This window comes from Crassostrea angulata, chromosome 9 (genome assembly GCF_025612915.1).
Source record: "Crassostrea angulata isolate pt1a10 chromosome 9, ASM2561291v2, whole genome shotgun sequence".
NCBI lineage: Eukaryota > Metazoa > Mollusca > Bivalvia > Ostreida > Ostreidae > Magallana > Magallana angulata.
This window is the reverse complement of record NC_069119.1, coordinates 6,560,765-6,683,515: the sequence shown is the minus strand read 5'-3', so window position 1 is coordinate 6,683,515 and position 122,751 is coordinate 6,560,765. Positions and strand designations below refer to the sequence as shown.

Sequence of the window (122,751 nt, the reverse complement as noted above, 5' to 3'; positions counted from 1 at the left end):
AAATACCAGCTGTTGAACTTGGTTATTTTTTCGCATACTATTTTCTTTAGAATACCCCTATTGTATGGATAAATCATCATACAGTTTTAAATATATGATTGTTGTTTTGCAAATTTATAGCACATTCATAAGATATGTGCATATTACTTGGATTTTGATTTTAATAATTTAAGAAAAAAATACCAGCTGTTGAATTTACATTATGGGTACTGTTCACAAAAACGGTTTGTTGTCACAATGAAAGCTTTTCTTTTGTTTTGCTTTAAACCTAGTAAACCCAGTAAAAAAATAATCAAACAACAACATAATATGAGGTTTATATGTATCACAAGTAATTGTGAGCTCTGTAACTTTCACTCGATTGTTAACTATGGCTGACATTCAAATTCATGTTGACCATTGAAAATATCTTGGAGCTTTGTGACAGTGAAAAATTGAAAAATAAAATTTCAGAATTTTCAGACGAAAGCCCGATGTGCATGTCTCTTTACTTAATAATGGCGATATCAAACTACCTAGCATTGACAAAACTTCATCGTAACTATGCATCTGTTTAATCATTTGAATTACTGTCAATAGGAATCTAGACATTAAGTACACATAACTCAAGATTTCATTTCGCATTAAAACCATATTCAAAGTTCATATTTCAGATATTTGTTATGCAATACTACTGGCTACAGGTAAACTTAGCTGTGCAGAATTTTCCACCCCAGCTTATATTTTGATAAACTCGCCATTTGTAGCTATTAAAACTACTCCCTAAAATAACAGTTCTTATTCAATACATCTAGAGATACGATTAAAAAAAGTTTAACATTACATTTAAATGTGCAAGTTATTCCATTGACAACAGATGAAATAATTCAAATATTATTGTATATCAATTATGTAATAAAATATACAAAAAACTTAAAAAGTCCTTTGTATTTGTTATTGTACTGAGTTAATATAATGGCAAAGTCTGGAATTTTCTTATCGTAGATAATAAACAAAATCAGACTGTATTTACTAAACGCATGAAAATCAAGTGCGTGCGAGACTTGAAGAATATCTATACACCATTTGAATGAACGTTCAACGATGCCTCCGTAATGTATGTTACTAATTTAAAAGCTATCCATGGCAATTGAAAGCAAGGAAAAATATTTACTGTATGATATACACTAGAGACGGAAAATAAGAGTTACATTTATATCGCAATAAATGATAAAACTTTTATGTTCAAAACAGACAACCAAAATTTTTATCAAAGGCACCCTACTTTATACATTTTCTGGCATTGTATTAATAACACTTTGTATTAATGACATCAGGTGCCCGTGATTTTATGCTATATCTTAAAATATCCCTTACAAATAATATATCTGTTGCCATTGAATAGCCTAGCATGAATTAAAACTATTTAACTTCACCAATTCACTTGTCTCAGTCTATCAACATATTTTCCCTTATACTGTGGTTTCATCAATATTCGCTGAATACCAATTTTCGTGGATTTCGTTGTTAAGTTTATCCATGAAATTAAATGTTCATTGAAGTGCAATTTCTACTATCAATTTGTATTGATGGGGTCATTGGCAACAAATTTACGTATCCTTGAAACTGTGATTTTCACTTTATCCACGAAAATTGATACCCTTGAATGTTAATGAAACCACAGTAGGCAGTTTTCTCTTGACTTGTGCATCCGTATTATGTATTTGTTATCGTAAAATTCATAAATCAAACAAGAGGCCCATAGGCCACATCGCTCACCTGAGGAACAATAAGTATGATAAAGTCAGCTTAATGGAGTCATAATACAAACAATCTGGACAATGTACAATAATACATGTAGATCCTGTATAAATAAAATCCATTTTCCCAATTGGAACTCGGATAGCCCTGATTGCTGCCAATACTTTCATCACCGCTCCTGCACATATATAGGGACTCAACGTTACGCAGGCAGCGACCGCACACCTACGCAACTCAACAGGTACCAAAGTTAACGCAAGCAGGGATGACCGCAGGAAGGGAGTGCTGCACACTTGCGCTAGAAAGGTCAGAACACCAGCAGGGATGACCATACACTACTGCTCCGCTGCAACCACCACCAATACAAGCAAGTATGATCGCACTCTTGTATTAATGCAATACAGGGCAGGAATGACCGCACACCCTGTATCATAGGTTAGAAAACACGAAGATGACATAGAGCAGGGTTATCCACACACTCAGTCTATCCATACCTGTTCAAGTTTAACCCCAAACAGTCATTCATCATAATGCAATAGACAATGTCCCTATATATGTGCCGGCCTAAAATAATTCATAGTATCTTAAAATTGGAAATATAAAATAAACAAACTAATCCGGCCTTACCCAAAACTACTTATGCAGAACAACTTATATACATTGAATACTATTGTATAAAAATAATCATCACAATATTTGGTTAACAGTGGATGCATTAATTAAAATAATAAAGAATCAATAAATCAAGGGCAATAACTCAATACAGTAATACAAAGAGATTCTAATGAAAAAATAGCTGCCTGCTTCAATTTTATAGTCATATCACATGTTGAGTATTGCAGTTCTCAAAAAGATACTTTACAATTGTTTATATATGGGATATTTTAGCTACATCAAACTCTGAATCTTCTTGTGAGGCCGAAGAATTGTCCTGGAGCCAAAGTCTTAACAATTATAAAGAATCATCTTGCAGATTAGTTTCTGAGAAGAAGATTTTTAAAGATTTACTCTATATATTCCGATGTAAAACTTTAACACCCCCAATGTGGCCTCACCCTACCCCCAGGGATAATGATTTTCACAACTGTGAATCTACACTACCTGAGGATACTTCCACACAAGTTTCAGCTTTCCTGGCTGATTAGTTTCTGAGAAGAAGATTTTTAAATATTTACTCTATATATTCCTATGTAAAACTTTGACCCCCATTGTGCCCCACCCTACCCTCAGGGATCATGATTTTCACAACTTTGAATCTACACTGCCTGAGGATGCTTCCAAAAAAGTTTCAGCTTTCCTGGCTGATTAGTTTCTGAGAAGAAGATTTTTAAAGATTTACTCTACATATTTCTATGTAAAATTTTAACACCCCCCCCCCAATGTGGCCTCACCCTACCCCCAGGGATCATAATTTTCACAACTTTGAATCTTCACTACCTGAGGATGCTTCCACACAAGTTTCAGCTTTCCTGGCTGATTAGTTTCTGAGAAGAAGATTTTTAAAGATTTACTCTATATTTTCCTGTGTAAAACTTCGACCCCCCCCCCCCCTCATTGTGGCCCCACCCTAGCCCCGGGGGTCATGATTTTCACAAATTTGAATCTTCACTACCTGAGGATGCTTCCACACAAGTTTCAGCTTTCCTGGCTGATTAGTTTCTGAGAAGAAGATTTTTAAAGATTTACTCAATATATTCCTATGTAAAACTTCGACCCCCCATTGTGGCCCCATCCTACCCCCGGGGGTCATGAATTTCACAAATTTGAATCTTCACTACCTGAGGATGCTTCCACACAAGTTTCAGCTTTCCTGGCTGATTAGTTTCTGAGAAGAAGATTTTTAAAGATTTACTCTATATATTCCTATTTAAAACTTCGACCCCCCATTGTGGCCCCATCCTACCCCCGGGGGTCATGAATTTCACAACTCTGAGTTTTCACTACCTGAGGATGCTTCCACACAAGTTTCAGCTTTCCTGGCTGTTTAGTTTCTGAGAAGAAGATTTTTAAATATTTACTCTTTATATTCCTATGTAAAACTTCGACCCCCCATTGTGGCCCCATCCTACCCCCGGGGGTCATGAATTTCACAACTTTGAATCTTCACTACCTGAGGATGCTTCCACACAAGTTTCAGCTTTCCTGGCATTCTGGTTCTTGAGAAGAAGATTTTTGAAAATTTCTTGAAATTTTTCATCAATTTCTAATTATCTCCCCTTGAAAACGGGTGTGGCCCTTAATTTTCACAACTTTGAATCCCCTTTGCCTAAAGATGATTTGTGCCAAGTTTGGTTGAAATTGGCCTAGTAGTTCTTGAGAAGATGTTGAAAATGTGAAAAGTTTACGGACAGACAGACAGACGGACAGACGGACGACAGACAAAATGTGATCAGAATAGCTCACTTGAGCTTTCAGCTCAGGTGAGCTAAAAAGGTTATCAATGGGTATTCTTTTAGGACACATGACACTTCTTTCTTCCTATAGATATTTATTGTTTACTACATGTTCTTCCTTTCAATGAAGTTGGATGGTCAACAAAATACCCATTAGATCTTTAAGCCATAAACTATTTAGCAAGGAAAAATTCAAGATCATTTTTAGCATATTGATTTAAATTTGTTCCTATATCTTTTAAATTATGCATATTTATCATTTTTCTTAAGAGACCAATATACATGTAGTATAGTCTAAGGATGACCACGAATACCCAGCCCACTTTAAGAATGAGAAAATATTTTAATAGTGCAGGATAATAAGAATTCATTGACAAGATGGATCAAATCATCCAAAAACTGAATAGTTGATTAAGTGTGTATGATTAAAAATTTAATTTAACATTAAATTCAACTTATTCATGAATATTGTTATCATAAAGTATCTTCTATGTCAAAAATGAAGCTTTTCTTACATAACTTAATTAAATGAAAAATTCACTTTTGATAGAAACGATTTTTATTACAAATATATTCAATTTATATGATGAGTAAGCTTTATAATATTGCATACATTAAAACTTTTATCCACAGACATAATCCATTTCAAATGAACAGTAACACAATTGTACCCATGAATTCCTCCTTCATTTTATCAAAAAATGGTTCACCATAAACAGGTAATCAATCACAAAAAATTGAGAAAAATTCCACCCTCTCTTCCTTCAGTGATATAAAATAAACAATTCACAAAATATGTAAGATATTGTCTACACAACTGGCAAACTTCTAAGTACAGAATAACAGAAATATGTTCACATTGCCTTTTTTCCTGGATTTTGTTAGATACATGTATCATGTTTATTAAACCAATAAATTCATATTAACAACTAGATCTTTTAAAAGTACAAACAAAAACATACATACTTTTGACTCCAATAAAATAAATAATTGATAAGATTCTGGCAAATAAAACCTTGAGTGTTATCACAAATGTTTGGTCAATTGCAATGTTCTTATGGTAAATAATGAAAAATGAACAATAAAGAAAACCCTTACCAAGGATTTCAACACCCTTCTATCTGCTGGATTTATAAACAACCAATGTATAAAAAATTTTCAGATTGAAAGAAATCTCTTGTTTGATTAATTTTGTAAAGTAAACTACAAAAATTACAACCAAAGTCTAACAAAATCCCTTTATACGCTGTAAAAAAAATATCAACTTTTGACCAATAGATTACATGTACCTTATATTTCATCCTGCAAAACTATAGTCTATTACCTATTGCATTTCATCCTTTCCCTTATATTTGTATATTATTATATTTTTGCTAATATTAGTGTATATCAATATAGGTTTTTTTCTTACAATTTGGTAAAGATTAGCTTTGCAAATTTCATTCTGTAACAAAAGTACCTCTAAATAAACACATCCATTTACTCTATAACCTATCACACAACAGTATTATAACTCATCTTTTCCTTTAAAGGCTACAGTAGCATGCTCCTTCAGATATTTCATAAAATCGTCTACTGTCCTTCCACCGCTATATTTCACAGGATTGTCTTTATTGTTAGAAGGCGCAAAATATATCGTGGGGAATCCCTCAGCTTTAAATGCTTCAGGTACATCGTTAGCGGTAGCATCCATTTTGGCTATCACGAGATTTTTCTCCTTTTTGACTTTGGTTGCGAGTTCTTTATAGATAGGCTCCAGCTGTTTGCAATGGCCACACCAAGGTGCATACAACTCGATTAATACGTCCTTTGACTTGTCTTTAACAATTTTGTCGAAAGATTTGCCGACCACGGTTTTCACTGGGCTGTCCTGTCGTTTTGGGATAGGTTGGGACTTAAGGTGAGGGGTCAGTTTACCTTAACGAACATATATAAAGAAATTATAAATAAATGTATAATTACAATGGTGTGGATTTCTGATTTGAGCTAAAAAATTTGTTTTTACATTTTTAATGTCTTAAATTATTTGGTTTATATTTGTATTTTTAATATTTCATCAGCTTTGTCATGAAACGTTTCTAAAACCAACTATACATTTGTAATAATGTATCAGAGATCACGTAATGGTGGACATCATTCATATTTTTTTATATCTCGAAATCTTTTAATTGTTCTGTAAATTATACACATGGAGTACTGAAATTTATTTATATTTGATCTCAATAAATATCCTCATATTAATATATATGTAATGATCATTCTTTGGCAAATTATACCTTTAGTTAGTCCAAATCTACCTTACTAATACATATAATGCGATAACATGCACATACAGACATCCAATTTTATCACTTCTACTACCTTTCTTCATTTTGGTGATGTATTCTTCCACTTCATCATCTTCCCACTCTTCCATGGGCTCCATTGGATATTTCTTTCCGTCAGGGCCATAACAGGCAATGTTGATTTCCTCTCCAGAATCGTCCAATCCAAACTCGGCTAACAAGTGACTGTGCTCGTCTTCGTCGGCGATGGCAAATTTTACCTCTTTGTGATTGTTGGCAATTTTGGCAACCTTATTCCTCCATAACTGGGTAGCTGTAAAAAGAAAATAAACTTTTCATAACGCTTTCATTACATGTTTTATCTCAAAAAGTTTTTGGATTTACCTTGACCTTGGCAAATAATTGCTGAGTAGAGTAGTAATTCCACATTTAAACAGAGCGAGATAAAATGCTATGAACTATGCTGTCTATACAATTAAATGTCTGTACATTATTTAAGATGCATAAAAAAAATGTCTATACATATCAGGCATGATTTTTTCCATCTTTTTCAATGCCAAGATTGCTATTGTGAAGGATAGATTACAAAGGTTCAGCCAAATAACTTAAATGACTGTAAAAAAAATCCATATTTCTATCTATCTGAAAAGAAAATACTTCTCTAAAGCTCCGACTTAAATAAAATAGGGAATATTAAAATAACTACATGAAAGGCAACCTGTCATATCTTCAATAGATTAGTCAAAAAACAAAAGAAGAAAAAACATGCAAAGATAACATTTATATATTATCAAACTGGGTAACAATAGTGACCCCCTCCCTCCCTTTCTACCAACAATATCTCTTCACTTTGATTTATACAGTATTTATCCCTCATTTTCTAAACTTACAATTCAGACAGATCTACTCTAGAAAATACATTTACAATACATTGTCAACAAGATAAAACCACAGTCCTTCATGTTTAATACCAGTAACACCCCTCCCCTTAACCATGACCCCCTACCCCCCCCCCCCCCCCCCCACTCCTCACCCCTAACACACAACCTTACCGTCTCTGTGGTCAAAGCTCCAGTCCACGGTGTAGAAGACGAAACAGAGCGGGCGGTACTTCTGGTACAGTTTGATGTTGTTAGCCTTGTACTGACCGACCAATGGTACCTCTCGCTTACGAACAAACTCCACAATGTCTCCCTCATCTTTAATATTGTCCTGTAGATGATACATGTATTAAGATAGATGTAAAGATCCACTCAGAATTATTACTAACCAATCATAATCAATATCTGAATAACAACCAATTAATTGGAATAAAGATTATCTGTTCAGAATTATTTTCATGCATTTTGAATTGTTTAGCTCTAACCAATCAAAATCACTTAAATCGAATCTGAATTGGATGGCAATTCTTTTTTTTTTTTTTTTTTTTTTTACAAAATACTGAATCAGACTGATATTTCAAAACTCTTTTTTAATGAATTACTTATTTCAATTCTCTTACCAGTTTCATAACATGCCACTTAGGTTCATATTTGGTATAATATCTCTCAGGTGTGAAAACTAGGACGGTCTGCGGATTGGTTTTGTAGGCATCACCGATCTTTGGATCCAAGGTGTGGCCGAAGGAAAACTCTTCACGCATTGCGTTTGCTGGGGAAAAAAGCGCCATATAAACTTTGCTGCTTAAAGTACAAGAGTTTTTCTTCCCCTGCATTAACTCATCACAAAGAGGAGTTGATTTTTTGAGACACTGCATAGATTAAGCGATTTATTCAAATTTTTTTCTGCATGAGGACAAAATTATCCACTTCCCACTCTCCACATACCTGCATCCATGTACATCCGGAGTTTAGGATCGTTGAGGTTGTCAAAGAACCCCATGACATAGATTTCATCCTGTTTCATGGATGACTTCACGTCCTTCACACTCAGTTTCAGTTTTGAGGCCTCTCCCTGTTGCATGATCATATAGTTCACAATACCTGAAAATGACAAAACAGTGAGCATATGGCATACATGTGTAATGCAACTGAAAATTTTAATTTTTAGGATTATCTATGATTGAGGTGAGAGTAATTGGAGTTAGAATCAAGATCAAATGAAAAATGTTAGAGAACATAAAAAATATTCATAATTTTACATGCAGACCCCCCCCCCCAAAAAAAAAAAATATGCTGGTCCTTTGACCACCCCTTCCCAGTAATTCATTGATTTTATTCCTTTAGTTACCAGTTTCATCCCTGGGTCCATTGTATTCATATTTCTTCCCTTTCCTGAACAGGAAGAGGGTGGGGTACCCTGAGACCTCATACTCTGAGGCTAGCTCCGTTTCCACCGTGGCATCTACTTTTCCCAGGGGTATTGGCTCTGACTGGATGTTCAGCTGTTTGGCTGCTTTCTCGTAGGAAGGCGCCAGGGCCTTGCAGTGACCACACCTGTTTTATAAAACATGGAACTACAAGGTGAGCTAATTTTCAGACTATCAGTTGGTTTGAGAAAGTTATTTCCCTTTTGGAAACAATCTAGCAATAAATGGAAACAATCTATTGGGGCATTTCATCTCCAAATAAAATTGTGAAATACAAAGCTGACCAATTTTGGGACAAACTTTATGTTTACAAAGGTTATTTCCCTTTCTTAAACAATCTAGCTACAGATTCATATGGTGTTTTATCACATTTAAAAGTACAGAGTATATGCATAAAAATTCAAGACAGGAAGTGCTCATCAAATGTCTACACTGATAAACAATGTATTCTGTTATAATAAAATGGCATTTTAATATTCATATACATTTCATAGATTCATACTGGTATAATAATAATACATGTATATCTTTAAAAAAAAAATGAATTCTAAAAAAAGGGAGACAGTCATTAAAATACTGATTGGCTGTACCAAACATAAGTGATGAAACCAATACTAACCATGGGGCATAGAACTCGACTAAGCTCAGGTCATTGTTGATAAAGTCCTTGAAGTTGTCCTTGGTCAAGGTCACAACGGCCTCTGGAGGGGGTTTCCAATCGGGGTCTGATCTTTCCTTGACATACCGTATCAGACCTAAAAAACATTTATAAAACTCAGGGTCACAAATAACTAGTCTAGGTCACCCTTAACTCTTCTCCCAAAATGGTGGCTTACAATAACCACAGTGCACACTATAGCGTATTATCTCAAGGGTGTATTTAATGTAAAATGACCATTTGCCATTTCAAATGAATAAACTTGTTTTGTTATTTGTATCTTGAAAATGGTTTACACTTGGTATTTGTTTTGAAGTTTGTTTTGAAGTTAGGAAATCAATGTTCTTTACAAAAATCTTCAATTAATTTTTCAACATTCCACACTTAATTCATTGTGAAAAGGTTATAAGAATTTTTATTTATCTGTTGAAGCAAAAAAAAATACATATTTTGAGGTTTCTTTACAGAATAACATATAAAATCTTGCAAGAAAAAAGGTTACTGGTATGTTTTATTACCACATATTTTTTTTACAAGCTATTTCACTCTTTAAAAAAAAATTACAAGCCATATATATAACTAACGCAATCCCTTAAAAAATGTTTTTTATCCGATTGGTACAGAAATATATCCCACAATATGGCATGCCTATACAAATAGTGTGTTAAAATTTCAAGCAACTGCGATAAATAGCTGCTGAGAAATCTTTGATGAAAATTTGTTTGAAAATTTTGGCTAAAAATAAACAATGTCATTATTTAACAGGAAGTTGACGTCCGATTGATACAAAAATATATCCCTCCATATGGCATGCCAAAACAGATAGTGTGTTAAAATTGCAAGCACCTGCGATAAATAGTTGCTGAGAAATTTTTGACGGAAATTTGTTTGAAAATTTTGGCTAAAAATAAACAAAGTACTCATTAAACAGGAAGTTGACGTCCGATTGATACAAAAATACATCCAACGATATAGCATGCCTATACAAATACTGTGTAAAAATTTCAAGCATCTGCGATAAACAGTTGCTGAAAATTCTATGACTAAAATTTGTTTGAAAATTTTTGCTAAAAATAAACAGTCGACATTTAACAGGAAGTTGACGTCTGATTGGTACAAAAATATATCCCACGATATGGCATGCCTATACAAATATTGTGTAAAAATTTCAAGCATCTGCGATAAACAGTTGCTGAGAATTTTGTTTGAAAATTTGTTTGAAAATTTTGGTAAAAAAAAAGCAAAGTTGTCATTTAACAGGAAGTTGACGTCCGATTGGTACAAAAATATATCCCACGATATGGCATGCCTTAACAAACACTGTGTAAAAATTTCAAGCATCTGTGATAAATAGTTGCTGAGATAAATGCGACAGAAATTTTTGTTATGGACGGACAGACAGACAGACACACAAGGGTAAAACAGTATACCCCCTCTCCTTCGGAGCAGGGGTATAATTCGGAGCGGGTTTATAACAATAATTTTATTTTACCAAACATTTTTACAGTATTTACCTCAAAACAAAAATCTATGGGTGGAAACTTGTTACTTCGGTAATAAGTACAAGATTATGATAATTTACCTTCAGTAGTTCTGGCATCATCATAATCATAAGGTACACCTTTCTTGAAGAACTTTAGAGTTGGGTAGCCACTCACATCAAATCTGAAACACCAAAGTAGACCAATTTATAGCATGTAGGTCACTGAAAGTGATTTCATTTGACAGTGTTAACGATTAGATGGAACTATATACAGGGTTATTTTTGCCCCATCCTGAATTTACTCAGACATAGTTGCGTTTAAAGAAAGATAGTTTGAAAATTTAGAATTCATCCAGTCTTAAATTCAGCTGCTGACAATAAGGGCAATAGGAGTGATAATAAAACTAGGGCAAATATTTCTCTGTATAAAGTATATATACATGAGTTTATACAAAATGACCTTATGAAGGTATAAAATTTACTTCTCAAGACCCTATCGACACTCACTTATTTTATATTCAGTAACAATGATGTTAAAAAGGGAAATAAATCAAAATTTTAAGTAAACAAAGCATATGATACAAAAAATAACAAAAGTTTATCAACCTGGAAACCTTCAAAAGAAAGCAACAGACCATATCTTAGCAGATGAATGATTGAAAATAATTAATCTGGAAAATCATGTAATGTCATGTCAAATGAATCTCGGTCAACCAAATGCATTTGTAACATCTAATATAAGATAGCTAGGTTTTTACTCAACTACATACCTTGATGCCAAGTCAGATTCTATGGTAGCATCGACTTTGGCAAGGGGAACTGGGGGGTCCCAAGTCTTCAGGACCTGGGCTGCCTTGGCATAAAGTGGTTCTAAGGATTTACAATGTCCACACCTAAAATTAAAGATCATTCAGTAAATACATAAAAATCTTGATACCTGAGTAAAGCAAGAGCTTTAAAGAAATTCATTAAAAAAAATAGCAAGAGCACATGATTGGGAGGAATCAGTTGATACCTATCATCATGTAAAATAGGATATAATCAGAGATTATCTGTGTTGAATTTTTCAAGCTTAATTTAAGGGTTGTAAGAATATTCAATCTGGTAATTGAACAATTCAAAATGTATTATCCTTACCAGGGGGCATAGAATTCCACCATTACATTGTCATTATCATTGATAACCTTGTCAAAGTTGTCTTTGGTTAAAACAAGAACGTCAGATTCCTCTTTCTCCTCATCTTCTTTTTCCTCTACTGTATCGTCATCTGAAAACATAGAAGGTCGGAGTGTTAGAATAAATAATCATCTCTACCACATGCATTTATTGATATACTGTAGATTCCTTATTATACGCGATTACTTAATTCCACGATTCAACGATTTTCCATCAAATTGTGAGAACATAAAATCACGAAAACTGAAATTTTATCATATTTCATGTAGTTTACATGTGTCTGAAAATTAAAAGCAAGATTTTAGAATTTGCGAGACGGTCTTCTCACGATTTTATGCAGATAATAACTCCTCGTGTTTAATTAGGAATTTACAGTATTAAGTTCTCATATGATTTTACACTGAATGATGTTGTGTGAAAAGCTCTTTTCTTTTTACAATAAAGAAGTTACAGAAGTTCTTTGAAAATAATAAGCACCGTGTCAGTGTGTTTTTTTGTTAGTCTCGTTTTAACTGATGCTCAGCTGTCTTTGTAAATCTCTGACAAGCGAAGATCTCTGAACAGCTGAACAAGACTAGTTTTTGTCAACAGCTGACCTGGGTCCAGAAGAAGAGAGTGAAGTTACTGTAATACTAAATTCTCTTCTCTAGCATGAATAAAGGGGACTTCTCACATTAGATGTACATGTAACCTGAACCTTTACTATATTTATTTAACAATGATTGATAAACAAGTTCTAACGTCATCTTGTATTAATATCTCTAATTTGCACAGATGTTAGCAGCAAGAGGGGGTCATTGATGAAGGAGGAAGCCGGAGTACCCAGAGAGAACCAGCATGTGTCCAAGCAGGCGACTGCCATACCCTTTCACAAACATCCACAGTCGATCATGGGAATTGAACTTGGGTAGTAGCAGTGATGAGTGGTACATCGAGTGCATTGTGATGTGCATTTATTACAAAGCCGAACAGCAGAAAGAACAGATCGACAAATGCAAACTGGTAATTAACTTATCTCTTCAATCGTACTGTATGATTTGAGAAATATGAGTTAAACTTTTCACTTATCTATTCAATTATATGATTTGGGAAAATACGAGCAAATATAGATTAAGCGTCAGCGAAAGAATGAAAGAGGAAGACGTTATCAGTGTATCACTGCATCGGTGACCAAATCCTAACGAGGAAATTCGAACCGTCATGCACCGGATATTGATTTCATCCTATAAGTATGCATAAGTAAAAATATACCTACCATCATCCTCTGCTTTCACAGAACTGACTGTCAGCAGTGCAATAACTGTCAACAGCCAAAGATATTTCTTCCAGGCCATGGCTAGTCCTTGTTGTTTTCCTAATACTGCCTGTTCACCGCCTCGAGCAATGTGAAAGTGGAAATAAATGCATGACAAAATATAAATCAAGCACGAAATAGCATCTTAAACTTCAATTTCTGAAGAAGAAAAAAATAATACAACGAAATTAAAAATTAAGTTGTAAAAATATTTAGATTTTTAATTTATAAAATTACTTTCCATAAAGATTACTAACAAAGTGTGGCATTATTTCTGCGTAGTAATACAAAACTTTTCTAAATAAAAACCAATCAGATTTTGACAAGTTCGACTTTACCAAATGTTACGTACGTGGCCCGGAGTCTTTTTTCTTATCAAAAGAAAAGTACACCAAATTCATTAAAATCTATAGGGCCCATCGAACTGTATATAAATACACATATCAATTGAATATACGAATGTGTGAGTGATTAATCATTTTGTCTAGATTATATCAGTAAAAATGAAATAAAATAAAAAAAAAAATAAATAAATAAATAAATAAATAAATAAATAAATAAATAAATAAATAAATAAATAAACTTTCCTATCCACAGTATAATATTTTCGAGAAGGATAATCATGTGTACAACACCCCCCCCCCCCACAAAAAAAAATGAAAAAAAAGAAAGAAAAAAGAAAAAAAATCAATAATAATTTTTTTAGGAAATACATTTAACTCTCAACAATTGAAAGAAAACTGGGAAAGGTTAATACTTCTATATATAGGTTAAGAATATTGAGATGACTTTTGAGAAATTAAATAATAATTAATATATGGAATATAGGCGTCGGAACCGGGGGGGGGGCTAGCCATTAGAAACATAGCAGGATAGAGGGTTCAGCCCCCCCCCCCCCCACTTTTTCCTCGCAGGAAAGATTATAGTTCCTAAATTTACCTTGAAAGATTGAGAAGTTGTATTCAGAAGCATACTAGCCCCCCCCCCCCCCCCCCCCCCCCCCCCCCGCACGGATTAAGAAATTCATGATTTTGGGGAGAAAAAAAATTTGGGTAAGTAAATTTTTTTTTTGGAAGTATAGGTATACCCCCCCCCCCCCCACGGATTAGGATTTCCATGATTTTGGGAATTACTTTTTTCTCAATATTTCTTAGGATTAGTTTAGCCCCCCCACTTTCAATTTGCTTCCGACGCCAGTGGAAACAAATCTTGAAGACTTTTTATAAAGTTATATGTTTTTTTTTTCCAAAGTTTCATACAAAGCTCATGACTTTTTTCTAAATTTTGGAGGATTTAGAACTGTGTCAGTCTGTTTGTGTCACCGACGTTTATATGTACATTCCTATAATGTTCGACGTTAACTGAAAATTTAGGATATAATACGGACACAAACATGTGCATATCCATTTATTTATTTATTTATTTTTTTTTTTTTTTGGGGGGGGGGGGCTGTCCGAGGGATAAATTCCTATTCCGGGGGGGGGGGGGGGCTTCGATGCCAATTTTCAGTAATTCATCTATTTGATTTTGATAAGTTTGAATTTTCGGGGGGGGGGGGGCTTCCAACCCCGACCCTCACATAAATGACCTGACAAGCTAGTGCAGTTGTTTTGTCGTTAAAATGAACGTTAACTCTAATTTATTTTCATTTGGTTTATTTGTTTTGTTTCTTTTCATTTTGTTAATTGTTTGTTTGTGATTTTTTTTCATTTTGTCTGTTTGTTTGCATGTATTCTTGGCATTTAATTTTGAAATCTTTAAAATAATATTCATACATGTATCTACATATAATGAAGATAGATATATACGGTTATACCCATGACTTTATCAAGTAGATGTTATCAGTAATATATAAATACCCATTCACCTGCACACAGATTTTCTCCATAAATGAGGGTGATATCATGTGCTATCATCTGAGTGAGTTAAAACTCCCCCTTGATCTCCATCGTATACTATAGACATCAAAGGATGTCGGGTCAGTGTAAGAATCTCGTCCGTATTTCATTGATCGCGATGACCATTGTAAATTCTGTGACCGCCGAGTCATGTCAACAGCTGAGTCCCTGTTCTTGTAAGATGTCCGACGGTTTCGTGGTGGATCTCTCTTCTATATCCAACACGGATCAGACACCATAGTAAGTCAAATATCTCTCTCTCTCTCTCTCTCTCTCTCTCTCTGTCTCTCTCTCTGTCTCTCTCTCTCGCTCTCTCTCTCTCTCTCTCTCTCTCTCTCTCTCTCTCTCTCTCTCTCTCTCTCTCTCTCTTTAGGCGTGTTATGTAAAAAAAAACCCATCTTTGTAATAAAGTTATTCAAAGCTTTTAATATTTTATATGTCTCTATCTTCTCCAGACCCATACTCTGTCAAATTATTGTTTATTATGAAAGGGGAACCTTTAAACTAATTGCTAGTGATCCAATGATAAAACTTATATGTATCACATTGATTTTATTTTATTCTTAATTTATTGTTAATTAGTGGTTAATGGCATTGTTGTTAAATGTGATCGTTTTTAAGTTTTCAGGATGTGCTAAGACAAGGTTCCAATAATGAGCTGTATTCCTTCAATGCTTGTAGTGGATTTACAGAGGGAACAGGGTCATGTAGTAATGTAGCGGTAAGTTAGAAAACAAATAAACAAACAAACAAAGACAGGGAAAACAAACAAACAAACAGATTGAACGAAAGAATACTTAGTCTTGTAGACTGTAACACATTAAACCTCCTAAAACAAATTAAATGAAACTAATAACTGAAAATACATTCAACATGTTCAAGATAGATAGATAGATAGATAGATAGATAGATAGATAGATAGATAGATAGATAGATAGATAGATAGATAGATAGATAGATAGATAGTCAGACAGACAGACAGACAGACAGACAGATAGATAGATAGATAGATAGATAGATAGATAGATAGATAGATAGATAGATAGATAGATAGATAGATAGATAGATAAATAGATAGATAGATGGTCAGACAGACAGACAGACAGATAAATAGATAGATAGATAGATAGATAGATAGATAGATAGATAGATAGATAGATAGATAGATAGATAGATAGATAGATAGATAGATAGATGGATGGATAGATAGATAGATAGATAGATAGATAGATAGATAGATAGATAGATAGATAGATAGATAGATAGATAGATAGATAGATATTATCGTTTTTATTTTACAGTTATGTATGGTATCCATCAGTGGGCCGATAGAGCAATATAAATCTCTGGGATCTCAGACATCAGCCTCGTTTTCGGTTAACGGTGACGTCATTGACCTACATTATGATGACGGTGACAGTGGGTGAGTACAAGGTCGACACCAATAGAGTGACGTAACATCCTTTGAATTTGATCGTTATTAGTGTTAAAGGGGCATGGTCACAATTTTGGTCAAAAATTATTTCTCCGATTTCAATGTTTACAATGCTTCAGTAAGGCATTTTTAAAATGCAACCGAAAATTTAGGTGTCATTCGTTGAGTTATAAGCGAGTTACAGAGCTTACAATTCTGCGCTATGTAAAGAAAGCTATTGTTTACATTGTGAATGTTTTTAAAGTGACAATTCCAGTTTTAGACCAAAACAATGTGTTTAACGCTATAGTGAGGAACTGATTGTTTATGCTTACAATGAATAATAAGATAGACAAATCAGTTTGAAAAAGATTTTTTACAGGTATATTGAACCTAATATGTAAACAATAACAGGACACGAGCCTGTTTACATGACAAAATATCTTGCATGCTTATAACTCTACGACTGACTCTCAATATTCATTTGATCATTATTAGAAATTCATTCATACAGCATTGTAAATAATAACAAGAGGCCCATGGGGCCACATCGCTCACCTGAGCAACAATGGGCGTTCAAAAGATATTGTGCCATATGGTCCCTCGGTAGAAAAACAAAAAATAAATATTGTAAAGTATTCGAATTTTACACTTTTTTTGTATACATGTAATCTTTGACATTGTACCTTCATGAAATACTATTTTTTACCAGAATAAGAAAATTCTACGCAAGATATAAAACTAAACATTTGGTAGAGGTATACTGTTAAGTTGTTAACTTCCAAATCCCTATATTTTCGTTCTGCCCCCCCCCCCCCCCCACTTTGTAAAGCGATCAAAATATATGAGTGCATATAGTTACATTTTTTTCATCAACTACTCAGTACTTACTAGTTATTGTTTTAAAAAAAAATAATAGTTATTGTTTTTTATTTTAAAAACCCTACATGTATAGATGTGAAGAAGAAAATTGTACCTCAATGTGCTCAATTTCTCAAATTAAAAACATTCAAAAATTTTATTTGTCTTCTCCATTACAATTAAATGACTGTTATTTACTTCGCGTACAAACCAGGATAATTTTCCGCTGTGATATTCTTAGGAATAGCGATAATTACTTTATCCCCGCAACAGAAATGTGTCAGAAATATGGAAACTGTTTTAAAGATGTCGTTTTTATTTACTCGTGTCTGAAAAACTATCAAAATTGATGTAGATTTCACATTATTTATTGTATAAAGAGAGGGAGAGTAGATATATACAGAATACTGTGGAATCATTAAATTTCGTGGGGGCCAATTTTCGTGGATGACTTAAATTTTACAGATTCGTGGGGACGTAATTTCGTGTTTTCATATATATCTACAAAAGGGAATATGACTTTATTACCCTAATTCATCAATTCGTGAAGGATGTTATTTCGTGGATGAGAGGTACCCAAGAATTCCACGAAAAATGAGCCACCACGAAATCTAATGATTTCACAGTATCATTATTTTATTTTGTTTGTACAAGTATTTAACATACTCTAATTCATAGAGATTTTCTAATGTTCAACCAAAATTTCAGCGTCAATTGTAGAATTATAAGCAAGATACAGAGCTCACAGTTCGCCTAGGTTTGATTCATATTTTGTTCACATGAGTTTATTACATTCAGCTTATGATTTTTAACTTGGTATTTCCTATTCAGCATTTAAAATGGAAAAAAAAGAATGGCCTAAGATTTTATATTCTTTTATTCACTCAATACCAGTTCACTGGTATTTGAGGTTCAAAATCAGTTTATACAAATGTACACAAACACAGTGAAGGATCACATGTACAGTAGGAGTAATAATGACGAAAAAATGTTAAGTTTACAATACAATAAGATGTTAAAGTTGGTTTCTGAACGAACAGACTTTCAAAATTTTCTCAATAAATATTGACAAATTTTTTACTTTTTTAATCTTTAGTTTTTAAGATCTGTGTACAAACATAGAATTGTGAGCAAATCTCTGTATCTTGCTTATAATTTGAAGCTTAACACTCAAATATGGTTAGTTATTAGAAATTGAAAACAATTAAACACAAGAAACATTCACTATAACAAATAAAGAACACAATTTATTTTTTCGAAATGAATCATATAGATACATGTATATACCTACATATTTCCGTCAGCAATGTCAAACTTTATTTAAATTGAATAAACTCGAGAAAATGCCGAGCATCGCAACAAAACCTATTGCATTAATCTACCATTACGCAAAAGATAATGCCGATCGAATTACCGGTAGAATGAATTGTATTTCATTATTTTTTAATACATCAGATTTTGCTTAATTTGCGCAGGTAAACAGTTAACTGTTTTGATTTACCAAAGTCTCTGTTTGATTTGATACGTAAAAATCACGAAATAATACAGACGATTGTTCCCAGGTTACAAGCAGAAATAATGAAAACGAAACGAAAATCGGAACAAGCTAACACCAACGTCATGTGTGAAAACTGTCAACGCATTGAAATATTTAGCCTCAATTTACTTCACAAAATCGGCAACGATATATTTTGCATGTTTCAAAAATTTCCCTTCATACGCAAACTGTTGCACAACAAGCAAATTCATCATAGTCAGATCGACCCTTTTTCTTATAATGTCATGGCTGCTTTAAACAAAGAACCTCGTTTTAGATGTATGGAATACGAGTCTAGGTAAAATGGGTATGCAAACCCGGGCCGTGGCAAAATAAAAGCCAAGGCAGATCGACAATCGTCAATTCCAAATACGCATTATTTTGCAGCAATATTTACAGCGAATACAAATATACTAGTCCATCAAATATCCTGATATTTTAATGAGATTGGCAGATTAATATCTGCCAATCTTTGTTTTGCCCAGACCAAGTCTTGCCTACCCATTTTACCGGATGCCGGATTACCGGATGCCGAGCCCGAAGCCATTAAACTGATTGAAACACCCATTTCCTTTATTATTATTTTCGTAATAACTCAAATTTGACAAAGAATTAGCACTTAATTTTTGCAATTTATATTTTCCTTCCCATAAGGATAATTTATGCTAAACTACGTTGAATTGGAATCAGTAGTTCTTGAGAAGAAGATTTTTAAAAATGCACCCCCCTTTTTCTACAGTTTCAAGGTTTTCTCCGCTTTGAATACAGATCGGACTTTTATTTTTGCAATTTATATTCGCCCTCACATAAGGATGCTTTGTGCCAAATTTGGTTGAAATTGGATAAGCGGTTTTAGAGAAGAAGTTCAAAATGTAAAAAGTTTACAGACGGACAGACAGACAGACGGACAGACGGACAGACGGACGACGGACAAAATGTGATCAGAATAGCTCACTTGAGCTTTCAGCTCAGGTGAGCTAAAAACAGAAAAATTAGATTTGACTAAAATTGTGACCATGCCCCTTTAAAATCCTGAACATTGCATGTTACCTGTATATAACAAATATGTTGTACGAATAACTGAATAGTATATAAGAAATCTAAAGGGCTGCAAGCTATTAAGTAAACTATGTCCTGAATTAACTTGATAATGTTTAGTAATAATGATATATTTTCCGTATCCTAAATTAACTGTGTAGTTGATGTCAATTTAAAGGCGATATTCTTTACTTTCTTTTTTTTTCTCTCATAACATACATGTGTACTGCCTGCTGTTTAAATAATATAATCTTTTATGGGCGCATTGTTTAATTGATTTGTTGTTTTCTGATGTTTACAACAGGGCGATCTCCGTGGTACACCTGTCCTGTGACGAGGGCACTCTAGGAACCATGGACCCCAAAGGCAGTGCCGGGGGACCATACGTAAGTCATTAACGTCATTGGAAATGGCGCTTCATCTTTTTTTTTCCAAGGAAAATAATTTATCAGATCTCTTTGTACGCAACGAGAAAATTTGTTTCTAACGATAAGCTTTAACTTATTTGTGTAAATTCTAAAGGCTACCAAAAACTAGTGCTGTTGCTTTTAAAAAGTTTTGAAGTTGAACATTCCCGCCCCAAACTGCTCTGCTCCATATTTAAGCATAGTATCTTACGTTTCAAGAAATTGATGACTTAATTTGGCTTACATCAAAGGTCAATTTGCATGTGATGAAAAAGATATATACGGATATGAAGTTAATACAAACAGTTTTTATTCAAGACGATACAAAATCATTTCCAAACAACAATTTTGATAAACTGTTAATAAGCCATGCAAATTTCACGACCGCTTATACTTCTTTTTTCAGGAGATAAATATTTCAACCAAACTAGTTTGCAGAAACAACAGTTCCAAAATATCTGCAGGATCAATAATTCTCATTGGGTAAGCCTGTTAAATATAAAAGTATAATTTGAGTAGATATTTTTCTAGTTTGTCTTGATTTGAACCAAAGAATCAAATCGAAATCCATCAACCTAGCAATGAGATATTTTGCTATTGCTGTTGATATTCAGCACTGTGTTGACTTGACATAAAAAGCATGTAAAAGTATTGTTTTCCTGTACTTAGCAATCGGATTGTCTGAACTTATCTGCGTTTACAAAGCTTGCTCTCGTCCCTATGCACATTAAAGTCCTTATACACATTAAAACAATTTTAAAATATCTTTAATAAGCATCAAAACATGCAACACTTGAGAGTAATTACATCGATTTTCTTGACATTTTTAGATTTGCGTCCATTGTGTTCTTCTACATTGTGTTGGGTGTAGTTATACAGAAAGTAGTACGGAAGCAGAGCGGTGTTCACTTGATACCTAACTACGAACTCTGGAGCTCAGTACCGGGAAATATCAAGGTATTTCTTTGTGTCAATATTCATTGTTTTGAATTGGCTTTAGACCTAAGATTTAAAAATTGTGAATGAAGTCAGCGGAATGATAATTAATCAAGCCATCGTTTCCTTTAGAAAGGAACAACTGAGAATACCCTTCAATCTTGCAATTTATAACGTATTTGTAAACTTTTCGGGTTTTATTCACAATCCTTTAAATAAGTAAACGAAATCCATATTTAGTGAGAAAAAGATAGAGGTTTTTTTTTATATATTGATGTTTTGTTTGCAATAAAGTGAAGATTTTACCCCACTTTGGAGAAATGAAGTAAATATATTTTTTACCAAAACCACCTTTATATACTCATATTGTTTAGCAAAAAAACTTTTGTTATCATATAATCCGAACATTTATATGTGCAGTATTAATGGTAACCACATTTTTAAAGGGGCATGGTGACAATTTTGGTAAAATTTTATTTAACTTTTTTCATTGTATAAAATGATTAAGTCACATTATTTTAAAGATCAACCAAAATTTAAGTGTCTGTCTTAGTTATATAAAGCAAGATACAGAGTTCACAAATATTATTTATGTAACAAGGATTATATCTTCTTCTTTTTTTTTTTTGTTTACAATGGTACAATATACCGGTAAAAGTTATTTTCAAGCTGATTTTATTTCTGCAAATTCGCTTTAAATATAAATAAAAGTTCCTTGTTTTTCCACATTCATTTAAGTCTAATCCAGAAATTTTCTTTAAAAAAAAAGGAAACATAGCATGAACTTTGTTTTTTAAGAATTGTGCTCTTTATAACTTGCCAACGCAGGACGACTTTAACTCCCAAATGTCGGTTGATTCTTTACTGAAGCATTGTAAACATTAATCAAAGTACTGAAGTACTGACGGGAGTTGATTTTATCGATTATCATTTATTTAGAAATCAACTTATCTTGCATGGCAATTAGTTTCTAGTCGGTATTTGAAATACGCACTTTTTTATAATATGAATTATTAAACTTTTCCGGCAAGAATTTCGAGAAACCTCATATTAATCATGTGTAATATTTAAGGATAGATTTCAAACTATGTATTAGTAATCGAAACAATTCTAAAAATTGTATAGATCTAAACACTATTGACATCAAACTCTTAATACAGTCTCGTTTAACTATACGTTCGGCTGTCTCCGTTAATCTCAGACAAGCAAGAGAGCATTTCTGCTTGTCGGAGATTTACGAAGACAGCCGAGCGTTTGGTTGAACGAGACTGTATTAAACTCTGGCGTAGGGATACATGAGACTACAAAAATATCTAAATTGTTCGTATTATATAAAATCTGACTATTTTTAAAGTGTTTATAGATAAGTTTCCTTGAAGAACAATGCTCCAGCATACATTACATCGAATTTTTCTATTATTTTCAAGAACTACGTCTTGTCAGCGGTGATGTTTTGTGCTTAGGTCCAAACACTGTTTCACTTTCGGTTTGCCAGAGTAACTGCATAGGAGAGTTGATTAAAATCAACTCCCAAAAACGGAAAAATAGATTTTAACCAAAATCGTAGCCATGCCACTTTGAAACACTTAGAAGAATTGGAATAGGTGGAATAAAACATTTAATGTTAAAAATCATTTATTTAACGTAAGCGTTATCATTGTCATTTCAGGTCGGCATAATGTACACAGTGAAATGCGGAAAAACTGGACACCATTTTGATAAAATATGAACAATGAACAATGAAAGTATGATTCGAAATATTTATCATGCTTGTATATCATTTCAAATATATGTTATATATAAGGAGAGAAATGGCAAACAAAGCACAATCTTATTTTGATTAGACTATAGTATAGTATAGAGGAGCGGTTTAACAAGTCTAATTTTAATTAATAACGTAGCATAGTTACAGCCTTGAAAACCATGATACGTTAAATTCATATAGGAGACATTGACCCATCATCAAAATATATGTATTCGGAGACGGTGATATATTAAAATTCTATTTCAAACATCGTACGTAAATATGATAGACAAAGTTAAACCTTTTGAATGTACATTACATACCTGTCCGTATTGTATTACATTGCTGCATCATGCTATTTCATACATTAAGACAACAAAGTGAAAATAATTAATGCTTTTCTCATTTGAAGATTTTGTTTATGTGATGTACATGTAGATTTGTAAAAACATAATACGTGTTTTATGTCTAGTAATGTTTTCCTTCTGGTTAGAGTGGTGAGAGAAAAATTCAATGAGAAATAAATACATTGAAAGATACAAAGCTTTATTTTTATACAAAGAACAAGAAAACGTCTACAATATTTCTTGTAATTTATAAATTCATTATGTACTAGTAAATAGCTCTATATTTGAAATGAAATTCCTATATTTTATTTTTACACACACTGTGATGTATATGGAGAAAATAACGAGAACAATGGGGGGGGGGGGTTGCATAAATGTTAGAAACATCAAATTCTAAATCTCGCAGACAGAACTATATAATTCATAAGTTGAAAATAATGCAAAGTTTCACTTGTTACAGAAGACAAAGCTTTTGATACTCGTGTAATCGTGCCGAGGAATTTTTGGTCCACTCCTCTTGTCAAAAGCCAGGTGTTTTCGGTCAGGTCCGCTCCTCATTAATGTTTTCTGGGGAGCGGGTTTGACCGGAAAAGTCTTGACTGGCAAAGATGGTTCTGTTTTTAACATTGCCCACGTGATTTTTGAGGAACAACAATGCTCGTCGAGTATTTTTTAATCCATGCCGAATGTCCGTGACAAGGTGATGAAAATCGCTCACAAAAATCAAAACCAACACCAGCGTTAGCAAGGAGATCCCTAAAGTGGAACCAATCACAATGGAGGAAGGTCGCGAGTCCGAGACCGAAATCTTTCTTCGAATGGAGCTGGACAGTAGTGGCTTATTCACAGCAAGGTCTTTTCTCATCATGTCTATTTTTGCTTTTAACTGCGCTTCGTTTTTAATGATAAGTAGGTTCTTGGTACGTTCACAAGGACAGAAACAGTCTAAAACAACCAAAATGTTTTTTTTAATTTTTAATAGGCAACCAAAATTTGAGTGTTATTCGTTGAGTTATAAGCAATTTACAGAGCTTGCAATTCTTTGCTATGAAAACAAAGCCTCTGTTTACATTTTGAATGTTGAAGTGAAAATTCCAATTTAAGACCTAAAATGTATGTGTTAAACGTAAGAAACTATTTATTTATGCTTAAAATGGATAAGAAGGTAAACAAATCAGCTTGAAAAAGATTTTTTACTGGTATATTGAACCTATGTAAACAAAAAAGAGCACGAGCCTTGTTTACATGACAAAGAATTGTGAGCCCTGTGTCTTGCTTATAACTTTACGACTGACTCTCAAATTTCATTTGATCATTAGAAATGCTTCCCTAAAGCATTTTAAATAATGAAAACAGAAAAATAGAATTTGACCGAAATCGTGACCATGCCACTTTAATAGGGTCAGTTTAGATTATCCAGTCAGTTGTAGTTTATATACATGTATTGTCATGTTGTAAACTTTGAATGTACCGGGTGACAGTAATACAATATTTATAATTGTGTTGTAAATTTTGTATTTACTGCCACCCGGTAAATTCAAAATTTACAGCATGACAATATTGTAACATGATATTCAAAATTTGCAAAAGCACAAAACAAGGTATATATCGGTACTTGTTAAAGGATCTTTGCGTTTAGACATGGTGGAATGGTAAAACATGGAAATGATTTCATAAAAAATAAAATCGTACATGTAAGGTAGAAAGAAGAGTTCAGACAGAATACAGACCTCTTGTAGCTTTTGTTGATGGCGTTGTTTGGGATTCAGTTGACGATTTCGATGTCGTTGATTGCTCATCTGAATTTGTCATTGATTGTGAGGTGTGAGTGAGTTCTGAGTGTGTGGCTGAAGAATATGGTTCTGTTGTCTTCGTTATTTGTGGAGAAGATGGGAGTTCTGAAGTCGGACCTGTAGAGTCCAAAGTTACAGATGCTGATTCAACCGTTTGTGATGATTGCTGCGTCGCATTTGTAACCGTTGATAATTGTGACCCTGAAGTCAGAATATCGTCTGCTGTCGAACTTCCATCAGCCAGCGTAGTTGATATTTGTACTGTTAAAGATGATGCTAAATTTAAGTTTGATTTCGTTGATTGTGACATAGTTTGTTGTTCTGTCCATTGTGTTGGTTGTGATGCAGTTTGTTGTTCAGTCGGTTTTGTTGAATATTGACCCATAGTTGTCCACTGTGTTGATTGTGACATAGTTTGTTGCATTGTCAATTGTGTTGATTGTGATGCCGATGTTTGTTTAGATATTTTCGTAACATCTGACGTATTGAATTCTGAAAAAAAGCACTGCGACTGTTTTAAACGCGGATCGAGATTATCAAAACCTTAATACATGTATTATAAACAACAAGTTAACAATCTTACTTTTCTCATTAAATTACCAGTATTTGCTAACTAGATTTATTTAATTTTTCATCTTCAAGTTTATTAGATATTTATTCAGTATATTGAAGCTCAACCTCCGCCCCGACCGGCACTTAATCTCAAGACCTATGGAACCTCTTCAAGCCCGCTCTGCCATCTAAGCAAGACAAAAATCTTGCTTTCGATGACGACCGGACCCTATAGAGCGCTGGTGGCGCACTATACACGGTCGTTTGAGATACAGATGGAATACAGTTAAACGTCAATTCGAGAGGATCGGAACGATGCACACTGCATAGATATATACATATATAATAAGCAAATACAAATATTTTTAAATAATGATAATGATAAGATTCTAGAAAATGCTTTTTTTTTAACTTTTCAGAACGGAAATATGAAATTTTGATCAAAACATTATCATAGAGCATTCCTGCGCATGTACTTGTACATATATTTGTAGAAACTTACGTAATAATTGTTTGGAACAAATTGCAGGAAGACTGTTTGAACAACAAACATCCATCCATTTGCCGACCGTGTCCATCTGAACACATTCAACTTTGATGCATTGTTTGTCCTTTTCGTCTAGTTCAATATCCGTCCAGTTTGAAAACTGAATTGTCTGATTAAACATATTTGTATATCGAGATGTTTCCGTCATGTCATGTACTCCTATCCATGCCCCATGATTAAAATTTCTAAAATATAGAATGAATCATTTAGTTTTGGTGAGATCACTGAACATTTTTGCGCAAATTCTTTGCTAACATTCACAAAAAAAAATTAGCGTCGCCATGAGAATTAATACATGTAAAATATCTAACTAATTCTAAATCTTGATTTCACATTATCAAGAAACAGCATAAACGAAACGAAACATATATATTTGTAAAACAACAAAGTTTATCCGTGAATTAAGTAAAACTGGAACAAATATTCATAGGTTCAAACCCGAACAACCCGTATTTAATCTTGCTGACTGATATAATTATGTTTTCCAAAGTGTATCGAATTTTTTATCTTTTCTTATTTTTTCTGAATTCATCTAGCCTAGCGTTTACAATATCTAACTAACTCTACAATATCTTACTTAATCTGTATTTTTTTTTAATTACGTCGGCTTTTAGTTCAACTCTGATTTCCGGTTGGAAATAAAACTTACTTAAACCAGACTCCATGTACGTACCAAGCTATAAAATAGATTCGCAATTTTGGAAACGCAAAGGTAATTTTATGATAATATAAAATATATTGATTTTACTTCTCCTTGATGATGCTTTTGACAGCTTCATTTGTTTCTTGGTCCTGAACATCGACCAGTACCCCACCAGATAAGCCACACTCCTCCTGCGCTGCGGAGAAGTTTTCTCTGTTGTTTACAGGCCATAGACACTTGCCAGCAATGTAAAACTCAGTGCCTGCTGGACAGCTTTCAGGAATAGCTAAACGAAATCGATTCTACTGACATGAGTTTCGGAATCAGACGCCAAGATGCATTATATATATATATATATATATATATATATATATATATATATATATATATATATATATATATATATATATATATTTATCTCGTTTTACCCAAATAACCATGCTGACTAAATTTACGTGTGATGAGATCTGTAGGTGATTCCGAGGTACTGTGTATTTTTCCAGACTTATTTTAGCGCGCGCCATGCATTTTTTTCCCATGCATCTTCACTTACAAACAGTTTTGTTCCAACATGAATTCACCCAGACACAGTTATGAATTAATACTTTTTTTTTCAAATTAATCTTCAGTCTTAAAAGTGCCCTTTGGAAACGAGAGCGAAAGAATCGAAGAAAACAGGTACAAATATTTCTATGTTTACGGTATAAACGATACTAACTGTTTCTACAAAGTTGTCGTTTATTTCGAAGAGAACATTTTACTTGGAATTGGAGCTAACCGCATTATAAATAAACAAATACAACATTTAAATAAAACAATGTATTTAAAGAATTATCACATACAAGAATAAAGTATCACAATGCGCATACATGTATTCTTATTTCGGATGATGGCAATTCTTATGAAACAACTTTCAAATTTTTCTACTGTGCAGAATATTACAACAAATTATCACAGATTAAGGTGATTGTGTTATATGTACATTATTAAAACGAATATTTAATTTATACCTTGATCGATCGAAGCATTATGCTCAATGACAATTGTAACTCATATATGTTAGTATGAAACCATAGAACGTTCCAAAACCTGTGTTTATCCTCATATATTTTATTCTATATTATATATTCATATCGAAGCAATGTGGTTTTGTAATACTAGGACCAAAAGCACATTAGGCACACATAATTCTATAAAATATAATTAAAAGAAAAAAAAACTATGGTTTATATTGAGAAATATTTGCATTCTACATATTTTTGCATGTATCATGTCTGGAAAGCTGCTGTAGTTATAGCAACATAATACAGACAGGGTGCTTAAAGATAAAAATGACGAATTTTGTTATTGGGTCACAAATCGTGAACGTTGTAAAATTCAATGTCACAAGCTTAAATCAAAGTTTACGCTATTGGCTGTTAAAGTGGCTCTTCTATTAATGTGAACCTACTCTTAAGATAATATAGGATTTAAAGGTTTAAATTACATTGCAGGTAAGGAAAGAAGTTAAAAATGTAATAAAATGTAAGCATTAAATCATTTGTTTTTAAAGATATTGTCTCATAACTGCAAACATGTTTGCATATTTCTTTTCATAATGCAGGCCAGAGGTTAACTGAATTTGTATGTGCACATTGCTGCAGTTATGAGACTTAAAATAATTAGTGATTCAATGCTTAAGGTCAAGATCTAGTATATGATTCCAGAGTGTCTTTTTGGTGCTTGAACCATTACCATGTCATAATTGATTTGAAGAATCTTTTTCCCGTACTTTACGTCATTAATGTAGAAAATTAAAGAATTTCTTGGCATACGTTAAATCATGGTAATGTAAAGTAATCCTGGTACCGATATTCAATTTGACACCATTTTAAAGAGGAGGTCAAGAGTTTGTTTTATGTCGTCATTTTTGGAGAGACTGTAGGCATTCTAGATATATTTTATTAGTCAAAAAATGGACAAAAACTCCAAGATTTGTTACCTTTACCCTTCCCATTTCATAGAAAATGATTGTATAAATCATGATTTTTCATTGTGTTTAGCAAAAATTAGGACCCGGTACACCCTATGAACAAACACAGTTATTATTATAAAGCATCATTGAAAGAATTCATATCTTGAATTTCATAAACACGAAGGCACCTTTCATTTACTAGATCTTGACCTTAAATGTATACTGACATTGCAATACAATAAGCTGTTATTTCATATAAATTTAACGTTAAGATACAAATTCAAACTTGAATGATATGAATAACAAATAAATGAACACATTACCATCGTATTCTGAAGATAGGAAGTACGGTAAATCGCAAACAATAATCAGAATTAGGACATTCATATTAACATCAGTTGTTCTTCTTCCATTAGGATTTATAAATTCTGAGAAAAACTGAAGACTAAAGTCGTATGCCATACAGTCTGAGAAAGACAATGATTTAAAAAGCTACATAAAACATCAAAGCAAAGCATTTATCAATTTTAATTAATTTATATTCAATATTTATGTTGAAAGGAAGAAATGATGAATGTTTTTTGTGAGAAAGGATTTATGTCCATAGAATCAATGAAGACTTATTGCCATTCAAATCTGTTTAGCCAAAAACATATGCAATTAGAAACAATTAACATTTGTTGTTGATAAATGCTTTAAACTAATTATTTTGAAAAACAATAAATTGTTTTCCTCACATTTTTTTTAAAACGACTTATGCATAATTAACAACTTACAATTACTCACAAACAGAGAGAGAGAGAGAGAGATAGAGAGAGAGAGAGAGAGAGAGAGAGTTTGAGAGAGAGAGAGAGAGTTTATTAAGATATAAAATTGAAATGAAAACATTAAAAAGAATTGTAATTGATTTTAACAGGAGTACATAACAATAATTAAATATTACATAAAAAGATATTCAACTCCACAGCTCTATTTTGTATCAACAGTGTAGCATTTTATTATATACATGTACCAGATATATATAGTGCAACTATTAAATGAATGCAAGAAAACAGAAAAAGAGATTTTGTGTGGGTTCAAAAAACTGTTCCTAAAGATGCGTATGCCCCTTTAAAAGGTGTTTTAAAATCCCTGATTCAGCTTACAAATTTTGAATAATTTTAAAATATAAAGACTAAGAATGACTCAAATGAAAGGAATTTTAATTTTCATATAAAATGATGAAAAGAAATTCATTTCTATTGAAACAGCACAAGATCTATCAAACCAAAACCGCTCTTATATTCATATCTAAAATTAGTGTAATGCACAGTTGACACAGCGCCAGTTTTTCTGACACATATCAAAAAGAATCGCCAGACTCAGAATGGCTGTGAACAATATCAAACCGGAGGATGATCCGATTAAAACGGAGGAAATTCGGGCGTCGGTGGCGGAAGTCTTTTTACGTAACGTTCTGGATAGTTTTCTTGTTTTGACGCTAAGATCCTGTTTCATGGCTTTAATCTTTGCTTGCAACACAGAATTGTTGACCACGACTTGGTCTCTGGTTCTTTCACAGGGGCACGTACATACTGCAAATAATAACGATAGCCATTAAGTTTTAATTTTCAAGTAACTGTCTTTCTTGTAATTTCACATTGATTACGTAATATTACCCATTAAGTTTTATTTACATGTAGAATGATAATTTTAAAAGAAAAACAAACCCAAAACGTTTTTAATAAAATGGAAATAAAAAAACCAAAACCCTTGAAGACATTCCTTTTTAAGAACAGTCTTACTAATAAAATAAGAAATATCATCAAGCTACATGTAGAATGATTCTACACTTTTAAGTGTAAAAACGTTGAGAAAAATCCTTGAAAACATATACCTTTTTTAGAACAGACTGCTTTTGCCACAAAGTTTTTCGGTATAAGTCGCCAACCTGCTTATATAGATCAAAAGTATCAGAGAAAATTGCTATAACATTCAAAAAATTAACAATCAATCTTATCGATTGCTTTATGCAGCCTATCACAACTGCCTGTTGGAATTTGTTGCATTCAACTAAAAAGATCAACTTCAATGCATTAAAATCAAGTTGTAGATTATCAATTGTTTCTTCTTTAAACCTTTACAATCTTACAATCTTAATATCTTTAGTGTAGGCATTTCCTTAATTGCAAGCAACTGCTTAAAAGCATGGGGGTTGGCATCTTAAACTTTATAATGTAAAAATATATTTAAAAAACAAATGAGTAGAGTTTACTTATATATTAAATTACATGTATTTATTTAAATATTTATATACATTCCAACGTCTTCTTCGGTGGTAAAAGAACAAATTAAATTTCGATCGTTTCGAAATACATGTATGTTCACCCTTATTCAAGTTATTGTATATTGCTTTCAGTGTAAAAAGGAAAAACTGGGTTTTTTTTTTTTTTTTTTTTTTTTTTGGGGGGGGGGGGGTGATACATGTATGATATGTATGAGTAAAATGCACGAAACGTTTAATTAGCTAATTTCAAGCTTTAAGTAGTATGATAAAATGTTCGACCATTATTGTATTTTTCTGAGCAGTTCTTATTCTGGCCAATATGTATCTGTCTTAAAAATCAGAAGGTGCATTTAATGTAGAGTTAGCGAGATAATCAGAAGGTGCATTTAATGTAGAGTTAGCGAGATAATCAGAAGGTGCATTTAATGTAGAGTTAGCGAGATAATCAGAAGGTGCATTTAATGTAGAGTTAGCGAGATAATCAGAAGGTGCATTTAATGTAGAGTTAGCGAGATAATCAGAAGGTGCATTTAATGTAGAGTTAGCGAGATAATCAGAAGGTGCATTTAATGTAGAGTTAGCGAGATAATCAGAAGGTGCATTTAATGTAGAGTTAGCGAGATAATCAGAAGGTGCATTTAATGTAGAGTTAGCGAGATAATCAGAAGGTGCATTTAATGTAGAGTTAGCGAGATAATCAGAAGGTGCATTTAATGTAGAGTTAGCGAGATAATCAGAAGGTGCATTTAATGTAGAGTTAGCGAGATAATCAGAAGGTGCATTTAATGTAGAGTTAGCGAGATAAAAACTGTTATAGTCTTCAAGGTACAACAGATCATTTACGCCGGAACATTACCTTGCTTCGTGAGTACAACACTGTCCTCATAGACATAAGTACTTGGCTGCCCGACCTCCCAATGAGTGTATTCTTGGGTCTTATTCAGCATATTTATCAATGTGTTATTATTCTTAGTCCTATAAACTCCAATCCGTCGCCAGCTTTCTCTGAATATGAAATTATGAATATTATACAGGTAATCTTCCAAGTTATTAAAAACTGTTTGAAGAGACATATGTTCTTCTGTTGGACATTTTTAGTATTTTCTTGCAATTAGCAGGTAGGGTAAGTTCGTTCATATATGCTCCCATTTATCATTTGAAGCGTATGAATATATACATTTGTTTTATACTCTCCTCTAAAATATGGCTAGATGGGCAGTATATCAAATTGGATATTTAATTAAGTAAAACAAATCGGACAGAAATTAATAATACAAAAATCTTTGCAAAAACAATTGATTTTCTTTTGCAAAAATTTTGAAGTCTTAGCACCATACCGTGTCCATCATGTAAATTCACGGAAAGGTGCATGCAAAGATCCTTCCGTAAATTCCAGAATAAATGTTTGAAGTTGGCAAATGTTTCTGTACAATGAGCGGCACACATGGAGGATTAACATAATTAGAACTTACTTTTACGAAACAAAGAGGAACACACAAATTGTTTATGCAATGTAACGCACATGTACATATTGAATACATAGTCATTTATCTGAACTTACCTTTATTGTATTAAAACTTAATATGTTTTCAATAAACATTTTCATCAACGAAGTCCTTTGAAATAAGTATTGATATGTATAATTTTTAGATATCTAAATATTATTTTAAAAGAAGCACCTACCCAAACTTTTTGATAACTAGATCCTCTACTGACCGATCGGGAATTTCTGCTAGCCCCCCTCCATTCTGGCGACAGACTGCATGCGAGTCCTCAAAAATAAGTGTTTCATTCAACACCCAGTAACACCTATTTCTAATGTATAACGAAGTAACACTCGGACAAGCAAGGGGAATGTCTTCTGCAATAGATAGAATCTAATGTGAACCATTATGCATTAAGTAATATGTCTATTAAAATATTTTTTTCTGTACCTGTTTTGATAAATGTTTGGTCATATTTGACCAACAAAAATAGAATATTTAATTATACATCAATATGATTATTCTAAAAATGCGATATCTGATTAGTTCTAGAAAGTCACGTGTCATGGACAAAACACTTTATATTTCCCTGTCATTGCAAATATTTTCCATCATATCCTACCCTTTCGAATATTCATTCCATGCTTATGAAGATTCTGAGGATGAGCATACGATCTAATTACTACTAATACTAAAATCGTTTTAAATCCTTTATATATAAAAATAACTGATACAGAAAGAAACTGGTAAACATTCACTACATGTATATAAAATATTGATTTACTAGAATTGAAAAACAATGAGAACAAAATGTATTATTAATATCACATATCGTTCAATATAAAAAATAATTAATTGCATGGTTGTGAGGGAAATACCCCCGGAATATTACGATTTCTCTGGGAGAATAAATCTTCATATTTCGCCCACAATCTTATAATGATTATATAATATTACCATTTTTGTTTTCGGTATAATACAAATTCATGAGAAAGAATATATTAAGGGAGATAAATAAGTTTTTAATCGTGGTAGAGATTCGCATTGGCCTGATATTTGAACAGAAGACTTTGCAGAATCTCGGGAGTCTTCAGATTGCCGTTCAAAATTTCTATACCATTTTCGGTCGCTTGTTGCATTTAAAACCTGGATATTCAAAATCGCTCGTTTTGCAGATAAAACACCCTACTTATTATTTATCCAAGAGTTTCTTAGGCTAGCTGGTATTTTTTATATTGATTTATCGCTAATCATTCAAGGGAAGCTTAATGCTTGTGCGCAGAAATGCTCGTTGATAAGAACTAAGAAAGGACTATTAGGAGAGCCTTATTGTTTTTTTTAAGATATTAAGAACGAAGGTACATTGTATAAATAGAAACAAACAAATTAGCTTGATAATAAGTTAAAACCTAATGTCAAAGAGGGAAATGCATTTGAAATCGTAATTACTTATTAGAAGTGTGTTTATATATTTATATCTATTTTATAGTGCCATTAGCAACTTTAGTAATTCATGTCATATATATTGCATCTGTTTTAAATATGTGACCTTTTAATATGCATTGTATTATGTTTGTTAATAGTTTTGTAGGGAGAGGGCATAATAAGTTATTGAACTTGTGCCCAATCCCATTGTGTAAATATACAATAAAATATGTTCAAACCAGAATTGTGTTTAAGCTTCAAAATAAAAGCGGGCGCGACACACACAACCGAGACCAAATAGTTTGTGTATTACGATTTATTCATGATGTTCTAAAATATAATATTTGAAAAATATTTTGATAAACCTATCAATATATTTTGGCATATTTAGCTTATATATATCATAGAAGTTAAGATAAATAAACTCCAATTTTGGCCTAAAATTAGCTTATTTCACGCTATATCTCCAATTTTTGAAATGTGACCCCTTATTGTTTTAGTTTTAAATGAGACATTAAATATATGTATATTTGTACAGTGTATGCAAAGTTTTGGAAAGATGACATTGATACAATTTTTATAATTTGTGTTTTAATTTGATTATTCCAAAAGTTTGTAACATCTGTTGTTGTGTTCATTATGTACTGGCTTTGAAGCAACCAGTAAAGCAAGAATTTTTAAACTTTGACTTAGATTTTACTTTGATAGTCACTACATGTGTTCAACTTCATACTTTATTGAAATCATAACTAAATAATAGTTCAAACTATAAATATGTGTTTGATTTCTTCAAATTATCAATTTCCATGCATGTCAAATTTTAGCAAAAATTTCAGGAAATTACGATTTCTGTTTGGGGCCCTATTTTTAAAAATAATGGCATGTGACATGGGTCAGAAATAAAATAAATGAACATTTTAGGTCCCCATCTTTGTATCCAAGTTGTTTTCGGATGATTGACATTACTATTATTTCAGTTGCTGACCTCCTTAACCAAGAAAAGATAGCAAAGTTTGGATAGAACGCCCAGGTGTGAATTCTTAACAGTGTACCGAGGTTCAGTAAAGGCGTCAGTCAAAACATGAAACTGAACCGAGCCAATTATTTACACCATCATCATCATCATCATCATCATCACCTGCTTATGGGATTTATGTCTCTCAGCTTATTCGTTATGCTGGAGAACACTCTACATACGAACAATTTCTAATACGAGGCAAGCTACTAACAAACATGGTGGAACAAGAATATCAAGAACATCGATTAAAATCATCTTTACGCAAGTTCTATGGTCGATACAAGACCTTGAAAGCAAGTACATTGTTTCATTAAGACACACGCTGATATTGACAACGGCGGGTGTGACCGGTTGGCAGGGGATGCTTATCTTCCCGGGCACCTGATCCCAATTCTATTTTTAGAGGTCCATGTTGCTCTGCTATGAATTTGTATTTTGCTTAATGTATTTGTTTTAATGGTTGACAGTTTGTTCTGCATGTATCTGTATTTTTAATTATTAGCATTTGTAATTCGGGCGTTTTAATTGCATTTTTTAGCATATCTCTGTAGTTTTATTTATCAACATTTGTTGATCGAGAGTTTTAATTGCTATATTTTTTTTTGCATTTCTCTGTTTTTTAATTATCACCATTTGAAGTTCGAGCGTTTGTATCGATCAATACAATTGCAACGGTTATGAAAAAATAACATTTGAAGCGAACACACTGTATATAGATGAATAAAAAAAATAATAAATGTATGAGTATGAACCTTGTACATAATGCCAAGTTGAACTTGTTACAATCTTTAACATTAAAATGTGATGATTTCAATGCCAAACAATAAACAGCAAAATCTTTTTTTCACCATAAGAATAAAAAACACTTAATTTTGTATAAAATGCATTGCAAAATGCTATTTAATTGTAATTGAATGATGTTTTCATTATTTCTTGGTTCATAATAGACTAGATTACTGTCAACATATTATTTTCTACTTTTTACTCTTCTTTTTCCAGTATCTTATTGTCCTAACCGATACAGTTAAAAAAGATGAAAAGGATGACCACCGTAATGTTAACGACATTTAACTCATATTTGATTTTTCTGTAACTCTTCCATCAGTACATGTGCAATTGAAGTTTTGTAGAAAAGTCAATATCGCTCTTTAAACTGCAAATAAATACTATACACAGAGTTATTTTGCCCCGTGTTCTTTTCGCACTTCTTTCCTTGCAAACGGTTTTGCCCAAACTTGAATATGCCCGGACATAGTTGTTTTTTGAAAGAAATAATTTGAGACATTGGATATCGTCCATTCTTAAATTTGCTCGCTGACAGTGAAGGCAAAAGAGGCGAAAACTGGGACGAATATTTCCCTGTATAAGTAGCAATCATTGACTGCGAGGTACAAATTAAAGTGGCTCAATAAACCCTGAAATATTTTTTTAAATCAACAGAAAACTACTTGATTATGAGAGATATCATGATGGATAGGAAGTATATAAGTTAAATAAGCAAAAAAATGTACAATTTTGGATGAAAAATTACATTTTCAAAAATGTAATTCAGTTAACATGAACAAAACGTCCAGGCGGATTCGGACTCAGGATCTGCGGTTCAGAAGCCCAATACTTTAACCACTGAGCTACGACAATAAACAAACCCAATCAACGATATGAACAGCTAGTTTAACAAAACATTCAAATCGCCATCTTGTGACGTAGTGTCTGAAAAAGTATAAGTCTGGGTGTAGTGTACCTTAAACGCAAACGTTATATAGTGCGTGCATAATGTAAGCAAACAATATAATTTTTTAGAAGAAAAAAATATCAATATTTGAATTTCAAAGAAAATAATACAATTTTTTAGCAAATAAAAAATGTTACGAGAAGGTATTCTAACGACATAAAACACATTTATTTTAAGCTCTCCCCCCAAAAACCCCCTTAAAACACAACTGAAATCCAAATCAAAATATATCTGAATAAATTAAAACATATTCCCGAAGAAAAGCTTACCTGAATGTATTTGAATTATTTGTACTAATTGAATAACAAACATGCACTGAAGAAAAACACGAATCCGCTTGAGCAAAAACATTGTTTTAATGTCTGAAATTCAGTATAATGCCATTTCAGCAAAGTTATTCCTCCATTAAGCCCATTTAAGATTAAGCAACAGTTATGTCAATTCAATTTGAACTATTCAACTCTTAACTTAACATAATGCTGTCGATATCAATTTTGACATCCGTGTTATGAGTCTAATCGAATTAAAATTGTTGTTATAATCATTTATTGCTTTCATTAAAGCAAACACGGGTCTGGGTTACAGATTTAGTATGTTTCCGTTTCCGTAAAGCCTGTAGATTTTCCCTCCTAATATTGAAATATATAGCAATAAGCTACTGATAAAACCTGGTCTAAGGCCAAACGGTATAGAGGTTATCAAAATTCTCAATTTGATAAAAAGTATTCATTTATCGTTTTTCTTGAATAAAAAAAACAAACAAAATTATAAATACAAAACCATCAAAACGTTTCATGACTGGAATGAAAATCTATGCGCTTTGTTTTTGTATATTTCAGACTTTTTTTACGAAATCTATTTCAGTATTGATCCCTGGATGTTGAATGCTCTTTTGTCGACAGCCACATCTAATTGTCGTGTGACGTCGTATTCCCTTGGGCGAAGGACTTTTTCTATAACAAACAAAGCAGGCTGGTCTTTTTGTTTCATATCTGCAAAGAAAATTATTTCGATCATTCAATTGTCTACAATTAAGTTTTCACCACCAGGTATTCTCATGTACTATCTTTTGATAACCATTGTTATTTCATTATCAATTAATGATTTAATTAAGACTAAATTGATTTAAATGAATAAAGAGGTTAGTATATAAGTTAATCATAATTTTAAAAAAAATGAAAAATAACTTATTTTTTTTTCACATTTAGGCCTGCTAGAAAAGACATGTTCTCTGTAGAAAAATCAGACAGAATAAAAACAAAGAATAAGAATTCAATATTGAGGAGCTTGGTGGCGAATTTAAGACTAGGTATATATCATTTGCTCAAATCATCTCTAATGAAAAACAACTTTGCAAGTGAAGAAGGGTGAAAATAACACTAAGCGAAATTAACCATGTGTACAGTGTCGTTTAATTAATAAATATTTCACATATTTTAGCTGTAAAATGGTAATATTTTTCTACATTTTTAAAACGGATCTCTTCTTTTTCAGTGGATTAGGAAGGCTAGATGGTCAAAAGTTAACCACAAGGTCTTCCTTTATTTTTTTTTATATATGATATATCTAAATTATAAACCATCATAAATAATAAACTTTTTATATATTTCAGCTTTGAAATTTGAATAGTTCGCTACATATTAGTGTATTATATAAAGCTCTGATGAAGGAGAATATTTGAGCATACAATGGTCACAATCATCTAGCCCTCTTCTTAAGGATCATTGACACCCGGACTTCTACTTTATATGACGTACGTCACAATATGGCGATTTTAGAGCATTGTAAAACAGTTTCTAACGCCAAATTTTGTTGTTTATCTCTGTGGTGCAATGGGTGTTGCTTTGGTCTACCAACCCGCAGATCCCAAGTTCGAATACTGCAGGGACTTTTATTTTCATGAAAATCGGTAAAATTAAAGCATAACATATACCCCTAAATTGATTTTTTGAGGGTAATTTTCAAGTCAAACACATGCTAAAAACCTATACTTTTAAGTTATTTAGAGGTTCAGGCTTGCATGCAGAACTTTTTCCAGGTGTGTTGAGGACCCTTAAAGTTATTATGCCAACGACTATCCCCTTTAAGTATTGAACTTGTGGAACATTTTCGTCCTAAGCAATAGCTTTTGGCTCTTATTTTCGTATTTCAAATCTTTTAGTACTACTTTTTCGCAAACTATAGTTTACTGCAATGATTAGTAAATTATTATAGCAGCACTGTATCTTTGACAGTTTTAGAGCATTGAAAGAATCTAAAATACCAATTAAATAGTCGTACGGTATATCCTCTTCATTGGTTTGGAATCTCCTTAAAATATAGTCCTTCAGAAACATTCGCTGTGAATCGTCTATTGATCCAGACACTGCAAAAAAGCATAATTATGATACATAGCAACGTTTACAAATGTGTATCTAAACTAATCGTGCATTTGAATTTGTGCGTCATCGAGTGTGCATATATATAGTGCATGAATTCCAATGCTATTTTTCAGACAATAATAAACCTGTAATGAAATTCACTTAATATCATTATGGTTTCAATGATATTTAATGAAATCTTAAATTTTGTTTATACCTATTAATTTAGTTGGCCCCTCTTTTTAGAAAGTGTATATTTCACCTCCCCTTAAAAAAAGCTTGGGTACCCAATGTACGAATTAAGCAAGATAGCTGATTCAGTTTCAGTATATTTTAGAAACTAAACTTAATCTTAATCTGAGAACAAAAAAATAGATCCAATCAGCTTAATCTGTTTTTGAGACGGTTTGTAATTCCCATGACTACTCGTACACTGCCATGCTCTGCATCATGCTATCAACTTGTTAAAAAGCAATCCAAAAATCTTTTTTTAATGTTGGAATTTTTTTCTAGGCGATAATGTTCATATACCCAAACGGTTCCTCTCTATAAGGAGAAATCCCAAATGATACACACATGAAATATTCGTGATTTTAAGTTTATAAACTATTGGAAGTTGTACTACAGAGATTTTAAATCAATCAAAGTAATATCAATCATTTTCATTCTCATATAGTTTCAAGATTAAGAAAAACTACTTACAATTTCTATTGATCATCATTAATACTATCATTTCGTATAAAGGAATGAGTAATTAATTCATCATCAGTCCCTATGAGGCAAAAATGGTCATGTGATTCTTTTAAAAAGTAAAATAAAGTTAAAAATTTAAAAAAAAATAGTAGTTTTATCGAGTGGCGACTTCCAGATTTGCACGTGGCGTTCAAATATTCTAAAACAAAGAATGCATTTAAGGAGGGTTTTAAAGAAATTATAGGAGTCTCTCATAAAGAAATGTTCAAAGAAGTAAGTGTTATTATAAATTGAACGATAAACATTATTTTTTCATGTCAGCATCATAAGTTACGTAAAATTCACAATTAAATAAACAAAATAAACCATCATTTCGGATTTTCCCACCACAGGATTAAAGAAGATTTCTAATCAAACACGTTAAATATTATCTCACTTTTTTGACAGATTTTAACTAAATGAAACTTCGAACTTTTGCTTGGCGAAAGCCTTGTTTAAGGATTGTGTCCCTTGTCTCTCGGGGACGTTGACAAAGACGGGTTGCGTCTGAATTTCCTCGAATGACATACTGACATTCGAAACGATATGATATGATTAGGCATAAAACATTATTGTTCAAATATCACCCACATATGTTGTTACTTGAAATAACTTAAAAATTGGAGATTTTTATTAAAAATCTGCGTTCTGTACGTGATATTCCCTCGATGAGATGCAAAACGGTTGAATTGCGATACTAAGTACTTGCAAAAAGTGAAGAATCTATATAGTAGTTTATGAAAGAGAAGCAAATTGTTTTAAAACTCGATCAAATGAATAACAGCATTATTGCATACACCTTAAAGGGACATGGTCACGATTTTGGTCAAAAATTATTTTTACGATTTTAATGTTTGTATAAACAATGCTTAAGTAAAGCATTTTTAATAAGCAACCAAACTTTGACTGTCATTCGTTGAGTTATAAGCAAGTTACAGAGCTTACAGTTCTTTGCTATGTAAACAAAGCTTTTGTTTAGATTTTGATAGTTAAAGTGAAAATTTCCGTTTTAGAATTGTATGTATGCTTAAATTGAATAAGAAGATACAAAATCAGCATGGAAAGGATTTTTTACAGGTATATTGAACCTATTTTAACAAAAACAGGGCACGAACCTTATTTACATTTCAAAGAATTGTGAGCTCTGTATCTTGCTTATAACTCTACGACTGACTCTCAAATGCCATTTAACTATTAAAAATGCACTCCTAAAGCATTGTAAATAATAAAAACAGAAAAAATGACCAAAATTATAACCATGCCCCTTTAAAACAAATTCCAATATTTGAGAATATAAACAATTGTCCACTGTCTTTTCGTTCAAGATCACGTTTGATTTTCAAAAATCATACATAAATACTTCAATAATAAATAAATCAGCATATCTTCCTTTAAATAATAATATACGATCGCGATTTGTCGCTTTAATTTCGTCAATATCTTTTTTTGAATGTATATATCCGTCTATCGACCAACAATCAACAACATCATCACTTATTGATCACTAGACTTTCATCAGTACATATAATCCATTTGTTTAAGGAGAAATATTTCACTGACTTGCTTCATTTTTCAACTTTTGAACATTTTAAATTGCCATTTTTTCTGGGGGGGTTTTCTCCAGCAACTATAAAAAGGCATTTAAAGCAAGTTGCTCTATGGAATCAATGTTTACATTCTAGAAAACGATTCAATTTGCTATGTCGTTGTGCGGTACCGCACAACGAATTCTAAGTAAATATCATCAAAACAGTTATCAACCTATGATATTCTAAAGTTATCTTTAGCACAGAAAGAGAAACCAATATAGATGCGAATTTAGAGCTTGTAAAAGATTAAGGAGAGAAACCGTGTCAGACTATGGGTAAACGTTTAATCGGTTAGCAAACCATGCTTTTCCAAATTCCGTAAACGTATTATATTTGGCGTGTATGATATCTGGCGGAAATTAGTTTTTGAACAAGTTGGCGTGGATTTGAATTAGTGTATTCCTGAATTTGACAATTCTTATACATTTATGCATGGCATTTAGCGATGTACTTGAATTTGCGGAAGCCATATTTCGCCAAGAGCGCTTAATAGAATACAGCAAAATATTTTACGTTTACAGTTTACCAACCATGTCATGAAATCAGTAGCAGCCCTGTATAACGATATCCCGTGTATATAAGAGAAGAACGGGTTTCTTTGGTTAACTTATCCCTTTAAAGCGTTATGTGTATAATGTTGTTTTTATTTTCTGTTTTTGTTTATATCCTTGTGCAATTTTAATGATTATCATTCTGTACCCTTGTAAATAATTAGATAATGAAATATAGTGAGTCATAATAAATTATGTTGGACATGTACATGAATCTCTCTATTCTAAAACGTGAAATCCGGGTTAAGTTGGGAATTTATAATTCTGATATGTGACGGTTTGGCACGATTTCCTATTTCAAGTAAGAAGGTTGTCCCAATTTAACATCAAGGGGTAATGACAGATTAACTGCTGCTTCAATTTCTTTTTATGATTTTCATAGGTCAACATAATATACTGCATCATACACATGTAGTGCAATTTGTTCATTGTAGTCTATGAGTCAAGAATTCGTTGTTTCGCCTTCACTACTAATATATGCCTAAAGGCAGAATATTGAAAAATCATCACAATAGAACCTTACTAAATCCAATGGTTGTGCAAATATGAAATGAGAAAAAATGACGTCTTTCTTTAACCCCCCCCCCCCCCATCAACATACTAAATAATCTTTTATATATATATATATATATATATATATATATATATATATATATATATATATATATATATATATATATATTAATTTGAATTTACCAACCTCAAAAAACTCTAACAATATATGTTTTAAAAAGAGTTATAGTTTTACATCAGAATGTTGGCATAGGGACAACAATACGGGATAAAACAATAACACTCTCATCTTATTCACCTATCCGTAGTTTTGTTCTTAAATGCATTACAGCATTACATTGATAAGTGTAATGGTAAATGTATTTTTTTCGGAGAGAGGGGTCATTTTTGTTTTGATTTACCTATGTATTTTGAAAACTGTTCCATACTATATTTAATGAAGTGTTCATGCAAAGTTTTAAGCTTTAAAATTTAAATATTTCCCTATATCTTTTTAATAAAGCTCCCTTTTTTGAGGAGTTTAAAAACGCCTAAGAAAAAGGCCACAATTATCCAACTCTCTGCATCTTAAATATCATTTATCACTTTGTAAAATATATAGATAAAAAAATACTATCTTACCTTGAATAAAATTTGTTAAAACCATTACTATTATACATTTAACGATGGTGAAGGAACTCATTTCCCTGTAATGTCGGTCCATCATTGAAAGTGTCGTCTTGATCACTATTATAGTCCATCAAATTCATTAATTCCCTCTTTCAATTCTTCAGGTGCACGATAGCTTCGTAATTTATCCTGAGTGTTTCTTTCCACTAGGAATTCAAATTCAATATCATAGTTTGTTCGTTGATTAGTCTAATCCCAAAAGATTCTTCTAATTAACAGAATAAGATGCCCAGAGCTATATATTCCTAAAAACTTGTATTCTTTTTTATGATAATAATAATGCCAACTTCAAGCAAAATTAAAAAAATGGAATTGCACAATATAATAGATACGCTGAGAAAACTAAGAGAATTGGAGACAGACCATTTTCATTTGACATGTGTCAATGCAAAAAAGTGGGAGAAGAGTGGAATTAGAATAAAATGAATGGAGAATACTTGTCAGTTCTGTGTTAGGTGAGGATGGTGACTGTTAATGTATACGAAACTCTGTGGTAACCCACACCCACTGGGTAAACAATCCAAATTACGAATGTGAAGATAATTGTATTCACACTATAATTCCTTGTCAGAAATGACAATGTGATTACTAGAAACAACAAAGGATCGGAATCAGAATTATTGCGTCATTGTTTATGATAGATTTAATTTCAACACGCCATTTATCCAAACATAGTAAAGTCTTTTGAAACAACGTTATTGATACACACTTTTTATTAAATCAAAATGATAACACAAGTCTTGGCTGCTTCTTTGCTGCTTTTATTCTGTTTTTTTTTTTTCTGAAGGACGAAACAACATTGTAAATTTAAGCTAAGATAAAAAGAAAAAAGAAAAAAAACCAACAACACCTATGAATTAAGAAAATAAAACGCCTACAAATTTACTTGTATATTATGCCTTACCTAAAATGTTATATTTTATTTGGTTTGGTTGCTAAGACGAGTCGATAAATTTCTCTTGGGAATGAACACGGCTTGTTCCTAATACTGTCTGAGAAAAAATGCTGGACGTTAACCGGAAATTAAGTTATCTGGGATTTGTCTTAAACCATTATTTACTGCACCACCAATTAGATTAACGCCATCTTTCTCTTGCTATGGAAATTACATGTCGCTACAGATCATTTTCAAATTAAAATTGGAAGTTACATTTATTTTACCAAGAATTTGCTAAAACATATGATAAACTGTCATGCAAGATGTGTATACGTATTGAAAAACAACAACACTATTGTGATAGAAATTAATGTAAGTCATAACGACTATTAAAATTTTATAGAATTAATGTCTATACACCTTAAGGTAATTTTTCAGTGGCATTCTTTTTTAGACACTACTTGTCAACATATCAATTTAAAATCTGATGAAATTAAATTTCTTGGTAAGTATGAATGATTAATATCTTTTAAAACAACGAGTACTGGGCAAAGGGTTCTATTTTGGTATTTAGTACTATTAATTGTAGAAGTAATTGATTATAGAAAATTTGTTGTAAAAGTCAGCATATTGTTTTTCTTGCTGTTTATCTTGTTTTTTCGTCAGTGTCAAAATAGGGAGACATCTATAAATGACATTTTTGTCATACCTTTCCTGAAATAATTTTTACATACCGATAATATATTCTAATCTTACTTTAAATTCCATCATGACATGACCTTCATATGTGAGTTTCAATTAATTTTTTGTTTTCATTACAAGTTAAACACAATAATACATACAAATATTAGTAGTAAAAGGTCATACCTTGACTTCCTTAAAAAAGAAAGCACAATCAAGGCTCATACATGTATACATTTAAAAGTACGCCAAATGATTTTATTATACTTTCATGTTAAATACTGAAATCTGATTGGTCTAGACGCAGTTGATAGTCAGTTCTATTACCCGCAGCGTTAGCAACACACTTAGCAACGGGTAACACAACGAATTGTTACATGCGCGTAAATTATGCGCGTACGGATTGCCGTGGAGTTCACGTCATTCCTATATAAAAGCGTTAAAAAAAATTTAAAATTAAGACATTCAGTATAATAAAATAAAGAGTGCCTATTTGGGAAGATAACAGTTGAAATTGACAACCCTCGTAAAGCATTGTCAATAGTATCCTCGGGGTGTCAATTTCAACTGTTGCCCTCCCAAAAAGGCACTATTTATATAATATTGTGATGTTTTTGCAATGGTAAGGCAAATCAATATTATGTAACTGCAATTGCAAGTTTCCGAATTATTTGAGCTTAGTTATAATCGCCAATTCTTATATCAAAAGTTTAAATGTACATGCATACAAGATAACGCCAAAAGCCATACTGTGATTAGTAAACTTAATAATACATGTGCATAAGATAACGTTAAAAGCCATGCTGTGAGTAGTGAATTTAACTACAAGACTACACTTCATATGCTACATCTACTGCATTCCTTACTGGATTAATATTGATAGCATTCATCTCTGGTAATTAAGATTATGAATCTGTTTCCTACTGAAGACATACATAACGGAATTGTCTCTTTCATGTATGAATATTGATTGTGTTATATAATAACTTGTAATTTTCTTCATTGTTCCGAGATGTTTGGTTGTGTGTAATGTGTATCTATCTATATATGTAGGTGTATATCTGTATATGTATAATCATTCTAAATGAAACATTAGCTTTAAGCATGATTTTCACTCTCTGTGTGTGAGAGTCGGTGAGAGTTCGGCGCTCTGTCTGTCTGTCTTCTTAAACATGTTTTAAATACTAGTTAATAATTTTAAAAGTTTATGAATACCCTGATATATGTTACTAGCGGCTGGAAATATACAACACTACACTTAAGTTTATTCAGACGATGATTCTTTTCTTTCCCTTTTTTAAAAAATTGTTTGAGATGTTGTAAACTTACGAGTTATAAATTAATACTCTTTTTCCTTTTGTAATCAGTAATTAAATAAGAGTCTACATAGAAGACCCAAAGTGATTACTTTATAGCACACATACATGTAATATACCGAAATATTCAGGCAAAACATCTGAATCGAGGCCCTTGATTTACCCTTGTGAAAAAAAAAATAAACCAAAAAAAGGTATTGGAGGTTAAAGACATCAACATGAATAGGTTTTTTTTACGTTTCTTCGCTCACATACAAAAAGAATCAAAAACTAAAATTCCTTCTGTACATATGATTGTAAGCTTTATTTACGAAGTTTTAAACTAGAAAAAAAACCATAGGATAACACACGCAGAATTGTCCTTATGTCACCTGCATTAACAAATCAATATTCAAACAAAAGGCGTAGATGCCACATCGCTCACCTGAGAAACAATAGCCATAACTCTGATCAAATAAGCATAATGGTATCAAATTCAAATACCTAGACAATTAAGGGTCCTCCACACACCTCAAATAAGTTCTCCATACAAACCTAAACTTCTAAATTACTTTAAAATATAGATTTCTAGCATGTGTTCGACTTGATAAAGACCGGGAAAAAAATTGGGGGTTGGGGCAATTCATAAATTGTATTACATGTATTAATCATGAAAATAAAAGTCCCTCCGGTATTCGAACTCAGGACCTGCAGATTGGTAGATTGAAGATACACTCATTGCGACACAGAGATATACAACAAATTTTGGCGATATACATGTAAACTGTTTCAAAATGCGTTCAAATCGCCATGTTGTGACGTACTGTCATAAAACGTAGAAGTCACGAAATGTCGAGGGTCCTTAAGTACACTATTTTTTTTGGAAAATCTGTCGATTTTTATCCACATATTACCAAACCCCTTGTGTTGTTTTAAAATTTGCTTCATCCCTATTTAAACCCCCTCCCCCCTCTCTGTGGCCCCACTTTTCTCCATTTCAAAAAGATTTTTTTACAGATTTTTTTCCAATATCTTCCCATGTTAAATTTAACTCCACCTAATGTGGCTTCACATTACTTCTAGAATCTATTACTTAAACAAACTTGAATCTACGCTATCTGAAGGTGCTTTCACACAATTTGAGGTTTTCTGGCTTAATATTTTTTAAGAAGATTTTTAAAGATTTTCTCCATGCTTTCCTATGTAAAACTTGATCGCCCAATGTGGCCCCACCCTATCCCCGGGGACCATATTTCAGACCAAGTTGAATCTTAACTACCGGAAGATGCTTCCATTTCCTGGCTAAATTGTTATTGAGAAGATTTTTGAAAAATACCAAAACAATTTTCAATAACTCTTATCTACCCTTTAAAGAAGGTGTGACCTTTTATTTGAACTGGAAGCCCTGTCATCAAGCGATCTGTTGTGCCAAGTTTCGTTAAAAGTGGTTCTGGAAAACTGTGAAAAGTTTACGATAATAACAATGCCAACGACGACAGACAAGACACATTTTGATCAGAAAAACTCACAGGAGCTTTCAGCTCAAGTGAACTAAAAATTAAATTTGTCAAATTTCTTTCAAAGACCTCAGACTAACGCGGGGAATATTTTTGTTTAACAAAACCTAATTTGTTTAATTTAATGATCAGAATTATAAATAACACGCCTTTTTGTGGAATGTATTTCTGCTTAAATGTTTAATTCACGATAGAAAAAACAATCTATCAATGAAAAGCCTCAAAACACATTTGTCAATGGTTAAATAAAGTGAATTGATAGCGTTCGGATATGGAAAAAATAATCAGATTAGTTCTGTGATATATTATGATTACCATAAACAACCTCAGGTGATTAATTTCACAGGTACAGCAAAAACAGGTAAAACCAAAGGTCAGTGTGTTTCCTTTCATCAGATATAAAATAGAAACAATTGTCCCGCCATCGTTATATACAACACTCGCACACCTTTCTGAACACCTGCTGGTAACAGAATCGGGTTTTAACAGTAAAAATTCATTATTTTTCTTTTTCTTTTAATTGGCTGTGATTTGCACCTTGGATGCGTAAAAGTGTGTAATATTAGCGCCTAAGGTCACATCATAACAAGAGCCGGATTGATAACAGGTCGAAGGTATTTATATTTCTTATACGTTTTTGTTTTAAAGATATGAAGAAAAGAATATTTGAATGGCGTCAATGAATTTTTAAGTTAGCAATGGTGCATTTTTTAATTTATTTAAATTTACGGAGATATCTAATCTATCTAGTCTAGATTGACATTTTCTTTCATTCTTTTTCGTGTGTGTTTACTTTTCATCTGATCTTATGTTTTGAATGCATAATGTCAAAGTAAGAAAATAAATATTTGCATACACTAAAAATTATTTAAATCAAAAGTGCATGTTTTAATTTTGAAATTTTATTTTAATATTGATTCATGTCATATATCACACAAGCCAGTCTTTTTTAACATGCCTCAATATAACGACAAAAGTAACCATTAATTACTTCAACGGGATACCTTGTCTACAGCCAAAACCATGAGTAATTGTTAAATTTTTACAAATAATGATAAAAAAACAACAACAAACGAATCTTCGTTGTGACGTGTCATTCTCTTGTAGACACCACTTTTATCACACGTGTAATAATAAATACCGGTCATGAGAATGCCCACATCTACATTCTCTTGTTCCAGTTGTACTACGTCAAATGCTATATTTGACGTTTTGTTAATAAGAGTGTCAGAAGTAACAGCTCATTAATAACCAACGGCTATCCCCTGACACCTAGCGCGTCCTGGCACTGTCTATCAAGGTCGTTAACTGACATGCTGTGTCCGAATAGACGCTTTCACAGCCTTATACGTCCACTCGCTTCCTTTTCTTATCCTCATCTTATGACATTGTAACATCGCCACCCCCACACTTTTTCTCTCCGACAGAACAAAATATTAATATCTAAGTTCAAGTACTGTGAATATGTTCGTCATGAAAGCGATTTTATAAGCACAAAAATTTCAAATTTTCTATAAAAATGACTTCCTTTTATCTATTTTTATACATTTAATTGTTTAATCAATGTGCGGTCCAGTTTTTTATGCTAACACATTGTTAACAAAATGATTGTGAGTAACCAACCAAAAGGATTATGTGCGGTATGGTCAAATATCTGCCCCCGATTTCAACCAATTTTAAATAGTATCGTATAAAAATAGAATCTTCACAAATCATTGTATAGAAGATGCCTATAACTTTAATGTCGATTTTAGTCATCATTGCTCATTGGCTGTGTATCTATGACGTCACCTAAATGACCTAATTCCCGCAAATTTGCAAACAAATGAAAATATGCTCATTTTTGCTCTATATTTTGCATTCGGAAGTATAGAGCGCAGGTCTGCTCAAGTGCGATTTTAATATATGTTTTTCTTCAGATAGTTATACAAATTATACTAAAAAATGGTACTTGAGCAAGCCTGCGCTCGATGTTTTCCAGTCGAAAAACCATCGGAAAACACCCATATTTTGCCACAAAACATCAATTTATCAAAATAATGCAATCTTCATGACGTCATTTTTCCATTATGACGTCACTGTGGTGATAACCTTTTACACCTTTATTTCCAATATGATTTTAACTATCTTTCACCTTATTATTAAAGCTCTTTCTAAAACTTTGATTTTTGGGGGCAAAAAATGCATAATACCGCACATAGTCCTTTTCAATGATTAATTTACGATTAGGTTAGTAAAAATGTAAAGAGTAAGAAAATCACAAATGTTTTTCAAACTGGAATATGTTTCGTTTCTGGGGGTGTTGGTTTTATGTTTTTGTTTTTATTAAACCTCTATGTGTACAATAGTTATTTCAATGGGAAGAATGCAGAATCCTTCTAATTTTTGAAATTTTTAAATATTCTAGTCAATGAAGCTTAAGCAGAATTTGTTCTACCTAGTTAGCAAGTTAAATACCGTTGTGTGGCTTTACCACCAAAAAAAACAACAACAACAACAACACGAAAAAGAACCACAGAAAAAACAACAACCAAGAATCATTTACTATTACCTCCAGAAACAATTTAACGCGCATAAACATGTTTTTCAATAATATTCTTTTGAAGCAAAATGATATCTAATTTGTCAAATCGTAATTACAGCGATGCACTTGATTACTGATTACCTGAACAAGGTTTCATAAATAAAACCAGAATACTGCTATGCATTATATACTTATATACTATAATATATATCTGCACATGAATTGTCTGTGAAAATTGTATCTTTTTTATATTTTTGGATATTTTAGATGACTTCATATGTTCTTTAGAAATTTGAGTTATTTCAAATGAAGAATAAGGAAACTGGATCTTAAAATTTGAAAACGAAGAAATAAAAATATGATTTTAATGCCAACGCATGTTTACGTAGCGGTATACTGATATGTCTACTTCCCAAAACTAGAATATTACCATAGTTTCAGTCACTTTCTGTAATGTAAAGCTTTACCTTGACATCGAAATGTAACTGCTATTTCATCTGCTGTTTACACATTAGTGATCAAAAGAACAACTTTGACCCTTCACCAAGTAAAAAAGAGAAAGTTTAATGTTAACACGAATAACACGGAAAAACTAACGTAAGGACAAAGGCGATCGCATATTCATATGTCAAATTAGTAATAAAAAATGGTTAGGTATTTTGTGAAGGCTAACGACAAGATTATTCTTGTTACCTAAGCAAGTTTTTTTAATGAAGTATTATGATAAGTAGAAGGAAATATTCCATTGAACGACATAACATTTCTTTGAGCATAATTTAATGTCTTGTTAACATGGGAAAATTAGATAGAATTATAAATTAGTTTTCTTGATCAAACACCATCATGGATCTGTTTGAATATAACCTTGTCTTTACTAAACCCTCATTCAAATAATGTTATCTTCCAGCAGAAAAATCGTATTTTCGAAATTTACCTTGTCAAACTATTCTTAAACTAACTAGAATCCAGCAGAAAACCTACAAATAAATGCTAGTACTACAATAACAGCTTGCAATCAGCCAAATAAATATCATTAAACATACGTATGTGAGACGTATGTGAAGAAGACTTAATATGTTTTATAAAAATAGTAAGAAAAATGATCTTCTATATATTCATGTTTAAAAATTCAGCAATCTGTGATTATTTTTAAATTTATTAAAATCCACTAAGCTTGTTAACATTTTGATTTGACAATTGATGATTCATTGATTTCTTTAGCCCGATTCTTACATTTTAACTTCTAAATAAAAAATAAAAATATATCCATTTGCTTAGCCTTTTGAAAAAAGTCTGAATTCTGATAGAAATATTATCATACTTATTGTTTCATTCTGCACATTTCCAAAAGAACTTTTTATTAGATGGTTCTTGTTGTTAGCTGGCACAGTGCACTTTATTTACATGAACAAAGTTATGTTGTCTTATGAAAAGTATATTAAGAACCAACTAAGCTTAGGCCTCTTCTGCTAATTTCAGTAATGAAATCCTATATATTTGTGTCAACTTTATGCTTGTTGTGGACTACATTAGTCGTAGCAGATATCAACGACAGAAACGGAAGATATATTCCCCATTGGACAGAGGGTAAGGTCATTTAAGGTCAACTAAGGTCAGGGGTCAACTAAGTCACTTACCTGCTCTATAATGTGTTACTTTAAAATAGATATTACATACAATATGCATACTGTTCTGCAATACACTTATATACACATTTTACACAATGTTATGTACTTCTGTTTAATTTCAGTGTGTCCTCTAGCGGCACATCCTGACCCTAACCGTTTCATCCAATACAAACCAAACGGTGAACCTGTGGAGAAGAAATGCGATGAGGGTCTGATCTTTAGTGTAGGCCAATGCTCCTGTGCTTGGAGTAATAATTTAGGTACTTCTATTGCTTTTCTTTTTTCAGTATACATTTTAATACACATGTACCTATAAATGATGTAATATGATAGTCTTGTCTGATCATTGAGTCCTCTAAGATCATTCATATCACTTGTGAATATTTTACAAAGGGTCCATATTCGTTTTCAGCATAAAACATACGTTGATCTTATAATTTTGATTTGATTCTCTTGTTTGTTCTGTGAATCAAAAACCTTATCTTTTTATTATGATTCATAGTCCCTATTTAGAATACTTATTTTTTAAAATGATTTTCTAGTGTCCATTTTAATAAAGCACTATACCTAATCAAATAAATATAATCTATTTGAATGCCTCGTTTTGTTCTCATACTCTCGAAACTTCATGATCAACAAAATCCCCAGTATGGTATATGGAGAGAAGAAAACAAGTAGTAAATTAAGAAAAGTAGTGCTTTTTACCATTGATTTCTAAAATATTTTACCTACGAAATGAACATTTTATTGTGAAAGTTACTTCTCCTGAATAACCAAAGATTTAACGGATAAAGGAATTATACTCTAGAGATTTCTGTAAGACCTCAAAGACAAAGAATACCATCTTATCAATTTCTTCTCAACGCTTTATGAAAATATGAACATTTTGAAAACATTTCTCTGCAGAATTTCAAAGGTTAAAAAAATCCATAAAATTATTTCAAGAAAATTTTCTCTCATATCAGAGCATCCATATGCAATTAAATTCAATTCTAAATCGGATGCATTTGAGATTGTTTCTCTTTCTTAAACTTATTGTTTGGGACTGTAAACATATATGAATAATCCTGACAAAAATAAAATTATAAATAACCTGATCTAAAATACAACCTTTTACAAAATCTTCACATTTCAATATTTTATTTAATTGAAACTCCCATAGAAATGTTTTTAAAAAAGATAACCAATGAAGCATATGTAAAATAAAATACACGAACAGGTTTTGTCGATTTTAAAAAGAAAGCTTATGAAAAGAAGAAACCACAGGGCGAAAAACCATCTTTAAGCAAGTCCTTAAAGGTGGCTTAAAGGTGACTTAAAGGAGCTTAAAGGCTATACAACCTTTAAGCCGCCTTTAAGTCACCTTTAAGCAAGTGCTTATAGGTCCTTAATGTCCAAACTTCTTTAAGCTACCTTTAAGCCACCTTTAAGCCACCTTTAAGCATCTTTAAGTGGCATTTACGCTCTCTTTACACCGCCTTTACACTGTCTTTAAGTGGCCTTTAAGTCAATATTGATCAAGCTGAACAATAAAAACATATATTAAATGCAAAAGCTCTTTTATAGAGATGGGAGGGGGTCATCCGAGTGATAATATAATTTCCAAGGAAGGGGGGGGGGGGTTCCAGGCAGTTTTAATCGTCGCTCCATTAAACACAGATCGCTATCATCAGCACCGCTCCGATGGACACAGATTGCCGTTATAAAATTCTTTATAATTTTTTGGGGGTTTCAAAATTATAATAGGGATGAGCGCAGTCTCTGTATCTTAATATGTGCATAAAACTAATGAAAGTATGTATGTTTCCTATTATAAATTAATCGGTGAAAAAAATCTCTCTCTCTCTCTCTCTCTCTCTCTCTCTCTCTCGCTCTCTCTCTCTCTCAGTTCATCTGGTTATTAAACAAAATAAAGATAATGAACCAAAAATGCATGATTTAATTTGTTAATCGGTTTAAGGTTTGTATTTTTTTTTTCAATTTTCATTATTTCTAACTCTAGATCTGCTAGATACATGTTAAAGATGAAAAGACTCTCAACTGCCTTTGTTATATCGGGCAGGATATTACTGCTTTGTTTGTCTAGACATAGTTTTGTTCGTTTGTGTATATCTAATTAGAATCTATTGTTTGTCCAACTTAAGAAAACCCCTGGAACTAACACAGAATATACAAGATATACACAACAGTTGTGTCGTGTGCCCAGGTGCATGTTTGTGTATATCTAATTAAAGTCTATTGTTTGTCCAACTTAAGAAAACCCCTGGAACTAACACAGAATATACAAGATATACACAATAGGTGTGTCGTGTGCCCAGGTGCACGTCAGGGTTTCTAAAGGCGTTGAATCTTAGTATGTACGAGTATACAATAAGTCTAGTGAATAAAAGTTAATTTACATTTGTAATTCATTTTCAAAGTATTATTTCCTAGCTCTGGGTTTTAAATATGTTACGTCTACAAATTAACGATACATGTATGTAAGAGTAAAATCTTGAGGCTAATTAATTAATGTACCGGTGATCATAAATAGGGGTTGATTATTTAAATATATGTATAAGGGTAAATATGTCAAATATACCCGGCCTGGCACATCATACAATTGTATGTACAAGTCATTTGCAGTTGCCACATGCAGTAAATACGTCACCGGTAATTGGTAATTTTGTTTGTTATAGAATTGATAGTTTAAAAATCATGTACATACAATTACATGTAAATATTTAAACATATTGGAACGGCGCCGCGATCATGAAAACCGGGAAATTGCGGGAAATTGAACAAATACCCTAATAGTATCAATGCATTTAATAAAAGAAATGATTTCATTTTCTTTCTTACATTTTAATAGCTATAAATTAGATGAATTACGTATATCTACTCGGTTTAAATTTATTAACTAAGAAAGCCTACTATAGTGAACCTAACGGTTTCCATTTAGGTATAATATATTTTTGTTCACTGAAGACCAAGTTCCGTATTTCATTCTAAATACATGCATGCATGTAATTTATAAATTAGATATAATTGATTGTTACAAACTGAATGGTTTGTCAAAATCTTTTCAAGTAAACACATTCAATACAGTGATTCAATATCCACTGATATATAGGATATAAAAACGCTTATAAATATGTAAGTTGCCGTGGCGCAGAGGATGTTTGGTGATGCTAGTAAACTAAGGGTCCCGAGTTCAATTCTCACCGCGGCCGTTCTTTTTTTGGTGTTTTTTTTTTCATTTTTCTTTCTAGAACAAAAACCGTTTTAATACCTTTTCTTTCATAAAGTTAATACATTTTGTTGGAAATTAAGCACAATATTGAATTAAATTTTTTTTAATGGCTTAAAGGTGGCTTAAAGGTAGCTTAAAGGTGGCTTAAAGGTGGCTTAAAGAAGTTTGGACATTAAGGACCTATAAGTTGTCCTTAAAGGTGGCTTAAAGGTGGCTTAAAGATGGTCTTTAAGCTGCCTTTAAGCCATCTTTACGCTTTCTTTAAGCCACCTTTAAGCAATACATATAGCTTAAAGGTAGCTTAAAGGTGGCTTAAAGATCGTCTTTAAGCTACCTTTAAACACCTTTAAGCTATCTTTAAGGAGGACTTAAAGATGGTCATTCATCCTGTGAACAGTCCTACTTTGCATTTATTAAGATCGACATTTTAGGGATAAGAGTATATCACGGCTTTTAAAAAGCAGAACACGATACGGTATCTGTGTCAATGTGAGGATACCTTAAACCACTCTATTATTTTCCTTTGAAAGACGAAAGTGCATTTATTTAAAACATACAAGTTTAAAAGCAAATTTAAAAATCAATTGCATCTTCTTTGTTTGCTTTACATTCAAACGATAATTTTATTCTTATGCATTTTGATTTTGTTAATATACACAACAATATTTGAATTTAGAAAACGTTTTTGATTTTAGAATGTGACAAGCGGCCCTCGAAGCTAGGTATCACTTACTACGAACAGAACTCTAATAACTATTGGTTGACGATGGTGTGTGCCCTAGGAACAGCCTTCAGCCCCACCACCTGTGATTGTTCAATGCATCTTAAAATTAACCATGTTAATGATAACCCTCTAGGACAACCGGTAAGTTATAGGTATAATTATCTCTATTTGACAGCATTTCAACGCTGATGTTATTATAATTATACTATTTGCGTTTAAAGAATTCTGTTTATAAATTCATTTTTTTTTTATTTGATTCGTTTTTTGTTTCTACTTTGTTTACAGAGATCCATGTTGATGAGGAGATTAAGACCATAACAGTCAATATAACGTCTTTAGCCTTTATTTTTATCTTCAACGAGTATTGACTACGACTATTGTTATTTGTTCCATTGCAAAGGATTGTTTGGGTTTATCTATAGTTTGAATTAAGGATGCCTCACTAATACTTATAATGCAATGTAACTAAGGCTGTAATATTAACTATAGACAAAGATGACACAATTGTAATTTTCAAAATAACAAGGTTAGAAAATGTGTATAAACAATTAGTCCAAAGTCAATATTATACGTTTTCTTTAACTAGATATGATATCAAAAACATTTTATTTAGATACAACATATTGATATATTTATGCTTTTCATTTAGTTGAAGCAACGTTTGTTAGATGTTTGAGTTGTTTATCAACTAAATCGTAACATTTTCAGTTTTTGGTTACCGTTGAAAAGAAAGTTTATTCACGTTAATATTTTGGTGATAATCTGATTGGTGTCAAATTCACATGTACTATAAACTTTGAGCTAGTGAAATTAGTATAACAATTATGTCTGTCATTGGGGAAAAAGTGTATACATGTATTTCAATAAAACGAAACATTTTTTACTTTTTCTACTTTTAATAGAATAGGGATTAGTGTTTAGGGTCCTCAGATTGTTAGCTTCAAAGTATTTTTCATCATAAAAATGTTATTTGTCTTCCAAATTTTATAAATGAAATCTAATTTTTTTCATTGGTATCCGTGCATTTTACAAATTTGCTCTCAGTGGAAATAAAGGGATAAATATACAAGTTGAGATCAAATTAAAAAAAAGAAAGTTTTTATCGGTATATCGTTGACTCTAACCCCTTTACCTGTGGAATATATAGAGGGTTCTCCCTGGAACCACTAAGCCAAGTATTTTGTTGAATAACTGATTTTAACGATAAAACACTTATTAAATCTGTCTCTGTTAAAGAAAGATTTTTGGTACTAATTTTAAAAAATCGGATAATTCAGAGTCATGGAACTTGGATGAGAATCAGAGATCGTTAAATAAAAGTTTTATCAAACATACATCATTTTATAGCAACATGTGTTTTTCTCAGTAGATACGTTGGTAAAAGGATTTCATTCTATTCCAACAATAAAAGACAGATGAGTGAAACGAGTAAATTGTATTTGGGAGTTGATTTCAATCAACTTTCTCTGGCAAAAAAAGTTGTACAACCTTACTACAGATCATGAAATGTAATCAATGCTGACAAAATATTGTACTTGAAAATAATTGACAAATACAAGGATGTTTTTCGAAGCATTGATATTGATTTAAATTTAATTTAATTTCAAATAGTACGAACAACTAAGGTATTTTTCTGTTGTCTGTATATGCATACGACACAGTTCTAGATACTAAAAACAATAAAAACAATTTTGCTATTAATGATTACGAAAGTGCCACTTCCACTTAAGTGAATATTAAAATCAAGGACACTTTAAAGATTTAATTATGTACATGTTACACAGAACCTACAGAATATGTTCCAAACCAATCAAAATTTTAAAATGCGCGTTATAAATAAAGTAAAATTATCTTTAAAAATTATTGATATTAAACAAAATTGCTTAATCTTTATCATTTTTGTCCAAAAAACCTTCTGCACGAAGAAATATTTCTACCCAAAGCTCATGCATATTGTTTGATTTGGATAGGTAAACATATACCTTGTTCTTCATGCGTTCACTGCAGCCGATATTTTAAAGGTCTTTTTGACAGGATTTGGGTTTTACACAAAAAGATTGAATAACTCTGGGTTGTTTTTTTTTTATCGCTGTCAGGCTTCAATAACTTTCAAGAATTTAAGGAAAAACGTTTTTAAAACGTCTCTGCCTATCGTCACCGGAAATAAGAGTCAATAGTCCGCTCTTTTCTTTAGCAAACAAAGTTCATTTCCAAAGTAAAATACGCGAATCAAGCATTAATGATGATAGATCTTTTGTAATATCAATAACAGTAAGTATTCTTTAAAAGTAAAAAATATCAGTAATCTTGGTTATTGCATTTGAAAACTTTAAACGTAAAAGAAATATGTAATTTATAACGAAAGTAGAATTTTTAAAATATCTTAATTGAATTATTTTTACCTGTAGAAGCGAAGCATATTTTGCTATTCGTAGGTTTCGTGTTTAGATTTCATCTCCCTCTATAATTCAAAGACCTTGTACTAAAACTGTGAATGATATCGAACAAGTAATTCAGTGTTTGTGGTTTTTTAACATTTTTATCTATTTTTACGTTACAGTCGGTTACACCATGGATATATGTGAAAACCTACGTCCCTTTGTTAAAATACAACATTGCTCGCGTTGTCAAGGAAATACAGAATTCTACTGCAGAGAGTGTTCTATCGATCTATGTTCCATGTGTAAAGAAAATCATTGTATTAAGCTAGATTCAAAAGATCACGAAGTTGTAAATTACCGGAACAAAGTCATTAACCCACCAGAACAGGCTGCTTGTGAAAGGCACCAAGACAATGTTTATGAGACGTTTTGTAAACAATGCAAAATTCCAATATGTGTACATTGTAGGGAACATGCACAACATGAAACTATAAACATTCTTAAAGCATTTGAAATGAAGAAAAAACAACACAGCAAAATATTAAACAACATAAGGAGTGATGATCTCTATTACAGGCATGTTCTGCTAGCAAATATCAGGACTGATTTAAAATCTCGGCAAAGTAGAAACTTGTACAGTCATGTTTATTCACAGTTAAAGACAAACGGTCTTGAAGTGAAAGATATGATTGAAAATGTTGTATGTAACGACAAGAAAAGTAGACATCAGTGTTTAGTTCAGAAAATAAAAATACAAAGTCATCTTGCTCGCATAGAAAAATATGAATATCTATACGAGCAATCTGCAACAAAGCCAGTCACATTTCTCTGGTTTGTAAAGAAAATTGCCAATGCCCAAATACATGGGACTCTTCCTTTTGAAAAACATGGTATTTTAGGGTTGATTAACGGACCAATTGATAGAGCTTTGACTGATATATTAAATGCAAAAATAGCAAAAAGAAAAAGACATACAGAAAATCAACAAGTATTGAGGGTTATGCCTCAGGTTGTTAAAAAAAAATCTTTCAAATTAAATTGGGAGAATTTAATGTTACACCATCCATGCCAACCATTAAACCAAACATCAGAACATATTTGGCTGAGGAGTAATAATAATCTGTATTTAACAAATACAAAGAGTGAAAAGTTTTTTGCAATTTATGACGATCAACCTTCAGACCGCTTTTGCATTGGGGCATCACTTACGATGACTCGTGATAACGAGTTAATCTACATTGATAGAATGAGAACCATCCAAAAATTATCAGGAGAAATAAAAATCGAATTACCTTTAATGCGAGAGTTTGTTTGTCAGCCATATTGTGTTCACATCTCACCTTATACTGAAAATCTGCTCGTCGGAATGTTGAACAGTAGATCGGAAACAACTCTAATTATGAGTTACAACATCAAAGATTCTGGACCGAAAATAAAACCCGAGATCATTGGCCAGATTGAAAACTGGTTTCCCACTCTTTTGACAGATAATATCAATGGCGATATCATTGTGGCTTGTTCCTACAGAGGTTTTCAAGTAATGGACCGAGTAGGAAGTCTTCGTTTCATCTACCCAAAAACGCCAGCCGGTTCTCTTTTATGGACTAAAGGGCTTTGCACAGATCCACTGTCACATATTCTGGTTTCAACAGGACCATGCGTTTTTATGATTAGCAAAGATGGCCAGTTTCTTTCATATCTCCTGACAAGACCATTTGATGCCGGCACGACCAGTTTGCTGTTTGATCACGAGACGAATCTGCTTTGGGTTAGAGATCGGTCCGACACTTTTTCTGCATACAGATACATTGAGAGATGTGAAATTTTGACTGGTATGTAATTTCATTTATAAGACAAATAGACCATTATTTTAACTGAGATTTAAGATAAAGGAAAAGCTACAAACTTCTGTTAAGATAACATTATTTTAAAACTTACATTTATAACCTGATCTCCTTTTACGATATTTCATCACAGTTTGTTTAGCACTTCAGATATATGCATATAAATGTATATAAACTTGAAGATTGAAGTAATTTTGAAAACAGATAGTTTTGATTTCCTGGCTTCTTCCTTTAAGGTTCTGAAATCACTATTTCATCATGCTGCAGCGAGACAGAAGAAGGTGGCACTTACGTAATATCCCATCCAGGGGATAGAGATCTAGAAAATGAAGGTTTGCAGAGGATGCGCTCACACAGACAAATGGACTTGTCACCCTCAAAGAAAAGAAAACTTAATTAACCTCTTAGATTCAGACAACATCCTCGATAAAAGGAATAAGTGTCAAGTCCTCAATTTGTTTAGAAGCCAAAAATGAACGTTTAAAGATATTTTTTTTTAACTCAATCCTATCGATATGATTTTTTTTTGTTATCGGATTCGGCCGATCACTTTTGTGTCCATATGAGGCATCCGGTAAATGCTTCTACGTGCGCACACATTCCGCTTGCATAAGTAGTTCTTATAAAAACTTGAAGTTTGGTTTAGTATTTTAATTACATTTTACTCGGTTTATTTCAATTCATTTACCTTAAGAGATGCAAACATACATGAAATACAGTTCGACCTGTTAATTCAAGAATGCACATTTTGTCTCACGCGTAAGAATTACGATCGACAGATTCATTCAGTAATGCAGCTGACCTCGATGAACTGACTTCAGTCATAAGAAGATGCTCCATGAACTGACCTCGATCTATTTATGTTGCATAATAGTAGCTAGGAAGACGGCTTGATTTATAAACAAGGTTACGTTATAATGCGACTACAATAGCAAGTTATGATGGCATTCAATGTTTTTCAGTCGCATTAAACTATTTGATACAACTCTTTCTTTGTATACGTGTTAATGCTCTTTGAAGAGCCCTACTCAGTATTCTGAAAAAGAAGAAGAAGATACATTAACATTTGATGATTAATTACGTTAAAAAATATAAAACTAGACAAGGAGTTTACGAACAGATTTCCCCAAATTTATTTCAAAATTAAATTTGTTGACGGTTTATAACGATGAAAGTATGGTGTACAGATTCAAAATATTTTATATCTTGTATAAATACAGTACTTTTTAAATTATTTTACAACAAACTGCTCATGTTGATTGCTTTTAGCTATCAATATATCATCATTGCCGATCATTCCTTTAAAAGAATTACTTGTCTTTACTGATATAGGTAAGTGCACAGTGCAAAGGAAAGATAAAGCGCTATTTTATAGTGATTTATTTTCAATGTTTGGTTAGAAAAAACATTCTATGTTTCGGGCCTATTTTCAAAAATATATGATGCGATTAATATTAATTCATATTTGTGTAAAAAAAAAACTGCCTAGATTTTTACATTCCATTTTTAGAAGTTAAAAAGAAGATAATGTTTTTGTTGTTAGGAAAAGTGTAATGATTTTGTGCGCATGTGTGGAACAAAAATGATTTAACTCATAAAAAAAATCACTATCACATCAACCATTTATAATAGAATAAAGTATCAATAAATTTCTTTTTTTTTCTTTTTTTTTTTATTTTCGTAGGGTCTTCTGCAGCTCAAATTACATTTGTAAATGTATTAGAAGTTTGTAACAGACAACGCACATACAATTATGACATACATAATATTCCCAATGGAGATCACGTCGTTGTGGTATCAATTATTTGTAAATGATTCATTTTGCATTTTCAACACATCAAATTTAAAATGGCATCTACATGTATTATTTTTGCGCTTTTTGAGTTTTAAAATGTCTTAATATGAATCTCTCCCCCCACCCCTTTTTCAGGCATTAGGGAATTGCGGTTTTTTTTAAGAGTTTGGATTCTTTAAAATGATTTTTTTTAGTTGATTTGAAATTAAAAAAAAAATGATTCCAAAAAGAGAAATGAACTTCAGACCATTTGCAACACTGGCCTTTATTCACAACAGTATCACACATTTTCAAAAATGTTAATAAAATCAACATTCCAATTTGTAGATTCTTTAACTTCAACAGAGTGCGATAACACAAAGGAAGATTAATTCGAATTTTTCAGTTTACTGTTGGCGAGTAAAATTTCCCCATATTGTCTTTAAACGCAAAAACTGTTCTGTGGCCTACTTTCCACAACCACCTTTATTTTTCAGTGCAGTAACAAAATAACGGATTAATATTAGCCTTTATTGATCAGCTGTAGGCTACTTAAAATACTATCCAAATATGTCTTGTATGAATTTTATAAAGAGAATTCGATAGGTGTCTGAAAAAAATTAAATTGCATGCTCAGTGTGTTGACAACGAAGAAAAACTGCGTCATATGAAGATTGAGTTAACATTGTTCGATATACCTTTCATTTTGTTATGCATACATTTATTATTGCGTGAAAAAAAATTCAAGCTTCCTTAAAAATATGTAAATGCTGACGGCTAAAGTTATGCATTGCGCTTGCTCAGTAGCTGATGGTAAGCTTTCGGACACACACTGATCACTTCGAGCCAAAACAAATCAGCTCTAATTCAAAACCAAACACAATAAATGAACTGTTGTATGCGATTTATGTGAGATGCACACGTGCGGTAAGAATACGTGTTTTTATTATACTTAACGGTTTTATATTTATGCATTGCAATTGCATTTATGATAAATGGCCATGGTGTGTATTGGTAAAAAGATATACGTGCATATTGATTTATTCAACTGCTCATGGTTACCTTATTATTGATTCTCTGAATGAATTTTTCAATTTGGGGGAACGCAAATTTTGTAAAAAAAAAAATTCTTTTAAAAAAAACATTCTTCATGAAGAATATTGCTACCAATACAGAAAAGTGGCAAATGGCGGATGAAACAACCCTCCCCCCTGTAAATATTTCTAAAACATTCTGATTCATCAGAATATATGTACTTTAAAAACTCGGAACAATAACTCTTTTTTAATTTTGTCTTACGAATGAACAGGGTCTCAAGTCATGGTCCACATACAGTGCACATCTATAGCTCTCCAGATTGTAGAAGATCGTATATTTTTGTTGTGGTTAGCAACAATGATAAAGTAGATATTATTTAGATTTCTAACTACTGCTGTCAGTTTACAAACAATATAGTTATTATAGTCATAGAAAGTCGAAGAGAAAAAGAAGACTGAGAATTGTTAACAAGTGCAGGTTAAAAAAAACAACACGTGAAACATAAACGTCTTTATAAAGAAAACTATAACTACATCTACTTATTACCCTTTTTCATTGCAATGTACGGATACGGAGTGTGATAAAAACACGGTGCAGTTTTGTACAAATACTTATTGCATCACTGTATGTTTCTTTTCATTGGCATTTGTAATTAATGCTCAATCTAATTCAACGTATGCTGTAAGTAATAGAAAAACAAAACAAAACACAACAAAAATCAAACAGCAGAGCAGAATAAAATCCTAATAGAATTATTGTAATACGCCATACGGACAAAACATGAATTATGGTACATGTATGATATTTTTTCAAAGTGATATCATATGATGAAAAATACAAGCTAAACATACAGTATGCAGCATGTTTCGTTCATATGAGTGGTAAACAAGTTGTTTTACATGCAATTTTTAGAAATTATGATCTCAAAAGGCCATGTTTAGCAACCCTGGATACAAAGTTTTCAAAAATACCATTTGTTTGATTCGCCAAAAAACCATTGTACGTTAAACCCTATCAATGATTCTTAGATAACAAAAAGTTACTTTAATGTAGTCACTTGGCCTTTTAAAAATGAAAATATTATTCATATAGATTTATGTAAATACATGATATGATGTTCAGTAATACCAGTATATCAGTAAACAATTACGTATATGTAGCAATGTCTTGTCAATATGAAATCGATAAAACACGGGATCACCTTTTACATTGTCAAGGTTAGTGGTTTGCACGTATATTTCCTCAACTTATATTTTCTATTTAACGTAATAAACTAAGTTTAGTGATGACTCAAAATTTTATTGTAAAGATATAATCAGGTATAAGTACACTTACGTTTATTTCTATTTGCTAGAAATAAAATATCTGAAAAAAACACCAAATTCTGATTTTAAATTAAGTTTCTTGTGTTTTCTTTTCAAAGTCATTAAGCTCACATAAGTGTTGGGAAAATAACATAATATCAGTTTTTTAATATACTTTAGTAAATAATTACCATTGGGCGCACGAATATTCGTAGACTCTTTAAAATATATTTTCTCGGGGAAAACAAAACGTTCACGTTTTAATATTCTTATATTCTTACATATTTTAATTTTAAGGCAAGAACATGTTACAATTACATTACCAATGTGGATTTTTGCGCATTAAACCTCTTTTTTCTAATTCAGACTTATGGACCCTTCTCACAACCTTCAGGATGTTGTACGATGTGAAATGTGCGAGAAACCAGTTCAACTGCTTTATTGTGAAACATGTAGCTTCAATCTTTGTAAAGATTGTGTTTGTAATCATCTTTCCAATGAACCCATACCACATAGGGTGGTTTCATTCAAGAATAAAAATTATAACAACCCAAAATGTACAAAGCATACCAATTATTAACGTGAGAGTTACTGTGAACAATGTGATCTTCCAGTTTGTAAAATATGTGCTTTGAAATGATGTAGAAAGAGAAGACATAAGACAGCTGACAACTAAGCCATAATTAAAACTAAGAGAGAGATAATACGAAGAGATTTAAAAGAGTTGGAATATGATATTTTTCCAAAATACAAAAGTGTCAACGAATATTTCAGATCGAAAATCCAATCTTGAAACTCATGCCCATTCTTTAATAGCTAATATCAACAAACTGGGAGAAGACTGGCATAGAAAAATTGACAAAGTAATAGGAAGACATCAATCTGAGCTCTCAAAATTAAATGCAAATTATCTAATGACCATCAATAAACATGACGAAGGTGTTACACAAATTATGTATGAAATAACAGATAGCATTCAAGATCTAAAGAATATGCTTGTCTCAAATGATTCCAGCCTGATTCTTGGGTACAGTTCAAGGAATGATGAATTCAGAAATGCGCCTCTTAAACTTATTGTTACCTTACCAGATTTTTTCTCGGAATCAGATCAACATGGATGAACTCTATGAACAATTTGGAACTTCATCAGCATATCCGATTGTAACAGAAAAACAGAGCAACGCAACGGGAAGCGACGAAGACATCTTCTTATTCATAGAAAAAGTGTTTCTCGATGAGCCAAGAATCATAACAGATATAAAGCTACTATATTATAATGCATACAATGTGTGCTGTAAAAATGATGAAGAAATATGGACTTCTGGTGATGATAATTCTATTGAACTTTACAATCTTCAGGGAAATAAGGTTAGGTCAACTGTAAATAAGTTTGGGTTTATGCCTAGAGACATTGCGGTTGACTGTAGTGGAGATCTGCTTTATGATGTTGAAAGAAATAAATGTGTCAACATAGTAGATAGAAAAAATAGATATAAAGTGTTCAGAGAACATGGTTGGATACCCCTGAGTATTTGCAGTACAGCATTTTGTAATCTCTTGGTTGTCATGATCAAAGATGAATATAAAGACGAAGATAAAGAAAGTCTTGCGTTATGTTTACTCTAAAGAACAAAGTATTCAATTTGATGACCTAGGCCAACCTCTTTATTTTTCATGTAACATTAGTAAATACATCAGTGAGAACAAGAACCGCGATATGTGTTGCTGACTATGAAGCTTCTGCTATGGTGGTGATCAATCAGGCTGGCAAACTCAGATTTAGGTATACTGCTAATCTCTCTACAAAAAGAGAACTTTCCACACCAATATATACAGACAGCCAATGTCGAATCTTAACCGTAGACAGTGATAATAACTGCATACATATTCTGGATAAAGACGGCCTGTTTCTTCGCTACATTGACAACTGCAATTTGTATTTTCCATAGGTTTACTTTCTGAGTTTACTTCGGGTTTACTAGAGTTGACCCATAGTAAACCCAGAGTCAACCCAAAGTAAACCCAGAGTGGACACAAAGAGTAAACCAAGTTAGAGGTATATCCTTTAAAACAGACGCTAACTGTGTATTCGGAATATACAAGGGGCAGAAATTACAGGCAGTAGGATGGTAAGATAAAAGACAGGTCTGCTTCACACTTCAGTGCGTACTGTTGAACTCAAAAGCAATATCCAAGTACACCCAAAATAAACTCCGAGTAAACCCAAAGTAAACCCCAAGTGGACCCAAAATTTTCAAAAAGTAAACCCCAGGTAAACCCAAAGTAAACCCAAAAAGTAAACCCGGGATATAGTTTGGGTTTACTTTGGTGTTAGGTTGGGTCTGATCGGTCCTGTATTTGAAATGTCTAGTTCAGCTCATCTTCATTTAGACACAGAAATGAGCTTCACTCATACACTGAAAGTTTCTGAAACATTTTGTATTATAAAAAACGTTTATCAAGTATTCTTAGGAAATCAAAACAAAGTTATAATATATTGGAAATACTATATTTTGTTACTATAAATAATGCATGAAATTTTTCCACATAATTGCAATTATTCTTTATTAGTTATCAAATACATGTATGTTATGTTAGAAATTGAAATAAAGAAAATGTACGTAACCAATGCGAAAAATTCCTTTGATAGTATAATATTCGTATAATATAGTTGTACTGGTTTTTGATCTAATGAAAATGCATTGTAAAACTTGTCAATTTTCTACATCAACATTTCTCATTAGAAGTTTAACTATGACATCCTGCCATGATTAAATGTGTGGGAGCCATGCATAAATCGAAAGTCGTCGTAATAATTGTTACTGCATATTTGCTCCGAAACCATAATTCCAATGGATTACACAGGATTGTTTTAAATACAGCGTGATTTGCAACAACCTGGAATGTTATTGATATACTTTTGACTGTGACCAAATGTCGTAGAACGCAATTTATCCATAAAAATTAAGAAGTTGGTTTATAAGGTCTGATAAGTACATGTATTGTGATGTGATTTATACTTGAAAACACTTGATGCACGTTATTGAAAAGAGAATTAAAAAATAAAATAATCAAGTTGAATTAAGGATGCGTTGAAAATCGGCATACATCAGATTTACTGAACCGGAAACGGAAGCTTAGTGGTCAACAGATTAACCATCAAGCCTGCCTTTATTTTAAAAGAAATGCCTTGTTTAGCTATAAACTTTTATTTGGTAAAGAAACATTGCGTTCATTGTTGACTTTAGAATAAGAATGTTTTCCTATATCTTCTAATATAAATATTATTTCATAGAATTTATATATAATAAAAATGGTGATCGTAAAAAGGAAATGAAGCATATACCTTTAAAGCACAAAAAAACCTTTCTACTAGGGTTTACAAATAAATGGTATGTTACTGTACTATTCAAGCATCATTTCACACCCTTTAGATATTTTTTTTAATTTCCACATTTTACCCTTGCATAAAGATCTCAATATCAAAAACCTATAAAATAAAAGAGGTACTAGGATATACATAATTTATGAGAGTGAAATTGCCCACGTAAAACTTGTGAAAAGGTAATTATTCTGATTCTAACCATTTTATACTGGTTGGTTTACACCCTTTTTTTTTAAGAAAAAGGGATCCGCCACTGAAAAAAGAGAAATGAAAATAACTTACTGGATATAATCATTATATTCTTTTTTTCAACGAAACATATTTAGCTACAAAATTGTTTCCTTGCCTGCATTTACATAATGTTTAGATATTGAATGAAAACAATTTATTGTCTCATAAAATCAATAACAGGAAACTAACCGTGGTGATCTAGGACATCTTTCCCTTTTTTCACCGTAAAAACATTGTTTGAAATAGGTTTCTCGGGAACAACAAGGAAGAAAACTGGAAAATGTCTCTTGCATGATTACGGAAACCTACGGTACAGCAGTGAGATTCAGAGTAAGTTTTTATATTATACTTTGTTATTTATTACAATAATATAAATTAAGGAAAAGGTTGTTATGATTTATTTACAGTTACATTGTCAAATGTTCTAAGTATAAGGCTATACAATATCTAAAATCCCAATAATTTTATAATTTAAAAAAAAAATCTATTACCTATTTAGATCACAATAACAACTTTTTGAGAGGTCAAGCGAAATGGAATTTTTAAACTGCATACCTGAAGTACATTTTAAATATTAAAAAGGTGTGACACCAACAAATCCACCCCATCAAAATCAAAACTATTAACGAGGCTGGGTCTAATTTTTTCTGCCATAGATTTTTGAATGAAATTGTTTACATGAATTTCTACTGATGTAATTATTATTTTGAGATAAAAAAAATAAGACATTTACCACACCGTTTGTTTAAGGGGTCATCTCAAAGTTTGTTAATTTTTAACATAGGACCCTATGGGATTTTGCTTGAATTATGTCAATTTTGCGCATTTTTTTTTTACAATTTTCTTAAACTTCAGGCCCTAGGGATTTCTTTTTCTATTCTACATATTAAAGTTATTACTAAAAGGCATCAAATGGTCAAATAAAAAAACACCTTTTACATCCTGGTTTGTTCCAGGGGTCTTATCAAAGTTGTTTTTTGTATGCCCAATTTCCCAGTTTGTCAGATAATTAATAAATTAAACGAAACTTACCTGGAAGTTGAAGTTTGATTGGGATTCTACTTCATCACTGGAAAAAATGGAGGAATCACATGAGATAGCGCTAGCTTATCAGACCTCAGTGTTTAAATCCCCTTTAATAGCCGAAGAAATTAATGAAAAAATTTGTATAAGGGAGGGCAATATAAATTAACGAAGGGAAGGGCATGTGATTCCTCCATTTTTTTCCAGTGATGAAGTAGAATCCCAATCAAACTTCAACTTCCAGGTAAGTTTCGTTTAATTTATTAATTCTACTTCATCACTGTCAAGGTCATTCCGGAACCACATGAGAATTGAAAGCTCTGAGGCTATTAAATATAAAATGAGACAACATATAATTTTGACCGTAATTTACTAACAAGACATGTAAAACTGTATTCTCCACAAATCAAACTATCATCATTGATTTACATGACGAATTATTTACATTCATTTTCTTTGAAGAACCTTATCACTGAATGTTGATTCATTTTTCATACACGTTTTATTATAAAATGTTGCAAATGTATGAGCATTTGTCCAACCAACATGTGTCATTATTTCATCTACTGTACATCCATTGGCTGCTGCCGCTGATGTAGACGCCGCTATAGTGCTGTGTGCTGAATACACATCTGTATTTACCCCACTGTTACGTAACACAGTTTTAAGCCAACGAGCAATAGTGTCAGTTGTAACTGGACCGTATGGTTTTTGATAACTGATGAAAAGTACATTAGATTTTCTTAAATCTTTAGTCAGATTTATGTATTTATGCAAGTGACGCACTACACAAAGTTGTCGATCATTGTAGCTCGTGAAATTAATCACTGATAAATGTCTACCAGGTTTGCTTTGCTTTAGTAAAGTCTCTATGTGAAATTCTGCAGAAGATGCAGTCAATTTTAGTTTATCTACAGACAATGCGCGTAGAGTTTGAACTCTTTGACCCGATAACAGGGCAAACAGCATAACTGTTTTCAAAGTCAACATTTTCATAGTAATACTGTCAATATCAATTTTCTGTAGCCAATCCAAAACTTCGGACACATCCCATACAGATTTGTATCTAGGAAGCGATGGTTTTTGATTATACACTCCCTTCATGAACCGCTTAACAAAAGGATGGTTTCCCACTGTGATATGTTCTGAATCCGTCAAAATGACCACATTCGAAATAGCAGATTTTGCTGTGTTTATTGCTGAATATCCACAATTGTTTTCAAAGAGTTCAGTTAGAAATGTTAACACATTATTCACATTTGCAGAAAAGGAATTAATCTCCCTTCGATTACAGAACTTTTCCCACTTTCGTAAATAACATTCATATTGTTTGGCTGTGTTTGATCTCCATGATGAGAGCAATATGGTGGTAACGTTTTCCGGAAGGTTTCTGTTTGAGATCGATCTCCTGATAATAGACATATCAGCATGTCCAGTTTGTCCCATATTTTGTGAATTTCGTTTTTCCCTGGCAACTGTAGTAATGTTTTGCGTCTGTGAACATACAATGACTTTGCTATCAACTTTTTCATGACCGTTGCGTAATAGGGTTGAGTGGGCCAATTTGGCATCACTAATATCCCCTTTGCGTTTTCCACTACCATTTTCTGCAAAACTGCTGGTATTACACTGAAAGGTGGAAAACAGTACAATTTTATATTAGTCCAAGAAATAGAAAATGCATCAATTGCATATGATTCAGGTTCTGGTTTCCATGAAACAAATTTTTCTATTTGACAATTATTGCGTGAAGCAAATAAATCAATTTCAGGTTTAAAATTCAATTGTGAAATTGCATCTTGAAATACTTTTTTGTCAAGCATCCATTCATTTTCTTGTCTTAAATTTCTACTTTCAAAATCTGCTGTGTAATTTGTTTTCCCTGGAATGTGAGCAGAAGAAAGCCATATATTTCTGTCATATGCCCACATCCAGATTTTTCTAGCCATCTTATTGCATTCTAAGGAACGACTTCCACCTTGTTCCCTAACATATGCCACAGCTTTTGTATTATCAATTAATAAATGTATAGAATTATTGCGCTTATCTTTACACAATGCTTGTAATGCTAAATACACAGCTTGAAGTTCCAAAACATTAATATGATAATTTGCTTCATTTTGTTTCCAAGGTCCACCTGCTGATATATTGAGTGATCGGCAATTGCAACCCCAACCCCTCAAACTAGCATCTGTTTCAATTATCAGATCAGCTTGACCTCTTGTAATTTGAGCTTTGGAACCTAAGATATTTCGTAACCACCAATGTAAATCCTTTATGGCCAATTCAGATAAATGAACCCCAGCATCAAATTGACCTTTTGCCTCTTTCAAAGCCTCTATTTTCTCATTTTCTAATTGTCTATAGAATAGCTTGCCATGTGTTACAGCTGGGAAACTTGCCACTAAATTACCTATGATGGCACTCAGATCCCTGATCGTATTTGTCTTACATTTAAGAAAATCTTTGCAAAGGCCTATCATTTTCTCTGCTTTTTGATTTGTGATAGACACTGTCATTTCTCTAGAATTCAAAATAAACCCCAAGTATTCAATTTCTTGACTGGCAATAAATACCGATTTTTCAGGGTTAATGACAAAACCACACTTGTTCAAAATATTTGATGTAGCAATCACATTTTGATTACATAATTCAATAGTGTCCCCTTGTAAGTAAATATCATCTATATAAATGACAGACTGGTGTCCAGATTTTCTAAGCCCTGCAAAAACTGGTTTCAGCACTTTTGTAAATAATCTAGGACTCATACATAGACCCATAGGACACGCTCTATATTTGTACAGTTTTGAGTTCCAATAAAACTTCAAATATGTCTGATAATTCTTAGATATAGGTATGCAATAATAAGCATCTTTAAGATCAATGGAAGCCATATAACATCCTGGTGTTATCATGCGTAACACTGAAAACAGCGAATCCATTTTAAAATGATGGTATTGAATGTATTGATTTAAATACTTCAAATTACATATGAGCCTGTATTTTCCATCTTTTTTAGGCCTCAAGAATATGGGAAAAATAAATTGTTCATTCTCATATTCACTTTCTACTATTACTCTCTTGTCAAGTAGTTTTCGTATTTCTGCATCAATTGCACTTATTTCTTTTTCGTTAAAACTACATTGATTAAGTATATTATTTTGTACAGGTTCATCCATAAATTCAAGTTCAATACCAGTAACTATTTTAAGAATTTCTGGATCGGATGTAAGCTTAATCCATTGATCCAAAAAATGCTTTATTCTACCACCCTCAAAGTGTAGAATCTGGTTTTCAGCATTAGATACTATTTTCTTTACATACTCTGAAAATTCAACAGAACAAAATCTAATTTCTCATGCAACCTTACCTCAGAATAAGGTTCTTCAGAGCTACTTTCTTTAGTGTCTAATCTTTTTTGAATTTCTTGTTGTGGAACTTCTTTTTGAAATATTCGTTCTTGGGTTTCTGATGAAACCCGTATCGTCTCCCGTTTTTTGACGGATAATCACGACCAACATTTCCCATCTGCCTGGCTTCTTTCAATGACTTTGGAAGATCATCTCCAAAGAGAAGAGAAGTCACTGGTGTGCTACTGTCACACAGACCAGCATAATCGCTCTTCAATACTGGTCTCAGCAGTTCTCTTCTTTGCATTGACATAGCTGTATTTGCATGTCCAAGCAAATAGATAGCATCCAGACAATTCCTAATCTCTTTGTCATGTTTTTCTTCATCCACTTTGAGGAGACTATCTGCGACACCTAATATGGCGCATGTACTCTTTGTGATCGCACTCTGAATGTTCATTAGGCGCAAATCACGTTTTTTAGTGAAACCTTGTTTCATCATTTGTCTCCAAATTTCCTTATTCACTCTAGGAACCATCACCTTATCACAATTTTTAGACCTTTTATGAACTTCCTTCTTTTTCTTGACACTTTCAATAGCATGTTGCTTTGAAAAAGCCTTATTTGTAATATTTGCCAACTTCTCAGCCACAACAGGCCCCACATCATCATCATCCTCAAGTAAAGCATCCATTTCTTCAAGCACAGAGCCACTACATGACTCATTTAAATCTTTACTTTCTGATGATTGCGAGTTTTTACCAGCAGCGGAATTTAGGAGACTTTTGACATCATCTGTGTCATCATACTCATCCGATGTCTCCCCCTCCTCTATTTCCGAAAATGAGCGCTTAGAGGTAGAAGACTGGTCAGTGACCTGTTGTTGTGGGTTTGCCGCTGCTAATGCAGTAAATGCATCACCCATTTTATTTATGCCAGTGGCAACAGATTCCATTGTGCTTTGAATTGTTTTCAATGCACTAAAGATGTTTTTTGAATCTGATGATGTTTCATCATCAGAAGGCCCCAGTAAGACATCTTCATCATGACCAGTAGCCATGATACTAATTTACAAAGTTAATCCTTTGTTCACTTAAAAACGCGGGAAAGTCAAAGATAACAATATTATTGTAAAGATAACACATCCACACTGAAGCAGAGCTGAAAGCGCACTGAGGTCTGATAAGCTAGCGCTATCTCATGTGGTTCCGGAATGACCTTGACAGTGATGAAGTAGAATGGCTATTTTTTATTTGACAAAGACGAAAATGGTGATCTTTATTATATTATTAAGACATTTAGACATATTTAAGTAATAACGAAACATATAACATCACACATTAAATGTCATTAATATAAAATACACGGTTACTGTTTTGAAATATATGAATTACGCTATATTTAGGCGGGTTAAGAAAATGTGACAGTGGCTAGGCTTGCTAAACCCTCTTTACGTTTTGACCCGAGCCCAAATAAAGCTTATACTTTGAGACATATATGTTTATTCCACAATATAATAATAATTGTACGTATCAAACGAGCTATTTTCAACAAATTTCGCTGAATATCTGCAGTTGAAACTATCACATCATGGCGTCAACAAAGCAAAAAGATGACGTCACAATACAAATGAAACGCTGCGCGAAAGCGTGCGTACTCGTTCTGTACTCGGCCTCGTTAAATATACCTTATGAGAAGGATTGAAACAGTGGAAATTGACAAATCCTGCGACATCTTAACACGAGTCAAATAATCGAATTCGACATCGGGCTAATGGCCCAAGACGTTTCTTAATTGTAGACTTTAACTTCAAATCTCGTTAAATACATAGGTTAAAAAGCTTATATTTGTTGATTATATATTGATATGTTGGAATATTTGGTATAATTTTATTCTCACTATAATTTAATTCCTCTTTCTTCAATGTTTAGGCGATCGAGACAGTTTACAACATGAATAGTATACACGCTAATGCACAGTGTAAAATACGAAGTTGTATTCAATGTGAAGGAGTGACAGAATATCATTGCAAAAACTGCAATAAAGATATGTGTGTTATATGCAAAGAAAAACATAACATATGTCTAGATACCAAAAATCATGAAGTTGTGATCTACCAGGCCAAATCCACTTCTTTTACTCTGCACGAAACCTGTGAGAAATACCCAAAATGTGAATGAGATGGTGTGTAAAGAATGCAAACCTCAATTTTGTAAGGATTGTACGGAACATGGCCAACATAAAAAATTAGACTTTTTAAAAGAAGTCGAAAAGAAAAGATCACAGCATAGTGAAACAATTTACAACATCAAAAGTGAAGTTCTTTATAATAGACAAATTTTATTAGCATGCATAAAAAAAGATATAAAAGCCGCTCAACAGACAAAACAATCCCCATTTCAAACAGAGACAACGTTTGCAAAGATTACAAAGAAACTTGAGAACAAATTAGCATGCATTAACGTTAAATTCGAGCATAGATGTTCAATACAAAAAATGAAACTGCAATGCCATCTCGCCTGGATACAAAAATATGAACAAATTTATGAACAGTCTGTAGAAAATCCACTCATGTTTTTAGCAACTGTAAAAAAGATCTGTAGTTCCAAGAAATATTGCTGTCCAAATTGTAGGAAATATGGTCGTTTGTCTCTTTCTGAGGGACCAACAATTGTGAACATGCCGGTATTTCCAAAGTTGAGTTTTATGGCTCGACCATTAGGGAATGAGACTTTGTTAGAGATTATGCCTGAACCCGTGGTAAATCAAGATTTCGAATTCAAAACTTATATAGATTCGCACATGTCATTTCAGTCCCCAGACCATATATGGCTATATGACGGAGACAACCTTGTTTTAACGAACACAAAAGGTGAAAAACTGTTTCAAATTGAGGACAACATTGGAAGATCATTCCACTCTTACGGCAACCACACTGTTACGAGAGAAAAAGAACTTATTTACTTTGATAAAAATGAGACAGTTTTAAAGCTATCGAAAGATAGAACATCAAAAAGCCAGTTACCCATAGTGTCAAAATTTTTCTGCCGTGCATATTGTGTCTACTGTTCACCTTTGACTGGAGATTTAATTTTTGGTATGTGTAACAATGATACAAATACATGCATTATAAAAAAGTACAATATCACAGAAAAACGTGAGTTGCAAAATCAACCACAGATCATTGGCCAAATTGAAAATTGGCGTCCAGCTTTAATAACAGAAAACATCAATGGCGATATCATTGTGGCTGGGATTTTCTCTGGTGTATTGGGGATGGATTGTTCAGGACGACATCAGTTCTTGTACGAAAAAACTCGATCCGATTTTAAGATCCGGGCGAAGGGGATTTGTACAGACTCACTATCACATATTCTGATTTCTGACTCATTTGACTCAGCTGTACATATGCTTAACCGATATGGTCAGTTTTTATCTTACCTTCTTACAACACCAAATGGCGCGTGCCCATCCGGCCTGATGTTCGATTTCGATGCGCATCTTCTATGGATTCGAGCAAAGGACAAGTCAAATAAGATATGTGCATACAGATATATCAAAAGACACGACGTTCTGGCTGGTAAAATAAATAACTAAAAAAAAAATGCAAAGCTTCAAAACCTTTATGTTAATTATTTAATATATTAAGAATAAAATAAAAAAAAATTAAAGTTTTCTTATTAACTAATTTCACGGGTGCCTTCTGTAAATAGCGAAATTTTAAAGAACTCTATTTTAATTTTGCTTATCTGTGACGTTCGAAATTGTATTATTTTTTTATAATAACAAGAAAAACCAATATAATTTTTTTCTTTTCTCATATAGGTTCTGAAGTAATTCTATCGTCGTGCTGTTGTCAGTCAAATAGAGCTACCAATGTTGGTAATGTTATGCCACACCCAGGTCAAGCATTCCTGAAAAACGATGCTAAACGAAAACGTGAATACGAGATATATTCAAAGAATTGTCGAGAGAACATCAAACAGTGGAAACAAAGTGCTAATAGTAGTACATACACCAGACTTCCTTGTCTTTGGTCCAATCGAAGGCCACGTCGTATGAGAAGGAACTTGCAAGGTAATAAAGGAAGATATATATATATATATATATATATATATATATATATATATATATATATATATTCGAAAATGAGTTAAGTTAATCCACACAAGTAATAAATAATAATAAAAAAAACACCAGAAAGCTGATTTAAAATTCTATCGCTTTCAGTGTAATCTTCAGGAGTTTTGTCAAGTTTTCTAACGCCCAAGGCAAGTGTTTGTATCACATTGTTCCTGATTCTTATTTTTTTAACATTACGATGAATAGATATGAAGAGTGAAAACTAGCAAAGCATTTTAAAAAAAAAAATCAATCAAAATTGTTTAAGGGCTTCATGAATAAATCAACAGGGTACAGATGCCATATGAAATAAAATTCAAAATTTTAATACCTCGTGCATTCCCCATCTGCACTGATAACAACATCTCATAGTGATCCCACATTTGATTACAAAAACTTTATGTGAGGTTAACGTTATACCTTTTGTATATGTAGTCTAGTTCTTTGAAATTCGGGTCCTTAGTAACTTTCTTACTCCTAGCTTTTTTATCGTACCGTTTATAAAGTCCTTTGATGTGTTTTAAATGTGCCGTGCAGTCGCTATCAGATAGATGACATTTCATATTATTATACTTTCATGTTTAATAAAATAAATAGTGAAATCGACACCCCTCGAAAAACATTGTCAACCTCCGCTTCGCGTCGGTTGACAATAGTTTTCTCTGTGTGTCAATTTCAACAGTTACCCTCCCAAACAGGCACTATTAATATAATGTAGCGGTTATCTTGACGTGTTGTTTAGAGACACTTTGGCCTTAATGGTGAGTCTTTAACTCTTCAGGTTGCATTGAATTTCCTGTCAGGCCTTAGAATGATTTTGTAGCATCTGTTAAAAATTTAGCGACCTGTGTTGAATATCATGAATTAGGAATAGCTGTTTCACTGTTTCGAACATCAGTTAAAAAAGCAAACATTGTGAAAGAAAACAAACCAAATGTGAACCACGCCTTTGACCATGTCAACTGATCTTTAAGGTTCTTGAGAAGACATTTTTCTGTATTAGTTTTATGTTTTTCACAATCAGCTAAAGGCAGGGTATTGATCTAATTGCATTGATATGAAAAACACATCTGAAAAACAGAGAGAACACGACTTCCAAGCCTTTTAACAAAAACAGTCATGGTCTTGTAATTACTTACTCGATTATATTGTTTTGACATGAACAGTTAAGCAATTTAAACAGTAGTTGATAGTGGCAACGACTTAAAAAGTTATGTTAAGGTTTATAAATAATAAAACTAAAGAGGGGTGTTAGAAATTTTGTATAGTATATATTTTGTTCTTATACTTTTATGATCAAAATTTAATGGTACCTTCATTTTTCAATATTTTTTTTTATATTTTGTTTACAGAAAAACCTGCAGAATTTTGCACTGTTGCTGCACAATATGGATATTGTTTTTGCCGTTCGTTCTTTAATTTTTGAAGATCCAGAATTGTCCTTGGGAAACAAACCAAATCACATTTATATTTGAGCTTCTTGTATTTTTTCTGTTCTTATCAATGATTGCCAATATTTTCTTAGTGATGTTTTATATTGCAAAAACAAACATTTATAACATTTTGATTAAAACAATAGACGTTTGTGTAATATGACTTTTCTATGTATTGGTAAAAGTAATTTTCATAAACTTCGAAAAAAACCATATTTTAATTTGTGAGATCTGCGCAATGGTATTGAAATATATGGCAGAGTTTATTTTTGTCCAACACTTAAGTAAAGGTTTAATTTTTAAATTGTTTAACACTCCAACTTAATATCAAAATAAATAGCTAGATAGTGTCATATATACTTTCAAAAAATAAGATTTTATTAGTAGTTGGGTGCTGCATTGACTAATAATGCGCGGCTAGTAATTCGAACTACATTTAATACAATGTGAAGATAATGTTGGTCCTACGTAGGTATCCGTACATTTAAAGGGGTATAGTCACAATTCTGATTAAATATTAATCTTATTAAATATTTTTATATTATATTATTTATTTTTATTGTTTACAATAGTTAGAAATGCATTTCTAATGATCAACAAAATTTTTATTATCAGTCAAAGAGTTATAAGCAAGATAAAGAGCTCAAAAACTCTTCATTAAATAGACAAGACTTGTGCCCAGTTTTTTTTTTCTTTTCTTTTTTATATATATGTTCAATAAACCTGTAAAAAGTCATTCATTCCAAATGTGATCAGAAACATTGTTTACATGACAGAGAAATGTGAGCTATGTGTTTCGCTTATATCACGACTATTAGAAATGCCTTACTGAATCATTGTAAACATTTAAAACGGAAATTACGATCATGCATACGACCCTTGAAATAACCTGTTATTATTATTGTCATTTATTTCAATTTTTTTAGATCTTAATCCATGCACTCTGACTAAAGGAGATATTTTGCTTGATACAAAGAAAACCTGGTAATAATTGCCCATGTACATTTAACAATGTTTTGACAATTACCAAGTGTTTCTACAAAATTATCATCAAGATGGATGATTATAAACAAAAGCATGTCTACTTTAAAAAAAGGTTCTTTGCATTAAGGTAGGGCCCTATTTACATAACTGTTGGGTTAATAATTTCTGAATTGAGTTATGAGTATAAATGTATAAACGACCTGATTAACACGAAAATGCATAGGTTTCCTTTCATTTTACCTATATAATACTAGAAACACATGTACCCCCACATCTCAAAAAACAAGTCCAGACTTAATCGAGTACAATGTATATTTTAAATCGATGCAGACCTAATTCAAATTCATGGGGATCTTAGAAAAGGTCCATTTCATCACTTAAGAACGTTTCCGTTCCTGGAATATATATCATAAAACCTTGAGCCTTTGTGACCATGTAGAGTTTCATGTATTTTGTGTTGCCTCCAACAAACAGTGTCTGCAGTGTTGTACATCAAAGTACCATATGTTATGAGGAATGAAGTATCATTTGAGTTTGGTAATGTCAAATTGGCCACTTTCAATGGACATTCAATGCCAAGATTAGAACTTTGCACCGTTCTTATGGCAGTTAAAATAGCACAAATTGTTAAGAGGCATTTAAACATTTCATTTGTCAACACATTGTATTCCGACAGCAAGACTGTGCTTGGTTACATCAATTATCATACCAGTCGTTTTTACAACTACGTAACCAATTGTACGCAATTTACGCTCATCAAGCCCTTCGCAGTGGAATTATGTATAATCTGATGACAACCCAGCTATTGAAAGAACACACGGATTAAGTACATCTTTAGACATGATCTGTTATAAACTAAGAGGACCTGCATTTCTGCAGATCAGTAAAGACCCTGAAGATGAATACTTTCTACTCGTGTACCTTCATGAAGATAAAACAAGATAGTATCAAAGACTGCAGACCTAACAAATCGTTTTGAGAGATTTTCTACATGAAGTTTTTTATTATTTACAATTACAGTTCTTAAACAGTTGGTAGAAAATGAAAGAGTATACGATACTTGCCTTTTTAGCCATGAAACAAGAAAGTGAAAGAAACACAGAAAACTTTTTTGTAAGAAAGAGAAAGACTTGCGTTTACAAGACCAGAAACCGTCACCACGGTGACAGCTCATTACGGAATCTACGCCCATATTTGGATCAGGGAGGTATTATGAGAATTGGAGGCAGATTGAACCTTAGTGTGTTTCCAATTGAACAAAGAAAATTTTCATAGGAAATCGCATGTTGCAAACGATATTCTGCTACATGTCCATAAAAACAGGTGCTCATCAGGGAACAATGGCTTCTGGATGACTGGTGTGAGGGAACTGATTTAAACAGTGATTCATAAGTGTATTGTGTATAAGAGATTACGTGGGAACTTAATGTCTTAGAGGATGGAAATTTACCATCATCTAAAGTAACTCAAGGACCTCCGTTTAGTGCCATAGGTATGGATACCTTTAGCCCCTGGTCGATTGTGACACGTAAAACCAGAGGAGCTGAAAGCAAGCGATGGGCTATAATGTTTACGTGTTTGACGACAAGAGCTAATCATATAGAAGTTGATGGAATCCATGTCAAGCTCATAATACATCAACCATAACGAAAAAATTTTGCCATCCGTGGAAATGTTAGAAAACTGCGATCTGACCGTGGCACAAACTTCATTGAAGCTACAAAAGATCTTAACACAGAAGTGATGCAAGGTCCCGTAAAGAATCTCCTGGACCAGTCTATAATAGAGTGGATTTTAACGCCACTCATTCTTCCCACATGAGAGGAATTGGGGAAAGGATTATATGAGTGGCGCAGCGTATGCTGGATGTTCTACTATTAGGATATTAGAACAATAGGGTAAGAATCTCACCCATGAGGATTTTAGTACTCTGATGACCGAAGTCACCGCAATCAATAATTCTAGACCGATTACTACAATATATAGTGATCCAGACATGCCTTTTATGTTGAGCCCTGTAATACTATCGAATCAGAAAATATCGGAAATTTCTCTACCTGTGTGATTGTCAACATTCTGGATCTGTATGAAGAACAGTAGAGACAAGTACAAGTACTTTCCGATGTCGTTTAGAATCGGTGGAATGATCAGTTTCTCGATACTTTAGTCTCGCGTAAGTGGATTTCTGATACACCAAACCTTAAAGCCGGGGATTTTGTGTTCGTCAGAGATAAAGATGTAGCGCGATGTTAGTGAACTGTTGGATTTGTTGAAGAAGCTTATTGAGAATGGGAAACAATGTACTTATATGAAACTTATCAGTGAACTGAGTTACCCTATTGAATAGATGTTTATTGTTGAACATTTATTTTATATTCAGTGTAAATGATGACATTGTTAACAATTGAATTAGGCATAGTGATGATCTATGTTATGACAGTCAAACATGTACATTTTAACTTGTATATTTTAAGGTGGTGTTATCCTAGACACTGCACCATTTGATTTTGGCTGAAAATTGATAACACGAATTTTTTATATAAGTGGAAATATTGTGACAATATTAAGTGGGGAGTGTTGTGGAATCAATCTGGAATTATTCATTATGTTCAGTTTAAATCTGGATTTATTTATACATGTACATAACCGGTTCAGAGATAAAGAGGCACTTCAGTTCCACAAACGCCATGCACAAACTCTCAGAACTACGTTCCTACATTTTCTTGGTGATAAAGAGACCCCACGTTCTACGTGTTTTTCTATTTTCTAAATATAAAATATAGTTATGGACAGTATATTTCTTTCATATGCACTGTCTTAGACGTATGGATGTCCATTTAGGTATATGTTACTCTTTGAATGGGCTCTTTGTACTTAATTCAGTAAACAAATATGTTTTTCATATCTAGATTATGTATGAAAGCCTTTACTAGATTTAATGTGAGTTAATATACATGAAGTTCAAAGCATATTTGTTTACATTAATGTTAACGGGGCTGAAAGCTCAGATGAGCTTTTCTGATCACATTTTGTCTATCGTCTGTTTGTTTGTCTGTCGGTCTGTCAGTTAATTTTTCCCATTTTCAACATCTTTGGAACCATTGACAAATTTCAATAAGGATTTATATAAAATAAAAATTAAGGATCACGCCTTTTTATAGTGGGGGTGATTAGGAATTGTTGAAAAATTTCAAAAATTTTTTAGAAATCTTCTCAAAAACTGAAAAGGAAAGCTGATTCTTTTGTGGAATCATCATCAGGAAATGTAGATTTAAAATTGTTAAAATCATGACACCCCCGGAGGGTAGAGTGTAGGGTGGAGCCACAAGTAGGGTCTAATTTTTAGGTAGGAAAATAAAAAGTAAATCTTTAAAAATCTTCACAGAAAACAATCAGTCAGAAAAGCGGAAACTTATGTTGAAGCATCTTCAGGTAGAGTAAATTTAAGTTTATTCAAACCATGATTCCCAGGTGTAGGGTTGGGTCCAATGAGGAGTAAATTTTTACATATTGATATATAGAGAAAAATATTTAAAAATCATTTTCACAAAAACCAATCGGCCAGAAAAGCTGAAACTTGTGTGGAAGCATCCTCAGGTAGGGGCATGGTAGATTCGTTGATATTTATATATTTTGTTCCTAATATTCTAGTTAATTTCATAGACGGGTTTGGCTTATTGGTGTCCTTTTTTCACACCCCGGAGGTATCTGATATTTGAATGTTCCAAAAAACCTATCAATCATTTCATTGAGTTTCCAGTTTCAAAACGCTAATAAAGTCTTGTTTTTTTACGGCAGATTTAGAGATGATGGCTTCATCATTTTTAATGATTCTAAGACTGAGATTCTGGAGTTCTTTGAATTTGACGATCGATGCCACCCGCATTTAGAATTCACTTTTGAAATCTCAGTTGATTCAGTGAACTTTTAAGACACAACAGTGTATAAAGGAAGACAATTCCAAGAACTTAACAAACTAGATATCAAATCATACTTAAAACCAACAAACAATTTGTAGTATTTACACAGAGAAAGCTCTCACAACCCAGCGGTATTCAAAGGTTTTATTAATGGTGAATGTATAATGGTGAAAGTCAAGTGAGAAATAGCAATGACTCTACACTTTTCAATGTAATTCTACAAGACTTTAAGAAACACTTTTTAAAGAAGGGCTTCTCTGATGCAGAAATAAACCCTATTATCACAAACATTATTGGAGCAGACAGAAATGAGATCCTTAATAAAAAAAAAAATAACAGCCAATCGAAACTCCAAAATAAACTAGTTATGGTCACAAATTATAATCCGAGAATCAAAGGATTAAAAAAAAATGCATCTTAAGGAGGCCGACTTTAGTTTGCATTGCGCATGTTTTTGGGCATTCTAATATAATACAGTTGTTTTATACTTCTTATGAATTTTTTTCAATATCATTTATAAAATTGAACACAATAAACAAAATACAGTTAAAAATATTTAGAGTTTTAAAGGAAATTTTTATTTTTAACACGATTTTTACGTTGTGCGGTAGGGGAGCATTGCCATTGTGCTTTTATGACGTTATGATAAAATAAGGCTTTGTAGGAGTACGTTATAAGAAATAACATAAAAGAAAAAGTAAAAATTGTACGCTGTCGAAATTTTATATACAGAATGATGCTATCCTCGAGGATATTTTCTTCATTTTTGGAATGACTCCATTATACCAATCATCATTCGTGATGATCCAAATATATAGCAAAATTTGGTGCATTTTAATATTTTGAGATGGCCCCCACTAAAAACCAGAGAGTAGAATTTTGTGTTTTTTACATATAAGGTAGGAAATGATATTACTTATCATATATAACAATTTGAGAAAAAAAGCTATTGTAGTATTTTTTAAAACTGCTTTGATGTGCGGAAAATGACAGTTTCCTATACATTCCTATAGTAAATGTACCTCTATATTGAGATGGTCCCTTAAAAGAACCAGACGGTCGATTTTCATGAACCTTCGCATATAAACTAGAGTTGGTTTAAATTACATATGGTTAAAAAATAAAGAGTTTTGCTATTGTAGTTTTCCCGCAAAAAAACCCAAATCGGCCTCCTTAAGATATTGGAAAGAAATAAAACCAGACACGAGATGCAAAGAAATCTTTACATCGGTATCGATTATTGCCTATAGCAAGGACAAAAGCATAGCCGATATGACTATTAGGTCACGTTTACCATCAGGATACATTGCTAAGGTGGACTCCTGAAGAAGCGGGCCTTCAGGCAAATACCCATTTTAAAAAACCTCCGAAACACTATTGACTATATTACTATATATAAAATTATATATCAATGAATAAAAAATGTCGAGAAGTTTGGTTTAGAGTGTCGGATCCTAGTAAATTTCATGGGCGAGTTTGGCTGATTGATGTCCTTTTTTCACACTTAATATTGGTCTACAATTTATAAATATTTTGAATTCAAATCCTTATAGTGATTGGTTTTTCCTTTATAATTTGTATTTTAATAGCGAACGATAAGTGATAAAGTAGTTTAAAAAGTCAATAAGGAAATTTACAAATAGTTACACCAAAGGAAATATTACAATGATACGTGTTTAATGTGACTATATATACGTCTACTAATAGTGATTTTCTCTATCTCTTTCTGGAGTTGATTGTAATGTACAGCTGTATAGAAACTGACAAGACTGTAACCTATACGAACTAGTCCTAACCAGTTTCTCGATCTGTCAAAACCTCCAGATATCAAAGAAATATCACGGACTGCACGAAACAATCATCATGATGTCAGACTAAAATTCCCTTATGAGAGGATTTTGTTATTTCTTTAATCCAATGTATTGATATACATTAATAAGAATAAAATTACATTTACTTACTCTTTACAATCAAATCATTATCTTGTTAAAAGAAAGAATTAGATATAAACAATATTTTGCTTTCTTTGATAATTCATACGGGTTAAAAAGTAGCGACAATGCAGAAAAATACGCACTTTCGCGTTTATGTATTTTTATCGGCAATGCTGCTACCTTTATATACCGAATAAATGAAAGCATTTTTTATGTTTTGATAAAGACATCAGTTATAGAAGACGATTTGAACATATTTTAACTACTCAGTTAGGCAACAAATGGCCGCTGAATTGTGTGTTTCTGTTTGTTTATTGTTTTTTGTTTTTTGGATTTTTTGTTTTTGTTTTTGGTTTGTTTTTTTTTTTTTTGCATTTTGATAAAGATGATTTGTAATGCATAACTAATTCATAACAAGAGATCAAAAACATGAATAACACCCCAATTTGTCAGTTTTGAAATTAAGTTCATAAACCAACGATATTTACAATATATCTTTAAACAAAGCACTTAATACAAATACAAAGATATTTTGCAGTAGTCATTTTAATTGGGATTCACATCAGTTACCTCCCAAACGTGCATATAAGCTACATTAGATTAGATTAGATAAGGTTTAATTTGTGACCGATAAGGTGGTGTGACCTTCTACTCTAAATACCCCAAATCGGCGTGTTTAAATACCTATACAGGACAGACAGGGTCCTTTAAATGTCTAGAGACCCATTTAAATTAAACATGATACCTTTTTCAAAATATTTAAACAAACTGTTTTTTTAGATGTTTAGAAAGATAGAGCAGTTATGCCTTTGGAAAGCAATCATTGAGGATTTCACTGAACAGGTATTATCTTTGTTTTTATCGCTCTAAAGTCGTTTGATTCATTTCATTAAATTGCTTGAATGTAAATTTAAAATACTATGAAATTCAAGAAAGTTTATCCTAAGGACGTTGTTTACTTGGGGTTTGAGTTCTCAAATTCGGATTGCTATAAAGTTCAATGTCATGAGTAGAATTTGTTCAAAACCCAAAAGAGTATTTATGACATAAATAAGTTTCGACATAGCATTTGATAGTTGTTCTATATTATGGAATTAGGTTAAAAGAAAGTTCGAATTTAAGGAAGGTGTCTTTTCTGGTTTTTAACTTGTCAAACGTAAATTTGATTATTTGTTTTTTAAATCAAGATGAAAGGAAATTAAAACAGTATGTTTTTCTTTCTTTTTTGATATCATATAATTTGGCAAAGAAAAAGTAATCAATGTTTAGAATCTAACAAAGACTATATTTTTGGCGGAACATTGGCGTAGGAAAATATCACATGTTTCACAATTCAGAATTGCTGCAGATTAATGAGTCTGTTTTAGCATTCTAAAAACAATAACATCAATGTTGGATTTTTTTTACTAATGTGAACTAATGATATAATACTTAGATTTCAGGATATGTTTTTAAAATATGATTTGCCTATCAAATTACATTTTTATAAGCTTTTTAAGGTATCCGATGTACAATTGACCAAAAAATGATGCCCGGTAAGGTATATATTCTATGTACTCGTTTGATAGGTAAGGGTATGTTGTTTCTAAAAATAGATTTTTTCCCCGCCAAATCACTATGGGGAAGTAACTCTAGCGCTGCAAATCACGCAAGGGAAAACACTACTTTTCTTTGACGAAACATGTGTAACATTAATAATATATTATCAAATAAAAATTGCCAACATATTTCAATACAAATAAAGTTTTGAAATAAATTGATTACCTTTATCAATTTTTTTTTTATTTTTGCAATTTTTTTTTACAATGACCATGACGACGTCGCTTGATTTTTACCCCCCCCCCCCCTCTTTACGTCAGCAGTCGCATTCATAATCCAGCACACAACGCATATTCCCATTACCTGGTAATTTTCCTGTTTTCTATTCCTTTACGATTGACGATTGAGAACTTGTAATTTTTGAAATAAAAATCTAAATTGTTGGGATTTTTTCATTCAGCAAAATGTTTGCACAAAAACATTGTTACTAATACAACGAAGTCGTGAATTGCGGGTCACATCAGGTGTGTATTGCGTTACGAACAAAGCGTGCGAGAACCGTGTGAAATGTTTAATTAGAATTCATTCCAAACCTTTAACTCGTAGAAAACAATATACATTGTATTATCTTTTTATTCAAAATTGAATTCTTTTTCAACCAAAAAAATTCAGTTAGTTTTAAAATGGAGATTGCCGATAAAGTCTGGCTACGATGTTTCCGTATCGGTACAATATTGTGGAATGGACAATACATCAACATGCTTTACACAGTTATAACAAAATATCAATCAACCATTAATGACGCTGTGATGTTGTAATAAGCATGCATTTTTTACACGATAAAATTGTGTACAAATACCACACATAACATCGGACATTGGCTATCTGGCTGAACCTGTCAATCAAATTTTAAGTATTTGATTTCATTGGATGGTGAAGCGCCTCTTTTATGTTAACAGCAAAATGAAACGAATTGACTTTAAAGCATTCGGAATCAGTATCCAATAGTATTATTTGAATGATAGAAAATCCAGCGATTTGAAAAAGACGAAAAAATGTACCGTTCATGCACATGTACATGAAATGCGAGAAGAAAATTGTTTGGAATCCCGATGAACAAATAAATCAATGAATAGAAATTTCATTATACGACTCTTGTTAATTTGATTTACAGAAAATAACAAGGAGATGTTTAAACATCAAATTACAATAAATGTGTACACGCATTTTAACCACGAAATCCGTATGCATGGTACTTATTAAAAATAGTTAGTAGCAAATACGCCGTTATACAAATGTTAGGTCCGAAACACTCTGTATGTATAATGAAATTAGGTATACAAAAAATTGAACAAATTGAATAAGACCATTCAATACCAGATTACCCCAATTCAAGTTATGCACAGTCACAATATCTACGAAATCAATGATTAAAACGACCTACTCAGTATTTTTCGACGAAATACGTGACTTGTGCACTGCAAACTTTACTCAATAAATTAGGAGTTTTTCTTCACGTCATTGCAAGAGCGCCGCGGGAAAAAATTACGTCATACAACGGCAAATGACGTAAAGCTGTCACAACGTCACAATCAGCGTAAGAGGGAAAAGTTAAAATAACTCGTTTTAAAATTAAGGAAAAAATATTGCTTGACTTTATGCATCAATTGTTTATTCTTTACTGTTTATTATGTTAGATAAAAAATAGTGCGACTTTTTGAAAATTTATTTCAAGCTCCGTAATCTACCGAGCTCATCCCGGAAAATCCCGAGCTCTCTGGCTCAATTGTACATCCGATACCTTAAAGCGCCCATTCTATACATTGATTTTTGTGAAAAAATCACTTAATCAGTTTTCTCTCTTATTAAATGTTCAATAAATTAGCTTTTCTGTCAATTTATATCTTTATAGAAGTCTTCATAATACATAAAAATCAGAATTTTTTTATTATTGGAAGCATAAAAAAATAATACAAATTTCTTCAAAATTTAGGAAAATTAGAGAAAATGCAGGCTAAGCAATGTCAATTTTAGTATAGATCTTTATTCCAATTAAGTAGCATAGGCTGAAGGACATTCTGATATTCTATCATTTCACTGAAGAATAGAACTTTCAAATCTCAAACAAATGTCTACATAACTGCAAAAAGCTAGGTTTATTTTTATCATCCTTTACGTTGAAAAAAAAGGTAGTGACATTGACCTGACCTTTATGCAAAAACAAAAAAGTCAAATTTGATTAAACTGATAAAATCATTTGGTAATATGGTTCGTTTGATTGTGTCAAAATTTCGTGAATTTCTTATTATAAGAAGTATGTTTTATAACGAGAAGACTCCTTCCTTAAAGGGGCATGGTCACGATTTTGGTCAATTTTTTTTTCTTTCGATTTTAATGTTTAAAATGCTTCAGTAAGGCATTTTTAATAGGCAACTAAAATTTGAGTGTCATTTGTTGAGTTATAAGCGAGTTAAAGAGCTGACATCTCTTCGCTATGTAAACAAAGCTTTTGTTTACATTTTGAATGTTGAAGTGAAAATTCCAGTTTTAAATGAATGTGTTAATCGTTAGATACTGTTTATATGCTTAAAATGAATCAGAATATAGACAAACCAACTTGAAAAAGATTTGTTATTGATATATTGAACCTATGTAAACAAAAACAGGGCACGAGCCTTGTTTACATGACGAAGAATTGTGAGCCCTGTATCTTGCTTAAAACTCATCGACGGGCACCCAAATTTCATTTGCATTAGAAATGCATCCATAAAGCATTGTAAATAATAAAAACAAAAAATAAAATATGACCAAAATCGTGACCATGCCCCTGAAGCAAAATAGAGGAAATTTGGACTAAATTTTTGCAGATTTTATTTTTCGTTGAAATATTTTTGCTGTAATATTCAAAATTAAGATTTTATTTGTTAGTCAACATAATTTTGCATAAATTACGTTGGTTTTATCTCCCTTTTTATTTAGATAATCGTATGGCACACACTATAAAGACAAAATATCTAAAAAAAATTATTACTGACCTCATATAAATTTTATGCCAGCAGAGTAAAGTCAATATACTGAGTTTAATACAATAAATGTTTTAGTATCATCATCATCATCATTCAGTTTTTTGTTAAATTGAATCAGAAATGGGTAAGGATTGATTCACAATTAAGAAAATATGAATTATAGTGGAACATTTTCGGAATTTTTCTTAATTTTTAATGAAACATTCAATAGCCATTAACTCAAAAAGTAAATCATTGACCCCCTGTTTAAAAAAAAAAAAACCCACTTACTTGAAAGGTCTATAACACACAAGAGACGGTTTTTCATTATCATCAGTGGATATTTGTCTCATTCTGAGAAAACGTACCCCTTATAGACATGATAAAAGTTTGCACAAATACATTGATAAAGTAATCTGTCCTTCTTAAAGCTTATATGAATTTATAAATTTTCCTTTTATGAATTACTACCGACATAATCGTGTTTGATTTCTATTGTTCTGATCATCGCTAAACATCCCCTATATAAGGCCGAAAGGACCACAGTTTTGATGATTTAAAACAAAAAAATTTAAAAATGAACTAGGTCCTACTTTGCAACATTTTACACGAACAATTTCAAAGGGGTTAGAATGTGTCATGGCATTTAAAAGTCAGAAAACGGTTTCTGTGTCACCTATGGGATAAAAATAACACGTCCAAGGGCAAGGTATTTAGGTTTTGTAAAACTATGAAACACCGTAACTACCTGAGGAAAACATTGATGTTAAAATTTACTTTTTTCTGTTGCATTTGCCATAGATAACACTACGGTAAGAAACGAAATGATTTTGGAATACAGAGTTCAACTCAGATCATGGTCCACGAATTTAATATAAGTTATAGGATCATTCTTTGAATATAATAAGGTAATTAAATAAATACGGTCAACAGTGATCAAATATCTCATAAAGCCTTAAAGACTCTATTAGATTTTATCACTTCCAACCGTATTTGATCATCTCGTTAGACTCAACTGATTTTTATTCCTTAAATAATCATATTTTGGAAAATATATTATAATAGGATTCGTGGTTACCCCTTACTCATGAAATAACATCAAACTTAGTCTGATCAAAACATCAGTCTGTCAGTAATGTTCTATTTTTTCGTCTTAATTAGCCTTAAAATGAATTTTAAATGATCTTTTTAAAACTATTTCTATAATCAATAAAATTAACCCAAAAGATTTTTCAGACACCATGGTACATTGTAAAAATAGAGTGCCATTAAATTCTGTTTATATCAATGTTGTGCTCAATATTTTCTTTTATTATGTTTTAAATGTTTCTATTTCATAAACTGTTACTGCGGTGTGCTGGTTGATTTTTTACTTAGACATATATTTTTTTTTCATTTTGCATTGTATATTTATGGTTTCCATTATTAGTCACAAATTATCGTTTCGATGTAAAATGCACTGCAACCGTTACGCTATATGCTGTTCCCTTTTGATGTATTATGGTATTTATAAGAATATGGTTCTTTGGTGTCCTCCCACTTAGCTAAAATTCTGAATTTTTTATGGGTGACTGATTTTAGCTAAGTGGGAATGGTGCACAGGTTAGGGTTTCAAAGAACAAAGGAAATTTATTACAGGTGAACTATAGTCTGTTCAATTATTGACCTTAAATTTAAAAATAACAGGCCATTTTTTAAGATTTTTGTTTAAAATTAAAAAAGATTAAATACATGTAATAGAAGTAAATGTTGATAATTAAAAGGGTTTGTTTTAATGATGGATAGTGGCTAAATTTAATTGTATGTAAAATTACTCAACATTCATTCTTTTGAGGAGAAGGAAAACAGACATGGTTGCATTAAAGTTTATTTTAAATACATGTACAATAATTGTCAAAAACAGACTCTGTTTAGCAGTTATAACTTATTTTGAATATCATATACATATTTAATGTTCTTGCATGTTGGTTATAATTTACTTTTTAGTGCAAATAGCCTGGGGTGGATTGAAGCTTATCTTACCAATAGACAATGAACATAGAGTGAATTTAGAAGGTTTTTCATCTACTTATAAAACTATACATGCTGGAATAATTTTTAGTTATTTAGAAAATCTCAAATGTTTATGTATTACATAGTCTCTTTATACCATTGCGTAAAGTGGTTTTGAGATTGAAAATGAATCTGGGATACCACAAGGGTCAGTATCAGTGCTTGACCTTTTTTGTTTTTGATATGTATTAATGATATTGCTGATGGCATATTAAATAACATTAGATTATTTGCTGATGATACAATATCCCTGTTTGCCATTGTTGATGATGACATTATTACCCTTCTATGCCCCTTATTGTGGATCTTGAAAAAATAAAAATTATATAGTGGAAAAATAATTAATGTTCATTTTACAAGAAAGCAGAGAAATCATCACATCTTACATGTACAGCATACAATATGACTATGGTGGTGATTATATATTATATATATTAAAAAATCAATTCAAATGCTCATGTACATTTAGGAATACATTTTCAGGTTGATTGAACTTGGACTTATCAAATACTATTGTAACAAATATACATGAAAAGGCTTGCAAGAGACTGAATATACTAACAATACTGAAACATATATTATCAGAGATAGAAACTTGTTTATGAAAATTTATTTTGTTTTATGCTTCAAAAAGATCATGTTTGTATGATGGACTGGGCTGGGAACCTTTACATCTTAAAAAAGCACAACATAAACTACATATAATATACATATATAAGATAGTGAATGGTATAGCATTTAATTAAATTTTATGGCAATTAAATCGAACATTGGTTTGATTGAAGTTTCATATGATCTAGTAAAGCCATCAATTTCTGTGGTGTGTTGTTTATTTAATCAATCTTTGTCAGGCCTATTAAATTTATTTTATTTTTTTCTAAAATTTATTTTATTTATTCAATTTATAAATATTAAACCTTTCAAAAACTGAAACAAATTAAATCTTAATTTTTATAACACTGAAATCCATATATATACAAAATAAATCAATAATATATACAAGAAACTATATATCACAGGTGATTTTATACAGGTAGTTCACACCTAATAAAGACTATACTCAATGCTCACTCAGGTGTGAAAATCACAATTTTAGGTAGGTGGGTATAGGAATTTCAGAATTTTAGCTACGTTGGAATAAACCGGTTTTTTTCCTTTCTGTAGTTTCCCCGATTACGACGAAGAGCACACGGCGGGTGTGAATGGTCAGCAGAGGATGCCCACTCCTCCATGACACCTGATTCTACCTCTAATTTTTGAAGATCTGTGTTTGCTGTGCTCCTGTTTTGTAATTTTCCTTTGGACTTTTGAATTTGACACTGTTGGTTATCACCTCATGCCATATATAGATTATATAAGAGCATTTAATAATGGTTCCTCAAAAATCAACATAAATTTTTTAAGAAACTTTAACTATTACAGATAGCAGTCAATCAACTGTATTTACATTAATTACAAAGATTTTATTAAATTTCTCATGGATATATGAATTTTGACATTTTTTGTCCTCCATATATAAAAGTTCTCGTCTTTTAACCATTTAGCATTATGAATAGAAATCAGTCATACATGTAGTTGCTTTGATTGTGGAAACATTATTAATGCTTGGCTTATGGAAAAGGTAAGACATGATTATTATTCTTCCGATCAAAGGGAACCTTTGTTTAATTCAAACAGAGATTTGGAAATTTTAAGATAGCCAGAGGTTTGACAATCTTAAAAATAGGTATAGTCCACTAATGTATTATCCATACATAAAATTTTCACTGTAGACTGTTATTGCCTTGTTTGGGTCACTAAAGACACATTTTGAAACTTTATTACAATTGTTTGTTGTTACTTTTATTTTGATCAGAAAATGCCAAATGTTGCGCAAAGCAACATAAAAAAAGTTGTTTCATATTGTTTTGATTAGAAATCCAGCTGTTCAATAACACTTTACAATGTATTTTTCTGTAGAATATTCTGTATATTACTTTATCGTTCAATATGGTATCAAAATATTCCACTATTCTATGAAAAATCTATGAAAAAAAATTATTTTATGATTTAAGTCCAAAACGTTGCCATGGCAACCGCATATTTGACTTTTTTTAATCAAATTTAAAATCTGCAAAAAAATGTCAATTTGAATTTTAACTTAATACTTGTTATTTTTTTACTCAAATAACTATATATGGAATGAAAGACATTTTTTTGCAATAATAATAAATAAAACACACAACTGATAAAACCAATCCTGTGTCACAGCAAATTTATGGTGCATAAACTCTGAAATACTTATAACCTTTGTTCATAAAAAGTCATTTCACTTGCATATAAACAGACAGACATTCTGACAATAATTAATTTACCTATCGAAGAACACATGATGACCTTTCCACTTCAATGGCTTGCATAAATGTTTGACGACTCGTTCCCCTAGTGATGGGCCACACATTGAATCATGTTTACCAAGATACACTCTGTAATCATTGGTGTAGCCACTTGGTTCACATCTCATCCATATCTACATGAAAATAAAGTTTCCATGTCATAACATTTATAATATTTAACGTTTCAATATTTTTCAATTTCACATAAAAAGTGTCAGTAAACTTTCTGTTTGTTTTTTTTAAATAAAACTCTTAAAATTATTTTTTTTATAATAATGATATTCGGTTCCATTACTGTATATATATTGTCAGTAAACTTTCTGGGTTTTTTTTAAATAAAACTTTTAAAATATTTAGAAAAAAAACAATGATCACTTAGGGAATCCAAGGTTTTGAAAAAAGGATATGAAGATTACAAAAGTTATAAATATTGAAATACCTTTAGACCGCGCTTTATTGGTTTTCCTGGCGTGTACTGCTGTGCATAATGATGTCCCTTGTACCTGTAAGAATATGAGAATTGAATCATAATATAGGCAAATCTATACATACTGGATAAAGTAATGTAGTAGGAAAGGAAAAATGAACATATAAATATAATGAAAATATATGGCTTGACTGGAAATCAACTCAGGCCAGGACCCAAGCAGCTCTCACAATCACTAGCATAATGCAACAAGTTGCATTTAGAAAGCGGATAGAAAAAGAGCAAGGATGAAATGCCATGACAAAATTGTACCTTATCATTCCTTCATCTATACTCTGACACTTCCCTGGTTTGTAAAACTTCTGGAAATTTCCTCTTGTCATGTCGATAAGTGGTCTGATTTTATGAAGTCTGAAATGTAATAAAACATGTATTCTGAAATGTATTTGGGGAAGGGGGGTGGTGGTGGTGGAGGATTTCAACTGCAAGCCCACACTCCCTTGTTTATAATTCAAAGTTATATAGTTCACATAGTAAAGTACCGTAACTAAAAATAGATCTTGGAACCCACCCACCCTTCCCTGGCAAACAGAATTTCTGCATCTGTGTATACATGTAATATAATTGTTCACTGAGTTAGTAGTTTTGTATTCTAGTTTTGATATTTTGGTTTCAGTCAAAACTCTAAACCATGGTCCAAAACTTGACATGCCAAGACTCTAATAATACTGAACCACTGATTGTGACTTAAGACATGTCATTTACATCTGGTTGTTCATGTTATTTTCTAAGTAAAATGGTATGTAAATAGAAGTAAGCTATGAAAATCAAAACCAAATACAGTTTATATTACTTTCAAACAACTTCAAGATAAAATGATCCAGTTTACATTTCATCAGGGTTTTTTTTTTTACTTTTTCCCTGTACAACGCACGTGTCGGTTGCAATCACTCATACTGGGGGACCAAGTTTTATTACCAAAGGAACTGAATGATATAAAAATTGTTTCCAGTATTTGTTCAATGTGAATATTTTAGCACATGCTTTTCTGTTTGCTATTTTTTTTTACCAATGTGTCTTTACAATCTTTACAAAAAATTAATAATAGCAAACAAAAATATATCAAGTTCCCTCACAAATAAAATTAGTTTTGTATAAACCAAAGCAAAACCACGTATGATACCTGTCATAATTGGGTGATCCAGCAGGTGCTTGAGCCCGGTTGTCATTTATGTGCAGATACTGCAGCAATTTTTCAAACCTTGTTCTTGTCATGCATTTCTTGAAGCCTTCATTTCCTGGGAGAATAAAAACCAAGTATATTAATTCTGAGGGGGTATATCATTTAAATTTTCTATTTCTGTGTGGCAGGTTGTTTTTGTGGTTTTTGTTATTCTATTTTTTTTTTCAATATAATTTTGTGTATTTTATATCGTACAAGCGGCTTAGCTCAGGCACGTAGCATTGTTTTTGAAAGTGGGGGGGGGGGGGCAGACTCATCCAAAAAATCTTGACAAGCCAAAAAAAAAAGGAATTTATGACTTTCCCAAAATCTTCAAAATCCTAATCGGTTGGGGGGGGGGGGGGGGGGTGCATAGTATATAACTTCAATTTTAATCCTATTTCCTTATTTTCATATTAATTTTTTACATGCTCCCAAAAAAGTGGGGGGAGGGGGGCAACTCCATGATAATTCAATTTTTATTTGTAAATTTTAAAAAATTAGTTGCTGTGAGAAAAAGTGGGGGGCCAGGCCCACCCCCCCCCCCCCCCCCCGATGCTACGTGCCTGTAGCTTAGTGAATTTCTTGCAATATATGCAATGCAATCATATATTCTACTTACCAACAAATGGGTTTTCCGACCAGTACATATCGATGCGAGGTAACTGATTTATTCCCATGATGATATTCAGTCCAAAGAAAGCTTTCATTTCTAGGCTAGTTGTGGGGTACCAAATCGAATCGCGGGAACCTTTGCGAGTCATTTCCTGTTCTGCATATCTGTTCGTCTCCTGAGCCGCGGTTTCAAAGAAATCTTCGTTTATCATAAGATAAAAATACTTCATCAAGTCATCGTCAGGCAGTAAAGTATGATCTGGGCCTACTTGTTCAGTAAATGGTGCTATGTCCACTGGGTGGAGATCGTAAGACCAGAAGTCATCATCAGTTGCTTCTGTTTGTTGGCTGTCAGGCTCCATTGATGACTCTGTCTGCTGTGTATCATCGTCACTGTCTGTGTCCGATGAAAATTCATGTTCACTGAATAGCTGGAGATCTACACCCTCAGACAAGGTATCGCTATCGTCATCCGATGAACTGTTCTCCATTTCTACTGTCAAACTCGGAAATCCCGCGCTTGTTCAATGTTTACATTGTAGCGTAGTAACGGAAAAGGGAAATAAATTCAGCTTGTTGTGATTTGTTGTGATCTCGGCAAAAGACTTCGTATTTTATAAAATGTTGACAAAATATATATGATTATAAGAAGAAGATACTAGCTTGGTCCATTTTAGTTTTACATACAAATATAAATACGTAATGCAATCGATACTAGCCTATACCGCGTGGATGAAAACTAAAATATATATGTACAACAACGTAATACTATTGAACCCTGTTTATAATTTTGTTCTTCTAAAAAAAAATCACATGAAACATGTATAAATAATATTAAGAATGTATAAAAAGTGGTGTATTACTTGTTTACTTAATAATTACGGGGAATTTTTTTTTTAATTTAAATAGGTGCTTTCGAGTTGTAAAAGCCGCCCTTGTCCGACAATGCGCACTCAAAATGAAGAGCTAAAAATCATTTTAATTTTTAACTATGATTTATTTTTTAAGTTATTAATCATTTTTCATTAATTACTCCTGTTTTCCTGAGGATTTGTATTTTCTTTTGATATCTAGTTCTTTATCATACGATGTAAAATAAGCGAGTAATTAAACTTTTAATATATGTATTATCAAAGTGCGTCCAAATGCGTCAATGGGGGTTAAAGGGTTAAGCCATCTTTAAGCCACCTTTAAGCATCTTTAAGTGGCATTTACGCTTTATGTTGTCTTTACACCATCTTTAAACAAAGCACTTAATACAAATACAAAGATATTTTGCAGTAGTCATTTTAATTGAGATTTACATCAGTTACCTCCCAAACGTGCATATAAGCTACATTAGATTAGATTAGATAAGGTTTAATTTGTGACCGATAAGGTGGTGTGACCTTCTACTCTAAATACCCCAAATCGGCGTGTTTAAATACCTATACAGGACAGACAGGGTCCTTTAAATGTCTAGAGACCCAATTAAATTAAACATGATACCTTTTTCAAAATATTTGAACAAACTGTTTCTTTACTTATTTAGAAAGATAGAGCAGTTATGCCTTTGGAAAGCAATCATTGAGAATTTCACTGAACAGGTATTATCTTTGTTTTTATCGCTCTAAAGTCGTTTGATTCATTACATTAAATTGCTTGAATGTAAATTTAAGATACTATGAAATTCAAGAAAGTTTATCCTAAGGACGTTGTTTACTTGGGGTTTGAGTTCTCAAATTCGGATTGCTATAAAGTTCAATGTCATGAGTAGAATTTGTTCAAAACCCAAAAGAGTATTTATGACATAAATAAGTTTCGACATAGCATTTGATAGTTGTACTATATTATGGAATTAGGCTAAAAGAAAGTTCGACTTTAAGGAAGGTGTCTTTTCTGGTTTTTAACTTGTCAAACGTAAATTTGATTATTTATTCTTTAAATCAAGATGAAAGGAAATTATAACAGTATATTTTTCTTTTTTTTTTAATATCATATAATTTGGCAAAGAAAAAGTAATCAATGTTTAGAATCTAACAAAGACTATATTTTTGGCGGAACATTGGCGTAGGAAAATATCACATGTTTCACAATTCAGAATGGCTGCAGATTAATTAGTCTATTTTAGCATTCTAAAAACAATAACATCAATGTTGGATTTTTTTTACTAATGTGAACTAATGATATAATACTTAGGTTTCAGGATATGTTTTTTAAATATAATTTGCCTATCAAATTACATTTTTATAAGCTTTTTAAAGCGCCCATTCTATACATTGATTTTTGTGAAAAAATCACTAAATCAGTTTTCTCTCTTATTAAATGGTCAATAAATTAGCATAAAAAATAATAAAAATTTCTTCAGAATTTAGGAAAATTAGAGAAAATGCAGGCTAAGCAATGTCAGTTTTAGTATAGATCTTTATTCCAATTAAGTAGCATAGGCTGAAGGACATTCTGATATTCTATCATTTCATTGAAGAATAGAACTTTCAAATCTCAAACAAATGTCTACATAACTGCAAAAAGCTAGGTTTCTTTTTATCATCCTTTACGTTGAGGAAAAAGGTAGTGAATTGACCTGACCTTTATGCAAAAACAAAAAAGTCAAATTTGATTAAACTGATAAAATCATTTGGTAATATGGTTCGTTTGATTGTGTCAAAATTTCGTGAATTTCTTATTATAAGAAGTATGTTTTATAACGAGAAGACTCCTTCCTTAAAGGGGCATGGTCACGATTTTGGTCAAATTTTTTTTTTCGATTTTAATGTTTAAAATGCTTCAGTAAGGCATTTTTAATGGGCAACTAAAATTTGAGTGTCATTTGTTGAGTTATAAGCGAGTTACAGAGCTTACATCTCTTCGCTATGTAAACAAAGCTTTTGTTTACATTTTGAATGTTGAAGTGAAAATTCCAGTTTTAAATGAACGTGTTAATCGTTAGATACTGTTTATATGCTTAAAATGAATCAGAATATAGACAAACCAACTTGAAAAAGATTTGTTACTGATATATTGAATCTATGTAAACAAAAACAGGGCACGAGCCTTGTTTACATGACGAAGAATTGTGAGCCCTGTATCTTGCTTAAAACTCATCGATGGGCACCAAAATTTCATTTGCATTAGAAATGCATCCATAAAGCATTGTAAATAATAAAAACAGGAAAATAAAATATGACCAAAATCGTGACCATGCCCCTGAAGCAAAATAGAGGAAATTTGGACTAAATTTTTGCTGATTTTATTTTTCGCTGAAATATTTTTGCTGTAATATTCAAAATGAAGATTTTATTTGTTAGTCAACATAATTTTGCATAAATTACGTTGGTTTTATCTCCCTTTTTATTTAGATAACCGTATGGCATACACTATAAAAGTATTTCAAAAATGCTTAAAAACGATAAAAGACACACTATCTAAAAAAATTTATTACTGACCTCATATAAATTTTATGCCAGCAAAATAAAGTCAATATACTGAGTTTAATACAATAAATGTTTTAGTATCATCATCATCATTCAGTTTTTTGTTAAATTGAATCAGAAATGGGTAAGGATTAATTCACAATTAAGAAAATCTCAATTATAGTGGAAAAGTTTCGGGATTTTTCTGAATTTTTCATGAAACATTCAATAGCCATTAACTCAAAAAGAAAATCATTGACCCCCTGTTTTAAAAACAAAAACACCCCACTTACTTGAAAGGTCTATAACACACAAGAGACGGTTTTTCATTATCATCAGTGGATTTTTGTTTTCATTCTGAGAAAACGTACCCCTTATAGACATGATAAAAGTTTGCACAAATACATTGATAAAGTAATCTGTCCTTCTTAAAGCTTATATGAATTTATAACTTTTCCTTTTATGAATTACTACCGACATAATCGTGTTTGATTTCTATTGTTCTGATCATCGCTAAACATCCCCTATATAAGGCCGAAAGCACCACAGTTTTGATTATTTAAAACAAAAATTTATAAAGATGAAATAGGTCCTACTTTGCGACATTTTATACGAACAATTTCAAAGGGGTTAAACTGTGTCACGGTATTTAAAAGTTAGAAAACGGTTTCTGTGTCACCTGTGGGATAAAAATCATGCACATGTACTGGGTCTCGCTCCTTTAATAGAAATGTTTTACGATGAAAATCATTTATATACATATTATTATAGATAATGTGTAACTACTCTGAATACATTTTTAAAGAAAAAACCTAAAGTCAATTTCATGTCCATTGTCCACTCTAACATTAAGAAGATCAACTGAAAAATATCACAACAGAATCTATAACAAACTTACTGCATCCATGCTGTGGCGTCGGAAGCAAATTGAAGTGGGGGAGGGGGGGGGGGCTAGACTATTCATCGGAAATCTCGACACAAAAAACCCCTGATTCCCAAATTCCAAAAATCAAGTACTAGTAAATCCTTATCCGTGGGGAGGGGGGGGGGGGTGACGGGAGATACCTGAAAATAAAAAAAAACAAAACAAATTAAATATTAAACAAATGTCTTCCCAAATCATGAAACTCCTAATTTCCTAATCTGTTAGGCCGTGGGGGTTTGGGTTGGGGGGGGGGGGTAGTATAATCTCCAATTCTCAATATCACTATCTCTACTCTTAGACACTATCCCTTTTGATGAGGACATCAATATTTTATTCCACGGAGATACATATTTTTCTTTAAACCGCAAGGATATTTTTTTAGGCAGTTTACAAAAATATTTCTGCATTAAACCGCTTTGTAACATAGCAATTTTATCACAAATTTTTCACCTTGCACCTACATGTTGTATTTTCTTCCTCAACGCAATTTTTGTAAGATTAGTCTTTAATTTTTCATAAATGTGCTTACAGAGAAATCGTTACTTGGACATATCGGATTTACTTAAGTGTTTACTTGTTACCAAATCCTTGCTTAATTACATGTATAATTATTATAAACTATATATTATATACATATAAAAGTATTGTACGAGGGAATAAGTCTTTGAGAATAATGAGGTGATCAAATACTGTCGGGAATAAACACATACTTTTTTTTTTAGCAATATTGCATGCACATTATGAAGAGAGAGAGAGAGAGAGAGAGAGAGAGAGAGAGAGAGAGATTATTACAACATTATCACTTTCATTACTTTTTGAAACACTGCACCGCTAGTCAATTAAAACACGCTTTTAATTATAGGAAGACGCATCATCTAAATAATTCCATTTGTCTTTTCACACCTTATATCTACCACAGCTACGTATGTACACTATATTGTCAAGCTGACGTATATTCTCTATTACGGTAATCCACATATGCGACCTTTTATTATTTATCTTAAACTAGTGATAAATATACCTAGAGACGTATAAATTATTTAAAACATATTATCATAAGTTTCTGATCTACTGAAAATAAACAAAACACAAGCTAAAAAGACAATCTTAGTTACGAAGACCACTATAGAGCGGATACATTATTTTTTGTGATCGGCTTCGGCCGATCACTGTTGTGACCATATGAGGCATCCGGCAAATGCTTCCACGTGCGCACACATTCCGCTTGCTTTAATAGTTCTTTTAAAAACTTGAAGTTTGGTTTAGTATTTATATAATATTTTACTCAGTTTTATTTCAATTCATTTACCTTAAGAGATGCAAACATACATAAAATTCAGTTCGACCTGTAAATTCAAGAATGCACATCTTGTCTCACGCGTAAGAAATTCGATCGAAAGATTCATTCAGTAATGCAGTTGACCTCAATGAACTGACCTCAATCATAAGAGGATGCTCCATGAACAGACCTCGATCTATTGATGTTGCATAATAGTAGCTAGGAAGACGGCTTGATTTATAAACAAGGTTACGTTATAATGCGACCGCAATAGCAAGTTATGATGGCATTCAATGTTTTTTAGTCGCATTAAATTGTTTTAATACAACTCTTTTTTTGTATACGTGTTAATGCTCTTTGAAGAGCCCTACTCAGTATTCTGAAGAAGAAGAAGATACATTAACATTTAATAATAACGTGAAAAATATAGAACTAGACAAGGAGTTTACAAGCGGCTTTCCCCAAATTTATTTCAAAATTAAATTTGTTGACAGTTTATAATGATGAAATTATAGTGTACAGATTCAAAATATTTTAATTTTGTAAAAATACAGTACTTTTTAGATTATTTTACATCAAACTGCTCATGTTGATTGCTTCTGGCTATCAATATATCATTATTGCCTATCATTCCCTTAAAAGGAATACTTGTTTTCTTTCTTAGCTCAGTGGTGCATTCTGATTAGCACAGGTGTGAATGCCTGCAGGGCTTCATTTACCTGTGTTTACCTGTTGTGAAACCCTCTGCTAACACATACATTGTATACACCGGAAGAGATTTAAAAACAAAGGGACTACATCAGGTGTGTGTACATTATCGACAAAATACTCCTGGTATTCTTTTTTTCAGATTCTTAAACATTTGAATCTAACATCATTTGACATCTAACCCGCTATCATTATTTGATATTCCACAAAGTAATTTAATAAAATAATACGGTCATATATGTACCATACGCAAAAGGCCTACAGGATTATGTAAACAAAGACATCTTTAAGATAAAAGTACGTTAGCAAAAAAGAATAGCAAAAAAGAATAATTAATTTTAGAGAAACTGTGATAAACGATTACGGGTAGGACCTTATCTTATAGGGGAAAGCCGGACCTTTAATGTCAACATTTAAGGTCCGGCCGGACCATTTTCCGGGGCGGACCTTAAATTATACGACACCGGTCACACCCACCGTGTGCTCTTTGTCGTAATCGAGAAAAACGGTAAAGTCCGTACTCAAATAGGTGATTAGTTAAGTCTAACAACTAGTATGAAAAGTCAGCATGCGACCTAGTGGAAGATTGTATTTGCGGACAAGGTTGTTGTATCGCCCATAGAACGGAACAAACGTAGGGTATGGGTGTCCGAGGGAAGACCCCGCGGGATGGAATTTAAGCCATACCGAGAGTACAAGCGGGCAAAGCGACAATTTCGAAATGCTCTTAATGAGGAACACGAAAAATATATGCGAAAAGTATACAGTGACATTGACAAAGCCGCAGAAATTGACGTCCGTCTGTTTTGGAAATTAACCAAACGCATAAAGCCAAGGAGATCCCGAATCTACCCAGAAATCCGCGACGAAGAAGGAGTTACTCATACAGACCCACAAGGTGTCGCAGAAACGTTCGCTTCGTTCTATAGGAAACTATATACTCCGTTGGAGGACGATAGTTTCGATCACGCATTCAAAAACACGATTAGTGATAAGTACCAACATCTTACGACTGAATGTGAAGAGGATCCGGGGTATATACCAGGGGGTCAACTTACAACAGCAGAAATAACGTCAGCCTTAAATACACTCAAATTACGTAAAGCACCCGGTGACGACTCTGTAACCAATGGACACATAATTCATGGTGGTGCATCACTTATCGCTTGTATTTTGAAGCTGTTTAATGCTATTGTGCAATATAACTATATCCCTCTCTGTTGGAAACGTGGTCTTATAGTTCCATTACATAAAGGAGGAAACAAGTCTAAAGATTCCTGCAACAGCTACAGACCAATAGCTTTATTACCATCCCTCTTTAAACTTTTTGAAAAGGTTGTGTACAATCGAATCAATCAACAATTTTTACAAACTAAAGATTTTCCACATTCTCAACAACAGGGTTTTCAGAAGGAACTAGGTTGTCTGACAACGTCATTTAATCTCCAAGAGACAATAATACATAATTTAGAACAAGGAAGCAATGTATTCGTATGTTTTCTTGACACCAGCAAGGCATTTGACACGGTGTGGAGGCCTGGACTAATGTTTAAACTATATGAACTTGGTATTAATGGCAAATTATGGTCTCTCATTAACAAATGCCACCAAAACACCCTAAGCTCAATTGTCGTAAATCAAACTCGTTCAGAGTGGTTTCCGGTACAACAAGTTGTTCGACAGGGTGGCGTGCTATCAACGTTCCTTTATCTTGTCTACATAAATGATCTCATCCATGCCATACAGTCCGGTAGTCCAAACACAGGTCTGAAAACCTGACCTCAACTTTATTTATTTTACAACGATTGATAAGCAAGTTCTACAACTTATATTAGTATCTCTCGTTGGCACGGATGTTAGCGCGAGGGGGTCATTGGTGTGGGAAGAAGCCGGAGTACCCGGAGAGAACCCACGTGTCCAAGCGGGCGACCACCATACCCTATCACATACCACCACTGTCGATCAAGGGGATCGAACTCGGGTCGCAGCGGTGACAAGCGAGTGCATTGTCCACTACGCTACTTGGACACCTAAGGCAAACACAGGTATACTCAATATACCTAGCAGCTGCACTTCTTTAGCAGATGACTTGGCTCTAATTGGTATCTCTCCGCTTGCGCTACAAACACTGTTAAATATTGCATACAACTATTCCTGCAAGTGGCGATTTACATTTGATGCGTCTAAATCATGTGTTCTACAGTTTCGCGCTAAAAAAGCTAAGCTAGATAACACAAACTGGCATTTAGGTCCTGCAAAAGTGTCTTGTGAACAATCTTACAACCATCTAGGAATCGTAATCAACCACAAGTGTAAACTTTCGGATAGAATAAACGAAGCATGCAACAAAGGACGAAAATCCTACTTTGAATTATCCGATCTTGGCACACCATTTCTTAACCCTAATACGTTATCCCATCTATACAAAAAAATTGTACTCCCATCAGTGCTTTATGGATGCGAACTTTGGTGCAACTTGTCTCTAACAGACAAAAACAAACTAAACGCATTTCAACACTTTGTCTGTAAGAACTCGCTGGATTTACCAAAACTGTGCAGATCAGACATGTGCGAATCCTTTTTTGATGTCTTACCTATCAACACAGAGATTGACGTTCGGAAGCTTTTATTCTTTGGGAGACTTTGTCGTTTAGACCCAAAAACGTTAACAAAAAGGATATTTCTAACGAGATTATTTTCTTACTTACACGATCTTTCCGTAAATCAGTTTGGCTTTATTCCTGATATTATAAAGGTTCTCCAGTCTTACAACCTTACAGTTTACTTGTGGGATTTTCTAAAAGACGGAACCTTTCCCGAGAAACCTTGCTGGAAGAAAATTGTCCGCAACAATGTTACTACTTCTCACCTTTCTCAACGAAAAGCGCGGATGTCTCATGACCCTGACTTCCTAGTTTTCACAGAAATTTTCAGAGAGTCAAAACCCTCCTCGATTTGGAATATACCTGAAAACTATTCGGAAATCAAACTCTGCAAGTTCATCTGTAAACTCTGCACAAGTGTAAGTTTCAATGGAAATCCCTATTCATGTATTCTGTGCGGTAAATCCTTTGTCGACGTGTTTCAACATTCTTCTTGTGTCTGCCCAGCTACTGTGGTAATACGTGAAAATTGGTGGAACATAATAACAAACTGTTTCAGCATAGAATTATGCGCGAATTATGTGGTCTTTCTGAAAACGACCTGTTCCATGTACTTCTCGGGCGTCGTACAAATCATGAATCGGACAATAAATCATACCACATTCTGAACTTCAAACTTGTTCGGGCGACAGCGGCAGCATACTTCCGATCCATAACAGTTGCCACTTCCACTAATACCTGATCCACTTCAAGGCTATTACCCCTATGTTTTCATTTTCATGTATGTGTACATGTAATGTGTGTGTGTGTGTGTGTGTGTGTGTGTGTGTGTGTGTGTGTGTGTGTGTGTGTGTGTGTGTGTGTGTGTGTGTGTGTGTGTGTGTGTGTGTGTGCACATATATAAATTGATTGTATATAATCATATGCTAGTTGTATGTTATCAAATCTCTTAACAGAGGAAATAAAGTATGATTGATTGATTGATTGGGTAGGACCTTTTCTTATAGGGGAAAGCCGGACCTTTAATGTCAACATTTAAGGTCCGGCCGGACCATTTTCCGGGGCGGACCTTAAATTATACGACACCGGTCACACGCACCGTGTGCTCTTTGTCGTAATCGAGAAAAACGGTAAAGTCCGTACTCAAATAGGTGATTAGTTAAGTTTGACAACTAGTATGAAAAGTCAGCATGCGACCTAGTGGAAGATTGTATTTGCGGACAAGGTCGTTGTATCGCCCATAGAACTTACGAAAATATAAATTCAAACGAAACTGTTGATAGTCCTGTTTTATCAACTTATTTGTCAGTAGCTTGCCTCGCCTTAGAAACTGTTCATACAAAGAGCATGCAAATGCGTATCGAATTAACTTAGAGACAAAACACCATACGCAGGTGATAAAGGTATATATAGCTTCATAAGGAAGTTGACTATAGAAAAATTAAAGTCATCCAGTTTATCATAAAGTTTCGTTGTTAAATAACCATCAATGTCCATGTCCAGTAAAATATCCAAATATGAAACAGATGACACAGACTCTTTGGTATCTTTTATTTCAAGTTCACTGGGATATATATCGAGTCGACGTAGGTATGGAAATAACAATTGTTAATTGATAATACGTCGTGTCGATATAACTGAATGTTGGGTGTTGAAAGTCTCAGCGAGTAAATTTTTTTTCACGTTTCAAGTTTTTGAATACATTTTGCTTCATATGATAACAAAAATAGATCAGCTAACAATGGACAATCATGATACCCATGGAAATTCCAACAGATTGTTGGAAGACCTGAAAATATTCAGATTTTAAATAGCCCAGATAATTTTTGTAGGCTGTATATTCTTACGACTGAGTTCAAAAAGCTAGTTTTTCGACACTATAAACAAAGAAAAAAAAAATGAATTCGCAGTCATTGATTACGTAAGCACACTTATTACGGTAACAACAGTAGTCTTAGGAATCAAGAGCATTCTATTTAATCTAAATATCAACCGGTTGTTGCATAAACTCTTTTAAATTCTTTTTTTTAAAATGAACAATATCATTTGTTTGTATAAGATATTACTAAAATTAGAAGAATTAAATCTTAACGTATTTTGCCACCAAAAGAAATGTTTCCACTTCTCATACACAATGCATCGTAGAGTTCTATATATGAATCGAAATTTTCGGAAAAGCCCGAAAATGTGCATAAAAATTCAAACAAAACCAAGTAACTATTTTCCAAACAAAAATACATCTCTAATTATAGAAGTAACATTTTTGAAATTGACATTTGCTTATTATATTTCATGTTAATAAAGCATTACTACTTTGTTAATAGATTTGTTAATATATTGAAAACTCAATTGTAATGCATAAGTTTCTGAATTATAAAAAAAAGTAAAACAAGAAACAAAAAAACCCCACCCATTTATATTTTAAATAAATTTACTGCGCAAAACATTACAGATAACTTGAAAATGCTTTAAAGAAGGAAATTGTCCATGTTTTACTGATTGCATTTCCTTTATTCTCTTCATAAACACATTATATATTATACAAATATTGACTGGGGTTGAGGGCGACATTGATTATATTAGCCCCCGAGGGACGAAATATTGCCCGACGCGAAGCGGAGGGCAATATTTTCGTCCCAAGGGGGCTAATATAATCAATGTTGCCCGAAAGCTCAGTCAACATTTGTTTTGTTATATAAAGAAACAAACCAAAATTTAAGAAAGTAATTGAAAACAGATCGCTGTAATTTTTTCAGCTCAACAAAGAATTCACGAACTCAATTTTGTGCAAAGTTCATTTCCAAAATATCCTCAGCATCAAACATTTACTAGTGATATTCCACCGCCCGTAAGATTTAACATACAGATGTTCTACCTGATTTTACTTCACAGTAATTCGCAAATCTTTATCCGTTATTAGCAAACCCTCGCATTGCGCGTTCGTTGTTTACTTGCCTTGACTGACTGTCTATTATGACGTCACCTTGTTTTGGAGTCGCAAAGAGTTATTTACGTCATCGTTTACGAATCAACAAATCAAAAGCGATTAATTGAAATAGAGGGAATATTCTCTAGATATTATTCCTAGCCGGTCAATATTAAAAAAATATTGACCGGTCAATATTTTTCGGATGAGCTAATATTACAATTATTGACTATTCGTCTATATAGAGTTTTATTACATAATAAATACAGGTTTTTTGCACATGTGATACAGATGACATCACAAAATCCGTATCGGGCTCCGGACTGATACGGATCTGTATCACACCCCTTGCGGAACTCCTCTGCCTTTTTTCGCTTCGGCATTTTTTGCATGTTTACAGACGAAAAATAAAACATTTCCAGTTACAGTCGACATTTGTAAGTGCAGTTGAAAACTTCAAATGCTAGCAAATGTTTTAAAGCAGAAACCTGAAGAAATTCTTTTCTGTAGCTTCATGTTTGTTAAAACAAGAACTCATATTTTTATTTAATACATGTACAGACTACTTTGAAATATTATTTAAATTCAATTTGTTCAAGTTGATGCCTTTTTACATAATTTATTACTAATCATGTAATAAATATAATAATAAATACCCTTTTTCCATATCACAACCTGTATCAGCCCTCGACCAATATCATCCTTCAGGCCTTCGGCCCTCCGGCTGATATTGTAGTCTTGGGCTGATACAGGATGTGATATGGAAAAGGGTATGTATTAGTCTCTATATATAGTAAGAATATACTACTGAATATAACAAATATATATATATATATATATATATATATATATATATATATATATATATATATATATATATATATATATATATATATATATATATTGTTTACTGTTAGCGCTTTCAGCCATGTCGGCTCTTCAGACAGTTATACAGGTTTACAGTACAGGCAACGCGGATCCCGTATTGGCCCGCGTTACCGTCACGGTATTTTTATCGTTCCCGCAATACACCATCGCTGTTTTTGATCGCGGTATGGATTGCGACCGTGATGACACCGCGACGGTGTGATTTACCGTTATTCCTGCTGCTGCTTGTTGTTGTTACTGTACTGTATATTACAGGCAATGCAGGTCGCGTAAATCCACGTCAAATATGCGACTTCAGATTTAAGCATAACAGCTGCATTGTAATTAAATTGTGGTCCATATTATTATAAAATTAATAAATTATATTTATGAAATAGAATTTCATGAAATCGGAAACTACATTCGAATTACAACATAACATGATTATTACGCTGTTAAATTTTGTAATGTGAAAATATAAACACATATCTTTGTATTTGACGTGCTTATTTCAGTTATTATTTCTATTAGTTGATAATCCTGTTTTTATAACAATCTTAAAGTTAAATATTTTCATAAGATGAACTCGTATCAATGCAGAGCAATTTCATCTTCTCATTTTATAAGTTGACGCGCATAGCGCCGTAAACTGTCAATACATGACTTGTGTATGTTTTAAATTGAGAAATAAACAAATGTTGGGAATCAACTAACAAATCTATTTTTCCATTCAAAAATAAAATTATCATTCATATATAAAGTTGGTGCTGCGTTAAAGCACATGGAATCATAACGTGTATCAGTATGCGTTTCCTGTGTATACATATAAAGTTTAAGTCAAGATCATTTTCTGTGTATACATGTAGTGATTAACAAACTCAGGGTAGAAAACGACATGCCCTTGAGGGGAGGGTTTTCACACTTATTCACGACAAAAGAAAAAGTCTATATCGCGTACGGCTTCGTCTAATCGCACAACACCTTATAAGAGAGAGAGAGAGAGAGACACGTTTAGGCGTAATTTAACGTACACTTATGTGAAATATACTAATATCCAATACTAAATATTCATAAAATTAGTATTCATAAAAGAATATGGTACACTGTGATTGAATCCATCATGCAATTTCAGAGTTGAGTCCACGTGCTGCGCTGTCAATCAAATCTACCCGCTAGCTTTACCACGTGTTTCCTCCATGATAAAGTTTCGTTCTATTAGTTTTATTTTTAATCAAGAAAATAAGAAATATTTTTAACAGTTAAGTTTTTTTTACAATGTTCGTGATGCATGATATACTGTGTTTGGAAAGTTTAATTCGTTGTGTTTTTTCTCTATCTCTCGTTTAGTTTAAAATGGAGGTTTTTTGCGGGAAGGAACATCTTCAACACGTTTAGCGGTTAAAGAACGCAGTAAAATGAATCAATTATTTGATATCACTATTAGTAAAAATTTTTGATATGCATGTAGAATTCTTCTTGGTCAATCGTTACACAGATTATCTACCTGCCTCATTCCTGTGTATTCTGTGCGTTCAAGCGTAGAGTGATTTCCTGTCAGTGCGACGGTTTCACACCTTTGTGTAAAACAATTGGGACTAAAGTCAAATAAGTCAAATAAAGTTAACTTCGACAGTCATAAAGCGGTGGGGGGGGGGGGGGTCAGGTTACGATAACGTGAAACGGGTTTACATATTTGTAATGGCTTTATATTCAATAAGATTACATGTACATGCCCACATAAAATGATATCAATACATTTACTGAAATGTTTAAATGGTTTTTTTTATCGGCATGAAATGCAAAACTTTCAAAACATGTTCTTAATTTCTTTGAAATGTGAAAGAACATAAGCACGGTTTTACAACATTTCTAAGAGAGAGAGAGAGAGAGAGAGAGAGAGAGAGAGAGAGAGAGAGAGGCTCGGTCGCGAGCGAACGCTAACCTCCGTCACGGCGGGTAGCTGGTACACCGTCACGACACCATGACATGGGATACCCACAATATCTTTCGATTACATAATTTTATGCGACTCTGGGTATCTCTAAGGCTCCTTACTCTCTCAGTCAGACTGAGTCTTGAAGAACACATGGCTGATTGTCGTCGCAAACGTAACGCACTAGAAAGTGGGAATCTTCGCGCAATGACAAACGACGAGCCATACACGTACCTAAAGTAACGCAACACATATTCACTAAAACGTGAATTCACAAAAAATGTTCTTTACACGAAGAAGACCTTGTAAGAAATGAACGGAACGTGCTAAAAATACCGGGTTGATAATTTTATAGGAAGCCCTAATTTTTAATCACTTGCTCATCATAAGTTGACACGCATTGACTTCAACAACAAACAATACAAATGTAGGCGGAACAATTAATTGTTAAGAAAACACAATCACACTGCGTACACAATTACAATTTTATTGGCAATTAAAATCATTTCATGATAGTTTTTAATTTAACGACCTTCTTAAAATATGATAATGGATTCGAAAATATTTCATTTGCAATTGCTGCACGAGTATTAAATTAAATACTTTTATAATTTATTTAATAGCTATGAAATAAAAAAAATATAGTAAAAAAGACTCTTTAAATGAAATTGAAGATGCTATAAAGACTTTAAAACCAGGTAAAAGTCATGGACTGGATGGTATAATTAATGAATATTTCATTGAATTCAAGGATATTTTGGTACCTTTTGTACACACAATTTTTAATGCTATGTTTACAACAGGTCATTTTCCACATATACTGTGTGAGTCTCTCATTGTACCAATATATAAAAAGGATGGGACAACTGATCCTGCCAATTATAGAGGAATTAGTTTAATTAGTTGTATGACAAAACTTTTTACTTCAATTTTGAATAAGAGATTTATGTCATGGGTCGAGAGAAATGAAGTTATTACAGACGCACAGTTCGGGTTTAGACCATTTCATAGTACTGTTGATGCCATTTTTGCATTACAAACAATTGTGAACAAATATCTCTCGAAAAAATGTAGATTGTATTGCGGCTTCGTAGATTTCAAGCGTGCCTTTGACACAGTGGATAGGGTTAAAATGTGGAATAAAATTTCAATGTATGGAATCAGAGGTAAACCTCTGAAGATTTTACGTTCACTTTATAATAATATTAAGTCTTGTGTTTTATTAGATGGTAAGTTATCAGATTTTTTTGTGAATAATCTTGGTATTTTACAAGGGGAAATAATTTCCCCTCTCCTTTTTTCCCTTTATGTCAATGATTGCGAAATGGAATTTTTAAGCAATGCTATTTTTACTGATGTACGCAGACGACATGGTTATTTTTGCTCAGTATGCTGCTGACTTACAGTCAATGTTGAATACTTTAGAAAATTATACAGAGAAATGGTCGTTAACGGTTAATGTAAACAAAACAAAAATAATGGTTTTTAGAAATGGGGGAATTTTGCGAACAGAAGATGTGTGGTTTTATATGTGTGAACAAATTGAAGTAGTGAACAGTTCTTGTTATCTAGGACTTTTGTTGAATTACAATGGCAAATTTCATGTTACGCAGAAACAATTGTCATTACAATGTATGAAGGCGCTTTTTGCACTGAAAAGGAAATGTTGTAATATGAGTCTTAATTTTACTACGCTTTTGCCCTTTTTGACACTTATGTAGGAAGCATTGCTTACTACGGTTGTGAAGTCTGGGGCTTTCATTCTGCCCCAGATATAGAAAAAATTCATCTTAATTATTGCAAAAACATTCTTAATGTTAAAAGGGGCACATCTAATGCAGTTATTTATTGTGAATTGGGCAGAATGTCTCTGCAATGTATCAGAAAAATACGTATTTTAAGATACTGGATGAAACTTTTTCTCATCAAGAAATTGCATTTTGAATTCATGTTATGTTAATATATATAATGAAACTTTAGGTAAAAACAAATGTAAAAACTGGGCTGCAGAGATCAAGAATATGTTAACAAGTATTGGGCTAATGAACTCATGGGAAAACCAATTTTTTGAAAAGCCAGAAATTATTTTAACGATCGCTAAGCAACGTATTTTTGATAATTTTAAACAGTCTTTACTAGCTGACATAAATGCCTCTTCCAAATGTACAATCTATAGATATTTAGTTGATCATTTTACCTTGCAGTCATATCTAACAAAAAGAATTCCTTTACAATATAAGAAACTTATATGTAAATTTAGATTATCATCCCATTGTCTTACCATCGAAACTGGCAGATATAACAATGTTCCATTACAAAGACTTTTATGTCCTCTATGTACTTTAGATATAGAAGATGAATATCATTTTGTATTGAAATGTCCCTATTACTGTAACTTAAGAGAAAAATTCCTTAAGAAGTTTTATTATATTAAACCCTCTGTCTTTAAATTAATTCTATTATTGTCAACACAAAATGTAAAGGATTTGTGCAATTTAGGTAAATATATTAAGAACGCTTTTGTAATCAGAAAACTTCATGTATAAACTTGCCTTTTTCAAGTGACCAGTATATGTATTATAACATGGGTATATTAATTGTATATGTCTATGAGCTGTACAGCTGTTGACTAATAAACAATAGACTCCAAGTATTTCGATTATAATCTCCGTCAAAATCTGGTTAAATATCGTCATTAAATATAAAGAAACATGCAATTTATTTGTCATTCGGGGATATATTTTTACCGTGGCGGGGACAGGTAGATGATGAGTTTACCGTGACGGGAACGCGGTATACCTGTCTCACCCAGCGGATCACCTCGATGTGTTTATACACTGACGGGGCGCCTGTTCTGTAACTGTCTGAAGAGCCGACATGGCTGAAAGCGCTAACAGTAAACAATTTATTTAATTTGGACTGTCGCATTCTGTTTTATTTATGTAAGTATTTTTTGCTGTACCAAGGCTTTATATATATATATATATATATATATATATATATATATATATAAATTGTCAAATTTACGGGACAACCAGTCCCTTCTTCAGGACCAAAGGAGTAGCTTTAGATTTTGTTTTCTTTGTACTCATGTAATTTATTTTTTGGTCCTGAAGAAGGGACTGGTTGTCCCGAAAATTTGACAATTTCTATTGTTCGTGTCGTTAGCCATTTTTAGTGCTTTATATATTCAGTTTACGGCTTAGTATCTATATATTAGATCCGACACTTTAAAGATGTCTAGTGTTGTTGATTTTATCCAGTTCTTTATATATATATATATATATATATATATATATATAGAAAACACAGAGAAATTCACCTTGTTGGAGCTCCACCTCCGCCCCGGCCGGGGCTTGAACTCACGACCTCTGAAACCCATACTCCTAGCAGTGAGCGGCCACCGCGCTACCCACTGGGCCATCTAGGCAAGACAAAAATCTTGCTTTCGATGACGAAGGGAAACTAGCGCGCTGGTCGCTCACAACACGGTCGTTTTAGATACAGGTGGAATGCAGTTAAACGACAATTTGATAGGATCAGGACGATACACATTGCATATATATCTACATATAAAAAGCACAAACATTGCAATAACTCTCAAATTGACTAAAACCTGCCCATAGTGAATGATAAAGATATACATAAAGCACAGAGAAATTCACCTTGTTGGAGCTCCACCTATATATATATATATATATATATATATATATATATATATATATATATATATATATATATATATATATATATTCCAGTGGCAGTTAAAGAGCCATTGAAACCAATACGACCCAATGTTTGGTTTTTTTCGAATTCATGCCAGTTTTTTAAAGTAAATGGGACATTGGCTCCGTGAATCATTGATGGGTTTAGATAACACGTCTAAGGGCAAGGTATTTAGGTTTTGTAAAACTATGAAACACCGTAACTACCTGAGGAAAACATTGATGTAAAAATTTTACTTTTTTCTGTTGTATTTGACATAGATAACACTACGGTAAGAAACGAATTGATTTTGAAATACAGAGTTCAACTCAGATCATGGTCCACGAATTTAATATAAGTTATAGGATCATTCTTTGAATATCATAAGGTAATTAAATAAATACAATCAAGAGTGATCAAATATCTCATAAAGCCTTAAAGCTGAACACCGCTCGTAAATAGGCATTGTCCGCCATATTTCTCTTTAATCACTGCTGTCCCTACAACCCTTATATAAGGGACAGACCTCTAAACAGTTCAAAGTACTCAGCTGTGGAGGTCTCACCTGTGTGGACGTACATTTTGCCTCGCCGTGTTACCCGGTCGCGATGAAACTATCAAATTTTACGCACTTTTTGAAGCCAGGAGAATACTAACATCAAATAAATTGGTCAATGCATTATTTACGAACAGAAAATGAACATAAGATAAGAAAAAAATGCATAAAATCTAAAGACCACGAAAGGAATACTACATGTCGGCCACGAGGTTCAGGTGTGCAATCGGGTGTAACGAAATCGAAGGGTTTATATACCAGGTATCTGTGTGACGGTGCCTATTTACGAGCGGTGTTCAGCTTTAAAGACTCTATTAGATTTTATCACTCCCAACCGTATTTGATCATCTCGTTATACTCAAATGATTTTTATTCCTTAAATAATCATATTTTGGAAAATATATTATAATAGGATTCGTGGTTACCCCTTACTCATGAAATAACATCAAACTTAGTCTGATCAAAACATCAGTCTGTCAGTAATGTTCTATTTTTTCGTCTTAATTAGCCTTAAAATGAATTTTAAATGATCTTTTTAAAACTATTTCTATAATCAATAACATTAATCCAAAAGATTTTTCAGACACCATGGTACATTGTAAAAATAGAGTGCCATTAAATTCTGTTTATATCAATGTTGTGCTCAATATTTTCTTTTATTATGTTTTAAATGTTTCTATTTCATAAACTGTTACTGCGGTGTGCTGGTTGATTTTTGACTTAGACATATATTTTTTTTTTCATTTTGCATTGTATATTTATGGTTTTCATTATTAGTCACAAATTATCGTTTCGATGTAAAATGCACTGCAACCGTTACACTATATGCTGTTCCCTTTTGATGCATTATGGTATTTATAAGAATATGGTTCTTTGGTGTCCTCCCACTTAGCTAAAATTCTGAATTTTTTATGGGTGACTGATGTTAGCTAAGTGGGAATGGTGCACAGGTTAGGGTTTCAAAGAACAAAGGAAATTTATTACAGGTGAACTATAGTCTGTTCAATTATTGACCTTAAAAATAAAACTAACAGGCCATTTTTTAAGATTTTTGTTTAAAATTAAAAAAGATTAAATACATGTAATAGAAGTAAATGTTGATAATTAAAAGGGTTTGTTTTAATGATGGATAGTGGCTAAATTTTATTGTATGTAAAATTACTCAACATTCATTCTTTTGAGGAGAAGGAAAACAGACATGCTTGCATGAAAGTTTATTTTAAATACATGTACAATCATTGTCAAAAACAGACTCTGTTTAGCAGTTATAACTTATTTTGAATATCATATACATATTTAATGTTCTAGCATGTTGGTTATAATTTACTTTTTAGTGCAAATAGCCTGGGTGGATTGAAGCTTATCTTACCAATAGACAATGAACATAGAGTGAATTTAGAAGGTTTTTCATCTACTTATAAAACTATACATGCTGGAATAATTTTTATTTATTTAGATAATCTCAAATGTTTATGTATTACATAGTCTCTTTATACCATTGCGTAAAGTGGTTTTGAGATTGAAAATGAATCTGGGATACCACAAGGGTCAGTATCAGTGCTTGACCTTTTTTGTTTTTGATATGTATTAATGATATTGCTGATGGCATATTAAATAACATTAGATTATTTGCTGATGATACAATATCCCTGTTTGCCATTGTTGATAATGACATTATTACCCTTCTATGCCCCTTATTGTGGATCTTGAAAAAATAAAAATTATATGGTCCCAATTTTTGGCTGTTGATTCTAATAGTGGAAAAACAATTAATGTTCATTTTACAAGAAAGCAGAGAAATCATCACATCTTACATGTACAGCATACAATATGACTATCGTGGTGATTATATATTATATATATTAAAAAATCAATTCAAATGCTCATGTACATTTAGGAATACATTTTCAGGTTGATTGAACTTGGACTTATCAAATACTATTGTAACAAATATACATGAAAAGGCTTGCAAGAGACTGAATATATTACAATACTGAAACATATTATCAGAGACAGAAACTTGTTTATGAAAATTTATTTTGTTTTATGCTTCAAAAAGATCATGTGTGTATGATGGACTGGGCTGGGAACCTTTACATCTTAGAAAAGCACAACATAAACTACATATAATGTACATATATAAGATAGTTAATGGTATAGCATTTAATTAAATTTTATGGCAATTAAAGCGAACATTGGTTTGATTGAAGTTTCATATGATCTAGTAAAGCCATCAATTTCTGTGGTGTGTTGCTTATTTAATCAATCTTTGCCAGGCCTATTAAATTTATTTTATTTTTTTTATTTTTTCTAAAATTTATTTTATTTATTCAATTTATAAATATTAAACCTTTCAAAAACTGAAACAAATTAAATCTTGATTTTTATAACACTGAAATCCATATATATACAATATAAATCAATAATATATACAAGAAACTATATATCACAGGTGATTTTATACAGGTAGTTCACACCTAATAAAGACTATACTCAATGCTCACTCAGGTGTGAAAATCACAATTTTAGGTAGGTGGGTACAAGAATTTCAGAATTTTAGCTACGTGGGAATAAACCGGTTTTTTCCTTTCTGTAGTTTCCCCGATTACGACGAAGAGCACACGGCGGGTGTGAATGGTCAGCAGAGGATGCCCACTCCTCCATGACACCTGATTCTACCTCTAATTTTTGAAGATCTGTGTTTGCTCTGCTCCTGTTTTGTAATTTTCCTTTGGACTCTTGAATTTGACACTGTTGGTTATCACCTCATGCCATATATAGATTATATAAGAGCATTTAATAATGGTTCATCAAAAATCAACATAAATTTTTTAAGAAACTTTAACTATTACAGATAGCAGTCAATCAACTGTATTTACATTAATTACAAAGATTTTATTAAATTTCTCATGGATATATGAATTTTGACATTTTTTTGTCCTCCATATATAAAAGTTCTCGTCTTTAAACCATTTAGCATTATGAATAGAAATCAGTCATAGTTGCTTTGATTGTGGAAACATTATTAATGCTTGGCTTATGGAAAAGGTAAGACATGATTATCATTCTTCCGATCAAAGGGAACCTTTGTTTAATTCAAACAGAGCTTTGGAAATTTTAAGATAGCCAGAGGTTTGACAATCTTAAAAATAGGTATAGTCCACTAATGTATTATCCATAGGTGGTAATGTAAACATTGTGGTTCATACATGTATATGTATACACAGAAAATGATAGTGACTTAAACTTTATATGTATACACAGGAAACGCATACTGATAACACGTTATGATTCCATGTGCTTTAACGCAGCACCAACTTTATATATGAATGATAATTGTTTATTGAATGGAAAAATAGATTTGTTAGTTGATTCCCGACATTTGTTCATTTCTCAATTAAAACATACACATGTATTTGACAGTTTACGGCGCTATGCGTGTCAACTTATAAAATGAATAGATGAAATTGCTCTGCATTGATACGAGTTCATCTAATGAAAATATTTAATTTTAAGATTGTTATAAAAACAGGATTATCAACTAATAGAAATAATAACCGAAATAAGCACGTCAAATATAAAGATATGTGTTCTTATTTACACATCACAAAATTTAACAGCGTAAAAATCATGTTATGTTGTAATTCGAATGTAGTTTCCGATTTCATGAAATTTTATTTCATAAATATAATTTATTTATTTTATAATAATATGGACCACAATTTATTTACAATGTTATGCTTAAATCTGAAGTTGCATATTTGACGTGGATTTACGCGACCCACATTGCCTGTAATATACGGTACAGGTAAAGTAACAACAACAAGCAGCAGCAGGAATAACGGTAAATCACACCGTCGCGGTGTCATCACGGTCGCAATCCATACCGCGATCAAAAACCGCGATGGTGTATCGCGGGAACGATAAAAATACCGTGACGGTAACGCGGCCAATACGGGATCCGCGTTGCCTGTACTGTATTTCTGGTCCTAATTTTCATTCAACATCGAAGGGCTCCTTAAATGAAAGCTCATTTAATTTTTTCTCTTCTGTTAAAAATTTGTAGTGTGAAGTCAGATTCTTTTTTCGGCAAAATGCGTCACTCTGAAAATGAAAGCAAAAGTATTTAATTTCCCAGTTCTCACAACTTCTTAAGTGTCAATCAAAAAATTTAAAGTCTTTTCATCAAATGATAATCGACATTTGACACTTAAAATTACAAATCCTCTTTTCAGACATGTGTGAAGAATTTTGATATAAAATGTTACCATAAATATGTACACACATGCACTCTGCAGGTGTAGGAACTATTTTGCTTTAAGGCACTGATTAAAAAATTGAAACGAATATACTGTTATATTGATATGCTAATGAATATTTTCATCCATTTTCAGATCAAAGCTGAAGCATGCAGTTTGTGTTAAAACTCATCGCTGTATTTGTCATACTGGCAGAAAATGGTATTGTTCTTTCTCTTAAGGTGGTATGGGGCACCCATCGATATTAATGTGGATTAAAGTACAGAATAATTTAAACTTTCATCGGTTTAGAATTTTCAAATTTTACAATATTTAGTCAAAAACGACGTTTTGAAATTTTTGGAAAAATAAAAATTTTGAAAATCCCCACCGGGATTCGAACTCATAACTAACAGATTCGTAGAGATCTCTCTAACCCACTGCACCACGCTGTTAGGTAACAATTTTGGGGAACAAAATATTCATAAAATTCATAATATACGTCACAACATGAAGATTTCCCATACCATCTTAAATTCTGTATAAAATTCAAGAAAAAACGTTTTTATTCAGAGTAGCGTAGCACTTCGAATATGTTCGCCTTAACCCGATGGTTGATTAATTATCAATGTTTAATCAGTATTAATCTGATGAGAAATTCATAGCAATTACGTACTTTACTTAAATTATTTTTTAATTTTCAACAATTTTACGTAGACATTTGCAGACATATGAATGAATGGACGTGAAAAGAAACGTATAACATCCTTAATAATGTTTGTATAAAATGGTGTCTGGTAATTTCTCTCTATGAAAAAGCATTACAACAGTTTAAGTATTAATACAAGTTTCTTTGTTTCATAGTGATTTACAACAATGGTGATCTTGCATTACACGTGCAAATACATAAGTATGCAAGAATTAAAAACAAGATAGTGATATCAGACCGGTCGCAAACCATTTGTTTTACTGCACAAAAAATATTTGAAGTGAACAATTATCGAAATTTGTTACGTGTAAAGTCTACTCAGATATATATTTGAACAAAAACGTGTGCATCAGATTTTGAAAATGATTCAAATGTAAATAAACGCAATACTATTTATTTCGCAAATACATTTAAATTTAACTTTAACTAGTTTCTTCTCTCTCTCTCTCTCTCTCTCTCTCTCTCTCTCTCTCTCTCTCTCTCTCTCTCATTTCTTCTGCCTGTCTCTCTAAAAAATGCATTTCTTTGAAAACATTGAAAAGTTGCTCAACAACTTAAAACTAATATTGATTTTTTTTACTATTTTAGAAATCTATTCATCGATAGTATCAGAAACCCTAGAGGCTTGTCATGGATCAAATTTCTATGTCGATATTCTGCTAGACGCAACCACTAAAGAAATCAATGTCAACATTCCATCTCTGTACCAAAACAATATCATCCTTACATGCTCGATTCCCTTTGACAAGAAACCTAATTGCTTACCCGTCCCAATTGTTCAGTATAAATTTAATCAAACATCCAAGATTTTAACGTTTGATATGAAATACCATAACAAAGAACATGCTGAAAAAGCATTGTTTGTGAATTCAACACTACGCAACGGAACAACACATAGTAGGAAGATAATTCTTTTGCCATGCAGTAAGTAATATGTCTTAACGTATCGTTTTATGTACAAATAGATAAAATAATTCCAACGTATCGTATTGCAATTCAACTTAGAGTTTCGTTTTAAAATTATCTCAAAACGAAATAAAGTATGCTTTTTACAAGTGTTCTATAATTCATTATTTATCAACTTATCCTGTTCCTTGAAGTTGTTAAAATGTTGAAAGTCACAATAAAATACGTGTACTTATTAACTCAAACAAAATCAACCACTGCTGAATTATTTCTATTATTTTAGAAGCCGATTTTAAAGCAAAAGCCACCCATAACAACACATACGTGACAATCACGTGTGAAAACAGATCGTTTAATCAATCAAGTGGTATGCAAATCTTACAGGGAGACAACATCGTATCGCAGTGCCAATGGAACAAAACAACACCAAATTGCATTTCAGCCAAAGGTCTCTTTTTTATTGATGATTTTTATAAGGGTTCTCTGAGCTATTTCTTTCGTTGCCCTTTTCTTCCTTATTACAAGCTATCTCTTTCTTTCTATCTCTCTTTTTCTTTGTCTCGTCAACCTCTCTTCCAAAATTAAACCCAAGTAGGATTTAACATTGGATTATTTCAGGATTGGCCAACGGAATTCAAATGACCACAGAACACGACCCAAAGATCAAGTACAGCTGTGGAATGGATGGTCAATTTGTCCAACTTAATTATACTGAAGAATCCACTGTATTACCAGAATCACTCTCGTATTCTTCTAGACTTTCTGAACCACAACAAATATTGATGCTTACATGTATTCTTCTGACTTGCGCACTCTATTACTAAAGAAGACTCAAAGAATGCCAGCACAAGTCAACCGTGGGGCTTAATTGGATTTGATCAACCTGACCGTATTTGATAACCTCATAACACTCAAAGAATGAAACCCTTTTTCTCAAATATTATGGATGACGTTAGTGTTGATGATTCTGGTCGTTTACAACTTTTGTCCATGGAACTACAACATTGTCTTGTATGTGGTTTACTGACCGCTAGTTCTTACAAATAAAAATATTCGTTTGTATGGCTTCTTATTGCTGTTTGTTATAATTGTTAACTATACTGTAGAAGAACATATTTTCGTTGGGTCAAATTTTTGTTGTGTTTAAACCAAGTAAAATTTCATTGGTATTTAATTTCGTCATATCGTAATCTCTTTGTATTCATTAATACTTGGGTTAAAAATTCACCATAGGTTTAATTTCGTTGATATATATACTCCCAATGAAAATAACGAAATTTAATCCTGAACGAATATGTCTGCTTCTATAGCTTATATTTTTTTTACCTGTTTGTGCATAGTAGTTGACATTTATAATTACTCGTATAGAAATTGTATCTACATATAATATTTTTGTTTTATTTCAGTAATATACGACAAGTTATTCAATAAATCATTATTCTTTTAATGTTTGATTGCAGATTATTTTTTATTTTATATATATCAAATACATACATTACATAATTATCCATTTAATATTTCAGAATAAGTAAATTGAATACAATGACCATTTTGATTAACATTATGTATGAACAAATATAAATTATTCAAAATTGAGCCGATCCCGATCAACATCAAACTGATCCTGATCTTAATTACAAAAATTAGAAAAGGCAAATTTTGTTAACATGATGTTTTTTTTCTTGAAATTTATAGTTAGACATCTTATGTAATTAGAATGTTATTATAAGTCTTAACTAGTTAATTTATAAGTATAGGTTTATAATCCAAATCCATTCACCGGCTTTGAATTTTTTAAAATGAGGATTTCAATTTTATAGAAACCTCTTGGAATAATTGGCTTAAGATTGAGCGTATGTTTGAGACTGTCAGCCATATTTCTCTTTCACCACTGCTGCCCCTACAACCCCCTATACAAGACACAGACCTCTAAACAGTTTTTTTAAAGTATTTTGCTGTGGAGGTCTCACCTGTGTGGACGCACATTTTACCTCGCCGTGTTACTCGGTCAGGATGGAATTATCAAATTTAACTACCTCTTTCACGCCAGGAGAATGCGAACATCAAATAGATTGGTAAATGCTGAACACCGCTCATAAATAGGCATACCTGGTATATAAAACCTTCGATTTTGTTACACCCGACTACACCTACTGCACCCTACCTGAAACTCATGGCCGACGTGTATTTGTTCGAAAAGCAAACATCACTTTCAATGTTT

General features: G+C 32.3%; 9 protein-coding genes and 1 pseudogene across 16 annotated transcripts; 5 read left to right on the top strand and 5 right to left on the bottom strand.

The window, feature by feature from the left end:
* Window positions 1-4,682: 4,682 nt before the first annotated feature.
* LOC128162668 (protein disulfide-isomerase A4-like) lies at window positions 4,683-13,454 on the bottom strand. Its single transcript, XM_052825920.1, has 11 exons — window positions 13,299-13,454; window positions 12,005-12,134; window positions 11,638-11,760; window positions 10,967-11,049; window positions 9,346-9,481; window positions 8,648-8,853; window positions 8,245-8,400; window positions 7,920-8,068; window positions 7,471-7,630; window positions 6,495-6,731; window positions 4,683-6,050 (listed from the first exon to the last, which is right to left on the bottom strand). The coding sequence occupies exons 1-11, from the start codon at window positions 13,375-13,377 to the stop codon at window positions 5,641-5,643; spliced, it is 1,869 nt and encodes a 622-aa protein (XP_052681880.1). The 5' UTR covers window positions 13,378-13,454; the 3' UTR covers window positions 4,683-5,640.
* Window positions 13,455-15,250: 1,796 nt separating this feature from the next.
* Window positions 15,251-23,715, top strand: LOC128162682 (uncharacterized). The gene is made up of 7 exons (XM_052825942.1): window positions 15,251-15,475; window positions 15,857-15,956; window positions 16,537-16,658; window positions 20,390-20,471; window positions 20,899-20,975; window positions 21,323-21,449; window positions 23,098-23,715. Exons 1-7 carry the CDS (start codon window positions 15,309-15,311, stop codon window positions 23,155-23,157), a joined length of 735 nt encoding a protein of 244 aa, XP_052681902.1. The 5' UTR covers window positions 15,251-15,308; the 3' UTR covers window positions 23,158-23,715.
* Window positions 23,716-23,881: 166 nt separating this feature from the next.
* Window positions 23,882-29,517, bottom strand: LOC128162672 (uncharacterized). The gene is made up of 5 exons (XM_052825923.1): window positions 29,332-29,517; window positions 27,160-27,340; window positions 26,367-26,596; window positions 25,250-25,804; window positions 23,882-24,464 (listed from the first exon to the last, which is right to left on the bottom strand). The coding sequence occupies exons 1-5, from the start codon at window positions 29,468-29,470 to the stop codon at window positions 24,061-24,063; spliced, it is 1,509 nt and encodes a 502-aa protein (XP_052681883.1). The 5' UTR covers window positions 29,471-29,517; the 3' UTR covers window positions 23,882-24,060.
* A 172-nt stretch (window positions 29,518-29,689) lies between these two features.
* Window positions 29,690-37,784, bottom strand: LOC128162681 (uncharacterized). Its single transcript, XM_052825941.1, has 5 exons — window positions 37,203-37,784; window positions 32,958-33,135; window positions 32,131-32,279; window positions 30,885-30,938; window positions 29,690-30,582 (listed from the first exon to the last, which is right to left on the bottom strand). Exons 1-5 carry the CDS (start codon window positions 37,282-37,284, stop codon window positions 30,305-30,307), a joined length of 741 nt encoding a protein of 246 aa, XP_052681901.1. The 5' UTR covers window positions 37,285-37,784; the 3' UTR covers window positions 29,690-30,304.
* Window positions 37,785-48,125: 10,341 nt separating this feature from the next.
* Window positions 48,126-57,240, top strand: LOC128162686 (uncharacterized). The gene is made up of 5 exons (XM_052825947.1): window positions 48,126-48,331; window positions 51,721-51,828; window positions 51,992-52,129; window positions 55,797-55,966; window positions 56,111-57,240. Exons 2-5 carry the CDS (start codon window positions 51,723-51,725, stop codon window positions 56,141-56,143), a joined length of 447 nt encoding a protein of 148 aa, XP_052681907.1. The 5' UTR covers window positions 48,126-48,331; window positions 51,721-51,722; the 3' UTR covers window positions 56,144-57,240.
* Window positions 57,241-57,992: 752 nt separating this feature from the next.
* Window positions 57,993-61,703, top strand: LOC128162669 (uncharacterized). The gene is made up of 3 exons (XM_052825921.1): window positions 57,993-58,096; window positions 58,386-60,038; window positions 60,287-61,703. The coding sequence occupies exons 2-3, from the start codon at window positions 58,397-58,399 to the stop codon at window positions 60,448-60,450; spliced, it is 1,806 nt and encodes a 601-aa protein (XP_052681881.1). The 5' UTR covers window positions 57,993-58,096; window positions 58,386-58,396; the 3' UTR covers window positions 60,451-61,703.
* A 6,304-nt stretch (window positions 61,704-68,007) lies between these two features.
* Window positions 68,008-77,818, top strand: LOC128162666 (uncharacterized; annotated as a pseudogene).
* On the bottom strand, window positions 72,202-73,352 carry LOC128162676 (uncharacterized). The gene has a single exon (XM_052825930.1). The coding sequence runs from the start codon at window positions 73,213-73,215 to the stop codon at window positions 72,214-72,216; it is 1,002 nt and encodes a 333-aa protein (XP_052681890.1). The 5' UTR covers window positions 73,216-73,352; the 3' UTR covers window positions 72,202-72,213.
* Window positions 77,819-85,249: 7,431 nt separating the features above from the next.
* On the top strand, window positions 85,250-121,592 carry LOC128162679 (uncharacterized). Of its 8 annotated transcripts, XM_052825936.1 has the most exons (8): window positions 85,250-85,391; window positions 92,309-92,432; window positions 97,315-97,369; window positions 117,274-117,397; window positions 119,072-119,137; window positions 120,213-120,548; window positions 120,814-120,978; window positions 121,149-121,592. In XM_052825936.1, the coding sequence occupies exons 5-8, from the start codon at window positions 119,086-119,088 to the stop codon at window positions 121,352-121,354; spliced, it is 759 nt and encodes a 252-aa protein (XP_052681896.1). In that variant the 5' UTR covers window positions 85,250-85,391; window positions 92,309-92,432; window positions 97,315-97,369; window positions 117,274-117,397; window positions 119,072-119,085; the 3' UTR covers window positions 121,355-121,592. The 8 variants fall into 8 exon arrangements, with proteins under 8 accessions (XP_052681896.1, XP_052681894.1, XP_052681893.1 ...); XM_052825934.1 differs by lacking the exon at window positions 117,274-117,397 and having other exon boundaries at window positions 85,251-85,391; XM_052825933.1 differs by lacking the exon at window positions 117,274-117,397 and having other exon boundaries at window positions 85,251-85,391; window positions 92,309-92,765.
* On the bottom strand, window positions 93,432-96,201 carry LOC128162678 (piggyBac transposable element-derived protein 4-like). Its single transcript, XM_052825932.1, has 5 exons — window positions 95,791-96,201; window positions 95,130-95,244; window positions 94,259-94,357; window positions 93,959-94,022; window positions 93,432-93,653 (listed from the first exon to the last, which is right to left on the bottom strand). Exons 1-5 carry the CDS (start codon window positions 96,143-96,145, stop codon window positions 93,495-93,497), a joined length of 792 nt encoding a protein of 263 aa, XP_052681892.1. The 5' UTR covers window positions 96,146-96,201; the 3' UTR covers window positions 93,432-93,494.
* Window positions 121,593-122,751: the final 1,159 nt, after the last annotated feature.

What these genes read in the sequence shown, in the direction of transcription:
- LOC128162679 (XM_052825936.1), top strand. Translation starts at nt 119,086, where the DNA reads ATGCAGTTTGTGTTAAAACTCATCGCTGTATTTGTCATACTGGCAGAA. An exon ending in GATAATTCTTTTGCCATGCA is followed by an intron (nt 120,549 to 120,813) that starts GTAAGTAATATG and finishes CTATTATTTTAG; the next exon opens with AAGCCGATTTTAAAGCAAAA. An exon ending in AAATTGCATTTCAGCCAAAG is followed by an intron (nt 120,979 to 121,148) that starts GTCTCTTTTTTA and finishes GGATTATTTCAG; the next exon opens with GATTGGCCAACGGAATTCAA.
- LOC128162678 (XM_052825932.1), bottom strand. Translation starts at nt 96,145, where the DNA reads ATGGAGCCTGACAGCCAACAAACAGAAGCAACTGATGATGACTTCTGG. An exon ending in ATAGATGAAGGAATGATAAG is followed by an intron (nt 94,023 to 94,258) that starts GTACAATTTTGT and finishes ATATTCTTACAG; the next exon opens with GTACAAGGGACATCATTATG. An exon ending in CAATAAAGCGCGGTCTAAAG is followed by an intron (nt 93,654 to 93,958) that starts GTATTTCAATAT and finishes ATTTTCATGTAG; the next exon opens with ATATGGATGAGATGTGAACC.
- LOC128162669 (XM_052825921.1), top strand. Translation starts at nt 58,397, where the DNA reads ATGGATATATGTGAAAACCTACGTCCCTTTGTTAAAATACAACATTGC. An exon ending in GAGATGTGAAATTTTGACTG is followed by an intron (nt 60,039 to 60,286) that starts GTATGTAATTTC and finishes TCTTCCTTTAAG; the next exon opens with GTTCTGAAATCACTATTTCA.
- LOC128162686 (XM_052825947.1), top strand. Translation starts at nt 51,723, where the DNA reads ATGAAATCCTATATATTTGTGTCAACTTTATGCTTGTTGTGGACTACA. An exon ending in TATTCCCCATTGGACAGAGG is followed by an intron (nt 51,829 to 51,991) that starts GTAAGGTCATTT and finishes GTTTAATTTCAG; the next exon opens with TGTGTCCTCTAGCGGCACAT. An exon ending in TGCTTGGAGTAATAATTTAG is followed by an intron (nt 52,130 to 55,796) that starts GTACTTCTATTG and finishes TTTTGATTTTAG; the next exon opens with AATGTGACAAGCGGCCCTCG.
- LOC128162682 (XM_052825942.1), top strand. Translation starts at nt 15,309, where the DNA reads ATGTCGGGTCAGTGTAAGAATCTCGTCCGTATTTCATTGATCGCGATG. An exon ending in GGTCATGTAGTAATGTAGCG is followed by an intron (nt 15,957 to 16,536) that starts GTAAGTTAGAAA and finishes TTTATTTTACAG; the next exon opens with TTATGTATGGTATCCATCAG. An exon ending in GCAGTGCCGGGGGACCATAC is followed by an intron (nt 20,472 to 20,898) that starts GTAAGTCATTAA and finishes TTCTTTTTTCAG; the next exon opens with GAGATAAATATTTCAACCAA.
- LOC128162668 (XM_052825920.1), bottom strand. Translation starts at nt 13,377, where the DNA reads ATGGCCTGGAAGAAATATCTTTGGCTGTTGACAGTTATTGCACTGCTG. An exon ending in GAATCTGACTTGGCATCAAG is followed by an intron (nt 11,050 to 11,637) that starts GTATGTAGTTGA and finishes TTGGTGTTTCAG; the next exon opens with ATTTGATGTGAGTGGCTACC. An exon ending in CCGGATGTACATGGATGCAG is followed by an intron (nt 8,069 to 8,244) that starts GTATGTGGAGAG and finishes TTTTTTCCCCAG; the next exon opens with CAAACGCAATGCGTGAAGAG.
- LOC128162681 (XM_052825941.1), bottom strand. Translation starts at nt 37,284, where the DNA reads ATGTTTTTGCTCAAGCGGATTCGTGTTTTTCTTCAGTGCATGTTTGTT. An exon ending in TGTTGTACTCACGAAGCAAG is followed by an intron (nt 30,939 to 32,130) that starts GTAATGTTCCGG and finishes CTATATAAGCAG; the next exon opens with GTTGGCGACTTATACCGAAA. An exon ending in AGCAGTCTGTTCTAAAAAAG is followed by an intron (nt 30,583 to 30,884) that starts GTATATGTTTTC and finishes TATTATTTGCAG; the next exon opens with TATGTACGTGCCCCTGTGAA.
- LOC128162676 (XM_052825930.1), bottom strand. Translation starts at nt 73,215, where the DNA reads ATGGCTACTGGTCATGATGAAGATGTCTTACTGGGGCCTTCTGATGAT.
- LOC128162672 (XM_052825923.1), bottom strand. Translation starts at nt 29,470, where the DNA reads ATGGCATACGACTTTAGTCTTCAGTTTTTCTCAGAATTTATAAATCCT. An exon ending in CCTATCTTCAGAATACGATG is followed by an intron (nt 27,341 to 29,331) that starts GTAATGTGTTCA and finishes GATTTCGTTTAG; the next exon opens with CTATTCCTGAAAGCTGTCCA. An exon ending in ATCAACAAAAGCTACAAGAG is followed by an intron (nt 24,465 to 25,249) that starts GTCTGTATTCTG and finishes TGGTTGTTTTAG; the next exon opens with ACTGTTTCTGTCCTTGTGAA.